Here is a 144,179-nt window from a genome sequence, read left to right on the forward strand (position 1 = left end):
GAAAGAGGAAACACAAAAATCTCTTAAAGAATTACAGGAAAGCACAAACAAGCAAGTGAAGGAGCTAAGCAAAACCATCCAGGATCTAAAATCAGAAGTAGAAACTCAAAGGGAGACAACTTTGGAGATAGAAAGCCTTGGGAAGAAATCAGGGGACATAGATGCAAATATCAACAACAGAATACAAGAGATAGAAGAAAGAATCTCAGATGCTGAAGATACCATAGAAACCATGGACTCAACAGTTAAAGAAAATGCAAAATACAAAAAGCTTGTAACCCTAAATATCCAGGAAATCCAGGACACAATGAGAAGACCAAACCTAAGGTTTATAGGCATAGATGAGAGTGAAGATTTACAACTTAAAGGGCCAGCAAATATCTTCAATAAAATTATGGAAGAAAACTTCCCTAACATAAAGAGAGAGATGCCCATGAATATACAAGAAGCCTACAGAACTCCAAACAGACTGGACCAGACCAGAAATACTTCCCGTCACATAATAATCAAAACACTAAATGTACTAAACAAAGAAAGAATATTAAAGGCAGTAAGAGAAAAAGGCCAAGTAACATATAAAGGAAGACCTATCAGAATCACAGCAGACTTTTCACCTGATACTATGAAGGCTAGAAGATCCTGGGAAGATCTCATGCAGACTCCAAGAGAACACAGATGCCAGCCAAAACTTCTATATCCAGCAAAATTCTCAATCACCATAGATGGAGAAACTAAGATATTCCATGACAAAACCAAGTTTACCCAATATCTATCCACAAACCCAGCTCTACAAAGGTTAATAGGAGGAAAACACCAATACAAGGAGGAAAACTTCACCCTGGAAAAAGCAAGATAGTAACCTTCTCTCATCAAACCCAAAAGAAGTTAACCAATCAAATTTTAAAAATAACATCAAAAATGACAGGAAGTAACAATCACTATTCCTTAATATCTCTTAACATCAACAGACTCAATGCCCCAATAAAAAGACATAGACTAACCGACTGGATACCTAAACAGGACCCTACATTTTGCTGCATAGAGGAAACACACCTCAGGGTCAAAGACAAACACTACCTTAGAGTAAAAGGCTGGAAGACAATTTTACAAGCAAATGGTTTCGGGAAACAAGCTGGAGTAGCCATTTTGATATCAGATAAAATTGACTTTCAACCCAAAGTCGTCAAAAGAGACTCTGAGGGACACTTCTTGCTGGTCAAAGGAAAAATCCAACAAGAAGAACTCTCAATCCTGAACATCTATGCTCCAAATGCAAGGGCACCCTCATTCATAAAAGAAACTTTATTAAAGCTCAAAGCACACATTGCACCTAACACAATAATTGTGGGTGACTTCAAAACTGTACTTTCCTCAATGGACTGATCAGGAAAACAGAAACTAAACAGGGACACAATGAAACTAATTGAAGCTTTGGACCAATTAGATTTAACAGATATATATAGGACATTCTATCCTAAAGCAAAAGAATATACCTTCTTCTCAGCACCTCATGGTACCTTCTCCAAAATCGACCATATAATTGGTCACAAGACAGACCTCAACAAATATAAGAAGATTGAACTAATCCCATGCCTCCTATCAAATCACTATGGAGTAAAAGTGGTCTTCATTAGCAACAAAAAAACCAGAAAACCCACATACACATGGAAACTGAACAATATACTACTCAATGATACCTTGGTCAAGGAAGAAATAAAGAAAGAAATTAAATACTTTTTAGAACATAATGAAAATGAAGACACAACATACCCAAATCTATGGGACACAATGAAAGCAGTGCTAAGAGGAAAACTCATAGCCCTGAGTGCCTCCAAAAAGAAAATGGAGAGAGCATATACCAGCAGCTTAATGACACACCTGAAAGCCCTGGAACAAAAAGAAGCTATTTTACCCAGGAGAAGTAGAAGGCAGGAAATAATCAAACTCAGGGCCGAAATCAATCAAGTAGAAACAAAGAGAACCATACAAAGAATCAACAAAACCAGGACCTGTTTCTTTGAGAAAATCAACAAGACAGATAAACCCTTAGCCAGACTAACCAAAGGACACAGAGACAGTATGCAGATTAACAAACTTAGAAATGAAAAGGGAGATATAACAACAGAAACTGAGGAAATTCAAAAAATTATTAAATCCTACTACAAAAGCCTATACTCAACACAACTGGAGAATCTGGAGGAAATGGACAGTTTCCTAGACAGATATCCGACCCCAAAATTAAATCACAATCAAATATATCAACTGAATAGTCCCATAACACCTGAAGAAATAAAAAGGGTCATAGAAAGTCTCCCAACCAAAAAAAGCATGGGACCAGATGGCTTCAGTGCAGAGTTCTATCAGACCTTCATAGAAGACCTAACACCAATACTCTTCAAACTATTCCACAAAATAGAAACAGAAGGAACTCTACCCAACTCGTTCTATGGAGCCACAATTACGCTGATACCAAAACCACACAAAGATCCAACAAAGAAAGAGAACTTCAGGCCAATTTCTCTTATGAATATTGATGCAAAAATACTTAATAAAATTCTTGCCAACCGAATCCAAGAACACATCAAAAACGATCATCCACCATGATCAAGTAGGCTTCATCCCAGGGATGCAGGGATGGTTCAATATAAGGAAACCCATCAATGCTATCCACTACATAAACAAACTCAAAGAAAAAAACCATATGATCATCTCATTAGATGCAGAAAAAGTATTTGACAAAATCCAGCATCCTTTCATGCTAAAAGTATTGGACAGAACAGGAATTCAAGGCCCATACCTAAACATCTTTAAAGCAATATACAGCAAACCGGTAGCCAACATCAAACTAAATGGAGAGAAACTTGAAGCAATCCCACTAAAATCAGGGAGTAGACAAGGCTGTCCTCTCTCTCCATATCTTTTTAATATAGTACTTGATGTTCTAACTAGAGCAATTAGACAACATAAGGAGGTCAACGGGATACAAATTGGAAAGGAAGAAGTCAAATTATCACTATTTGCAGACGACATGATAGTCTACTTAAGTGACCTGAAAACCTCCACCAGAGAACTCCTGCAGCTGATAAACAACTTCAGAAAAGTGGCTGGTTATAAAATCAACTCAAGCAAATCATTTGGCTTCCTATACGCAAAGGATAAGCAGGCTGAGAAAGAAGTTAGGGAAATGACACCCTTCAAAATAGCCACAAACAGTATAAAGTATCTTGGTGTGACTCTAACCAAACAAGTGAAAGATCTATATGACAAGAACTTCAGGTCTCTGAAGAAGGAAATCGAAGACTTCAGAAAATGGAAAAATCTGCCATGCTCATGGATTGCCAGGGTTAATATAGTTAAAATGGCCATCTTGCCAAAAGTGATCTACAGATTCAATGCAATCCCCATCAAAATCCCAAATCAGTTCTTCACAGAGTTAGAAAAAGCAATTCTCAAATTCATCTGGAATAACAAGAAACCCAGGATAGCTAAAACTATTCTCAACAACAAAAGACATTCTGGGGGAATCAGTATCCCTGACTTCAAGCAATACTACAGAGCAATAGTGTTAAAAACTGCATGGTATTGGCACAGTGACAGACAAGTGTACCAATGGAATAGAATTGAAAATCCAGAAATGAATCTAAACACCTATGGTCGCTTGATCTTCGACAAAGGAACCAAAAGAATCCAGTGGAAAAATGATAGCCTTTTCAACAAATGGTGCTGGATCAATTGGAGGTCAGCATGCAGAAGAATGCGAATTGATCCATTCTTATCTCCATATACTAAACTTCACTCCAAGTGGATCAAGGACCTCCATGTAAAACCAGACACACTGAAACTAATAGAAAAGAAACAGGGGAAGACCCTTGAGGACATGGGCACAGGGGAAAAGTTCCTGAAGAGATCACCAATAGCTTATGCTTTAAGATCAAGAATTGACAAATGGGACCTCATAAAATTACAAAGTCTCTGTAAGGCAAAGGACACTGTTAAAAGGACAAAATGGCAACCATCAAATTGGGAAAGGATATTCACTAACCCCACATCTGATAGAGGGCTAATATGCAATATATGCAAAGAACTCAAGAAGTTAGACCCCAGGGAACCAAATAACCCTATTAAAAATGGGGTACAGATCTTAATAAAGAATTTTCACCTGAAAAAATTCGGATGGCCGAGAGGCACCTTAAGAAATGCTCAACATCATTAGTCATTAGGGAAATGCAGATCAAAACAACCCTGAGATTTCAAGTTACACCAGTCAGAATGGCTAAGGTCAAAAACTCAGGAGACAGCAGGTGTTGGTGAGGATGTGGAGAAAAAGGAACACTCCTCCACTGCTGGTGGGGCTGTAAGATGATACAACCACTGTGGAAATCAGTCTGGAGGTTCCTCAGAAAACTGGACATGAGACTTCCAGAGGACCCTGCTATACCTCTCCTGGGCATATACCCAAAGGATTCCCTGCATGCAATAAAGATACATGCTCCATTATGTTCATACCAGCCTTATTTATAATAGACAGAAGCTGGAAAGAACCCAGATGCCCCTAAAAGGAAGAATGGATACAGAAAACGTGGTATATTTACACAATGGAATACTACTCGCTATTAGAAACAATGAATTCACAAAATTTTTAGGCAAATGATTTGATCTGGAACGTATCATCCTAAGTGAGGTAACGCAATCACAAAAGAATACACTTGGAATGCAATCTCTGATAAGTGGATATTAATTAGCCCAGAAGCCCTGAATATCCAAGGCACAAATCGCATAACAAATGACTCCCATGAAGAAGTATGGAGAGGGTACTGATCCTGGAAAGGATTGATCTAGCATCGGAAGGCAATATAAGGACAGAGAAAAAGGAGAGAGGTGATTGGAAAAGGGATGGAGAGAAGATTGTTTATGGGACATTTGGGGAGGGGGGATCCGGGAAAGGGGAAATCATTTGGAATGTAAACAAAGAATATAGAAAATAAAAATATTTTTAAAAAGTTCTGTTAAAATAAAGTGAAATAATTCAAAACAAAAAAAAAAAGAAGAAGAAGAAGAAGGAAGAATGAACTCTGGTTACTATGGTCCTTCTTAGAAGGGGGGACAAAATACCCACAGGAGGAGATAAGAAAATAAATTGTGGAATAGAGACTGAGGGAAAGACTATCCATAGACTGCCCCACCTAGGCATTTATCCCATATACAGTTACCAAACATAGTCACTATTGTGAATGCCAACAACTACCTGCTAACAGGAGCCTGATACAGCCATCACATTGGAGACTCTGTCAGTGCATGACAAATATGGAAGGGGACACTCTCTGCCAACCATTGAACTGATAACAGGGTCTCCAATAGGAAGGTAGAGAAAGGAACCAAGGAGCTGATGGGGTTTGCAGCACTGTAGAAGGTACAATATGAATCACCCAGTACTCCCAGAGCTCCCAGGGACTAAATCACGAACCAAAGAGTACACATGGAGGGACCCATGGCTCCAGATGCATATGCAACAGAAGATGGCCTTGTTGAATACAAAAAGGAGGAGAGGTCCTTGTTCCTGAGAAGGCTAGATGCCCTAGTATACGAGAATGCCAGGACAGGGTAGGGGGAGCATGTGGATTGGTGAGCAGGGCGAATGGTGATGGATTAGGGGATTTTTTTTGGGGGGGAGGACAAGAAAGGGGACAACATTTGAAATGTAAATAAAGAATATATCTAATAATTTTTTTTTACCATGTACTGCATCCATATATGTCAAAAAAAAAAAAAGACCCAATGTTTATAGAATGGTTTTAGGGATTCTGCTATTTTATTAAATTAGTAGTTGTAGATTCTCTTCCAACCGTGACTTTAGTAGCCCTGAATAGTTAACTGGGTTTCCACCAGCCCATATGTACAATTACTGTAACGGCTTCATTGACTGCTTGTGATTGCCATGGTTCCTAGACACTGGAGCTGGGTGGGGATTATTATTATCTCCGTATTTATTTATTTATTTGTTTGTTTGTTTAAAATTCTTAACCACTATTAACTCACTTAATTTCACTGTGCTATTACAAGACAACTATAGGTTTTTATATTTCATAATTAAAAACATTAAAATAAAAAATATTAAATTCACTTGGGTCTCAAAATATCAAGCATGACAGAATGTTTAGTCCAGAAAGTAAAGTATTAACAGCCATCTCTCTATATTATATTTATTTAGGTATTGGAAAAACACATGCAAAAAATGCATTTTTTTTGCAGAAAATGTATCAGTTTTCTTGTGACTTTTAAAGTCATTCATTTTAAAGAAAATCCACTTTTACTTTAAGTTGCATTAAAAAGGAAAACATATCTGTCTTCCTTACTATACAGCATATTACAGCACATAAAGATGTTATTGCTTCTAACACTATATTAAATGCTGTAAAGTATCAGCTAAGTATATTTTATATAATCCCCACACGTTAATCACTCAGATGGCATTGAAACTAACTACTAGCTTAAATTCTTTGTAATTTATATTCTTCTAAAACTGAAATTCCTGACTGATTGAGGTGACAGAACAATAACAAGTCATACTGTGTCCTAAACTCTGAAGACTTTCTGGAAAGCCATCAAGTTATCAGGAAACCTGAATTTAGAATATATTTAGTTACATTCAGTGTATATGGAAAGAGATCAGATTCTGGAAGAATGAGATCTTCCTGGATGGGGGAGAAAAATAATGGGGTACTGATATCAGATCAGTTTTTTATGATTCTTATTTCAGGACTCATTATATAGCAATGTCACAATTAGAGAATACTGACCTAAAATTTTACATTGTTAGATAACATCTACTAGAAATGATATATTTCTTCTGGCATTTCCCAGTAACATCCAGGGGAAATTTTTATATGTGAAACATCCTTTATAGAAGCATGTGTAAACTCAAATGCCCAAGTGTTATGCAAAATAAATAGATACAGAGGTTAAAGTGATATAATTTAGAGATCATATTTAGACATTAGAGAATTGGCCTACTCTTGCCAGGTGTTCTGTATTTTAATCATGACAGGAATTGAGTCTCTGAGTGAAAAAAATCTCATGTTTTAATTGTTACAAATTAATGTAAAACAAATCATGCTGTCATAATATAGTAATTTTATTTGTAAAATTCATTCTCTAATCCTCTGCTCATAATCTCTAATTTAGAAACATATCCTGTAGTCCTTATATTCTTCTTTAGAATACTACTATCAAATGCTTCTTTAGAAAATAAATGTTAAATATTTAGTACTTACCAGAAGTATATATTTCTTAAGGAAAATTTGAATCACATGTTTCAGAAAACACATTTGGCGAAATATTCCCAGGTACTGGTGTCACCAAGATTGTCATTTCTGTGAGTGTCAATTTTAAAGTCCAGAGCTCAACTCAACCTGTTTTAGAGATGCTGTCTCCACTGTAGCCTCATTATTGTGGTGGAAATGACTGGAATTTTCCATGTAGAGGACCAGGTGGTTTTCTTTGAAGAGTTTCAATTAAGCATAGGACCTAATGATGCTCAAGTGTAATTGGGCATTGCAGTGGTGGCTAGTGACACATGTTTTCATAAGCTTCTATCACAATGCTGGGGGAAACTCTGGCAATTATGGAGACTGAGTATCTCTGCACAGTGGGATCTTCTCACTATATTTGGAATGGCACAAGACCAAGTTCCTTAACTCCTGAGTGCAAGGTGACCTCTGTACAGTAGAACTAATTCAGTTTGCTTCTATTGAAATAAACTTGAAGAAGGAGGCTCAATACCAAGCACTTGAAACACACTTTGTCCCACAAACTTAAAGCTTGTGTAAAGCCAAAGGGCTAATATCAATGGTTAGTTTGATGTTAGAGAAATATTCTTATACTTTGCTGCAGCTCTTAGTTTTACTTAGTCTTCAAACTAAAACACAACACAGGTTCCATGTCACTTATTAGTCAGGAAGAGACTGAAGTGAATATTGCATGATATTTCTGCATGCAATTTGCCAGTAGGTGCTGAGAGAGGTAAAAGACAAAGCAAGCAAACAAACAAACAAAAAAACCCAGAAATATAGTTTTCGAACCCTGGTCACCTCCATTAATTTTCTGGTTTCTGCTCTGGGAGGTGTTCATACAAATGACTATCCTGCTCCTTTGAAGCCCTTTGAAGGACACCTGAAGATATATATTCATTACATAGATGTCACTGGTGTTTTTTTTTTAATTTTTTTATTTTTTTTGATTTTTTTATTCTATATAATTTATTTACATTTCAAATGATTTCCCCTTTTCTAGCCCCCCCACTCCCCGAAAGTCCCGTAAGCCCCCTTCTCTTCCCCTGTCCTCCCTCCCATCCCTTCCCACTTCCCCGTTCTGGTTTTGCCGAATACTGTTTCACTGAGTCTTTCCAGAACCAGGGGCCACTCCTCCTTTCTTCTTGTATCTCATTTGATGTGTGGATTATGTTTTGGGTATTCCAGTTTTCTAGGTTAATAACCACTTATTAGTGAGTGCATACCATGATTCACCTTTTGAGTCTGGGTTACCTCACTTAGTATGATGTTCTCTAGCTCCATCCATTTGCCTAAGAATTTCATGAATTCATTGTTTCTAATGGCTGAATAGTACTCCATTGTGTAGCTATACCACATTTTTTACATCCACTCTTCTGTTGAGGGATACCTGGGTTCTTTCCAGCATCTGGCAATTATAAATAGGGCTGCTATGAACATAGTAGAGCATGTATCCTTATTACATGGTGGGGAATCCTCTGGATATATGCCCAGGAGTGGTATAGCAGGATCTTCTGGAAGTGAGGTGCCCAGTTTTCGGAGGAACCTCCAGACTGATTTCCAGAGTGCTTGTACCAATTTGCAACCCCACCAGCAGTGGAGGAGTGTTCCTCTTTCTCCACACCCTCTCCAACACCTGCTCTCTCCTGAATTTTTAATCTTAGCTATTCTGACTGGTATAAGATGAAATCTTAGGGTTGTTTTGATTTGCATTTCCCTAATGACTAATGAAGTTGAGCATTTTTTAAGATGCTTCTCCGCCATCCGAAGTTGTTCAGGTGAGAATTCTTTGTTTAACTCTGTACCCCATTTTTAATAGGGTTGTTCGGTTTTCTGGAGTCTAACTTCTTGAGTTCTTTATATATATTGGATATTAGCCCTCTATCTGATGTAGGATTGGTGAAGATCTTTTCCCAATTTGTTGGTTGCCGATCTGTCCTCTTGATGGTGTCCTTTGCCTTACAGAAACTCTGTAACCTTATGAGGTCCCATTTGTCAAGTCTTGCTCTTAGAGCATACGCTATTGGTGTTCTGTTCAGAAACTTTCTCCCTGTACCGATGTCCTCAAGGGTCTTCCCCAGTTTCTTTTCTATTAGATTCAGAGTGTCTGGCTTTATGTGGAGGTCCTTGATCCATTTGGATTTGAGCTTAGTACAAGGAGACAAGGATGGATCAATTCGCATTCTTCTGCATGCTGACCTCCAGTTGAACCAGCACCATTTGTTGAAAAGGCTATCTTTTTTCCATTGGATGTTTTCAGCTTCTTTGTCGAGGATCAAGTGGCTATAGATATGTGGGTTCATTTCTGGATCTTCAATCCTGTTCCATTGATCCTCCTGCCTGTCACTGTACCAATACCATGCAGTTTTTAACACTATTGCTCTGTAGTATTGCTTGAGGTCAGGGATACTGATTCCCCCAGATTTTCTTTTGTTGCTGAGAATTGACTTTCAACCCAAAGTCATCAAAAGAAACTCTGAGGGACACTTCTTGCTGGTCAAAGGAAAAATACAACAAGAAGAACTCTCAATCCTGAACATCTATGCTCCAAATGCAAGGGCACCCTCTTTCGTAAAAGAAACTTTATTAAAACTCAAAGCACACATTGCACCTAACACAATAATTGTGGGTGACTTCGTCACTGGTGTTTTTGAAGTTGAAAACAAAATAGGTGGGCATATCAGCATAATCCATTCTCAACATTTCTGAAAGGTCAAGTTGCCTTCATCAGGGTGGACAAAGTGTTCATCTTTATTGTAGTCACTGACCATCAACAGATGGAAAAGTATGAATGCACCCACTTTCAAGGAGCTGTTTAAAATGAATGAAGTGTGACACACATTTTGATTTATTTATTAAAATACATCTTTACCTCTTAGCAAATACTAACCTGAGACTCCAATTGGGAATATGAATTTTCCTTCTAAGATAAGGAAACTAAATTCCCACACTTGTAAGTGTGCTTACAAGTAAATTATTATACTGTAGTACTTTAGTAATATGAACGAATTTTAGCCATGATATTTCTGGACTTTCTGTTTAGCTTACTAAGTTGAAAAATTGGTCTATTGATGCAGACTCAAGAGAACACAATAAATTTGTATGAATCCTTGTGTACCCCTTTCTGTATCAGTTTTTAAATGGAGGATACATAGTTGTCAGGTTTGAAATCCAATTTTGGAAAATATATCATGTGCTTTAAAGACAGCCTGCAAAATTTAAAAGTCAGATATATAAGCTATTAATAGATTTCTGCTAGCATTTTAAATTGCTATATCAAAATCTCATTTATTTTACCAAGTAAAATTTCCTCAGAAGATGTTTTGGAGAGCTAGATATGCACCTTTCTAAGTCCTGTGTTTTCTCTCTGTATTAAATGTGTCACATAAATCATATCCTAACTCACTATAAAATTCAAGACATGCTCTGCAAATGTGATAACCTGAGATTGACTCCTAGGACCCATGCAAATAGATGAACATGGTTGTACCTACATATGGTGGTTTGAATAAGAATGATCTACATATGTCCATGTGTTTGAATAATTTATCCCCAGTTGGTACACATGTGTGAAAAGGATTGTGAGTTGTAGACTTGTTGAAAACCTGTGCAACTGGTGACAAGCATTAAGATTCAAAAATCACATGTCATTCTACTTGGCTCTCTCTGTGTCCCTCCCTCCTTTCCCTCCATTCCTCCTTTCTTTCTTCCCCCTTCTCCCTTCCTTCCTCCCTTCCTTGCTTCCCCATCTCTTTCTGCCTCCTAATTGTGAATAAAGATATAAGCTCTCAGCTAACACTTCAGCATCAGGCTTTTTCTTTGTCTGATCGCATGTTTCCTGACATAATCATGGTTGACTAATAATCTAACAATATAATTTTTATATAATTTATATAGTTTTTATATAGTTTTATATAGTTTATTGGATTATACCCCATTTTTTTTTACTATTTCTTCTATAAATTGCTTCATCCTGGCATATCAGAATAGGAGATGAAAAGTAACTAAAATACCACCTCAGAACAACAATGCAGAGACAGAAAAAGACACCTGATATCTTTGTTTGGCTTCATCACATACTCACAGATGCTCTTGTAGCTACAAACTCGAATGAAACACTCAGATGAGTGCACCACACATTCATACTACATATACATAGGAAAGAATAGTTTATTGATATCTCATCAATCATCAAATAAACAAAAGAAGTATACATGAAACCCAGGATGGATCCTCCAAGGTAATTCTGGACCACAAAGGACTATCAATTCTGTACTTGTTTTGAAATTCGGTGTACTATATTTTTTTCCTGATAGAGTCCTAGAATAACTGTGTTTAATTATTCAAGAAAGGAAACAAATATTCAGGATTTTCATTACATAAAACAGATAAAAAGACCTTGTCTAATTTATGCTTCTGAACCAATACAAGAATACAGCATAAAACCCACAAATAATTATTAAGGATTGAGAATTCACATCACTTATCACTGTACTGAAATTAATTTATTTTACTCTTTCTTTTCAGATTACTTGTGACCCCATAACAAATCTCTGACCTGTAGCTATTTCTCATGCTACAACAAAATACCTAAAATACTTGACATAAAAGATAAAAAGGTATTTTACCCTCATGTTTATTTGCTGACTCCTTGCTAACAGACTTCTGTTACTGTTAAAAAAAAAATACAATGTTTCTTGTAAAAGAGCAGATTTTTTGTTTGACCTCAATTCAAGGGACTTCAATTCATAATAAGTTGGCTTCATTGCTTTTGGTCCTGTGGTAAAGCAATGAATTAAGGCAGGAGATTATTCATACTTGGGGCAGACAAGAAGGGAGATAGAGAGATAGAAAGATGCAATCTTCTTACATGGAATATTCCTGAGGACCTGACAATGTCTTTCTAAACCCTTCCTGTCTTTTACAGATTTCACTACCTTTGAATAGTGCTAGACTAAAAACTGAACTTTTAACACATGGATATCAGGGGCACATTTCATATGCATACTCTAATGTAATCTGACATTGGATTATTGAATCAGGGTTGGTAAGAAACAGAATTTCAAATTATTTGTGTTAAAACTTATGAATATAAATGTGTTCCTCAACAGTCGAAATTAGGGCAAAAATTCAAAACAAAGAAGTTGTGAGGAAAAAATAAAACCTTAGTGTTTTCTCCTTATACTTTAGTCTTCCATGTAAAGGAAAGGAGAAATAAGGGTTTCTTGTTGGCGTTTGTTTTATGTATTTATATTTTGTGTATGAAATTGAAAAAGAGGATGAAATTGAGAAAAAATAAATTTAAGAATAAATACACAAGATGAACAGTATATTCTAATATCTTCTAGAGGATGAAGAAAACAATGTTTATATTTTCATATACAGAATCAATTTTAATAAATGTAATAATATTTTAATATTGTTGGCAGAGGCATAAGCACAATAATTTATAATGGAGACTAGAGGAAGAACAAGGATTGTCCATATCATATCTGAGAAATTACTATAGATCTGAGAACCTCGATGCATCAAATGCAAATAATGTTTGTAAGATTGTACTTATACAATTATTAAGAATGAAAAAACATGAGTTCCTAATGCAAAATCATCGAATATTCTAACACGTCATCTGACTAAGAGTCAGCAGAAACAAATATTAATAAATGTAGATTTCTTTTTTGGGAATAAGAAAATAATCAGGCAAGGTAGAAGGAGGGAGGGAGGGAGGGATGGTGGGAGGGAGGGAGACAGAGGAGGAGAGAAAAAGGAGGAGAGGATCATGTGAGGGAGGAGACAGGGTGGGGGACAAGGACAGAGGGTCACGAAATTGAACAGTGGTATGTGGCAGAGGGTGAGAGGAACTGGGGATAGACACTAGAAAGTCTCAGATGCAAGGAAAGCTAGAGGATCCCAGGACCCGACTGGGATGATATTAGCTGAAATACCTAACAAATGGGAGAGAGAACCTGTAGAGACCATATCTAAAGGTTAGGTATGGCCCCTGTTTGAGGGATGGAGCCAATCACTCATCTCAAAAATGTTAACCCAGATTGTTCCAGTCTAAAGGAAATGCAGGAGCAAAAAGTGGAACAGAGACTGAAGGAAATACCATGCAAAGACTGGCCCACCTAGAGATCCAACCCATCTGCAGACAACAAGCTCAGACACTATTGCTGATGCCAAGAAGCCCTTGCTAATAGAAGCCTGATACAGCTATCTCCTGAGAGCTCTGCCAGAGGCTGACCAATACAGATGCTGATGCTCTCTGCCAACCATCAGACTGAGCACAGGGTCCCCAACTGAGGAGTTAAGGGAGGAACTGAAGGAGCTGAGGGGTTTGCAACCCCATAGGAAGAAAAACAATATCAAACAACCAGACCTTCAGAATTCCCAGGGACTAAACCACCAACAAAAAAGTACACATGGAGAGACCAGCTGCATATGTAGCAAAGGATGGCCTTGTTGGGCATCAAAGGGAGAAGAGGCTCTTGATTCTGAGAAGGCTAGATGGCCCAGTATAAGGTAATATCAGGACAGGGAAGCAGGAGTGGGTGGGTTAGTGAGCAGGAGAAGTGGGGGATGGGTTAGGGAGCTTTTAGGGGGCAGAACCAGGAAAGGTGATAACATTTGAAATGTAAATAGAGAAAATATCTAATGAAAAAAGAAAAAAAGATAACTTTGGCCTAGGGAGATGGTTTGGTGAATAGGATCTGTGTTGGCAGAGGATCCAGATTTGATTACCAGAAATTACATATCTACTTAGAATGCCTTTAACTTCAAATCATATTACATCTTATATCCTCTTCTTGCCTTAATGGGCACTAGGCACAAAAATGGTGCACATACTACATATATAAATACAACATACATACATACATACATATATACATATATATATATACATCCATACATTCATACATACATACATACATGGAAAACACTCATTATGGAAATAGAAATAAATATATTTTTCTTGAGACAGGGATGACTTGCAACTGAACAACATACTGTTAGGCTTCTTCTCAAAAATATAAGCCAGATGGTAGTAAGACCATCTACTCTATTTGCTAAAGAAAGCAAGTGCCATGTATGACTGCAAACCTACCTTATTTTGTATTTCAGAGACAGGAAAGAGGACAACATACATAAACAAAATTCAGAAATGAAAGCTTCAACAGAAGCTCAATAGAGAAAAGATTTCTGAAAGAGGAGGCCCCAGAAGGAGAAAAGGGTGTGTCTAAAAGGAAGTTTGACAAGAAAGAACAATACAGCTTAATAAGTCTGTGGGCAACATATTACTTCAAAACAGAAAAAAAATGTAAATTTGGATACCAGTAGAGAAGTTTTGTACAATACTAAATAATATGCTGGGTACATAGTTATTGTCCTTTGTATTTTTTATGGGTGGGGTAAAACAGATGAATATCTTTAAACCTAACTCACCATAACTGTTAATGTTGAATATGCAAACTGAATCAGGAGAAATGAAACACAACTGAAGAAACAGGGGAGAGAATCAGTGATTACTGATTCAGACTCAGAATAGTAGGACCACAAACACCACCGTAGAGAGGTCTTCTGCTAACACATATCTGCTGTGTGGGCTGCAACAATAACCATTTGACTGTGCACTGGGTGCTTACAGAAATAATATATTCCTGTGTTTCTTGACTAAAGTTGATTGGCTTTCAAGTGTCCTCTGCTTGCTGCTTAAACAGTCAACAAAGAGCAAGGATTATTCTTCCTTTGGAACACCTTACAGAATTGTACCACACATTACTTTTGTAAGAATTTCTACTGTTTCCAGGCTATATTTATAGGAAGCAGAAGAAAGAGTGACATTTTAGCATAAAAGTATACCGAATTTATGGGAACAATTATTATAGACTTAATTGCATCCCTAACTGAGATTTGTGGCAGGCTAGATTTGTAAACCACAAATTACAACTTCCCATTTCTTCCTAGTATTTACTAACGACCGTCAGTGAGAAGGTCTGTTTCAAACAATCTAATCTCAGCTACACATCTCTGACCTCTGAATGTATTAGGCACACTAAGCAAGCCATGGAGACAGAGCAGAATGAGAATCAGGTTCTTCTATGCATCCCGGAAACACACTTAAAACAAAAATAAGCTTCAAACAGGAGTTGCAGTAATTTTTTCCAACTGACATCGATAAATTCTTATTTTTATCTTTCTACACTAAGAAGCATTAAAAGAAACACATATTTCTGGGTATTGGAGTACATTTTCTCAAATTGTTTTTTAAAAACTTCAGTACCTCATGATAGATGTATGACTGCATTGTGCTGAGATTTCTAAAGCTGTGTTGTTGCTTAATCATTTTGGATTTCACACACACACACACACACACACACACACACACACAGAGAGAGAGAGAGAGAGAGAGAGAGAGAGAGAGAGAGAGAGAGAGAGAGAGAAATCAACATCAGGATACTGTGGCTATAGACATAAAGAGCTTACTGAAAGATGGGTTAGCCTTTAGTTTAATGGGAGCCCAAAAAACAACAACAAACAAAAAACAAAAGACAACAAAACAAAAAAATGGGAAATGCTCTTCCATAGGTTGTTATATAAACATTTATTTTAGCAAAGGAAGGAGTTACTAAGCACTTATGAGGCTTTTCCTAAACTGATTTCTTTTTAGTCATTATGCTTTTTCTTACTACCTTGCTAAAGCCAGAGGATAACTCTGAGTGCTGACTGCAACAATAAGAAGCAGGCTAAAAATACAGTTGCTTGAAATACCTAGAAGCATATGATGTCCAAAATTTAGGACAGGCATAGTGTTGAATGAATTAGGTTCATAACAAAAGACTTCTTCAAAAAAATGTGACAATATCACACACAGCTAATGAGGGGATGAGGACCACTAAGGAGTTGGAAGACTGTCCTTTGGCCAGAAGCCAGTTGTCACTGCAGTGAGCCTCTTTAGCTGCCAAAAGTGATGCAGTAATAATTAATAAGGTCAGGCCTATCAGGCAGAACTGCTTGTCATTACGCTGTGTGTGTGTGTGTGTGTGTGTGTGTGTGTGTGTGTTTATTCAAGTGTTTTTACAGCTGTCTTGAAACAAAAAGACAGCTTTCCCAACTATCTATTGTCACAGACATACATGGATGATATGCATTTTAATAGCCAGATATCTCAAGCTAATTTCCTGAACATACATTGAAGTTTTAACTTTAATATATAGATTGACTATTTGAAAGAAGTGGGATTTTTTTAATGGAAATTGTTAATCAGAAGCGGGACTGAGTAGAAGCTTGCATACGTGAAATGCAAGGATTGGTGCAAGGGAGATGGTACTCATTTACAAAGCTTGACAAGCAGCCATGAACAAGCATCGTAGGTGGAATCACTTCCTGGGGCAGGAGGATCTTTGGTGTATAAGCACAATCCAAAGGTATCCTTGAGAGATAGAGGCTTCTGATAGTGCACTTTCCCACAGATCTGGTTCTGTGGCTGAAACTCTTTCTGTGTTTTTATTATGTGTGCTGTAGTCATGATGTGTGTGGACTGCAAAGAGTTCAGAGATCAACTTCAAATAAATTTCTCTATCAGGCTCTTCCTTTATTTTTGAGTCAGACTTTCAGTTTCAGCAAGAATGACTAGGTGCAAGCTCCTGGGGAGCACTGGCCTCCAATCCCTCGAGGCACAACTGGAGTTATAAGCACATGTCAGCATGCCTGGCTTTTACATAGGTACTGGGCAGCATGACTCACATCCACAGGATGTGAGGATAGTGAGCTTTCTCCCAGTATTTAAACAAAACATGTGAAGACAGTAGCAAGAAAAATATCAATATTGGCATTCTTTTACTTTTAGAGATTAAAAAATTCACTTTATTTAGTAAAAGAAACAATTAACCAAGACAGTATTTCCAAACTCTGGTACACTTAGTTTTATAAAAAGTATAGGGCTAGAATTAAAGACACTGATTAACATAAACCCATTAGTAAAAGACATTTTTTTAGCATCTCCTTTGAACTCATATGTAGGGTGTTTAGTGCTCTTTATTATTATGAAATGCCAATTTTATTATTCTTTTCAGATCATTTTATATTTTAATTAAAGCAGCCCATATATTTAGGATTTTATTATTGAATATCGTGTTCATTTACATTGCCAATAATAAAACCTTTCCTGCTATCCCTCTCCCTTAAGACCCCCAACCACTCCCATTCTTCCCCCCCCCCCATGCTTATGCATCTCCACCCAACACAATCCCACCTCCTGCTCCCCAGGTTTCCCTTTGTTGGGATCTCTGTTGAACCTTCATATGACCAAGGACCATTCCTCCCACTGATGCCCAACAAGGCCTTCCTCTGCCACATTTTTGGCTGGAACCATGTGTGCCCCATGGTTAATGGTTCAGTCCCTGGGAGTATTGGGGTGTCTGGGTGGCCAAAATCATTGTTCTTCCCATGGGGTTGTAAACCTCTTCAGCTCCTCTGGATCATCCTCCATCTCCTCCATTGGGGACCGCAAGGCCACTCCAATAGTTTGTTTCTAGCATCTGCCTCTATATTTGTAAGGCTCTCTCAGGATCCCTCCTGAGACAACCATGGCATGCTCCTTTTGGTATGCACTCCTTGTCATCCATAAAAGTGTTGGGGTTTGGTGACTGTAGGATGAATCCTAAGCAGTGTATGTACCATGTATATGTTACCAGATTCTTTAGGTAAAGAGGACTAGATTCAATATTTGCTAAGAATAGCAAATAAAAAGATAGGTAGAACTGCCATCATTCTTTGTCTACACAGATTTATGTAAAATGTAAATAATTTAAACTTGTGTTCTATTTCATTTGCAAACATATACAGAAACACACAGATGCATATACACTCAAAGAGACACACACAGAGACACACACACACATACACACATGAATACACATATGCACCAGAACTTAAAATCCTTTCTTCTAAATTGAAGCTTAAATTGATCTTTCTACACTCATCCAGACAACAAAACAACATAAATTTAGAGCCATTCTTGAATATTTCTGGAAAAAGGAGGTTGTGTTATTGGATAGTAGATGACATTGTGCAAAGTGACTAATGATGTTCAAGAAGACATCAATGGACTCAACTCCCTAATGAAAAGACATAGACTAACAGACTGGATAAGGAAACAGGACCCAACATTTTGCTGCATACAGGAAACACACCTCAATGTCAAAGACAAAAACTACCTTAGAGTAAAAGGCTGGAAGACAATTTTACAAGACAATGGTCTCAGGAAACGAGCTGAAGTAGCCATTCTAATATCAGATAAAATTTTCTTTCAACCTAAAGTCATCAAAAGAGATACAGAAGGATACCTCTTGCTGGCCAAAGGAAAAATCCACTAAGAAGAACTTTCAATTCTGAATATCTATGCGCCAAATGCAAGGGCAACCTCATTTGTAAAAGAAACTTTATTAAAGCTCAAAGCACACATTGCACCTAACACAATAATTGTGGGTGACTTCAACACTCCACTCTTCTCAATGGACCGATCAGGAAAACAGAAACTAAACAGGGACACAATAAAACTAATTGAAGCTTTGGAACAATTGGACTTGACTGATATTTATAGAACATTTCACCCTAAAACAAAAGAGTATTCCTTTTTCTCAGCACCTCATGGTACCTTCTCCAAAATCGACCATATAATTGGTCACAAGACAGACCTCAACAGATATAAAAAGATCGAACTAATCCCATGCCTCCTATCAGATCACTATGGAGTAAGAGTGGTCTTCAATGGCAATAAAAACAACAGAAAGCCCACATGCACATAGAGGCTGAACAATACTCTACTCGATGACACCTTGGCCAAAGAAGAAATAAAGAAAGAAATCAGAGACTTTTTAGAATTTAATGAAAATGAAGGCACAATATACCCAAATTTTGAGACACAATGAAAGCAGTGCTAAAAGGAAAACTCATAGACCTGAGTGCCTCCAAAAAGAAAATGGAGAGTGCACACACTAGCAGCTTAACAACACACCTGAAAGCCCTGGAACAAAAAGAAGCCAATTCACCCAGGAGTAGAAGACAGGAAATAATCAAACTCAGGGCTGAAATCAGTCAAGTGGAAACAAAGAGAACCATACAAAGAATCAACGAATCCAGGAGCTGGTTCTTTGAGAAAATCAACAAGATAGATAAACCCTTAGCCAGACTGACCAAAGGGCACAGAGAAAGTATCCAAATTAACAAAATTAGAAATGAAAAGGGGGATATAACAACAGAAACCGAGGAAATTCAAAAAATCATCAGATCCTACTACAAAAGCCTATACTCAACAGAAATGGAGAATCTGGAGGAAATGGACAATTTCCTAGACAGATACCAAATACCAAAATTAAATCGGGACCAAATAGATCATCTAAACAGTCCATAACCCCTAAAGAAATATAAGGGGTCATAGAAAGCCTTCCAACCAAAAAAAGCACAGGACCAGATGGCTTCAATGCAGAATTCTATCAGACCTTCGAAGAAGACCTAACACCAATGCTCTTCAAACTATTCCACAAACTAGAAATAGAAGGAACACTACCCAACTCCTTCTACTAAGCCACAATTAAGTTGATACCAAAACCACACAAAGATCCAACAAAGAAAGAGAACTTCAGGCCAATTTTCCTTATGAATATCGATGCAAAAACACTCAATAAAATTCTTGCCAACTGAATCCAAGAACACATCAAAATGATCATCCACCATGATCAAGTAGGCTTTATCCCAGGGATATAGGGATGGTTCAATATAAGGAAATCCATAAATGCAATCCACTACATAAACAAACTCAAAGTCAAAAACCATTTGATCATTTCACTAGATGCTGAAAAAGCATTGGACAAAATTCAGCATCCTTTCATGCTAAAAGTCTTGGAAGAACAGGAATTCAAGTCCTACACCTAAACATGGTAAAACCAATATACAGCAAACAGGTAGCCAGCATCAAACTAAAGGAGAGAAACTTGAAGCAAACCCACTAAAATCATGGACTAGACAAGGCTGTCCTCTCTCTCCATATCTTTTCAATATAGTACTTGGAGTCCTAGCTAGAGCAATTAGACAACATAAGGAGGTCAAGGGGATCCAAATTGGAAAGGAAGAAGTCAAATTATCACTATTTGCAGATGACATGATAGTATACTTAAGTGACCCAAAAATCTCCACTAGAGAATTCTTACAACTGATAAACAACTTCAGCAAAGTGGCAGGTTATAAAATCAACTCAAGGAAATCAGTAGCCTCCCTATACTCAAAGGATTAACAGGCTGAGAAAGAAACTAGGGAAATGACACCCTTCACAATAGCCACAAACAGTATAAAGTACCTTGAGGTGACTCTTACCAAACATGTGAAAGATCTGTATGACAAGAACTTCAAGACTCTGAAGAAGAAAATAGAAGAAGACCTCAAAAAATGGGAAAACCTCCCATGCTCATGGATCGGCAGGATTAATATAGTTAAAATGGCCATTTTGCCAAAAGCAATATACAGATTCAACGCAATACCCATCAAAATCCCAACTCAATTCTTCATAGAGTTAGAAAGAGCAATTCTCAAATTCATCTGAAATAAAAAAAAAAAAAAAAACCCAGGATAGCTACAGCTATTCTCAACAACAAAAAACATTCTGGGGGAGTCAGTGTCCCTGACCTCAAGCAAAACTACCGAGCAATAGTGTTAAAAACTGCATGGTATTGGTACAGTGACAGGCAGGCGGATCAATGGAACAGGATTGAAGATCCAGAAACGAACCTGCACACACCTATGGCCATTTAATCCTAGCCAAAGGGGCTGAAAACATCCAATGGAAAAAAAGATAGCGTTTTCAACAAATGGTGCTGGTTCAAATGGAGGTCAGCATGCAGAAGAATGCGAATTGATCCATCCTTGTCTCCTTGTACTAAGCTCAACTCCAAATGGATCAAGGGCCTCCACATAAAGTCAGACACTCTGAAGCTAATAGAAAAGAAACTGGGGAAGACCCTTAAGGACATCGGTACAGGGGGAATGTTCCTGAATAGAACACCAATAGCATATGCTCTAAGAGCAAGAATTGACAAATGGGACCTCATAAAATTACAACATTTCTGTAAAGCAAAGGACACCATCAAAAGGACAAATTGGCAACCAACTAATTGGGAGAAGATCTTTACCAACCCTATATCAGATAGAGGGCTAATATCGAATATATACAAAGAACTCAAGAAGTGAGACCCCAGAAAACCAAATAACGCTATGTAAAAAATGGGGTACAGAGTTAAACAAAGAATTCTCACCTGAAGAACGTCAGATGGCAGAGAAACATCTTAAAAAAATGCTCAACTTCATTAGTCATTAGGGAAATGCAAATCAAAACAACCCTGAGATTTCACCTTACACCAGTCAGAATGGCTAAGATTAAAAACTCAGGAGACAGCAAGTGTTGGCAAGGATGTGGAGAAAGAGGAACACTCCTCCACTGGTGGTGGGGTTGCAAATTGGTACAACCACTCTCGAAATCAGTCTGGTGGTTCCTCAAAAAACTGGGCACATCACTTCCAGAAGATCCGGCTATACCAATCCTGGGCATATACTCAGAGGATTCCCCAGCATGTAATAAGGATATATGCTCCACTCTGTTCATAGCAGCCCTATTTATAATAGCCAGAAGCTGGAAAGAAACCAGGTATCCCTCAACAGAAGTATGGATGCAAAAACTGTGCTATATATACACAATGGAGTACTATTCAGCCATTAGAAACAATGAATTCATGAAATTCTTAGGCAAATGGATGGAGCTGGAGAATATCATACTAAGTGAGGTAACCCAGTCTCAAAAGATCAATCTATGCACTCACTAATAAGTGGATATTAGCCTGGAAAACTGGAATACCAAAAACATAATCCACACATCAAATGAGGTACAAGAATAACGGAGGAGTGGCCTCTGATTCTGGAAAGGCTCAGTGTAGCTGTATAAGGCAAAACCAGAACAGGGAGGTGGGAAAGGGTGGGTGGGAGAACAGGGGGAGGGAAGGAGGCTTATGTGACTTTCAGGGAGTGGGGGGGGGCAGAAAAGGGGAAATTATTTGAAATGTAAATAAAAAATATATCAAATAAAAATATATAACAATAAAAAAAGAAAGAAAGAAAATAAATAAATAAAATGTTGCTATATCAAATAATACAGACTTGAATATGAAATTTGCTCATGGGACAGTTATTTTTTTTAATATATATATTTTTTATTAGATATAATTTATTTACATTTCAAGTGATTTCCCCTTTTCTAGCCCCCCCCACTCCCCGAAAGTCCCATAAGCCCCCTTCTCTTCCCCTGTCCTCCCTCCCACCCCTTCCCACTTCCCTGTTCTGGTTTTGCCGAATACTGTTTCACTGAGTCTTTCCAGAACCAGGGGCCACTCCTCCTTTCTTCTTGTATCTCATTTGATGTGTGGATTATGTTTTGGGTATTCCAGTTTTCTAGGTTAATAACCACTTATTAGTGAGTGCATACCATGATTCACCTTTTGAGTCTGGGTTACTTCACTTAGTATGATGTTCTCTAGCTCCATCCATTTGCCTAAGAATTTCATGAATTCATTGTTTCTAATGGCTGAATAGTACTCCATTGTGTAGATATACCACATTTTTTGCATCCACTCTTCTGTTGAGGGATACCTGGGTTCTTTCCAGCATCTGGCAATTATAAATAGGGCTGCTATGAACATAGTAGAGCATGTATCCTTATTACATGGTGGGGAATCCTCTGGATATATGCCCAGGAGTGGTATAGCAGGATCTTCTGGAAGTGAGGTGCCCAGTTTTCGGAGGAACTGCCAGACTGCTTTCCAGAGTGGTTGTACCAATTTGCAACCCCACCAGCAGTGGAGGGACAGTTATTTTTTTAGGTTTCACTTTTTTTGTTTTTTTTTTCCATAGTGTTTAATATTCTCTAAAAGTATCAAATATTCAATTCGTAAGGTCTAATTTTTATTTCTTCAAAATTCTTGTACTGTATTGGTTTCATATGAAAACTTTTCTTTTTTATTTACATTTTTTAATTTATTGATATATTTATTTACATTTCAAATGATTTCCCCTTTTCTGGACCCCCACTCCCGAAAGTCCCTGTAAATAATGTCATGAAAAATGTCCTTTCCAAAAATATTTGTAGGTCATTTACATTATTTTAATTTACAGAAGTTTAAACTGCTGAAATTGCCACCAATATCCAAATTTTAAAATGCTTTTCTGGTTGTTCTTTTTCATTTGTGACATTGTTTTGCATTGGATACTGTACTTAATGGTAATGACTCTATAGTTATATTCGTAGACAGTTTTATCAATAGTTTATTCATCATTCATTTTTAATATGCTGTGACTTTTATTTAAAAGTCAAATACATCTTCCGATCTTTTGTTTCTGATTAATTTCAGGTTGGATGTTGTGAAGCTGGTCCTGGCTTTTCTTGATACATAACCTTGGGAAAGAAATTGAAGAGAGTGACTATTTCTGTCAAGACCAGATGACAGTCTCTGGTTAGGAAAGCACCTACTCCCCCAACACCTTTTCCTTAAGAAGTGCTATCTTCTTTGAAATCCAGTGAAACTCTGTGGAGCAATGGTTTGAGATGTTTAAAACCCTTTTTTACAGTAAGGTCTGATGCAATGCTTTTAACACACATTTGGTTATTCTTGTTTAAATCAGCCAACTCTATGATGATAATGTAATTTTATCAAACCTGTATTTATTTATGGACTGTCATTGTGTAATAAAAAATTACTATTCTATTCATCATATTACTTTCAATTCTTAGTAACTTTCTATTGTTATTAACCACAATTTCATAGTAAAAGGGCAGTGATCTGTCAAATTATTTAAAGCAGAATTAATATAACTAACTTCAAAATATCTATTGCCTTGCAAATATATACAAAATATCTGTACATTTTGTGATACATGTGAATAAATTCTTAGATACATTTTTACATTTTTATTATAAAAATAACTTTTGATCTCATTAATTTTGGTGGAAAACCAAACCAATTTTTCCCAATATCCTTATAACTTGGATGTGTCTTTTTCCTGTATCTATTTGTTTTATTTTATTTTTACCTATCCCTTAGTATATTCCCATATAGTATTTTACCTCCACTATTCTTGATTATTTCTCTAAGAAACCTACTTATTTCTAGTGATGATAATAGAAAATATGTGATTTGCCTGTTCTCTGGCAACAAATTCTATATTTTGTCCATAACTGCCTTAGTATTTTACTGTTGTGAAGAGACAACATGACCAAGGCAACTCATATATAGACAACATTGAATTGGGGCTGGCTTACAGAGTCAAAGTTTCAGTTTTTTATCATCAAGGCAGAGGCATGGCATGGTTCAGGCAGACATGGTGCAGGAGGAGCTGAGAGTTCTACATCTTTATCTGAAGGCCACCAGGAGAAGACTGGCTCCCACATGGTTTTTCATTTTTAAAAACTGATTCTGCCATATGCAGGAAGTTTAGAAATTCCCACATTTTCTATCACTACTAGATTGTTTAACATATAATGTTCACAATTTTTGTTCTGTTTCATGTTATTTTGCAGTGTCAGCATTTAGAATACCCTATCAAAGCCTACTGATTAAGTAGACCATCCATGCTCTGTGATTATGATTTTACTATTCTAGATTTACCTGCTTTTGGATATTTAAATATTTATGGCAAACTTGATCTCAGTCAGTCTAAGCAGGAATGCTTCAGATATTTTGTCACAGCATACCTGTCAGTTTATGATTCTTCTTCCTTACTGTTTGCTCATTTTCCATGGCTGTATTTGACTTATTCTTGAAAGTTTGGCAAACTCATTTCAACTATGACTGATTTCCTCCAAAGGACTTATTGGCACAACTGTGTTTCTAAATCCTTGTTATTCTAAAAATTCCATGAAGTGTTCAGAAATAAGCTCTTGTAGGAGCAATTTAGTCTAGCACTTTCTTCTTCTTTTCTCCTCCTCCTCCTCCTCCTCCTCCTCCTCCTCCTCCTCCTCCTCCTCCTCCTCCTCCTCCTCCTCCTCCTTCTTCTTCTTCTTCTTCTTCTTCTTCTTCTTCTTCTTCTTCTTCTTCTTCCTTCTCCTTCTCCTTCTCCTTCTCCTTCTCCTTCTCCTTCTCCTTCTCCTTCTCCTTCTCCTTCTCCTTCTCCTTCTCCTTCTCCTTCTCCTTCTCCTTCTCCTTCTCCTTCTCCTTCTCCTTCTCCTTCTCCTTCTCCTTCTCCTTCTCCTTCTCCTTCTCCTTCTCCTTCTCCTTCCCTTCCTTCTCCTCCTTCTCCTCCTCCTTCTTCTCCTTCTTCTTCTCTTCCTCCTCCTTCTTCTCCTCCTCCTTCTCTTCTTCATATTCATCATCATCATCTTCTTCTTCTCCTTCTTCTCTTCTTCCTCTTCATCTTCCTCCTCCTCCTTCTTCTTCTCTTCTTTCTTCTTTTTCTCCTCCTCCTCCTTCTCCTCCTCCTCCTTCTCCTCCTCCTCCTTCTCCTCCTCCTTCTCCTTCCTCCTCTTCTCTTCCTTCTCTTTCTCCTTTTCCTCTTCCTCCTTATTATTGTATTTCTCTCCTCCTCCTTTCTACCATGATCTCCTCCTGCTTCTGCTCCTTCTCCTTTTTTATTTTTCAGTCTGTGTTTTCTGAAACCTTGAATTCAGTCAGAAGAATTTTCCACATGTTAATGAATTCCATGGTGGTTCTCTTTGGTATAAACTCTCTGGTATTTACTGATTTCTAAGTGAAGACTTTGAATATTCACAACATTTAAACCTTTCTTTCTGGGTCAATCTGAAGGGATAACCATCTGAGATAAACATTTTTGTGTGTATTGTATGCAGTGGGCTTCTCTGTTGAGTGAGCTTTCTGATGTATGATAACTATTAATTCCCATTGGACTCATTCTTATACGAACTACATATGTTGTGTATCTCACCTGTAAGTGCTCCTCTATGTATACTGAGGTCAAACTTGCTTCTACAAGCCTGTGCACACTCACGACATACATAGAGCTTCTTCACAAAGTAGGCTTACAGGTGTGCAGTTGGCTATTTCCTACCAAAGGCTACCCATTTTTACTGCACTTATCTTAAATTTAAATAAAGGGATATGCAAAAGCAAGGATCTCATCATAGTATGTACTACAATGATTTGTGAAAAAAAACTTTCAATAATTATATTGAAACATTATGAGATAGTTTAACTCACTTCTGATTCTTTTATATCTGTGGAAACTGATCAGCCTGATATGCACATGATATTTGAAATCATATAAGAAGGGAAAGTTCTCTATAATCCATTACTATATCTGTACTTAGTTCTAGTTCTACCAAGTATCTTCCTTTACTACATTACACCCATTCTCAAAATAGAAAAGGCTAGAAGTATGAAGACTTCAATTTTGCTTCTTTTACATGTTAAGTACTTCACTGTGTCTAGATTTAATATGAAGCCTGTTTGACATGCAAAAATTAGTCTCAATTTTAGTACAACTATATTTGTAGAAATCATATTTGAGTGAAGCTATTTCTATTTTATCATGATTTAATGTACATGTGGAAATTTGTATGCTCATATACATATATGTACCATTATTATTTTTGGCTATATAAAATAGATTGTAAATTTAGAATACAATTGCTAGTAACAATAATCACATATGAATAATTCTATAAGCTCTCCTACAATCAGCTGTTTTCAACTTAACAGTAAAGCAAGGACTTTTCAGAAGTGCCATCAAGTTTTACACAGAACATCTAATAATGGAAATAATGGTTCAGTTTTAGTATCAAAGAGATGTAAGCCAAAGAGATACACAAGATCAGGATTCTTCTGGTCTGACTCTACCTGGAATGAAAGATTACTTCTATGATAATCAAGCCTAATATGTTTCATTCAAACAACCCTTAATATTATGCCTATTGTATAATTTTATAAACTTATTTTGTTTTTAAATTGTGTATGTTAGCATATAGGATGATATATCACCATGTTATCTTCATATACTGCATATTGTCCTCATCATTTCTTAAATCTACTGCCCTTCCTCACAGCTTGCTATCTTATTTGTAGAACTAGATCTTCTTAAAAGATTTCTTAACTTTAAAGTGAAGCTAAATAGCTGGGGCTGGCAAATAAAAGACTGAATGCTATTTCATCTATCCTTTTTCCCAGAGGAAGCACAGCAGTTTGCTCTGAGTCATGGAGAATAAAAGCTACTGGAAGGTAAAGTTCACTTCAGTTACTCTCAGACTTAAAATGAACCACTTTAGTCTTGGAGAAACAGATTTCAGTCTGCTTTTATTTTAAAATTCATTTATTTTACAAAGTAAATCCATTTTATTTTTTCTTATAAAATTTATCATACTTATATGTAAATGAATAATTTTTATTAATTTTTATATGGGGAATATATACAGATTTAATAGACAACAATAAAAATCAATTTCTCTGTGTCTCTGTGTCTCTGTGTCTGTCTCTCTCTGTCTCTCTCTGTCTCTCTCTCTGTCTCTCTCTGTCTCTCTCTGTCTCTCTCTCTCCCTCTCTCTCTCTCTCTCTCTGTCTCCTCTGATAGAACACAGTATAACAGTTGATTTAGGACACTTATGTTTTAGTGAAATGTGTGCTTGTGTTGTAACATATATGTGTTTAAAAATCAATTTTTGGGTTGGGGCGGCGGCGGCGGCGGCGGCAGTACAGCAGTGGCTGGTCCAGCTGAAGGGCCATCAGTAGTGGAACCAAGGTGACACAGGGTCCAGTTAGGCCCTGCGCCCACTACCACTGACCTTCGCTGACCAGCCGGGCTACAAGCAGCTGCGGTTTTGCGGCACCTTTCGCTGCAGGGAAGCCACTTCAGAACTCGGCCTCCCGCCAGTCAGGAGAGGCTCACCTCCATCTTGGTTTCGGACTCCAGAGAGCTCGGACAGACTGAGGTACACAAACATAATCCGAGGCCAACACCGCGGGGGTCTGAGCCCGACGGGCGTTGGCCTGCACCCAGGCACTGGGCTGTTCAGGGGGCCATCGGGGTGCCAACCCAGCCAGGAGGTTTTTTGCCCTGGCCTGCACTCGCGCTGCCATTTTGCATACAGGAAGACAGAGAGCTCTGGTGGGCAGAGCCATAACAGGCATAGCCTGAGGCTAACAAAGCGGTGGTCTAGGCCCCAAAAGGCCCAGGACTGACCCCAAGAACTGGGCGGCTTGGTGGGCCATCTGTATGTCAACCCGCCCAGGAGAGACAGCAGACTCTCCAGGCGCTTTCGGGGAGCGCAAGCACGCACGCCCGCCATCCTGGTCACCTGGCAGACCCAATTAACAGTCATAGCCCGAGGGGACCTTTGCTCGGACCTTGGCCTCCCAGGCTTTTGCCTGGACTCAGGGCCTGGGCGGCCAGGCTCACCTTGTGTGCACCAGCCCGGTTGGGAGATCGGCTGCCCAACAGAGTGATCAGAACACAGGGGAGGTCTCGGCAGCATACAGCGTGGGCGCTCCCTGGGGGTGCACAAGGGCTCCATCTGGTCCATAGACACAATCTGGGGCAAGGCCTCAGGCGGGAGCCCTCAGCTCAACTCTCTCCGCTTCCGGATCCAGATCAGCCTGGGCAGCAGCACCACATCTCCAGGTCCTGCAAGAGGCTAGAGGAGTTTCCAGGCGGCCAGCTGGGAGAAGTCGGTGTGCTCCTGGGAATCCAGCGGGCCCCAGCGGGAGCCTTCGGGTGCCTGCTTCGGGATCTGAACAGCCTGGGCAGCAGCACCCTGTCTACAGGCAGTGCAGGAGGTAAGCTGTGCACCAAAGGCCAACGGGGAAGGGGCAGCTTGCACTGGTGAGTCCAGCACTGACAAGACAAACTAACACCAGTGAGAACTAGATGGCAAAAGGCAAACGCAGGAACGTCCCTAACAGAAATCAAGGCAATATGGCAACATCTGAACCCAATTCTCCTCTACCAACATGTCCTGGATACCCCATCACACCAGTAAAACAAGATTTGGATTTAAAATCACTGGTCATGATGCTGGTACAGGAACACATGAAGGACATACTTAAAGAAATTCAGGAGAAAATGAATCAAAAGTTAGAAGCCCTTGCAAGGGAAACATAAAAATCATTGAAAGAAATCCAGGAGAATACAAAAGCCAACAATGAGGAAATGCAAAAAACACTTAAAGAAATACAGGAGAACTTTGGTCAACCGGCTGAGGTCATGAAAGAGGAAACACAAAAATCTCTTAAAGAATTACAGGAAAGCACAAACAAGCAAGTGAAGGAAGCAAAACCATCCAGGATCTAAAATCAGAAGTAGAAACAACTAAGAAAACTCAAAGGGAGACAACTTTGGAGATAGAAAACCTTGGGAAGAAATCAGGGGACAGAGATGCAAATATCAACAACAGAATACAAGAGATAGAAGAAAGAATCTCAGATGCTGAAGATTCCATAGAAACCATGGACTCAACAGTTAAAGAAAATGCAAAATGCAAAAAGCTTGTAACCCAAAATATCCAGGAAATCCAGGACACAATGAGAAGACCAAACCTAAGGATTATAGGCATAGATGAGAGTGAAGATTTACAACTTAAAGGGCCAGCAAATATCTTCAATAAAATTATGGAAGAAAACTTCCCTAACCTAAAGAGAGAGATGCCCATGAATATACAAGAAGCCTACAGAACTCCAAACAGACTGGACCAGAACAGAAATACTTCCCGTCACATAATAATCAAAACACCAAATGTTCTAAACAAAGAAAGAATATTAAAGGCAGTAAGAGAAAAAGGCCAAGTAACATATAAAGGAAGACCTATCAGAATCACAGCAGACTTTTCACCTGAGACTATGAAGGCTAGAAGGACCTGGGCAGATCTCATGAAGACTCTAAGACAACACAAATGCCAACCAAAACTATTATATCCAGCAAAACTCTCAATCACCATAGATGGAGAAACTAAGATATTTCATGACAAAACCAAGTTTACCCAATATCTATCCACAAACCCAGCCCTACAAAGGATAATAGGAGGACAACACCAATACAAGGAGGGAAACTTCACCGTGGAAAAAGCAAGGTAGTAACCTTTCATCAAACCCAAAAGAATTTAAGCAATCAAATTTAAAAAATAACGTCAAAAATGATAGGAAGTAACAATCACTATTCCTTAATATCTCTTAACATCAATGGACTTAATGCCCCAATAAAAAGACACAGACTAACTGACTGGATACGTAAACAGGACCCTACATTTTGCTGCTTACAGGAAACACACCTCAGGGTCAAAGACAAACACTACCTTAGAGTAAAAGGCTGGAAGACAATTTTACAAGCAAATGGTCTCAGGAAACAAGCTGGAGTAGCCATTTTAATATCAGATAAAATTGACTTTCAACCCAAAGTCATCAAAAGAGACTCTGAGGGACACTTCTTGCTGGTCAAAGGAAAAATACAACAAGAAGAACTCTCAATCCTGAACATCTATGCTCCAAATGCAAGGGCACCCTCTTTCGTAAAAGAAACTTTCTTAAAACTCAAAGCACACATTGCACCTAACACAATAATTGTGGGTGACTTTAATACTGCACTTTCCTCAATGGACCGATCAGGAAAACAGAAACTAAACAGGGACACAATGAAACTAATTGAAACTTTGGAACAATTAGATTTAACAGATATATATAGAACATACTATCCTAAAACAAAAGAATATACCTTTTTCTCAGCACCTCATGGCACCTTCTCCAAAATCGACCATATAATTGGTCACAAGACAGACTTCAACAAATATAAGAAGATCCAACTAATCCCATGCCTCCTATCAGATCACTATGGCGTAAAAGTGGTCTTCAATAGCAACAAAAACAACAGAAAACTCACATACAGGTGGAAACTGAACAATATTCTACTCAATGATACCTTGGTCAAGGGAGAAATAAAGAAAGAATTTAAGACATTTTAGAACACAATGAAAATGAAAACACAACATACCCAAATCTATGGGACACAATGAAAGCAGTGCTAAGAGGAAAACTCATAGCCCTGAGTGCCTCCAAAAAGAAAATGGAGAGAGCATACATTACCAGCTTAATGACACACCTGAAAGCCCTGGAACAAAAAGAAGCTATTTCACCCAGGAGGAGTAGAAGGCAGGAAATCATCAAACTCAGGGCCGAAATCAATCAAATAGAAACAAAGAGAACCATACAAAAAATCAACAAAACCAGGAGCTGGTTCTTTGAGAAAATCAACAAGATAGATAAACCCTTAGCCAGACTGACCAAAGGGCACAGAGAAAGTATCCAAATTAACAAACTTAGAAATGAAAAGGGAGATATAACAACAGAAACTGAGGAAATCCAAAAAATCATCAGATGCTACTACAAGAGACTGTACTCAACACAACTGGAGAATCTGGAGGAAATGGACAATTTCCTTGACAGATACCAAATACCAAAATTAAATCAGGACCAACTAGACCATCTAAATAGTCCCATAATGCCTAAAGAAATAGAAGGAATCATAGAAAATCTTCCAACCAAAAAAAGCACAGTACCAGATGGTTTCAGTGCAGAATTCTATCAGACCTTCAAAGAAGAGTTAACACAAATACTCTTCAAACTATTCCACAAAATAGAAACAGAAGGAACACTACCCAATTCCTTCTACGCAGCCAACATTTCGCTGATACCAAAGCCATACAAAGATCAAGCAAAGAAAGAGAACTTCAGACCAATTTCCCTTATGAACATCGATGCAAAAATACTCAATAAAGTTCTTGCCAACCAAATCCAAGAACACATCAAAACGATCATCCACCACGATCAAGTAGGCTTTATCCCGGGAATGCAGGGTTGGTTCAATATACGGAAATCCATCAATGCAATCCACTACATAAACAAACTCAAAGAACAAAACCACATGGTCATTTCATTGGATGCTGAAAAATCATTTGACAAAATTCAGCATCCTTTCATGCTTAAAGTCTTGGAGAGAACAGGAATTCAAGGCCCATACCTAAACATAGTAAAAGCAATATACAGCAAGCCGGTAGCCAGCATCAAACTAAATGGAGAGTAACTTGAAGCAATCCCACTGAAATCCGGGACCAGACAAGGCTGCCCCCTTTCTCCTTATCTTTTCAATATTGTACTTGAGGTACTAGCTCGGGCAATTCGACAACATAAGGAGGTCAAAGGTATACAAATTGGAAAGTATGAAGTCAAACTATCATTATTTGCAGACGACATGATAGTCTACCTAAGTGACCCAAAAAAACTCCACTAGAGAGCTCCTACAGCTGATGAACAACTTCAGCAAAGTGGCAGGTTATAAAATCAACACAAGCAAATCACTGGCCTTCCTATACTCAAAGGATAAGCAGGCTGAGAAAGAAATTGGCAAGTGACCCCCTTCACAATAGCCACAAACAGTATAAAGTATCTTGGGGTGACTCTTACCAAACATTTGAAAGATCTGTATGACAAGAACTTCAAGACTCTGAAGAAGGATATGGAAGAAGACCTCAAAAATTGGGAAAACCTCCCATACTCATGGATTGGTAGAATCAATATAGTTAAAATGGCCATTTTGCCAAAAGCAATATACAGATTCAATGCAATACACATCAAAATCCCAACTCAATTCTTCACAGAGTTAGAAAGAGCAATTATCAAACTAACCTGGAACAACAAAAAACCCAGGATAGCTAAAACTATTCTCAGCAACAAAAGAAATTCTGGGGGAATCAGTATCCCTGACCTCAAGCAATACTACAGAGCAATAGTGTTAAAAACTCTATGGTATTGGCACAATGACAGGCAGGAGGATCAATGGAACAGGATTGAAGATCCAGAAATGAACCCACATACCTATAGCCACTTGATCCTCGACAAAGAGGCTGAAAACATCCAATGGAAAAAAGATAGCCTTTTCAACAAATGGTGCTGGTAAAACTGGAGGTCAGCATGCAGAAGAATGCGAATTGATCCATCCTTGTCTCCTTGTACTAAGCTCAAATCCAAATGGATCAAGGACCTCCACATAAAGCCAGACACTCTGAAGCTAATAGAAAAGAAACTGGGGAAGACCCTTGAGGACATCGGTACAGGGAGAAAGTTTCTGAACAGAACACCAATAGCGTATGCTCTAAGAGCAAGAATTGACAAATGGGACTTCATAAAATTACAAAGTTTATGTAAGGCAAAGGACACCATCAAGAGGACAAATTGGCAACCAACAAATTGGGAAAAGATCTTCACCAATCCTACATCAGATAGAGGGCTAATATCCAATATATATAAAGAACTCAAGAAGTTAGACTCCAGAAAACCAAACAACCTTATTAAAAAATAGGGTACAGAGTTAAACAAAGAATTCTCACCTGAAGAACTTCGGATGGCAGAGAAGCATCTTAAAAAATGCTCAACTTCATTAGTCATTAGGGAAATGGAAATCAAAACAACCCTGAGATTTCATCTTACACCAGTCAGAATGGCTAAGATTAAAAATTCAGGAGACAGCAGATGTTGGAGAGGGTGTGGAGAAAGAGGAACACTCCTCCACTGCTGGTGGGGTTGCAAATTGGTACAACCACTCTGGAAATCAGTCTGGCGGTTCCTCCGAAAACTGGGCACCTCATTTCCAGGAGATCCTGCTATACCACTCCTGGGCATATACCCAGAGGATTCCCTACCATGTAATAAGGATACATGCTCTACTATGTTCATAGCAGCCCTATTTATAATTGCCAGATGCTGGAAAGAACCCAGGTATCCCTCAACAGAAGAGTGGATGCAAAAAATGTGGTATATCTACACAATGGAGTACTATTCAGCCATTAGAAACAATGAATTCATGAAATTCTTAGGCAAATGGATGGAGCTAGAGAACCTCATACTAAGTGAGGTAACCCAGACTCAAAAGGTGAATCATGGTATGCACTCACTAATAATTGGATATTAATCTAGAAAACTGGAATACCCAAAACATAATCCACACATCAAATGAGGTACAAGAAGAATGGATTGGCCCCTGGTTCTGGAAAGATTCAGTGAAGCACTATTCGGCAAAACCAGAACGGGAAAGTGGGAAGGGGTGGGTGGGAGGACAGGGGAAGAGAAGGGGGCTTACGGGACTTTCGGGGAGCGGGGGGCTAGAAAAGGGGAAATCATTTGAAGTGTAAATAAATTATATCGAATAAAAAAAATTTAAAAAAAATCAATTTTTGGTTTTACTCTCCCATCTATCATTTTCAGTGTAGTCAAATACAAACTGTATGATAAGTCTAAAATTTAAATATTTCTTTAATCTTTACCAAGCGCATAGGCTGTTTGAATTTTATCAGGAATGTTGTCAAAATCAAAGCATAGTGAAATCGGATTCAGCTTAAAATATCACTATGACTTAATGAAACTAACATGTTAGCAGGAGACATAATATTGTGGTCTAGAATTAGGCTTCATTTCCAAAATCTGTCTTTATTTGAAAAGTCACTATAGCTACTTTAAGGGCCTAATGTTTAATCCATAAAATGTGAGATCAGGACATGTTACCTTGGAGGATTGTCAGTATAATTCACTCAGGCAAGAGTGCAAGTTTTCTTTTTATACAAGTATTTCGTGCATGTTATACTCAGCAGTGTTATGTTTTAGAATACTTAATCCAGTGTCAGCCCTGAGACTATGTTATTTATTGAAAAAAAAATCTGTGTCTAATTGTGGTGTGGCTCAGCCCTTAATACAAACCTTTTATCTGAAACAATGAACATAAAGTTAGTTTGTAGAAAGAAGCACCCATGTTAGAAAGTGATGTCTAATTAAGGAGCAGACAAAGTGATGAATCACAGAAATATTTGACCGAATAGGATAAACCCAGCTCTCATGAAAACAGACAGGATAAAGGTTACTTAAGGACACATCACAGAAGAAAAGAGAAAAATGTGAAAGAGAAAGGAGGTGTATGATACCAGGAAAGTTTTACAGAAGGAAAACTGAGAAAAAGCCAAAGAGAATCAGTCTGCTTGGATGGGAGTTTGAGACAGAACAACTGAATCTTACCAGCCAGGTTGAATTCAGAAGGAACTAGAAAGAGAAACCTTATTCACTGGTAAGGCTCAGAGGCTGAATATATTCTAGGCCTAGATAAAATTGTATGGAGGATAGAAATTTCCAGGACGGGACCTACGTTCACAGAATGAGGCAGTAAGCCTCAGAGACAAAAGTTACATCAGTCAAATAAAAATTACTTTTACAATGGTGATCATTTATTTTGAATAAAATTCAGATCCTTTCTCAATATGGTTATTGTAGACCTAATCATTCAAATGAATGTGAATAATTTAAGTTAATCAATATGACACAATAATAAAATTAATTAACATTAAAATATGCTTAAAAAGATGATTGATTGTCCTTATTGGCATCCTCATTTTTGTCCAAGTAAACCTTTGCATGCTCATTGTAGAATAACTGATGTGTTTTAATACAATCACATCTAATTTCTGTGCCTCTTATTCATTTGTTGACTCAACATTCTCATTAAGAGAAACACTGTATTCAAATTAACTTAATTTTAATAAAATATTCTAATCACTCTTGGTTCACTAATTATTTGTAATTCAAGATAATAAAACCGATGGGACTTTTGTACACTTTTTAATTGTGGAAGAAAATTATGAAGAAATAGCATACTTATTAACTACTGTTAAACAATTGAAAATAGGATATTTAAAAATGCTGAAGTTGAACTGATTAAACACAAACTGTAGTTTAAATATTTAGACACTCTAAAATTTTAGATTATATGGATTTTCCTAAACATTTCACCCAAGCTTAAATGTTATTTTGGATATGGCTCAAGAAGAAGTCAATTAGTTTTTTTTTTGTGTGTGTGTGTGTGTGAGCCTTTGAAGTCGTGGAATTAAAAATTGGATAGTTTGAGGATATAATCCAATAATAGATGAAGTTAAATAGATTCAACTTGAGTTATCTTTAAGTCCAAAACAATAATTGCACAGAACAAGACATCACTGAGACTACATTGAATAGAGAATACCGAGACAGTTGAAAGAGGTGTGTCATGATAGTTACCTGGTGCTCAGTTCTGGAAGATAGTATTAATGTGTTAGTTTCATAAACCTGTGGAAATGAATAAAGATCTTCAGGACACAATTTAAATCAGGGTAATTATAATTTTCAAGTAATGACTGAATCTTAAGTTTAAATAATTTGATTTATACTTAAGCTCAGTAAAACAAAATATGCACAAAATCTCCACAAACAAGCAATTTAGGTAATCTAAGAATGTCTAAGAATAACTTTATAAAAGGCCAAGTGAACCTACCCATACTTAGCTACATTTTTTGTATAAAACATCAAATCCTCCATAAGGTAGTGAGACAATGGTTTCCTCCCCAGCACCAGTTGTGGATCCCAAACCTGTGGATTAAGGACAGATCAATGTCTTTCATCAGCTCATAGAAACCAAGTTGTGACAAATTTCTGACTATTGTCAAAAAGCAGCAATGAACATAAACAAAGATGTATCTAGAAAATAAGATACAAATCCTTTGGCTGTCCTTTTTTTTTTTTTACCTAAGAGAGGTACAACTGGGACATATGTTAAATCTTTGTGTAGTGTTTTGGAACGACCCTCGATATTGTTTGTGCCTCCACTGGCAGTGAGAAAATGTCCTCTCATGCCAATGTCAAGCCAGCATCCATTGTGCTTTCTCTTTGATCTTGACTATTCTGACTGGAATAGGACAAAAACTGAAAGTAATTTTAGTTTGCATTTCCTTGATGGTTAAAGATGCTGAACATTTTAAAACTGTTTCTCAGTTATTTGTATTTAATATCTTAAAAATTCCCTATTTAGATCTATTGCCTATTTTTGCGTTTACTTAGTTTTTTAATTATTTTTACATTCTAGATGTTATATGTCTCTTTAAAAAAAAAAAACACCAAGAATCAAATATTGATGGGAGAATTTAGATATCCCCTTGCTGATATAATCAGAAGCTTGGACTTGTTCTTCTCTACCCAGCATTTATAAAATATCACCAGTTTCATCAAAATATAACAACTAGGTTTGGTGACACTGACCTGTAAGCCCAGCACTTAGGAAAGTAAAAGAAAATAGTCTAGCTTTAGGCCTGCCCAAGCTACATAATGAAAGCCTGTCTTCAAATAAACAGAAAACACTGTGAAGAATTAGTTGTTAGCAACATAAAAATCAATAAAGCTCCTCAAATTATTGAACCAAATTATTGAGAAAATATATTTCCAGATGTTCTCTTTTAAAAGAGCTAATGATTCATATATCTGTTTTACCCAAACGCAAGAGACAATATAGAATAAAGGTCTCTTTTCTGGGTATAAAATACAAAGCAGACACTACCTTGCCTTAGATAATGTATTAATAAGCAATTATGTCCACTGCATGCTATGATGTACATGGGATCAACGAACTCCAGTGAGAAAAGGGATAATAGGAATATCTTCTAAATCTTTTTTACAAAATGATCTGTATAGGTGAACCAAATTCTGGAGAAGTAGAAACTTGAAGTATACAATTTTAACTACAGGTATAAATAACATGAAGAATCATTAGACTTCTCTAATAGACTGGCGTTAAACTTCACAGGTTTTGTTGTGACTACAAAATTCAGCTGCACCCCACAGTCTCAATTTGGAGCCTTATAAATTATTACGTAGACTTTGGATGGAATAATATTTACATGTTTGGTTTAAATAGTGGGACAATTTTAATCCCTAAATATACTGTGTTAAAGAGTGTTTTTATGAACATTTGAAATTTTAGAGTAAAGTAATATGGCTAGTATTTATATTTTTGATGTATCTGAAAGGCACATCATCATCTAGCTGTATACTGTGAAGGAAGCATGAGATCTGACAATTTGCTTATGCTTGTTTCCACTTTAAATGCTCATTTACATTGTAGTGAGTTATTCACATTCACTCTGATTTGGGAACAACATATCAGGTTCAGATATAAGGTATTCAGATGAAGAAATTCCAGAATCAATAGGGCATTGCTGTTTATGAAGACTAAAAAACAAATATTACCTAGTATGACACAGATCTGCTATGCCCCTATTAGTTATTCAACATCAAAACTGTGTATATAAAGAAAGAAATGGTTATAGATCTGTATATTATCAAATGTTCATTGCTAAAATATTACTTTTTTAAAAAGTTATAACATTCAAGTTGAGTGTCATGGGCCTTTAATATTAGCACCTGGGGTGGTGGCAGCTGAGTCAGAGGATCATAATTTCCAAGCCATTCTGAAACGTGTGGTGAGCTGCTCTTTCAAGGCAGCAACAACAAAAGTAGGAACCAATACAAACTTTGTCAGGATGACATCACTGTTGTCACCATTTCACATGCAGGTTTATTTAGATTTTTATACATTGTTATCATATATATATAATTTTAAACAAAATATTTAAATAATAGGTTTTCTCAATGTCATGTTATAAATTTTCCATTGATATTTCAACGGCTTGTGACTAGATTGCTGTGTGATTGAACTGTTTGTAGTGAACTAGAAGTGCTGAGTGAATGCTGGATAATACAATTACATCTATTGCTAAAGGACATAAGTTAAGATAATCTGTTTGCAAACAAATCATAATGTCATTATTTACAAGGTGTATTTCTGTATTATATATGGTGAGCTTACTAAGACTGAGAAATGACTTAAGATTTAGCCTAAGAGAGCCAGCAGCACCATGAAATTAGGAGAAGCAATTTACTCAGTCATCATGAATTGTTTTTTGTTTCTTTGTATTGTCTCAGGGGCACCATAAATTAAATCCATAATTTCCTACTGGAAGCTTTGCTCCATTTAGAAATTTTTATAGTCTATAAAAAGACATTTACCATGTCGCTTCCTCTGAGTTACCATTGGGAACTTGACTTATAACCTTTTTAACTATGTACAGTATTGTCACAGGAAATCTGAAGTTAGTAATGTATTTAAGAAAATAATAGATTTAAACTGCCCATGATCTTAGTTCTTCCACTTTTCAAATTTCTTTATAGAAAATGATTATTTGTTTTTGTATTAGTGAAGGCTGTTCAAAATGACTACCATACGACTTCCTACCTCGTGTAGGCAAGTCCCAGGATTTTATCTCTATCACTTCAACTGATGAAAAATAAAACCACAACAGACTTGAATGGTGACAAACTCAGCAAGTAATGAGACTCTCCTTTACGATAGTTTTTCTAAATAACACTTAACCAATTCCTAAATCGTTATTATATATTATTTTTTTCACAAAACAGAGGTTATAATACCATTGTTTCTTATTTCAGATGCTCATATGGTGACTCAGTCACCCATTAAAAATTATTCATTGAATGAAATTGTACTGCAGATCAGGAATATGGATGCTGTGAAGGCAACTGTACCCAATGACCCTTCACATGACCAGTTTAGTAGCAAATAAGAAATATGGATAAATACACAAGTAATTAGATATAGTAGGAGGAGAGTAAGTATTATGGGAGTAGTTATGCATTTAACATAATATGTAACAAGGAAGAGCTTCCTAGAACAAAAGGTTAATTAAGTTGAAGCTTGATGATTGAATAGGAATTAGACAAGGTCCAGGAAAGTAGAGTTGCTTCAGGCCAAAGAATAAGCATGTACGGGGAGCTAAAAGCAGCAAATGAAATGTAGTGAAACTGGGAGCATTTCTATCTGCAACCAAATCGTTTAGCCAGTAAATTGGGCAGAAAACAAAACAAAACAAAACAGGATCACCTGAGTCCAGCCTATGGAGACCCATGAAAAAAAGAGGGAATAGGTTTGAAACTTGTTTTCATGTCGATTTTATAACCACAGGCAGATTTTAAGTCATAATGTATTGTGACCAGAACCTACTAGCTTATCTTTAGCTTTTTAGAATCAGGACTGTTTCTCTTTTGTCTTGGAAATACTGATTTCAATGGGAATGTAGTCCTTATTCCAATAAGTAGCCCAAGCCCATTTTAGTCATAAGTTCTACATTCTCTTTCCTAACTACATTGTTTAATTAAGACTGTATATCATATATTATTCCTCTTAGCTTGGTTTGAGAAATCTCTATTTGGTGTCTTTAATCATGATTTTTTCACAGTTGTAGACTACCCTGTATTTCTGAGTATTTTCTGTCTCCTTTCTGAAAATTTCATGTTACAATATCCTGACCTTGATTTTCTACTTCATTACTGACTGGTCTCCACCACAGACTTTCAAAACACCTTCAGAGGGAAAGCCAGAGATGAGTGGTACTTCTCTGCCTGATTAGGTTCTTTCAAGAACTGAATCCTGTCTGTCTCCAATTGCTGTGACTCTTCTGGATCTTATATGGTTATGTTTCATGTCCCTAGAGTATATAATCACTGTCTGTAGCTGGGGTGAGTTTGATGAAAATTGTATAGATACTATAAAAATGAAATATTTTATGCTATATATGTTATGAAATTAAGCATATTAAAAAATATAAGAAAGAAATAAGAAATCAACAATAAAAGAGAAGAACTGTCTCTTCTAATTGTTCACTTATAGGGTAAAGATTTTGGCTCTTGGTAATTTTATGTGCAATATTTTTTATTTGCAAGTTTGTATTAACAAATTAACAAGGTGCAAATGGGCTAACACCATTGAGAATGAAAAATGGGTTCTGAAAATACAAAGTGGGGAGAGTCCTGAGTGTTGGTAGGGTGAACCTTACATGACGAAAGAGGAAGATAGACACATTTTCTACTTTCTCTTGCCTTCATACATAGGGGTCTCACTAACTGAGTGCTTGTCCTAATCCTGACTTGGGTGTTAGAAACTGATTTGCATAATCTACAAGAGTAGACATTTAACTGGCCATCTGTCCTGCCACTAATACTCATACTGTTATTGACATAATTCCTAGTTTGTGAGCTGCATTGTTTGTTTTTTCCTGACAGACTTTTAAAAAAGATCAATTCTTGCCAAACAATTTTGGTAAGTTCTTACAGAAAATGATAATTTCTTCCATACTTTTGAATGACAGCTTCAGGTTGTATTATAGAATTTGAAAGAGGTTGTTTTTGTTGTTGTTTTGTTTTGTTTTGTTTTGTTTTTGTTTTGTTTGGTTTTTTGACCAAGCAATTGACTCAATTTTTTTCTTTTCTTTTCTTATTTGATTTCAGATGACAAGTGAAATGCAATTTCTTTGTTTTTTCCTTCTCTCAATTTTTGACTTTGCATTTTTTTTAATTTTCTTTTTTTAATTTGATATATTTTTTATTTACATTTCAAATGATTTCCCCTTTTCTAGACCCCCCACTCCCCGAAAGTCACATAAGCCCCCTTCCCTCCCCCTGTTCTCCCACCCACCCCTTACCACTTCCCTGTTCAGGTTTTGCCTTATACAGCTACACTGAGCCTTTCCAGAATCAGGGGTAGGATAAGACTGAGAGGAGTGAAAGGAGGGGAAGCTACAGCTAGGATGTAATGAGAGAATAATAGTAATTTTTAAAACCCTATAGTCTATAGCTATAGCAAGTTTGACTCTCTTTTTGCAAAATCCAAATTTACAATATGTCTTAGTTTAGTTCTTGTTTTCTTCCTCCAGAGTCTGCTTTTTTGTTGCCTGGAGTTATTTTGGTATTAGATATATTCTTCTAATATAACTCTAGAGGTTTCTTATGTGGTTTGACCTGTTAAGAGAGGAAACATTATTATTGTATAGGAAAGGGCATTTTCAGGAGCTTGGGAACTGTAAAGTTCCTGGATTCTAGGTTTACCTTGGCTAATTCAGGCTCTAGATCCAGCCTTTTCTCTCAGATGAAGCATTGCTCAAATAAATACTTATGATGGTAAAACTTGGTAAGAAAACGTTTTGTGGGTTCTTGAAATAAACTGCCTTCCTTTGTGTCTGAGGCAAAGATGATCATTCATAATGGGTCATCACGAGATCTTTGTAGAAGCCTTTGACTTAAAAATACTGAATGAATAGGGGACGTTTATGATGGAAACAACAAGAATTTCCATTTTGAAGCTATCTGAAAGCTAAACAGCATTTTACTAATCAGTATGTAAGTTTTACTACTACCAGTTACTGAGTATTGTTTCTGCTTCGTGATTGGCTATTATTTTTGTTACATACTCTCTAGTTTCAGAGGGTAGGCTTGTCTAGTGACTTTAATTCTCCAAAGAGTTCAGGAAGAATTACCAATTTTTAATTTGCTAGCAATTTTTTTAAATTGTGCACATACTCATTTTTAACTGTCAAACTTTCAGTGTGGGAATTTGTTTTTAATGAAGGAAGACTGATTAACCTTAAGTGGCTATGTGTAGAATATGGCCCCATTTCCTGTCTTAGAAAGTCTTTTATGATAAGCTAACTTGTATTAGGTAGTTCCTATAAAGAAATGCAGCAAAATATACAAATATTTATTACAAAATACATATGGATGCATAATGATAAAATATTAACTTCTATAATCTAGAAATGGTCATTTGAATTCTGGAGACTCCGGTAGATTTACTGAGTAACTAAACACACAGAACAAAGGACAACCAGTGACACACCCAAAAACCTGTGTATCTTCTCTTACACACATTTAGGACAGATCTTTCTGCTTCAGTTACTCCCTCACTATCACATGTTCTTGGAAATATACCCAGAGACATGTTTCACTAGTCTCTTTAGAGTACCCTAATAAGCTGACGAGCAAGATAAGCCATGTCAATACTTAATATAATTTCCTAATAGCCTGACTCGAGATACAGAACTAAAGCAGGCAGAGATTACAGAAGAATGCATGCTTAGTGAATTTCCAGACCGCATTTTAAACATTGTCTACATGCAATGGGCAATGACAGCAATGCAATGTGTTATGCCAGAGTTCATTCTATAATTTCCTTGTGTCTGATTTGCCAGTATTAGTTGATGATAGCTAAATATGTTTTAGGGTCCATAGGCACATGTGGTAAGATGTATACACTGCTAAGACATTGATAAAACATGCCTTCTACTTTCAAAGAAAAGAAATGAAATCTTTGTGGAGGTAACAAAATTGTGTGCATGTGATAAGGTTCTCTTCAGTCTTAACCTATTATGGCACTTGATGTGTAACTAATTCATTTAACAAAAATATATACGCATATGTGAACATGTTATTTTTATATTGGAAAACAAGGACCAGATGCACATATACAAAATGAAATTCTATTAAAATACATTATAAAGTTTTAAGTTTTCCAGATCCTCAACCAGTTAATATGTCAATACCAATATAAATTCTTTTAAATATTTAAATATCCCATTCTATAAGCATAAAAAAGAATATTTCAATGTGTTATTTAAGTTTTCCAGATCCTCAACCAGTTAATATGTCAATACCAATATAAATTCTTTTAAATATTTAAATATCCCATTCTATAAGCATAAAACAGAATATTTCAATGTGTTAAACTTATATATTTATCAAATGCACTGTGGAAAAGATTTTCAAATTGCATACAAAAATGTATAGTATAGCATTATATTTAGTACACCATAGTGAGAGAGAAAGAATGATATTCATAGTTGGATAACATATTTTTAATTTCAACTATAATACATTTCTGAATTTTATCTCAATTATTTTTACAATAAGCTTTTAAAAATCATTTTATTGTTGTTTTATTGGATATTTTCTTTATTTACATTTAAAATGTTATCTCCTTTCCCAGTTTCCCCACCAGAAGCCCACTATCCTATCCCCTCCCCCTATTTCTATGAAGTTGCTCACCCACCCAACTACCTACTCCCACCTCACAGCCTTTGTGTTTCCCTACACTGGAGAATGGAGCCTGGTCCTACTACATATGTGGCTGGATCCATGAATCCCTCTTCATGTACTCTTTGGTTCTTGGTTTAGTCCCTGGGAGCTCTGGGCTGGGGTCTGGTTGGTTGATACTGTTGCTCTTCCTATGGGGTTGCAATACATTAAGCTTTTATGATTAAACTTTTGTCTCAAGTTTAAAACTTTAAAATGAGGATCAGAAGTAGCCACCAAGCACTTTCTTTCTATGTAATAGACAAGTGGTTCTCATCCTGTGGAGAGTGCTACCCCTGGGAGTAGTACTACCCTTTCTCAGGGGTTGTGAATCAGATACCCTGTATACCATATATTCACATTATCATTCCTTTATTTTTTTTTTTGAGACAGGGTTTCTCTGTATAGCCCTGGCTGTCCTGGAACTCATTCTGTAGACCAGGCTGGCCTCGAACTAAGAAATCTGCCTGCCTCTGCCTCCCAGAGTGCTGGGATCACAGGCGTGCACCACCACCACCCGGCTTACATTATTACCCTTAACAGTAGCAAAATTACAGTTATAAAGTAGCAAATAAAAATAAATGTGGGCATATACCCAGAAAACTCCCCACCATGTAATAAGGATACATGTTCTACTATGTTCATAGCAGCCCCATTTATAATTGCCAGATGCTGGAAAGAACCCAGGTATCCCTCAACAGAAGAGTGGATGCAAAAAATGTGGTATATCTACACAATGGAGTACTATTCAGCCATTAGAAACAATGAATTCATGAAATTCTTAGGCAAATGGATGGAGCTAGAGAATATCATACTAAGTGAGGTAACCCAGACTCAAAAGGTGACTCATGGTATGCACTCACTAATAAGTGGATATTAACCTAGAAAACTGGAATACCCAAAACATAATCCACACATCAAATGAGGTACAAGAAGAAAGGAGGAGTGGCCCCTGGTTCTGGAAAGACTCAGTGAAACAGTATTCAGCAAAACCAGAACGGGGAAGTGGGAAGGGGTGGATGGGAGGACAGGGGAAGAGAAGGGGGCTTACGGGACTTTCGGGGAGTGGGGGGGCTAGAAAAGGGGAAATCATTTGAAATGTAAATAAATTATATCGATTAAAAAAAATAAATGTATAGATGGGGGGTTACTATAACTGAGGAACTGTGATAAAATGTTACAGAATTAGGAAGGTTGAGAGCCAATGTAGTAGATGTTCAAAAGATGATACATAGAGTAAAAATTGAATAGTTTTCTATAGAGATTTTTTCTGGTGAGGTGAAATAAAATACAACTACAATCAAAAGACCCAGGAGAAGCTAATTATTTCTATATCATCACATTTGAAATGTAAGCATGCTCATGAAGGCAATATACATTATGTATAAAAGTGGACATTGTAAATTTTCATTGGCCTAAATTTGAATTCTAATTCTGTCTGTAGTATTCGCCCCACTGTGACCGATTAATTAACCTCTGAAAGTCTTTATTTCTCATTCATTGGCTAGAAATTAAACATTAAATTAAACCTCAGCTAAAGATGCCTGCATACTCTGGATTCCTCCACAAGTAACTGGGACCTAACTTAGAATTTAGACAGAGTGACTCTCAGATTTCTCTGGTCCCAAATGCTGACAGGACCTGGTTATATTTGGTACAAATACATTAGGCAGAATTTAATTTAGGTGTCATTGCAATTTTAATAAAGAATTCTAATATATTTTTCTTGTCATGTCCAATTCAAAAGAGCTAGATTGAAATATATTGGAGGTGTTTTCATACACTTAAATTTAATTAAAAGTTGTTAATAATATTAATATAGAACATTGAGAAAAAATTTTTTTTACTATTCATCTATTAAAAACAACAACATCATGAATTTTGTAAGCAAATGAATGGACTTAAGAATATCATCCTGAGTGAGGTAACCCAGTCCCCTAAAGATATGCATGGTATGCACTCACTAATAAGAGGAGATTAGGCATAAAATACAGGTACTATGTTACACTCCAGAGACCTAAAGAAACTAAACAAGAAGGAAGGCCCAAGCAAGGAAGCTTAAGTCTCACTTAGAAGGGGAAATAAAATGGTCACAAAAGGCAGATAGAAGGAGGGAACTCAAAAGGAGGTTGAATGGGAAGGGGAATAGAGGATTCAGGGTCAGATGTGGGGAAGGACATGAGAGATGGTCAGATGATCATAAAAATGAATAGAAATCTGTAACTAACAGTGGTGAGGAGGTGGGGGACATCTCCTGGACAAGACAGAGACCAGAGACCTGGGATAAGAGAGGTGTCCAAGAATAATTGGGGATGACTCACTACATTGGGGATGTGGAACCTGAAGAAGTCACCTCCTGTTGCCAGACAGGAACCCCAGTGAAGCAATCGAGATACTAATTCACCCAAAAAAACTTTCAACCTCAAACCTATGCTGTCTACAAGGAAGGTTCTTTTTTCCAAATATCTCTACCTTTTTTCAGGCTGACCTCAAACTAACCAATACATTTGACCCCTGTCAGCTTTGTACACAGGTATCACTATTAAAGCATTATCTTTTCTTTCTTATACCCAAGATCTCATATTAATATCACTATCATAAAATAAAATATTCCAAATTTTGAAAGTCTCATTCTTAAAATAACACTTTAAAACTTCAGTCTCATTAAATAATCATATAAAAATCTTTAAAATCTTAATGATTTTCTAATACTTTGTATTATCTTTGAGTATCTTTCACCCTCCAAGGTCTCTTAATTGTGGGTTTAAGTGGGGGGTAGACCTAAATTCTTTCTTACTTTAAATGAAAAGTATCAAGTTACAATTATAATCAAGTCGAAGCACATATTTGAAAAAGACACTTCATTAAAATTGTTCATTAAGTGAAGTTGTTGAACTTTAGGGGGAAATCCAATTATGTAAAATCTCAGTATCAATATCAGTAGTGATATCTTGGAATCATGATATTCTGGGTTCCAAACCACCTCTAAAATAACACTTCTCCACGTCTGCCATCCACTACAGCACAGGCGGTTCAGTTCATCTAAACCATGGTATTGCTATCTTTTGCTGTCTCCTGATGTACTAGGGTCTCCATTTTCAATTGGGCTATACCTTTACCAGTAGCCTTTCCTAGGCTTTATCTGGATCTCTGATATTGTCACAAGTTGCCAATTTCAGTTGCTCTCCATGTCCACTTCAGTTTTGGAGTTGCTGTTGCAACGGAGGCTTCACCTCCACCAATGTTCTCCCATGGCCTCTCATAGTTCCAAACCTCTGCTGCTCTTCTCTAAGACCTGTTCATGCCTTCCATAGCTGCACCAACTTGAAACTCTCACACATTGCATAGTTTAGTTAAACCACAGCTCCAATGTGCTGACTCTAAGGAAATACTTTCAGAAAGTCTTACCTCAATGAAACTGGTCTCTTATTAATCACTAATAATTTTCATATACCAGCTACCTATCATAAACTGTCAATTGTACAAAATACGACAATTTTTTATTTTAGTGGTTCTGGTCTAATAATTAGAGCTTCCTTTAGACCCAGATAATCAACCCCACAGATTGTTCTTTCAAAATATTACCCAGGATCATACATAGTAGAGTGTTTACGTCCCTCTGGGATTTAACAAACCAGGACTGTCCCATCATTTATATTGCTCTCAGCATTATTACCCAAGATCCCACAGTTCTTTTGCCACCATAATCTTCTCCAAAATAGGTTGTTGCTATCATAACACAATTCCACGAACCTGGTATCAGTTTCTGTCTTAGAATTTATATCATTGCAATAAAACAGCATAAAAAAGCAACTTGCAAAAATATGGTTCATTTTAGCCCAAAATTCTCATTTTACACTCTTTCACTGGGGTAATTTATGGCAGAGATTCAAGGCATGAATCTGGAGGCAGAAATGAAGCAGAAGCCATGGAGGAATCCTGCTTACTCGCTTGCTCCTCATGGCTTGCTCTTTCTGTTTTCCTATATAACCTAGGACCACCCCCTCAGGAGGGGCAATATCACAGTGATCTTATTCTTACCACAGTGACCATTCTTCTAGAAAATGCTCTACAGACATGCCAATAGTTTGCAGGCACTTTTTCAATTCAGATTCCAGATTCCCTGTTCTTAAATGACTCTAGCTTGTGTCAAAATGACATGAATTTCAGCCACATGATTAATAACTGGGATATTTATTTCTTTAATTATACTCACTAACATTGCACAATAATATTTAAAAATATTAATATGGACTTTCAAATTAAGACACTACAAGAATATTTTGAAAAATTCTCAACATACTAAATTTCCAATGCATTTATTTAATCTATATTTAATGGATATTCATTTTCTTCATTTCCTGCTATGGTTAGAAAAAAATTATACTTTTACTAACTCGTGACTAAAGAAAATAAAAATTTTAAAATGAAGATCATATTTCTTATTGATCTATGACTCAAAACTCTAAATCATTTAAAAAGTTTTATTGTAACTGAGTTCTAAGGAGGAATATTTTAAGTGAATTGTGGATCCAACCTTAGTAGTTCGATTATGTTTTTGTCTCAACTAGAAAATAATTTGAGCTTGAAAACTATATTTAACTTTTATTTCAGAATAATCAATAAATATATCATTTCAACCCAATTTTGATGTTATAGGTAATATTTTGATCTAATTAATTAAATTATATTATGTGGTCATTTTTAGCTTATTCTTTTAACCATAATTATATAAGAAATAAACTTTCTTGTACAGGTAATTTACTGTTACCTCATAGCATTCAGAGCTTCTGGGCTAATATACACTGATCAGTGACTGCATTCCATGTGTGTTCTTTTGTGAATGGGGTACCTCACTTAGGATGATATTTTCCATTTCCAAACATTTGCCTAAGAATTTCATGAATTCATTGTTTTTAATTGCTGAGTAGTATTCCATTGAGTAAATATACAACATTTTCTGTATCCATTCCACCATTGAGGGAAATCTGGGTTCTTTCCAGCTTCTGGCTATTATAAATAAGGCTGCTATGAACATAGTGGACCATGTGTCCTTACTGCATGCCAGGGAATTCTCTGGGTATATGCCCGGGAGTGGTATAGCAGAGTCTTCCAGAAGTGTCATGCCCAGTTTTCTGCGGCACCTCCACACTGATTTCCAGAGTGGTTGTACCAGCTTGCAATCCCACCAGCAGTGGAGGAGTGTTCCTCTTTCTCCACATCCTCACCAGCACCTGCTGTCTCCTGAGTTTTTAATCTTAGCCATTCTGACTGGTGTGAGGTGAAATCTCAAGGTTGTTTTGATTTGCATTTCCCTAATGACTAATGATGTTGAACATTTCTTAAGGTGCTTCTCGGCCATTCAAACTTCTTCAGGTGAAAATCCTTTGTTTACGTCTGTACTCCATTTTTAATAGAGTTACTTAACTTGTCTGGAGTCTAACTTCTTGAGTACTTTGTATATATTGCATATTAGCCCTCTGTCAGATGTAGGGTTGGTGAAGATCTTTTCCCAATTTGTTGGTTGCCATTTTGTCCTTTTGAAAATATCCTTTGCCTTACAGAAGCTTTGTAATTTTCTGAGGTCCCATTTGTCAATTCTTGATCTTAGAGCATAAGCTATTAGTGTACTGTTCAGGAAATTTTCCCCTGTGCCCATGTGCTCAATGCTCTTCCCCACTTTCTTTTCTATTAGTTTCAGTGTGTCTGGTTTTATGTGGAAGTCCTTGATCCAATTTGAGGTGAGCTTAGTACAAGGAGATAAGAATGGATCAATTTACATTCTTCTGCATGCTGACCTCCAATTGAACCAGCACCATTTGTTGAAAAGGCTATCTTTTTTTCCACTGGATGGTTTAAGCTCTTTTGTTAAAGATCAAGTGACCATAATTATGTGGGTTCATTTCTAGGTCTTCAATTCTATTTCATTGATCTTCCTGCCTATCACTGTACCAATACCATGCAGTTTTTAACAGTATTGCACTGTAGTACAGGATACTGATTGCCCCAGACGTCCTTTTACTATTGAGGATAATTTTAGTTATCCTGAGTTTTTTGTTATTCCAGATGAATTTGAGAATTGTTCTTTCTAACTCTATGAAGAACTGGGTTGAGATTTTGATGGGGATTGCATTGAATCTGTGTATTGCTTTTGGCAAGATGGTCATTTTACTATATTAGTCCTGCCAATCCACAAGCATGGAAGATTTTTTCCATTTTCTGAGGTCCTCTTGGATTTCCTTCTTCAGAGACCTGAGGTTCTTCTCATACAGATCTTTCACTTGTTTTGTTAGAGTCACACCAAGTTACTTTATATTGTTTGTGGCTATTGTGAATGGTGTCATTTCCATAATTTCTTTCTCAGCCTGCTCATCCTTTGAGTATAGGAAGGCTACTGATTTGCTTGAGTTGATTTTATAACCAGCCACTTTGCTGAAGTTGTTAATCAGCTGTAGGAGTTCTCTGGTGGAGTTTTTTGTGTCACTTAGGTATACTATCATATCATCTGTGAATAGTGATAGTTTGAATTCTTCCTGTCCAATTTGTATCCCTTTGACCTCCTAATATTGTCTAATTGCTCTAGCTAGAACTTCAAGTACTGTATTAAAAAGATATGGGGAGAGGGGGCAGCCTAGTCTATTCCCTGATTTTAGTGGGATTGCTTCAATTTCTCTCCATTTAGTTTGATGTTGGCTACCGGTTTGCTGTATATTGTTTTTACTATGGGCTTGAATTCCTGTTCTTTCCAAGACTTTTAACATGAAAGGATGATGAACTTTGTCAAATGCTTTTCCAGCATCTAATGAAATGACCATGTGATTTTTTTTCTTTGAGTTTGTTTATGTAGTGGATTGCATTGATGGATTTCTATATATTGAATCATCCCTGCATCCCTTGGATGAATCCTACTTGTTCATGGTGAATGATAGTTTTGATGTGTTCTTGGATTCAGTTGGCAAGAATTTTATTGATTATTTTGCATTGTTCATAATGTTCATAAGGGAAATTGGTTTGAAGTTCTCTTTCTTTCTTGGATCTTTGTGTGGTTTTGTTATCAGTGTAATTGTGGCTTCATAGAACGAGTTGGATAGCGTTCCTTCTGTTTCTATTTTGTGGAATAGTTTGAAGAGTATTGGTGTTAGGTCTTCTTTGAAGGTCTGATAGACTTCTACACAAAAACCATCTAGTCCTCTGCTTTTTTTGGTTGGAAGACTTTCAGTGACCCTTTTTATTTCTTTAGGGGATATGAGACTGTTTAGATGATCTATTTGATCCTGATTTAATTTTGGTATTTGGTATCTGTCTAGGAAATTGTCCATTTCCTCCAGATTCCCCAGTTGTGTTGCATATAGGCTTTTGTAGTAGGATCTGATGTTTTTTTTTTTTTAATTTCCTCAGTTTCTGTTGTTATATCTCCCTTTTCATTTCTAATTTTGTTAATTTGGATACTGTCTCTGTGCCCTCTGGTTCATCTGGCTAAGGTTTTATCTATCTTGTTGACTTTCTCAAAGAATCAGCTCCTGGTTTTGTTGATTCTTTGTATGGTTCTCTTTTTTTCTACTTGATTGATTTCAGCCCTTGGTTTGATGATTTTCCGTCTTCTACTCCTCCTGGGTGAATTAGATTCTTCATGTTACAGGGCGTTAAGGTGTGCCACTAAGCTGCTAGTGTATGCTCTCTCCAGTTTCTTTTTGGAGGCACTCCGGGCTATGAGGTTTCCTCTTAGCACTGCTTTCATTGTGTCGTATGAATTTCGGTAAGTTGTGCCTTCATTTTCATTAAATTCTAAAAGTCTTTGATTTTTTTCTTTATTTCTTCCTTGACCAAAATATCATTGAGTAGAATATTGTTCAGCTTCCATGTGTATGTGGGCTTTCTTTTGTTTTTGTTGTTCTTGAAGACCACTCTTGCTCCATAGTGATCTGACAGGAGGCATGGGATTAGTTTGATCTTCTTATATCTATTGAGGTCTGTCTTGTGACCATTTATATGGTTGCTTTTGGAGAAGGTACCATGAGATGCTGAGAAAAGGGTATATTCTTTTGCTTTAATATGAAATGTTCTATATATATTTGTTAAATTCAATTGGTCCAAAGCTTCAATTAGTTTCACTGTGTTCCTGTTTAGTTTCTGTTTTCCTAATCAGTCCATTGAGGAGAGTTGGGTGTTGAAGTTACCCACAATTATTGTGTTAGGTGCAATGTGTGCTTTAAGCTTTAGTAAAGTTTCTTTCATGAATGAGGGTATCCTTGCATTTGGAGCATAGATGTTCAGAATTGAGAGTTCTTCTTAGTGGATTTTTCCTTTGACCAGTAAGAAGTGTCCTTCTGTGTCTCTTTTGATGACTTTAGGTTTAATGTCAATTTTATCTTATATTATAATGGCTGCTCTGGCTTGTTTCCTGAGACCATTTGCTTGTAAAATTGTTTTCCAGCCTTTTACTATGAGCTATTGTTTGTCTTTGACACTGAGGTGTGTTTCCTGTATGCAGCAAAATGTAGGGTCCTGTTCATGTATCCAGTCTGTTAATCCATGTCTTTTTATTGCGGAATTGATGTTAAGAGATATTAAGGAATAGTGATTATTACTTCCTGTTATTTTTGATGTTATTTTTATGTTTGAGTGATTATCTTCTTTTGTGTTTGATGAAAGAAAGTTACTATCTTGCTTTTTCCAGGGTGTAGTTTCCCTCCTTGTATTGGAAGTTTCCACCTATTAACCTTTGTAGGGCTGGGTTTGTGTAAAGATATTGTGTAAATTTTATTTTATCATGCAATATCTATCTCCATCTATGGTGATTGGGAGTTTTGCTGGGTATAGCAGTCTTGGCTGTCATTTGTTTTCTCTTAGAGTCTGCATGAGATCTGCCCAGGATTTTCTAACTTTCATGGTCTCTTATGAGAAGTCTGGTGTAATTGTGATAGGTCTTCCTTTATATGTTACTTGGCCTTTTTCTCTTACTGCTTTTAATATTCTTTCTTTGTTTAGTACATTTGAGGTTTTGATTATTATGTTATGGAAGGTATTTCTGTTTTTGTCCAATCTGTTTGGAGTTCTGTATACTTCTTGTATATTCTTGGGCATCTCTCTCTCTTTAGGTTAGGGAAATTTTCTTTCTTAATTATGTTGAAGATATTTGCTGGCCCTTTAAGTGGTAAATCTTCACTCTCATCTATACCTATAATCCTTACGTTTTATCTTCTCATTATGTCCTGGAATTCCTGGATGTATTGGGTTGTAAGCTTTTTGCATTTTGTATTTCCTTTGACTGTTAAGTCAATGGTATCCATGGTATCTTTGGCATCTGAGATTCTTTCTTCTATCTCTTGTATTCTGTTGTTGATATCTATGACCCCTGATTTCTTCTCAAGATTTTCTATCTCCAAAGTTGTCTCCCTTTGTGATTTCTTAGTTGTTTCTACTTCTGTTTTTAGATCCTGGATGGTTTTGCTCAATTCCTTCACTTGTTTGTTTGTGTTTTCCTGTAATTCCTTAAGAGATTTTTTTGTTTCCTCTTTCATGACTTCTGCCTGTTGACCCAAGTTGTCCTGTATTTCTTTAAGTGATTTTTGAATTTCCTCTTTATTGGCTTCTATCAGTTGACCCATATTCTCCTGAAAATTTTTAAGTGATTTTTGTGGTTTTTTTTTGTAAGGGTTTCTACTCATTCATGTTCTCCAGTATTTCTTTAAGAGATTTATTTATGTCCTTCTTGTAATCCTCTAAAAGCACCATGAAATGTTATTTTTCAACCAAATCTTGTTTTTCTGGTGTGTTGAGATATTCAGGACTTGCTGTTGTTGGAGAATTGGGTTCAGATGCTGCCATATTGCCTTGATTTCTGTTAGTACTGTTCCTACGTTTGCCTTTTGCCATCTGGTTATCTCTGGCGTTACTTGGTCCTGTTGTCACTGGCTGGTGCTTGAATATCCTATGAGCCTGTAAGACTATTTTCACACCGCTGGATGACTGGGTTTCCCAGGGCATAGATTGCTGATTGGATCCCCTACTCTTGGGTACTGTTGGAGCCCTGGTGTGCTTTGCCCCAAGCAATGTTATACTCAGGTTGTCTCTGTGTACCTGGTGCTGCCTGCCTGGTCTTTCTGGGAGCTAAGGTGGCAGAGGCTGAGAGGACCCCCTCCAAGTTCAGGTCACCTTGCAGGGCAAATGTCCCATGACAGGGATGGCACACAGATGACCTGCAGAGCTGCCCAGGCCCTGGGTGCCAACAGAAGCCTGGGGGGCTGCTTCCTGAGTGATGTTAAACTCGGGATATCTCTGTGTACCTGGTGTTGCCTGTCTGGTCCATCCGAGAGGGAAGATGGCCCAGATGAATTTTTTTAATGGGAGCTATAAAACTTCCCCTCAGGACACTCTTGTGTTTGAGAGATTCTGAAAACTTTGTTACTTCCATGATTTGAATGAGATTGGTCACAAAGACTTATATGTTCAATTACTTGTTTTGCCAGCTGGTAGAACTATTTGGAAAGAAGTAGGAGTTGTTGCATTATTGGAAGAGGTATATCACTATGGGCAGGTCTGAGTTTTTAAAACACATTGACATTTCCAGTGTGCTGTCTACCTCCTGCTTTTTGTTTGAGATGTCATCTCTCAGAGATTTCCTTTTCTATGCCTGCATTGTACTGTCATGGATTAAAATACTCTGGAATTGTAAGTCCAATTAAATAAATTCTTTTATAAGTTGTCTTGAAAATGGTGTTTTATCACAACAATAGAAAAGTAGATATTTCTAAGTTCATCAAGAAATCTAGTTGCTGATGTGGCAGAGCTGATTGTATGTTGTTTTGGACAGTGTGAAAGACTTTGGACTAGGAAGGAATTGTGTGTCATAGGCAGCACTTAATGAGCCATCCTAGCAGGATACAGTATCGGTGAGAGTTATGTTAGCCATGGAGGCATAGCCTAAGTGGTTTCAGGGGGGAACCTGGGCTGAAGACCAGTCTTTAGATATTTGATGACCTATGTAGCTACTTTTATTCCTTGTCCTAAGAATTTCCTGAGACTAAATTTAAAAGTTATAGGCTAATTTCTTTGCTAGCAGGTATTGTAAAATGGTCTAATATTGACCTGATTGTATAGTTATAAGAAATCTGTCTATGGGAGGTCTCCAATAAAACCGAGAAAATAGGGTGTAGGGCATGTGGACTGTGCTCCCAGTCAGGCATGGTGAATCTCAGAGACTTGAGAATGGCAGAAATGGTGCTGCTCCCCAACTCTCTCTGTGCCTGCTTTGAAACATGTAACCACAGTATCTCTCCGAGAGTATCATGGGCACTCAATCAAGTAGCACAACACCTGGAGTTCTTCTCCTTGCTAGTGAGGTATCTAGATAGCCTTGAAAATTTAGCTTCTTCCTTGACTTTACCTTCTTGGATATTCTTTTCCCAAGTGGGTATATAATTCTTGGTTCACCCCCAAATAAATCTATATGAACAAGCAAGGATCTTCTTGATAACTGCTTCACTAATGATCACCAATAGGAAGGCCTTTGCCTTAAAGATCAGCTCCTAAGGAAGTCTTTCTCTTCTCTAGCACCTCAAATGCTTGGCTCTCAGGATACTGTTTGTCCCCTGGTCTGTCTTCTTCTTCCTGCCTGCTTGTAGAAGCCCTGAGAGGAAGCATAGCCCATGAATCCCCGATTCTTGACTCCCCCTCCAGGTAGTACATCCTCAACATAGGCTACCCAGAGAGAAGCCTGGGAACTACATCATTCTTCCCAGAACCAGCTGTTTTCCATTCTAGTCCTGCAAAGGAAGACATGGGCTGTGGACCCCGGTTCTGCACATTTCCCTGCCTCCTCCAAGAAGCATCCCCATTCGAGAGCCAGATCATGGTATGATAATGGGGCAGAAAGAAAGACAAACAAGATGTAAGTTTTAAAAGACACCACAGCTAATGTATGTGCTAAAGGAGAGAGAGAAGGAGCCAAAGGAAATCCTGACCAATAGCATAATAAAAAGATTTCACCTTGGAGAGACTCCGTTGAGAAAAGCTTCCAACTTAGAAATGGTAAAATCCTAGGGAAATTTCTGTTCCAAAAGAAATGAACAAAGACTGCTGCAAATATGAATGAAGAGGGCCAGAATCTAAGTGTGACTTGATTATGTGGTTCACAAAGTCCTGGCTTTATATTCCTTAACAATGCAAGAGTAAAGAAGGCATGGCATCTTCCACAGCTTAAGAAAGCTACTGAGGCCAGGAGTGTCTCAGGAGAATTGAAGTTACTGGGCACTGAGAGGCAATCCTTTGGAGTCATGAAATGAAGCCAGAGTTCTGTTGGAGAACCCAAGACATTGCAAGTGTTAGAATCAAAAGATATCTACCAAGGATATCTGCACACAAGGAATAGAATCATCCTGAGACAGAGGGAGAAATATATTTTGCGGTCAGCCAAGCAGGAAGGGCATCGTTATATAAATCCTTTGACACCAGACACAGAACTACAGAATTTCGTGTTGCACTTCAGGATTTCTGTCTTTCTTGGATCCAACATTTACTCACTATACAATTTCTTTCCTTTTAGAAAGTATTTGACTTCCAAATTGTGTATTAAAGCTGTAAAAGTTTTCTTTTGATTTTTTATAGAGGTTGCAGTTCAGAGATTGTTTTAAGTCTTATAAGAGACTTTGGGCTTTAAAAGTGTTGTGATTATTGAAAACTGAGGGACTTTTGCAGATTGACTAAATTTATTTTTCATACTATCCCCATGAGCCAATATGGGTAAGGACTGGGTTGCCGAGGTTTGTAGGGATCTCATAGGCTCATGTGTTTGAATATCTTGTCCCCAGTTGATAGGGATATTTAGGAAAGAGCAGATGGTTTAGCTAAAGGACATGTGTCACCAGGGGTTGACTTTGAGCCATGAAAATCCTCCTGCCATTTCCACTGTGATCATTCCATTAACTGCTTGCAGCTCAAATGCAAGTTTTTTTCGCTGTTCTTGCTTTGCCCCATTGATCCACTGTTATGAACTCTAGTCCTCTAAAGCAGCAAACACTAAAAGTGATATTTTGTGATTTTTTTATTATTAGATATTTTCTTTATTTACATTTCAAATGTTATCCCCTTTCCACATTTCCCCTCTGAAAACCCCCTATCCCATCCCCATTTCCCCTGATCACTATCCCACCTATCCCTGCTTCCTTATCCTGGCATTCCCCAATACTGGGACATCAAGCCATCACAGGACCAAGGGCCTCTCCTCTCACTGATGTCCCACAAGGCCATCCTCTGCTACATATGTGGCTGGAGACATGGATTCCTCTATGTGAACTCTTTGGTTTGTGGTTTAGTCCCTGGGAGCTCTGGGGATACTGGTTGATTCATATTGTTGTTCCTCCTATGGAGCAGCAAACTCCTTCAACTCCTTGGGTCTTCTGTCTAGCTCCTACATTGGGGACCCTGTGCTCAGTCCATTGTTGGCTGTGAGTATCCACTTCTGTATTTGTCAGGCACTGGCAGAGCATCTCAGGAGACAGTTATATCAGGCTCCTGCCAGCAAGCACTTGTTGGTATCCACAATAGTGTCTGGATTAAGTAACTGTATAATGGGATCTCATTAAATTGCAATGCTTCCGTAAAGCAAAAGACACTCTCAATAGGACAAAACAGCAACCAACAGATTGGGAAAAGATCTTTACTAATCCTCTATCTGATAGAGGGCTAATATCCAATATATGCAAAGAACTCAAGAAGGTAGACTCCAGAGAACTAAATAACCCTATCAAACAAAGGGCTAAACAAAGAATTCTCAACTGAGGAATACTGAGTGGCTGAGAAGAACCTAAAGAAATGTTCAACATCCTTAGTCATCAGGGAAATGCAAATCAAAACAGCCATGAGATTCCACCTCAAGATCAAAAACTCAGGAAACAACTAGAAAGGATGTGGAGAAAGAGGAGAACTCTTCAATTGCTGGTGGGATTGCAAGCTGGTACAACCACTCTGGAAATCAGTTTGGCAGTCCCTCAGAAAACTGGACATAGCACTACTTGAGGACCCAGCTATACCACTCCTAGGCATATACCCACAAAATGTTCCAACATTTAATAAGGACACATGTTCCACTAAGTTCATTCAGCCTTATTTATAAGAGCCAGAAGCTGGAAACTGCCCAGATGTCCCTCAACAGAAGAATGGATACAGAAAATGTGATACATTTACACAGTGGAGTACTACTCAGCTATTAAAAACAAAGAATTCATGAAATTTTTAGGCAAATGGATGAAACTAGAAAAATGTTTTTTATAATTTTCCTTGATCTTGGTGTTTTACCATATCAACAGACATGCAACAATATAGTTACGATTTTCATTTCATGCAACCATCCCACTAATTTCCTCGCTGCTTTCTTTAATAACCTCTGCTCATTCTAAAATGTTCAGCATCCAAGTATTGGTGAAATTTCTGAGATTTTTCTTCCTGTTTATTTCTAGTTTTATTTTACTGTGTTTTCCTAACGTTCAATGAAATATTTCCTGTGTTGCATTTCTAAGGTATGTGCACACACTATATCATATCCAAGTTTACAGAAAGCAGTGTCTGTCTCTAATAAGCACATGAACTCCCAACAGTTGGATAGAGGATTCTTCAGATATATGTTAAATTTTGTTGTTTAATGTTTTAATCTGGTTCTGGAGCTTCTTTACTGATTATCTGTGCAGAGGGCCTTTATAAATATGAGATTGAGACACTGAAGTCCCTCTTCCATTGAAAGAATCTCTGAAGTTTTGTTAGTTTAAAAAAAATAAAACTCCCACTTCAGTACATAAAAATAATTTTCTCTTGCCCATTTTAATATTTAATGTCTCTATCTTTTTATTCAAAATCATCTGTGACAGCTACACCAATTACTATGTCGTATTGTTGAAAGTTTCATTTTCTTGGAATATTGATTTTCATCCTTTGATTTTTTTTCAGCTTTTGGACATTGTTGCTAGATAGATAGATTTGAGAAACAGATATTTGCTCTTTCCTAATGAAGTCTGTTAGCCTGCATTCTTCTTATTGGAAATTCAGACCTATTTGCATTTGATACTATTCACAGAGAAAGACTTTCTATTTCTGGTAGCTTCACAAGTTGAGGTTTTCATTGGTTAAAATGTTAGATCTCTTCACCTTCCCCGGTTTGTATTAGACACTTGCTGGTTTCTTCTGTTGGACACAAAAAATTATTTACTCTTCTGTTCATCTATTCTCCTAAGAATGAATTATTCTCCATTATTATGAATGAGACATGCTTTGTATCTTTTTTTTTACATTATTGTTTTAAGAAGTTCCTTAACTTAAGAAGTTTCTTAAGTAAAATGAAGGTAGTCATAAATTGCATCATATAGATCTTTTAGAAATGTTCTTATTACTTTATCATTATTTGGAGAAAATTTTGATGAGAAATCTTGGTTGACACATATTCAACTTAAAGAATTAAAATATAGAGTCCTGAGGCCTCTGGCAGGAGCCCTCAGATCTCCGCTTCGGGATACAGAACAGCCTGGGCTGCAACTCAACATCTCCAGGTCCTGCAAGACACAAGAGGGGTATCCGGGAGGCCAGGTGGGAGGAGTCAGTGTGCTCTGGTGAATACTGCAGGCCCCCTGCAGGAGCCATCATGTGTCTGCTTCAGGATCTGAATAGCCTGGGCCACAGCACTTGGTCTCCAGGAAGTGCAAGAGACCTGGTGTGGACCCAGAAGCAGACTGGGAGCAAACAGCTTGCTCCAGCAGCAGGGAGCTTAGGTTCCAGTCCTGAGGCCTCTGGCGGAAGCCCTCAGATCTCAGCTTCAGGATTCAGAACAGCCTGGGCTGCAACACCACATCTCCAGGTCCCGCAAGATGCAAGAGGGGCATCCGGGAGGCCGGCTGGGAGGAGTCAGTGAGCTCAGCTGAGTCCAAGAGGCCCCTGCGGGAGCCTTCAGGTGTCTGCTTCTAGATCTGAACAGCCTGGGCCACAGCACCCTGTCTCCAGGCAGTGCAAGAGGTCAGCTGTGCACCAGAGGCCACCTGGGAAGAGGCAGCTTGCACTGGTGAGTCCAGCATTGACAAGACCAACTAACACCAGTGAGAACTAGATGGCAAAAGGCAAACACAGGAACATCACTAACAGAAATCAAGGCAATATGGCAGCATCTCAACCCAATTCTCCTTTATCAGCATGTCCTGGATACCCGATCACACCAGTAAAACAAGATTTGGATTTAAAATCACTGGTCATGATGCTGGTACAGGAACACATGAAGGACATACTTAAAGAAATTCAGGAAAAAAATGGATCAAAATTTAGAAGCCCTTACAAGGGAAACACAAAAATCATTGAAAGAAATCCAGAATACAAAAGCCAATAAGGAGGAAATGGAAAAATCACATAAAGAAATACAGGAGAACTTTGTAATCTGAGGCTGAGGTCATGAAAAAGGAAACACAAAAATCTCTTAAAGAATTACAGGAAAGCACAAACAAGCAAGTGAAGGAGCTAAGCAAAACCATCCAGGATCTAAAATCAGAAGTAGAAACAACTAAGAAAACTCAAAGGGAGACAACTTTGGAGAAAGTCTTGGGAAGAAATCAGGGGACAGAGATGCAAATAACAACAGAATACAAGAGATAGAAGAAAGAATCTCAGATGCTGAAGATTCCATAGAAACCATGGACTCAACAGTTAAAGAAAATGCAAAATGCAAAAAGCTTGTAACCCAAAATATCCAGGAAATCCAGGACACAATGAGAAGACCAAACCTAAGGATTATAGGCATAGATGAGAGTGAAGATTTACAACTTAAAGGGCCAGCAAATATCTTCAATAAAATTATGGAAGAAAACTTCCCTAACTTAAAGAGAGAGATGCCCATGAATATACAAGAAGCCTACAGAACTCCAAACAGACTGTACCAGAACAGAAATACTTCCCGTCACATAATAATCAAAACACCAAATGTTCTAAACAAAGAAAGAATATTAAAGGCAGTAAGAGAAAAAGGCCAAGTAACATATAAAGGAAGACCTATCAGAACCACAGCAGACTTTTCTCCTGAGACTATGAAGGCTAGAAGGTCCTGGGCAGATCTCATGCAGACTATAAGAGAACACAAATGCCAGCCAAAACTACTATATCCAGCAAAACTCTCAATCACCATAGATGGAGAAACTAAGATATTTCATGACAAAACCAAGTTTACCCAATATCTATCCACAAACCCAGCCCTACAAAGGATAATAGGAGGAAAACACCAATACAAGTAGGGAAACTTCACCCTGGAAAAAGCAAGATAGTAACCTTCTCTCATCAAGCCCAAAAGAAGTTAACCAATCAAATTTAAAAAATAACATCAAAAATGACAGGAAGTAACAATCACTATTCCTTAATATCTCTTAACATCAATGGACTCAATGCCCCAATAAAAAGACATAGACTAGCCGACTGGATACCTAAACAGGACCCTACATTTTGCTGCATACAGGAAACATACCTCAGCGTCAAAGACAAACACTACCTTAGAGTAAAAGGCTGGAAGACAATTTTACAAGCAAATGGTCTCAGGAAACAAGCTGGAGGAGCCATTCTAATATCAGATAAAATTGACTTTCAACCCAAAGTCATCAAAAGGGACTCCGAGGAACACTACTTGCTGGTCAAAGGAAAAATACAAGAAGAACTCTCAATCCTGAACATCTATGCTCCAAATGCAAGGGCAACCTCATTCATAAAAAAAACTTTACTAAACCTTAAAGCACACATTGCTGGTTCAATTGGAGGTCAGCATGCAGAAGAATGCGAATTGATCCATTCTTATCTCCATGTACTAAACTTCACTCCAAGTGGATCAAGGACCTCCATGTAAAACCAGACACACTGAAACTAATAGAAAAGAAACTGGGGAAGACCCTAGAGGACATGGGCACGGGGGGAAAAGTTCCTGAAGAGATCACCAATAGCTTATGTTCTAAGATCAAGAATTGACAAATGGGACCTCATAAAATTACAAAGTTTCTGTAAGGCAAAAGACACTGTTAAAAGGAAAAAACAACAACCATCAAATTGGGAAAGGATATTCACCAACCCTACATCTGATAGAGGGCCAATATCCAATATATACAAGGAACTCAAGAAGTTAGACCCCAGGGAACCAAATAACCCTATTAAAAATGGGGCACAGATCTAAACAAAGAATTTTCACCTGAAGAAATTCAGATGGCTGAGAGGCACCTTAAGAAGTGCTCAACATCATTAGTCATTAGGGAAATGCAAATCAAAACAACCCTGAGATTTCACCTCAGGCTTAGTTATAATGGCTAAGGTCAAAAACTCAGGAGACAGCATGTGTTAGTGAGGATATGGAGAAAGAGGAACACTCCTCCTCTGCTGGTGGGGCTGTAAGACGGTACACCCACTTTAGAAATCAGTCTGGCGGTTCCTCAGAAAACTGGGCATGGCACTTCCGGAGGACTCTGCTATAACTCTCCTGGGCATATACCCAAAGGATTCCCCGGCATGCAATAAAGACACATGCTCCATTATATTCATAGCAGCCTTATTTATGATAGCCAGAAACTGGAAAGAACCCAGATGCCCCTCAAATGAAGAATGGATACAGAAAATGTGGTATATTTACATGATGGAATACTACAAAGCAATTAGAAACAATGAATTCACAAAATTTTTAGGCATATGGTTTCATCTGGAAAATATCATCCTAAGTGAGGTAACCCAGTCACAAAAGAATACACATGGAATGCAGTCTCTGATAAGAGGATATTAATTAGCCCAGAAGCCCTGAATACCCAAGGCACAAATCACATAACAAATGACTCCCATGAAGAAGTATGAAGAAGGTCCTGATCCTGGAAACGATTGATCTAGCATTGGAGGGGAATATAAGGACAGAGAAAAAAAGGAGGGAGGTGATTGGAGAATGCATGGAGAGAAGAAGGTTTATGGGACATATGGGAAGGGGGGGATCCGGGATAGGGGAAATCATTTGGAATATAAACAAAGAATATAGAAAATAAAAATATTTTTAAAAAAGAAAAATAAATTCACAGAAAAAAAGAATTAAAATATAACATTCCATAAAATATCTAGATTATTAATGCAAGAGATTATGTTACAGTTAGATCCATATCTTTTTTCTGTTACAACTTTCAATATTATTTTTATTTCTTTATCTGTTATTTTGCATCCTGACCATGCCATGCAGATGTTCCTCAAATTTGAATTTCTAGATGCATCTTACATTTACATATCTATTCTAGTCTCTTTATCTTGAGAACTTATTTAAATATGTTCAATAAATTGTCCTTTGACTGTTCACAGATCATTCTCATACTCCTTAGATTCTTACCATTGGTCTCTTGGATCCATTTAAGATACCTTGAGACATGTAATTATGCTCATTTCATTATTTTCCTCATTCATGCCATAAAATATCATTATCCTGACTTTATCCTCCATATTTAAAATGTATTCTTCTACTTCATGTTGTCTGTTCATGATGAATTGTTATTTTACATTTTATTATTGATTGATTTCTATTGATTAAATCATTTATTTTCAGAATTTATCATTTGTTCATTTTGATGGCTCAGTTTCCTCACTGATTTTCTTCTTCAGACATTTTTGTTCATTTGTTGGAATAAATGTGTCTTCCAGCTTTAACTATTTGCCCTTTTCCACTCTTCTGTTTTCTTTCTTTCGAGTATTTCTGGAGGGTTTGCTTTACCAGAAACTATGTCTTTGGTGATATTTTTGGGGGAAACTCCTACACTTCCTCCAAATGATTAACTAGAAATTCTGGGCTTGACTTGTAGTAGGAGAAACTTATGTCCTGAATACGGTTCAGAGGCAGTAGTACAGGAGTAATTGCTCCAGTTCGTATCATGGTTTTCTTTTCAGCAACTTGTACTTTTCCTCAAGGAACTCCTGGTACCATTTCTACAAGAAATCAAATATAAGAGACGGTAAATACAAATTGGCAGAATAGCTATTGTACCTGGAATCCTGGTGTTAGCAGCAATGCCAATGGGTGACCATGACAGTAGATGAGTACAACATCATACTGCCCTTACCCTTAACTACGTCTTCTCTTAACTACATCTATGCACACACAGGGACAGGGTTTCTATTCTATTACATGATTGATATGGAGGGTCCACTTATGATGCCAATAGATGTGTGTGATAACTGTATGAAACAAATATGCAAAATAGCAAGTAAATAGGTAGAGAATTGATATAATAGAAGTTTATTAATGTAAAGAAATCCAATCAATATTTATAATAAAGAAACCAGAAGTATAAAAACCAGTAAATGACAGCATATATCCAAAGTTTAATTGTCCATCAGTTACAGATTACAATCTTCATAGAACTACTTGGCTTCAGTTTATACCATTAAACTATTCAGAAGTTTTTAAATTAAAATTATTAATTTTAAGCACAAATAAATAGAAATCTGGGATTTATAAGACCATCCTGTTTCATTGACAATTCCTTCTTACATGGATTAATTTTACATGGAAGTTATGCATTACAGCAGGCATTATAACACCAATAGGGTGACAATAATGCTGTATAAATAGTATTATAGCTAGAGGTAATTAACAATCTCATGGTAATTGCCTTTAGAAAGACAGGCTCTGCATAGCTTTGCCATGTAAGTTATGGCTTATATAATAATTGAAATAGGAAGCTTTATATAATTTATGAATCAGCAAATATCAATGAGAAGACCAAATAGGTATTATACATTTTCATATGTCTTCAAAAATTCAAGCACAATTATAACATATTTTAGCTGTTAAGGATGGTGGAAAGAATGCAGTATATAACACGGTCATGTAGCATGTTGTTCCTGGTTCAGTCATCATCTCAAAAGCATAGTTAGGTTATCTGAAAGATAGTTTTATTTGTTCAAAATATGAGTTATTATTTATAACTGATAATTATGTAGCTTGTAATTGTCGTGTGTAACTTTAAATTTTTAATGTAAAATACCATTAATTATTCACATTCAAAGAACTTTTAAGATTTGAAGTATATTTGCTAATTGCAGAAATATGAAATATTATTAGCATCTGACTTCCTGTTTCATGGGGAAATTGTATAGAAAAATACACAATTCTAAAATGTGAAACAAATCACCTCTTGGATATAACAGATTTGTTCTATGGCATCAATAACAATTAACTAAAAATAGCTAACGCAAGCATCATCCTCCCATGTTGCACAAAGACAAGTGAAATCAGCACATCACACACCACCCATCCCTGTAGCTAAAAATCAGAAAAGTAGGGCAAGAATTGAAGAAAGGGTATTTGCATACCATCTAGTGGTAGCTTTCAAAAATGGCAAGCTATTCAAAAAATTTCTTTATAGAAATCTAGAATATTCATAAACCTGCCAATCCACATATGGAAAAATAGGTAGGAGCTTTCACTTTTGACATTCACACACCATCATAATCTATAAATTGTTACTTCACACGTTGACTTAGTAAATGACAAATTCATTATGACTTTACAAGTTACTTACAATCTTTATCAGCTGCTTGCATATATATATATATATATATATATATATATATATATATATATATATATTCCTGAGTTTAACACTGTGTTAATGGAGAATGTCCCTTTGCTTGATACTCTAAGTTGAAACAAAGCTTCTATATCTCTTAACAGCAGACAACAAGGGGCATTTTATTTTGCCTCTACCAAATAGGATAGGATTCTGATTTTACCACATCCATCTCTGGTGAACATATAAAGATAGCAGCTAAATAACTAAGGTTACTAATTTTTGTAAGTAGTATCAGGCTAATTAGTGATTTAATAACATGGTTTATTACCTTACCCATTAACATTTAAATAAGGGGAGCATAGGAGCATAGGCTTTTTAGATGGACCTTGGTCAGAAATGCTCTGTTCTTTGAGAGCGACATAGTCATCATTCCCAAAGCCAGCACAGAAGGTACCAAAAAGTCTCCAGAAGGCATGACTTCCTGATAAACACAGTGTGGCAAGAGGGAGGCATCTGTGGCACTGCAGTTGGCAGGAACAATGCTGTCTGTCCTCTCATGCCAGAGAACACTCAGAGGAGATGGGGAATTCCTAGCATATTCACTTGGAATGTGTCAATCTATGAAAGGCAAACTGAATTTTGTGATAAAAATAGAATGGTGTACATTAGCAGAGTCCTCAGTTGGGAGCCCTCATAATTGAAAGAGAATCTATGGTAAGGATGAATTGGCAAGGTGAAGCTTGAAGGACAAAAGGTGGTTTTATGTACTTTTCTTTTTCTCAGAGATTTTACTATAGTTGAAGGAAGGAATATAATGCATACACATTGTCCTGAGACTTTGTGATCTGGACTGTGGGCAACTGAAATTTAGATTTCATTGATTATAGCTTTCTTCAACGTTAGAAACATGAGTGACTTAACAATCATTATTCAGTGATTTGAATAAAGCCCCACTAATGTGTAGCATTTCTAGTAATGAAATTTTTGTAATGCAGTAATGAAATTCTTTTTGATTTTCATACAGAGCTTGCCAGGGAAACTGGGTTACATATAAATAAAGCCTGGTGGCTTGGTGTATTTGGGGGCTAATATCCTCCAGAATCGAGAAACTAAAACCAGAGCTTTTTCAAAAATATCATCAGAGAAAAAAGGTGAAAGATAAGAATAAATAATAACTCAAGGTACCAAAGCTTATTTTTACTAAGATATGCTCTTATGATGCTCAAAATGTGAGCAACTAGCTCTCAGTCATGTTGATAATCCCCAAAAGAACACATAATAAATTCATCTCCAAATTGTCCCACTGACAAGGAAAGAGGGCTGAAGGATGGAGAAGAGAGAGGAAAAGAAGTAAGAATTTCCCTGGAGCAACGGAATTTTACTCTAAATACTTTAGGGACAAGGAAGATCAGAGAAATAATACAAAAGATCAAGGCTTCATTTTCACTTTTAAAACATGTGAAGTGGGAAAATCCCTACTGACTGAAGGATCCAAAGGAGCAGTCGCCTGAGCAGTCTATGTTCACAAAGAGACTTCATATAATCTCTGACCCCAGTGATATTTACATTTATATGGTAATGACCCTTCATATTAGATATTTCAGAAATAGTTAAAGAAATGAAACTGGTTTGGATTTCCATGTTGTTTTATTTCCCTCTGCCTTTTAATGAAAAAGCATTACTAGTCCGTTTCAGGAATTGAGACTGAGTCCCACCATAACCAAGTTTCATGATACTGACTTTACAAATCCAACCTGAGTATAATTTCCAGTCAACATTAGGAAGAATAAGTTTTACTGTGCAGATTTGAGATTTTGTAAAAATAATAAGAGATAAAGTGTATGAGAGCACTGCTCAGATTCAAGGGCATTTTTCCAATATGAGTAACTATCCTCACATGCCACTTCAGCCTTCTGCTGTCTACTGTTGCATTGATACACAAAACTTTGCTACACATTTCATTGGGGGGAATCCTTCCAATCTTTCTCCTCCTAGAGTTCATTTAACCACATAACTGAAGCTTTCTTGACTACACTGTAAGAAACATCCCTTTCACTCTGGTTTACTCACCCATAAAAGATCAAGGATCAATAAACACACTGTGGCATGTCCTGCCGGGGCTTTACCCTATTCCAGAAGTAAGTGTTCGGGGGCCATTTAGGGGGTTTCCTTGGCACCGAAACTGGACATGTGACAGACTGAAAAACTCTGTTCAACGCCTACAGTGCCGAACATTCCACATTCTAAAAATGGAGCTGGAAGCCATCCCAGATTGTACATCTGCCTCTCTAATTTACACCTCCAGAGATAAGACTGAGCAGGAGAGAGGAGAGAAGCTTTAATGAACTGCTTGGAACCCTTACTTGCTCTGGGGGGGGGGGCAGGAGGAGGGGGATTCACAGCACATACCAAGACCTGGCAGCAAGGGCACTGGGTGGTAAACAAACACACAGACCTTCAATTTCAGTGATGTCCTAAGGACACCTTGAGTTCTAATGGTAACAACAATATACCCCTCCCTGCTTTCTAATTAAATTAGTTTATTGACAAGTTCATACATGTATGAAAACACTTTCTGCCTACTATCTCCCCATTTCTTACTTCCCTCGAGCCTTATCAACCATTCTGCCTCTTGCCCTGTTTTTACCCAGATTCATGACATTTGAATTTGTCCTGACATCCATCCATTTAGTTTAATCAAGGTCATTCATCTTTCTTAATTTTATTAGCTTTTCTAAAATGTCTCTTACATCTCAAGTTGGGTATTCACTAAATCCTTACTTATCCAGTGCTGGTCCAGTTACGTGTGAAGACTACATTATTGCAAATGTTGAGACTTTTTTATTCTTTGACTATGAATATTAACTCAGGAGAAATTGCTCTTTAGTTGGGATCAAATGTTTACCTAGAAATAAAATTACTAAAACCTTAAAATCTGCATCAAAATGCTGGCAAGAACATGTGAATTCTAAGTTGGCTGTAATGAAAAAGTCAAACATTTGTAGAAAATAAGCTGACACTGTTCTACCTCAATTAATGACTTTACCTAGTGAACTATTTTTGTAGTATATGCTTTGAAAGTAGTATTGGAGACTGACATCCTTAGTGAGGTAAAACTCGGAATGAACTTTCTTGTGGTCTTTCCTTATTCATAGCATAGTGTAAGCTATGATCGTCCAAGTCAGACATTCCTCGTTATTCTTCCAATTGTTCTGAGCTTGGCATATGTTAATCCAAAAGCATTCATGGAGCTGTGCATTCTCATACGGAAAAATTTTAACTCTTACTTTGCTGCTTTATAAATGAAACAGCATATCTTTCAACATTCAGTGTGTGCTGAGAATCCCAATATTGTCAGCCTTTGTCACAAACAGATCAGATATTTTCAGTACAGCTTATAGTAGTTAAAGAACTAAAAGAATTATATAGATTCTTGTTTTCTTGAAGTTAGAACGGTTTTTCAAATAGGATGATTATTGAAAAATCAATATATGTTGTTAATTAGTGAATTAAAAATCATACCCATATCATCTTTTATATTACAGAATTTTATTATATGTACTTAGATTCACTGATACCTGCTATGTATTTTATTTTATGCATCTTAAGTCCTGAAAATGGAAAGATAACATTGCCTGGAAGACCAGCCTCATACATCACCTACTTAGTAAAGCCTGCACAGTTTCCCCAAGGAAATCCCAGTACAGCAATGCCCGTGTTCTAATTCACCAGGTACAAGTGGCCCTTAACATGTCTAGTCATGTGTTCCTGTCATCTTGCTGACTGTAACAGAGAGCAGAGATGGTCCCTGTAGGATGTAGCTTTATCAAAAGCAGTTCATCTTCTTCACTGCTTGGGGCTAAGAACTCACATAGTCACTTGGCCTTCAATGCATTAGTTCTTAGCAATATGAGGCTCCAGCTCTCTCCAACGAAAACATAAATAATCATAGACACTATTTCAGTGATCTTAGGTGTATGTGAGTTAAATTGGTAGAGTAATATCTGGGAGAAAGTGAACATTCAAAAACTGTTCGCAGTCACTATAACCTTATGGAAATGATGGTAGTAGAAAGGCAGTGGTCTATATTGGGCAGGTTTTTTTTTCCTGGTGCATAACAGGTGTATATCACTTGTCCAATAAATAAAAAGAGAATTCGCTGTTTGACCTTAGACAATTCCACAGCTACTCAGCTTCCAAACTCCTTTAATGACATCACTGCTTTCCATCTGTCTTCTGACATGAGGGATGAAAAGGATGAAAATAACAGTGGAAAGAGCTCATGGAATAAGCATTACATAGAATGGAGCCGAATGACACGACTACTGAGAAAAAGTCTGTGTGTGTGTGTGTGTGTGTGTGTGTGTGTGTGCAGGCACACATCTGTGCACATACGCGTGCATACATTCTTAGAAGACATGGAAATAAAAGGTCAACCTTATGTGTCACTCTTCACTATTACTTTAATTGAGTCAGGCTTTCTGTGATGTTTTCACATGGTGTCCACTAGGCTAGCTGGCCCACCCATGCCCAGAGGTTACCCTGTCTGTTCCTCTTACTCTGCCGTAGATGTTCAAGGGTTTTGGATACACACATCCTCTAGAGTCCAGTTTTTAAGTAGGTACTAGGAAGTAAAACTCAGGTTCTTTTGGTTTCACAGTTTTCTACTAGGGTGCTTAACTGCTGCTTTTTGTAAGTAAATAATCCTTTAAAGTATTTAGTAGACTTTTCTTTCATTCTACACCTTGGATGCTATGATAATCTATATGATGACCTATCACAAATCTATTGAAAAATAACTAATACTTTCTGGATTTGAAACCCTTCCTTATGGAAAATTCAGGTTTTCTTTCCATAGTTCATTTGTCTTCTCATACATAGCACTTTTATCATTTTTTATTGTGCTTTTAATTTAGTTAACCTTTATAATCTACAAATAAATGAGTAAAATTACTATTCCTTATATGGTATTAAGTAATGTTACAAGTTGCTCTTTTCTATAAAGACATGGAGAATGAAAGCACCTGGGTCCAAAAAAAACCATACAAAACAACCCCCAGAATTTTATGAATGATTTATGTCAACTGAACTACAGTTTTTCCATATTGTAATTTTGTGATTCAGCATTTCTGTGAAATACTTGCTTTCACATCTTTGGCCAGAAATCTCCTGGCAGAAGAGAAAAGAATGCTCAGGGTTTCATTTGTAACCTTAGAACCTCAGATGTGCCTGGAAGACACCAGATGGCTTGCCCTATTAGTTCAGTTTTGTGCTTTCATAAAGGCACATGCAGTTTGTGTTTGTACTTATAGTCTCAAGAGTCACTAAAAATACCCTTCACATTTTTCACTATGTGTAAGTTACCAATGGTTTAAACATTTCTACCTGGAGAAAAAAATGACATATTTCTGTTTTCTTATGAAGCTACAACCAAAAACAATTCAGAACTGAAAGAAGCCAAGAGATACACAAATATTTTTCCATTGTGGCTTATTCTAGATAATTTCCTGATACTTATCAGGAAATGTAATAACAGCTGACATATAGTGCCCAAATTCTGCAAATATATTATTTTTTGAAGCCTCAAACCCGAAATAACCTGTTGTCTATTCCATGCATCATGAGGGGACTGCTGAGTGACCATACTGACTCAATGAAGTTGCTAGATGAAGACAAAAGGTGAACTTCAAATTCAATCAGTGAAGAAGATTACAGAATATTACCTCAAATATAGCCACAAACAATACTTCTCACTGGAAAGCTATTGTAGATTGTACCAAAAATACCAGTTTTATAATGAAGTGTTTCACTTTGATGTCAATTAATAATGTTACTGGTAACCTGTATCATCTTTAAAAAAATCACCTAAGAATCCAATTTTTCTTTAAGTGTAGAATTATATTCCAAGAAAAGTGGTTACGTATCACTACAAAGAAAAGGGGAAAAAAAGACTCATCAAGGCCTAGGAGAGATGATTCAGTTGGTAAAGTGATTGTTGTGCAAGTCTGAGGATCTGAATTATATTCCAAGTACCCAGGGTTGGGGGTGGGGAACTGGACACAGGAGCTGTGGAAATCGTCTATTTTAGCACAAAGGATCAGAAATGCAGATGTCTGGGACTCGCTAACCAGCAGGCCTTGCCAATTCAGTGAGTATTAGGTTCAATTTTAGATCCTGTATCAAACAAACAGATGAAAGCTAATAAAGAAGATACATCAAGTATTCCCACACATGACTATACATGCATACATTCACATACACTATATATATATATATATATATATATATATATATATATATATATATATAATCCCCAAAAGGATATCTCCATATTTGTACATTTCCAATTAGCATTGTTACTTGATAAACTTATCCTGGTCTGTGGACAAACAATTCTTGTGATCATTTGAAAAGAAGGTCAATATAAAGTACTCTGGCATGGTTATTAACCATGATACAGTCATCTTTATTAATAGATAGCCTTTGGCTAAGGTTCTCAAACTGTGCTCTCAGAATTATAGTGTTAGCCTCACTTGGGTACTTAATGCTAATAGAGTATTATGGTCTACCCTAAGGCTTTAGAATCTGGATCTCTAAGGTTGGATGATATGGTCTTGAGGTATTTCTTATACATGCTGATTTTTGAGAAAATAAGCTAAATAAACAGATGGAAAGTTTACAGTGTTCAATTTTGTGGTGAAATTAAAAGCATCTACTGAAGCTATGAGTATAAGGTCTTAGTAGAAAGAAAATCATAGCCTTAAAAAGTTATTCTTTGAAATGCTGCAGCAGAAATGAACCTGATTTAAGGATATAATATTATTGCTTAGATAGTTTAATACTCTAATCCCAAAAAAATTCAGTGGAATTTTATTTCAGAGTCTTAGAAAAATGCATCTCAATTATAATGTACATGTTTCAATGTAAAGATAAAATTGTGTTTAATTCTATAAACAATTATATGGGTAAAATGAGTAAATAATTGTGCATTTACATTTAATATAGTGTCTTTTATGCAAATATCTGTAAATAAATTAAAAGTACATCATAGTGTGTAAGAGATTAAAACTGATGCTTCAATTTTGCACCAGCAAAACAGGTGGCTCCACAACTCTTCAGCACACAGCCCTCCAGGAAAGAGTGATCTCCCAACAGCGCTTTTACTTCTGAGCTCAGAGGTAAGATCTCCACCTTCTCTCTGGAGGGGAACAGCTAAGAGAGCACTTGAGCATATGATCAGTGGAGATGCTGGGACAGGAGTCTTTTGGACATCATTTGTACCAGGGAGCCAAGGAGTTTCCTGTGCACAGATCCTGCCAGAAGAGAGTTGGTCTCCTATGAATATGGACACAGGCTTGCAGGCCAACAGGAGGGACAAACTCCACCCACATACAACAAGACCAACTAACATCAGAGATAACCAGATGGTGAAAGGCAAGTAGAAGAACCCTTCCAAAAGAAACCAAGGCTACCTGGCAACATCAGAACCCAGTTCTCCAACCACAGCAAATCCCAGATACCCCTACACATCAGAAAAGCAAGAGTTTGTTTTAAAATCGTATCTTATGATGCTGATAGAGGACTTAAGGAAGGACATAAATAACTCCCTTAAAGTACAGGAGAACATGGTTCAACAGGTATAAGCCCTTGAATAGGAAATGCAAAAATCCCTTAAAGAATTACAGGAAAACACAAACAAGTAAAGGAACTGAGCAAAACTGTCCTTTAAAAATGGAAGTAGAAACAATGAAGAAATAATGAAGGGAGACAACTCTGGAGATAGAAAAGCTTGGAAATAAATCAGGAGTCATAGATGTAAGCATCAACAACAGAATACAAGAAATAGAAGAAAGAATTTTAAGGGCTAAAGATACCATAGAAAGCTTGACTCAACAGTCAAAGAAAATGCAAAATGTAAAAATCTTGTAATCCAAAACATTCATGAAATCCAGGACACAATGAGAAGACCAAACCTAAGGATTATTGGTATAGAAGAGAGTAAGATTTGCAACTTAAAGGGCCAGTAAATATCCAACAAAATTATAGAAGAAAACTTCCTTCACTTAAAGAGATGTCCATGAACATACAAGAAGCCTACAGAATTCCAAACATAGTGGACCAGAACAAAAAGTCCTCCCAGCACATGATATCAGAATGCCAAATGCACTAAATAAAGCAAGAAAAGCAGTAAAGGGAAAAGTTCAAGTAATTTATAATGGCAGGCCTATCAGAATTATACCAGACTTCTCACTGGAGACGATAAAATCTAGAAGATCCTGGGCAGATCTCATACAAACCCTAAGAGAACATAAATGCCAGCACAGACTACTATACCCAGCAAAACTCTCAGTCACCAAAGATGGAGAAACCAAGATATCTCGATAAAACTGAAGTTACACAATATCTTTCCATGAATCCAGTCCTACAAAGGATAATAGATGGAAAATGTCAACACAAGGAGAGAAACTACACCCTAGAAGAAGCAAGAAAGTAATCTTCTTCCAACAAACCCAAAAGAAAGTAACCACACAAACATAAAAATAACACCAAAAATAACAGGGAGCAACATTCACTATTCCTTAATATCTCTTCACATCAATGGACTGAATTCCCCAATAAAAATACATAGACTAAAAGAAGTATTTTTCATGTAGATCTTGAATTTTATCAGAATATGTTTGTAATTCCTCTTCCAATTAATTTAGTTATGTTTTTATGTCTACCATTTTATCTTATTATTTTCCATGATAATCTTCAATTTTAACATGTTTTTCTATATATTTCTTCAATTTTCTCAGAAATATTTTCCGTATAAATTTTCAATTTGATTAAAAATGTTTATAATTACATTTTTAATCAACTTGGAAATATTTTTGTCTACCATTTTATCTGGATAATGTGGCAAGAAATAGTCAATTTTAATGTTTTTCTATATTTTTCCTGAATTTTATTATAAATATTTTCCATGCAGATCTTCAATTTTATCAGAAAATATTTTCAATTCCACTTTCAATCAACTTAGAAATATTTTTATGCCTACCATTTTATCTGTATTATTTTCCATGAAATAAACAACTTTAACGTGGTTGTCTACATATTTCTTCAATTTTATCAGAAATATTTTCCAGGGGTTGGAAAGATGGCTCAGTGGTTAAGAGCACTGACTGATCTTCCAGAGGTCCTGAGTTCAATTCCCAGCAACCACATGGTAGCTCACAACCATGGAATCTAATACTCTCTTCTGGTGTGTTTGGAAACAGCTACAGTGTACTTATCTACATAAAATAAGTAAATAAGTCTTTAAGAAAAAAGAAATATTTTCCATGTAAATCCTCAGTTTTATCAGAAAATGTTTATAATTCCACTTTTAATAAACTTAGAAATATTTTTATGCCTACTGTCTTAGTCAGGGTTTCTATTCCTGCATAAACATCATGACCAAGAAACAAGTTGGGGAAGAAAGGGTTTATTGAGCTTACACTTCCACACTGTTGTTCATCACTAAAGGAAATCAGGATTGGAACTCAAGCAGGTCAGGAAGCAGGAACTGATGCAAAGGCCATGGAGCGATGTTCCTTACTGCCTTGCTTCCCTTGGCTTGTTCAGCCTGCTCTCATATAGAACCCAAGAATACCCAGGTATGGTACCACCCACAAGGGGCTCTCCTACCTTGATCACTGATTGAGAAAGTGCCCCACAGCTGGATCTCATGGAGGGACTTCCCCAGCTGAAGCTTCTTTCTCTGTGATAACTCCAGCCTGTGTCAAGTTGATACATAAAACCAGGCAGTACACCTACCATTTTATCTGTATAGTTTTCCATGATAATCTTCAATTTTAACATATTTTTCATCAATTTTCTACAATTTTTTTCAGAAATATTTTGCACATAAACCTTCAGTTCTGTCATAAAATCTTTCTACTTCCTTTTTCAATTAATTTAGCAATGCTCTTTATGTCTACCATTTTAGTCTTTAATTTTCCATGAAAACTGTCAATGTCTTTCTTTATATTTTTTCAATTTTGTCAGAAATACTTTCCATGTAAATCTTCATTTTTATCATAAAATGTTTTCACTTCATTTTTCAATTAAAAAAAAGAAAAATTGATGCTTCAAAATAAAAAATAAAATGCAGTAAACTTATATTAAGCATATTTGAATGAGAGATTGTAGTATTATAGTAGTAATTTATTTTTATAAATAGACTTTCAGGTTATAAAGCTCATTGTATGGTTTCAAGAGCATTATACAGTTTTTGCAGGATTCTAGACTTATTTTATTTATTTTTGGATTTTTAATGAGTACAAAGAAGATTCATTATGAATTTAAAAGGTAATATGAGTAATAAAAAGAGGGATTAAGCACTGTAAAATACCCAAATACCCACTTACCTTGATGGAACATAAGTAGCACAGCCCTCGCTTCCCTTTCCTGGTGATCTTGACAAACAGAACTCAGAAGTGAATAAAGACTGGTTCTTTTGGCTTGTAGCTTATTAATTGTGGAAATCCATCAAAATTTCTCTGATCCTCAGAAGGAAAAATTCAAGTGGTTTAGAACACCAATTCGATAGGCAAATAAAATACCCAAGGCTTTGTTGAGACACAGTGAGCCTATAGACCTTAAGTATTGTTTGTTTCTAGTGGCCACAGAAAAGCAAAAATGTCCCACAGGCTAGACACCAAAGCCTAACTCACCTCTCTGGTTGAGTTGGTAGAATGTCCATTCATTTGGTTTAAATGTACACTACGTATTTTCTTACAACCAATGTGTTAACGTATAATTGTAACCAAGTTTACTGCTTTTATATGCTGAGTAATAAAACAAAAAAGTGAAAGCTAAATAACACTCCATCCCATCACTGCTGAATATAACACACTCGGAAACTATAGCTTTGAGGATATTTTGATAACATACGCTGAACTATGATTATGCTCTTGACTATATATAATGAGTGTTTTTACTTAGGAGACATTAAGACATGTGGCATTACAATGACATCCAGTGGTTGCCTCATTAAATTATATGTATTTAGATACTATTACCCCTTTGAATGGAGTACAATTTAGTAATCTAAAATTTGTTCTCCATGCATTTCCAGGCTCTTATGTAAGGAATCTATAGTTTCAAAGGTCAGCCTAGAGGAGAGATAGTGTTCAAGCAGGAGATACGAAGGGAGAAAACTATCCCTGGCTTTTTCTGTCTTGGTAGTGAACTCACCCTAAGGGATGAATATGACAATATGGTTTAATTTCCTTATTTTTAGTTCTCCTTTAGGCTACTCTTTTTTGAGGACTCCTAAGGGGAATTTCTGCTTTTATTTCATTTTTTTTCTGCTCAGTTAACAATTTACCTGTGACTAAATTTCAAATCCTACCCAAAGTATTTTACTTAAAGTCGTTTGTTACTGCTACTAAAATATATTTTGAAAGCCTCAGGACATCCTTGGCCAATGTGCCCTCAAATAATGAATCTCATTTCTTTTCTATTTAGAGAAATTTAAAGAGGTTACCTTAGCAACTGTGGCAATGTACATATTCAGTTGAGGTTTTGATAGTGTGACTTTTTATAGCAATGAATGTTATCAAAGCAAGAAATGTGGCTCCAAACACTTTTTTTTTAATGTGGAGAAGTTTTAATCTAGGTCATACACATGTTTCTTAGAGAATCCACATAACTTCATGGCCTTTACATAATCATGATTCAGTCTGCATATGGTGATTCTAAATCTTAATATTTAATGAAGAAGATATAATACAGGAAACAGATACAATGACACACCAGATAAATTTGTAGTTTGGGTAAATGTCAAATAATTTAGGGATGAGTTTGTGAAATGACGAGTAAGTTTCATACTGATGAATCATAGGAGCTCCTTAGAAAAGCATAGAAAAATTGCCTAAACTCATAACATTTCACTCTACTTGCATTTTGAGATGACTTGGTAGAAACTAAAACATAAAATAAAGAAAGAAAGTGAGAAATATGTGAAACTACATGATAGCATATTCAACATACAATGGTAACTACAATAATGCTTTAGGTTGAAAAAATATGTTTAAGGGTTTTGTTTGGGAATTTAGAAAAAGATGACACGTTTTAAAGACACAATAATAGATGGTCATATTTCAGTAGCTATGTTGACTGAAATCTTGAGATCTTATATAAACACTATCACGGAGAAATGCAGTGTTCTCAACAAGTAAACATCCCAGGTAAAGAAAGCACAATGATGAACCAAAGCATATATGGAAGTGATGACAGCCATGTCTGAAGCACCTACCACCAGAGCCCTGCCACATTCCTACTTTGGTCTAAATGCTTCAGTGCTTCCACTGCTGAAACATTGAAATCATGTGAAATAGAATCGGAACTGAAACAGCCCCAAGGTCCAGTCTTGGCTGCCAGTCAGCTGAACTTTTGCTTTTTGAGAGAATGTGTGAAAGCTTTGATCAAATAAGGCATTATATAAAATGATTATATACAGTGTGACTCTGTGACCCATATCACTCCTCTACTTCCATCCCATTCTATTGGAAAGTGTTGTGGTAAAATTTGGGGACATATTCTCATGTGGGCTGAATTCACTGAACTGCAAAGGACAAAACTCTTGAGTTGTGTTGATTTAATCTGTTGGTTGAGAATTTCATATATGAGTAAACTTTATTTTCATTATATTCACCACTTCCTCATCTTCCACTTCTTCCTATGTCCAGAACCCTCTCTGAAAATCATGCCATATATATATAATATATATACATATATATATATATATATATACATATATATATATATATATATGTTATTTCTTAATGGTTGCCATGGAATGTTTTCAGTGATGCATGCTCTCTGTTAGCGCTCACCACTCCTCATTCATACTCATTTCATTTATTGGAATTAATTATTTTATGTCTACCTATAATATCATAGATTTGTTTTTGTTTTTACGTATTAATTTTGCAAAGGGATACAAATTGGAAAGGAAAAAGTTGAAATATCACTATTTGCAGATGACATGATAGTCTATTTAAGTGACCCGAAAACCTACACGAGAGAACTCCTATAGCTGATAAATAACTTCAGCAAAGTGGCTGGTTATAAAATCAACTCAAGCAAATCAGTTGACTTCCTATACTCAAAGGATAAGCAGGCTGAGACAGAAGTTAGGGAAATGACACACTTCACAATAGCTACAAACAATATAAAGTATCTTGGTGTGATTCTCAAATTCATCTGGAATAACAAAAAAACCCAGGATAGCTAAAACTATTCTCAACAGTAAAAGAACTTCTGGGGGAATCAGTATCCCAGACTTCAAGCAATACTACAGAGCAACAGTATTAAAAACTCCATGGTATTGGCACAGTGACAGGCAACTGGACCAATGGAATAGAATTGAAGACCCAGAAATGAATCCACACACCTATGGTCACTTGATCTTCAACAAGGGAGCAGAAAACATCCAGTGGAAAAAAAGATAGCCTTTTCAACAAATGGTGCTGGTTCAACTGGAGGTCAGCACGCAGAAGAATGTGAATTGATCCATTCTTATCTCCTTGTACTAAACTCAACTCCAAGTGGATCAAGGACCTCCACATAAAACCAGACACACTGAAATTAACAGAAAAGAAACTGGGGAAAACCCTTGAGGACATAGGCACAGGGGAAAAGTTCCTGAACAGAACTCCAATAGTTTATGTTCTAAGGTCAAGAATTGACAAATGGGACCTCATAAAATTACAAAGTTTCTGTAAGGCAAAGGACACTGTCAAAAGGACAAAACGGCAACCAACAAATTGGGAAAAGATCTTCACCAACCCTACATCCGATAGAGGGCTAATATCCAATATATACAAAGAACTAAAGAAGTTAGTCCTCAGGGAACCAAATAACCCTATAAAAAATGGGGTACAGATCTAAACAAAGAATTTTCACCTGAAGAAATTCAGATGGCCAAGAAGTACCTTAAGAAATCTCAACATCATTAGTCATTAGGGGAATACAAATCAAAACAACCCTGAGATTTCACTTCACACCATTCAGAATTTGGCTAAGGTTAAAAACTCTGGAGACAGCAAGTGTTGGCGAGGATGTGGAGAAAGAGCAACACTCCTCCACTGCTGGTGGGGTTGTAAGATGGTACAACCACTTTGGAAATCAGTCTGGCGGTTCCTCAGAAAACTGGACATGACACTTCTGGAGGACTCTGCTATACCTCTCCTGGGCATATGCTCAAAGGATTCCCTGGCATGCAATAAGGACACATGCTCCACTATGTTCATAGTAGCCTTTTTTATAATAGCCAGAAGCTGAAAAGAACCCAGATGTCCCTCAATGGAGGAATAGATACAGAAAATGTGGTATATTTACACAATGGAATACTACTTAGCAATTAGAAACAATGAATTCATGAAATTTTTAGGCAAATGGTTGGATCTGGAAAATATCATTCTAAGTGAGGTAACCCAATCACAAAAGAATACACATGGAATGCAATCTCTGATAAGTGAGGTAACCCAATCACAAAAGAATACACATGGAATGCAATCTCTGATAAGTGGATATTAATTAGTCCAGAAGCTCTGAATACCCAAGGGACAATTAGCATAACAAATGACTCCCATGAAGAAGTAAGGAGAGGGTCCTGATCCTGGAAAGGATTGATCTAGCATTGGAGGGGAGTATAAGGACAGAGAAAAAGGAGAGCGGTGATTGAAGAATGGATAGAGAGAAGAAGGTTCATGGGACATATGGGGAGGGGGGAACTGGGAAAGGGGAAATCATTTGATATGTAAACAAAGAATATAGAAAATAAAAATATATAATAAAAAAGGAAAAATTATTAATTTTGCTTTCCAAAGTTATCATGCTTCTTGTTTTATTTTTTTTCCTCAGATTGTTTCTCATAATGTCTCAGTCTTTAATTCTCAAATATATCATGGATCACACTTATTACATGACTTTTAGCAACTTAAGCCACATTCTGTCTGGAGAAGCACACTCTTCCTTTCATTGAATATCACTGTGCCTAAGATGTGAATTGTTTTCCTATCTTCTTCTTCTTCTTCTTCTTCTTCTTCTTCTTCTTCTTCTTCTTCTTCTTCTTCTTCTTCTTCTTCTTCTTCTTCTTCTCTCTCTCTCTCTCTCTCTCTCTCTCTCTCTCTCTCTCTCTCTCTGTGTGTGTGTGTTCTTGTCCCTTTTTCCCACTTCTTCCTTCCTTGTCTCCAATTCATTAGAACCAAAGGCCATTATCAGCCATTAGCCCATCTTTTAAAATGCACAGGCCTGAGAAAAGGGGGGCTGAGAGGTCTTGAAACAGAGCATCTTCATTAGCTATGGGATTTCAATTTGACAGTTTCCCAGAATACTGCCTTTTCAGTGGAGTTAACACATAATTGTTTTAGTTATTAGATGAAAATATCAATCCCAGGAATGCAGGGTTGGTTCAATATACGGAAATCCATCAATACAATCCACTACATAAACAAACTCAAAGAACAAAACCACATGGTCATTTCATTGGATGCTGAAAAAGCATTTGACAAAATTCAGCATCCCTTCATGCTTAAAGTCTTGGAGAGAACAGGAATTCAAGGCCCATACCTAAACATAGTAAAAGCAATATACAGCAAACCGGTAGCCAGCATCAAACTAAATGGAGAGAAACTTGAAGCAATCCCACTGAAATCAGGGACCAGACAAGGCTGCCCCCTTTCTCCTTATCTTTTCAATATTGTACTTGAGGTACTAGCTCGGGCAATTCGACAACATAAGGAGGTCAAAGGGATACAAATTGGAAAGGAAGAAGTCAAACTATCATTATTTGCAGACGACATGATCGTCTACCTAAGTGACCCAAAGAACTCCACTAGAGAGCTCCTACAGCTGATAAACAACTTCAGCAAAGTGGCAGGTTATAAAGTCAACTCAAGCAAATCAGTGGCCTTCCTATACTCAAAGGATAAGCAGGCTGAGAAAGAAATTAGGGAAATGACCCCCTTCACAATAGCCACAAACAGTATAAAGTATCTTGGGGTGACTCTTACCAAACATGTGAAAGATCTGTATGACAAGAACTTCAAGACTCTGAAGAAGGAAATGGAAGAAGACCTCAAAAAATGGGAAAACCTCCCATGCTCATGGATCGGCAGAATCAATATAGTTAAAATGGCCATTTTGCCTAAAGCACTATACAGATTCAATGCAATACCCATCAAAATCCCAACTCAATTCTTCACAGAGCTAGAAAGAGCAATTATCAAATTCATCTGGAACAACAAAAAACCCAGGATAGCTAAAACTATTCTCAGCAACAAAAGGAAATCTGGGGGAATCAGTATCCCTGACCTCAAGCAATACTACAGAGCAATAGTGTTAAAAACTGCATGGTATTGGTACAGTGACAGACAGGAGGATCAATGGAACAGGATTGAAGATCCAGAAATGAACCCACACACCTATGGCCACTTGATCCTCGACAAAGAGGCTGAAAACATCCAATGGAAAAAAGATAGCCTTTTCAACAAATGGTGCTGGTTCAACTGGAGGTCAGCATGCAGAAGAATGCGAATTGATCCATCCCTGTCTCCTTGTACTAAGCTCAAATCCAAATGGATCAAGGACCTCCACATAAAGCCAGACACTCTGAAGCTAATAGAAAAAAAACTGGGGAAGACCCTTGAGGACATCGGTACAGGGAGAAAGTTTCTGAACAGAACACCAATAGCGTATGCTCTAAGAGCAAGAATTGACAAATGGGACCTCATAAAATTACAAAGTTTCTGTAAGGCAAAGGACACCATCAAGAGGACAAATCGGCAACCAACAAATTGGGAAAAGATCTTCACCAATCCTACATCAGATAGAGGGCTAATATCCAATATATATAAAGAACTCAAGAAGTTAGACTCCAGAAAACCAAACAACCCTATTAAAAAATGGGGTACAGAGTTAAACAAAGAATTCTCACCTGAAGAACTTCGGATGGCGGAGAAGCATCTTAAAAAATGCTCAACTTCATTAGTCATTAGGGAAATGCAAATCAAAACAACCCTAAGATTTCATCTTACACCAGTCAGAATGGCTAAGATTAAAAATTCAGGAGACAGCAGGTGTTGGAGAGGGTGTGGAGAAAGAGGAACACTCCTCCACTGCTGGTGGGGTTGCAAATTGGTACAACCACTCTGGAAATCAGTCTGGCGGTTCCTCCGAAAACTGGGCACCTTACTTCCAGAAGATCCTGCTATACCACTCCTGGGCATATACCCAGAAGACTCCCCACCATGTAATAAGGATACATGTTCTACTATGTTCATAGCAGCCCTATTTGTAATTGCCAGATGCTGGAAAGAACCCAGGTATCCCTCAACAGAAGAGTGGATGCAAAAAATGTGGTATATCTACACAATGGAGTACTATTCAGCCATTAGAAACAATGAATTCATGAAATTCTTAGGCAAATGGATGGAGCTAGAGAATATCATACTAAGTGAGGTAACCCAGACTCAAAAGGTGAATCATGGTATGCACTCACTAATAAGTGGATATTAACCTAGAAAACTGGAATACCCAAAACATAATCCACACATCAAATGAGGTACAAGAAGAAAGGAGGAGTGGCCCCTGGTTCTGGAAAGACTCAGTGAAACAGTATTCAGCAAAACCAGAACGGGGAAGTGGGAAGGGGTGGGTGGGAGGACAGGGGAAGAGAAGGGGGCTTGCGGGACTTTCGGGGAGTGGGGGGGCTAGAAAAGGGGAAATCATTTGAAATGTAAATAAATTATATCGAATAATAATAAAAAAAATGCTAAAAAAAAAAAAAAAAAAAAAGAAAATATCAAAATAGATCTTCTTCAACTTTCCTGTTTAGCACCTTGCTTGCATCTCTTACTTGTGTCACATGTATTTCACAGGCATACGTACTTTTTCTTTCCAGTATGATTAAAGGAATTTCAGGTTTTATTACTATATATTGACTGCACAGTCATGTGTTCCATCGTGTAATTTTTATATGTATGTCTATATTTAATGTACTTAAATCATAATCATCCCAACTGCAAGTCTCTTACACTGTATATATCTTTCATATCACTAATACTTTCCCTTTTACAGCTATGTTTCTTTTATAATCTCTAAATTCCACATAAAAGAGATAATATGATATCTCTGTTTCTGACAATGGCTTATTTCATTAAATGGAATCATCTTTGGCTGTATGCATTTTCCTGCTAAAGACAATTTTCTTTGCCTATGTTGAGCATATTACCCCATAAACTCCTGTTCTCCATTTTCCCACTCTTGACTAAGTTCCAATTAGTTCTCTTTTCTCCCTTAAACTTGAACTCTCAAGTAATAAAATTTTATGGTATCATATATACACATACATTTGTCTTAGACAGCCTCAATATACTTATTTACACTTACATTAATTTTCTTATTTCTTTACTGCCAAAATCTTTGTGTATGCACTCCTTATTTTCCCTTGGGTATGTAGATTTCTTTATTTTATTTTATTTTATTTTATTTTATTTTATTTTATGTGTATGAGTGTTTTGCTTGCATGTATGAATGTGTACTACCTTCATGCCTGGTACCCAGTGTATCTTGAGTAGCCACCTGATTCACTTGAACTGGAGATACCACCAGTTGTGATCTGTCATATGAGTGCTAAGAACAAAACCTAGCAGATGCTTTCAACTACTGAGCCATCTTTCTATGCCCAACATATTTCCTTTATTTATTTGTTCTTCAGCTTATGGACACCCAGATTGGTTCCATGACCTTGAAGTTGTCAGTAATGCCATATTGAACAATGGTGTGCATGGGTTGCTGTGTACTTGAGGTAAATGCTGAGGTGTCAGGAGCCTACATAAAACAAGCTAATAACTAGCCAGTGATGGTCCTGAGATGGACTGCCTCAGATTAAAATTATCCATGACCAATTTGCTCCTAAAGGCAAGGCCCAGGAGAAAATCATTTTAGGAAAGATTCCTGATATTAATATGCTTTTCCTGTTATTATTAAACATATATAACTATCACGAGGTATTAGCCTCATGATCTATTGGACAGATCTCTACAGATATATAAAGATATACTGTCTTGTAGTGATGCTATATAAGCAAATAGATACCTTCTTAACTCAACATTGATCTTATAATAATTCCTAAAATTACATCACTATTTATTAAGCTCTTTTATAGTGGAACTGCTATTAGGTCCTTTCTGATAGACAAAACTGCAATGAGAACTCTGCTAGTCTCTGTCACCAGTTAATTGCTTCTGCTACTCAGAGCACAATCCAAAAGGTTGTAAAGCAATTAACCAAAGGACATAAAAAGGAAATTCTGATTTATTATCGGTGCTAGGATAGAAGATAAAATGTTGCCTGGGTTAATCTATACAAAACTTTGCTAATAACTTATTAATGTTTTTTAATACTCAATGAACCTGTGGAGCTGAAACAAGTAATGAATGTTTAGCCAGATAATGACTCCTAATGATATTCTCATAAACATTCTCTGTTGTAAACTTCTATTTCAATTTATTCTTTGAACTTATGTGTAAACTTGTAGTGAACTTTTTACCATGTGATCATGTATTATGAAAGATCTATAAGTGCTGAGGACAAAGAGAGGAGACAGAATTGGGCTGAGGAGAACTTTTTAGATAGAACAGTTTTTAGTCAGATATGAACGTAATTTTTTATTCGATATATTTTTTATTTACATTTCAAATGATTTCCCCTTTTCAGGCCTCCCCACTCCCCGAAAGTCACATAAGTCCCCTTACCTCCCCCTTACACAAGAAGACTTTTTAGACAGAACTGAGCTCAAGAAGAACTTAGAAATAAAGGATTGGGAAAAGAGCCATTGACTGAAGATACATAGAACAGGTTACCTGGAAGGGAAGCTTGGGATGTATGGGAAGGCGGCAAAAAGAGATGGAGACCAAGGCAACATTACTGTTCAAGGTCTCAATTTTTTTTATTGAAAAGGGAAGTAAAAACACTATGATAAAATTAAAGATTTACATGGAAAATGTTTCAGATAAAGACACTAAAATTGACAATTTTCATGGAGTATTAAAGAATAAAGTGGTAGATATGTAAAACATTGCTAAATTAATTGAAATATGGAATAGAAACATTTTATGATAGAATTGAAAATTTGCGTGGAATGTAATTGTAGAAAAATGTAGAAAAACATGCTAGAATTGAAGATTATTGTCCCTTTCCCCCTCCAGCATTTGAGTGGGGCTTCCCAGCCTCTGCTCTAATCATCAGTTCTCAGCCTGTGAAATTCCTGGCCTTTGTTTTTTATAGAACAATACAGCCCTTGGCCCACATTTGGAAGCATTTCTGATCTGCTAAACTTGAAGTGCTCTGATCTCAGCAAGCAACCTGCTGAGAATATAGCCAGCAGTTTCTCAGACCTCAGCTTGAAGTATGGGAGGAGGGGTCTTCCCAAGCTATATATTGACTAACATTCATTAATGTTTCAGTCTTGATTGGCAAAACATCATCTTGACTCAATTCTCTTTTTGCTGCCTTCCCATATATCCCCAGGGCTCTTTTTCTGGTATCCAGTTCAGCTGTTGCTGCTGGTGGCAACATATTATCATGGAAAATTTCATATAGATACAATAATGGTAGGCATAAAAGTATTCCTAAATTGATTGAAAGTGGAATTATAAATATTTTCTGATAAACTTAAAGAATTACATGGAAAATATTTCTGATAAAATTGAAGAAATATATAGAAAAACGTTAAAATTAAAGATTATCGTGGAAATTATGTAGATAAAATGATAAGCATAAAGATAATTCTAAATTGATTGAAGGTGGAATTATAGACAAACACGTTAAAATTGACTATTTCATGGAAAATTTTACATATAAAATGAGAGATATAAAAACTCTCTAAATTAATTGAAGGTGGAATTAGAAACATTTGTGATAAAATCAAAGATTTACATTGGAAACATTTCTGATAAAATAGAGGAAGAATATAGAAAGACAATTGAAAGGATAGAAAATAATACAGCCTAACTCTAATGACCCCAAGAAATCAGGAGTTTAAAATGCTATCTTGCTTTGTTAGAAACTAGGTAAAAGGTCACATTCTAGAGCCTGCCCTTTGTTTAGACCTAGCAGAAAGGCCTTGAATAGGTAGGTGATCCTGGCCCCATAGGGTAACTGGAAATAGGCTAAGCTTATCTTCTGTAAACTTATACCATTACCCCTAAGCAGGAGTTCACGCAGCTGTAGACATCATAGGAAACTAATTAGTCCACTGAGCGCGTGCTCCGATAATTTAAACTGATTGGCCTAAAAACTATGGAGTGGTACAAATCAATTGGCTCGCATTTCGCAGGCTCTCCATGCAAAGAAACGATTGGTTTGTGATTCGCGGGCTCTGTCGTAAACTTATAAAAGCTGTCGCAATTCGACACTTGGGGTCCATAGTGTCTAACCCTGCGTGGTGCACGGCTATGGAACCCAGAATTCTGGAATCAAGAAATCCTCATGCTATTGCATCGAGACCGTTTCCTGCGAGTGATTTGGGTGTCGCCTTCCAGGGTGTGGGGTGCTGGGGCACTCTCGGTTTTTGGGGTCTTACAACAATAAAATTGAAGATGATCATGAAAAATAATGCAGATAAAATGGTAGACAGAAAAACATTACTAAATTAATTAAAAGGGGAATTACAAACATTTTCTGATAAAATTAAAGATTTACATGAGAAATATTTTGTTAGTCTATGTCTTTTTATTGGGGAGTTGAGTCCATTGTTGTTAAGAGATATTAAGGAATAGTGATTGTGCTTCCTGTTATCTTTGATGTTATTTTTAATGCTTGTGTCAGTATCTTCTTTTGGGTTTGTTGGAAGATTACTTTCTTGCTTTTTCTAGGGTGTAGTTTTCCTCCTTGTGTTAGCATTTTCTTTCAATTATGCTTTTTAGGGCTGGATTTCTGGACAGATATTGTGTAAGTTTGGTTTTATCAGAGAATATCTTGGTTTCTCCATCTATGATGATTGAGAGTTTTGGTGGGTATAGTAGCCTGAGCTGGCATTTGTGTTCTCTTAGAGTCTGTATGAGGTCTGCCCAGGACCTTCTTGCTTTCATAGTCTCTGGTGAGAAGTCTGCCTTTATAAGTTACTTGCCTTTTTTCCCTTACTGCTTTTAATATTTTTTCTTTGTTTAGTGCATTTGGTGTTTTGATTATTATGTGCTGGGAGGACTTTCTTTTCTGGTACAGTCTCTTTGGAGTTCTGAAGGCTTCTTGTATGTTCATGGTCATCTCTTTCTCTAGGTTAGGGAAGTTTTCTTCTATAATTTTGTTGAAGATATTTACTGTGAATTTAAGATGTGAATCCTCGCTCTAGTTTATACCTATAATCCTTAGGTTTGGTCTTCTCATTGTGTCCTGGAGTTCCTGGATATTTTAGGTTACCGGCTTTATGCATTTTGCATTTTCTTTGACTATTGAGTCAATGTTTTCTATGGTATCTTCAACACCTGAGGTTCTTTCTTCTATCTCTTGTATTCTGCTGTTGATGCTTACATCTATAACTCCTGAATTCTTTCCAAGGTTTTCTATCTCCAGAGATGTCTCACTTTATGATTTCTTTATTGTTTCTACTTCTACTTTTAGATCCTGGATGGTTTTGTTCAGTTTATTCACTTGATTGTTTGCGTTTTCCTGTAATTCTTTAAGGGAATTTTTGTGTTTCTTCTTTAAGGGTTTCTGCCTATTGACCCACAATCTCCTATATTTTTTTAAGGGATTTTTGTGTTTCCTCCTTAAGGGCTTTTACCTGTTGACCTATAAGATCAGTGGAGCAGTTGGGACGGAAGTCTTCCTGCCATTGGCACCAGGGAACTGGGTGACTCCAGGGCCTTCTATGCATAGCCCACCAGGAGAGAGAGAGAGATCTCCTAGCAGTGCTTTCACTTTTGAGCTCAGAGGAGTAAGGTCACAAGCTTACAGGCCCACAGAGGAACAAACTCCAGCCAGAGGCAACAATACCAACTAGCACCAGAGATAACCAGATGGTGAAAGGCAAGCACAAGAACCCTACCAACAGAAACCAAGGCCGCATGGCAACATCAGAACCCAGTTCTCCCACCACCACAAGTCCCAGATACCCTACCACACCAGAAAAGCAAGAATTGGATTTAAAATTGTATCTCATGATGCTGATAGAGGCCTTCAAGGTCTCAAAGTTTAATGGAGAACTCCAAATATATAAGCAGGGGAAAACCCTTCTCCCAAAGGCTGGAAGGTTCTTCACAGAACTGGTTTAGTTGCTCTGCACATGGCTAGTGTTTCTTTGGAAACTGCAGGTCCTTGAAAAGCAATAGGCTTCACCTTGGTCTGAGTGCTCCACCTAAGGTGGAGGGGATTATAGCTAACACAGGAGTTCCCGCCCAAAATCTGGGATAGGAACTTCACATTGGTCGATGTCAAGTTCCTGCCAGGTGGCATGGCACCCTGATAAGGCTCTCTACAGAGTTATACATTATTGTGATATTAGAGTAGGAGGAGAGAGGATTATTAAAAGAAGGATGCAGAGTGGAACAATTTAGGAACTATAAGGTAACATAAAAAATTAAGAGAACAATATTCAAAATGTAGAGGGGAAGACCAAGACACAAAGCTGCAGAGAGAACAGAAGGATCAGGCAGGTTTCTACTTACCATGGGACAAAACAGGTCTCTTTCTTTCTTTCTTTCTTTCTTTCTTTCTTTCTTTCTTTCTTTCTTTCTTTCTTTCTTTCTTTCTTTCTTTCTTTCTTCCTACCTTCCTTCCTTTCTTTCTTCCCTTTTCCCCAATCTTTTTTTCTTTTAGTTTCTTCGAGACAGGGTTTCTCTGTGTAGCCTTGGCTGTCCTAGAACTCACTTTGTAGACTAGGCTGGCCTGGACTCAGAAATCTGCCTGCCTCTGCCCCCAAGTGCTGGGATTAAAGGCGTGCACCACCACTGCAGGGGCTCCCACTCTTTTATTTGCTATTTTATTTATTTACATTTCAAATGTTGGCCCCTTCCAAGTTTCACCACCACAAACCCTTTATCCTTTCCCCCTCCCCTCTGCCTCTATGATGGTGCTCTCTTCATCCACCCACCCACTCCCACATCACTGCCATAGCATCCCCCTATGCTGGAGCATCAAGTCATAGGATCAAGAGCCTCCCCTTCCACTGATGCCAGATAAGGCAATCCTTTGCTACATATGCAGCTGGAGCTATGGGTCCCTCCTTGTGTCCTCTTTGGTTGGTGGTATAGTCTCTGGGAGATCCATCCCCTAACTCTTCCATTGGGGTCCCTGTACTCAGTCTGATAGTTGGCTGTTCTGTACACTTTAGCATCTGTATTGATCAGACTCTGGCAGAGCCTCTCAGGGGACAGCTATGCCAGGATCCTGTCAACAAACACGTCTTTATGTCTGGGTTTGGTCTATGGATGGGATGGATCCCTAGGTGGGCCAGTCTCTGGATGGCCTTTCTTTCAGTCTTTGCTCCACTCTTTGACCCTGCATTTCCATTAGACAGGAACAATTCTAGGTTAGTATTTTTGAGATGGGCGAGTGGCCCCATCCCCCAACCAGGAGCTGTGCTTATCTATTGGATATGGTCTCTACAGGTTCTTACTCCCCTTTGTTGCATATTTTTGGCTAATGTCATCCCAGTTGGGTCCTGGAAATTTCTTGCTTCCCTGAGGTCTGGGAATTTCTAGAGGCTACTTCCAGTTCTCCATCCCCCACTGCAACACACCTCTGTACAATTTCCTGAACTTTTGTACTTCTCCCCAGTCTCCTCCCACACCTGATCCTGTCCACAATATTTTCTTCCCTCTCCTTTCTCTCTCACAGTTCCTTCCCACCTCTAATTCCTGTAATTATTTTGTTCCCCCTTCTAAGTAGTACTGAAGCATCCATATTTTCGTCTTCCTTCTTCTGGATGTTCATATGGTCTGTGTGTTGGACTGAGTATTCTGAGCTTTTGGGCTAATATCCACTTATAGTGAGTATATACTATGTGTGTTCTTTTGTGACTGGGTTACATCACTCAGGAATATATTTTCTATTCCATCCATTTGCCTGTGAATTTTGACAGCACTGTGCTGCCATGGTACCAAGTATCAGGTGTAGGCCTCGGGGATTGACAGAAGACACAGACTAAGGTCATTCAGTAAGGAGAATGGCAAAGCTTTATTGAGGGACCAGCAATATATACTAGAGGCTAGGAAGAACAAGAGGAAAAAACAATTATAGTCTTAGGTCAGGCACCTGGGAAGTTCTGACCACAACTGGAGGGTAAACAGGAACCAAATGAAGCCGCAGGATGTTCTGCTCACAGGAAACCTGTGCAAACAGCTCAGCTGGGGGCATTGATCTAAGCTCACCAATGCCCAACAGAATTTCATGAAGTCATTGTTTTTAATAGCTGAGTAGTTCTCCATTGGGTAAATGTACCACATTTTAAACTGGCTGAGAAAAAATTAAGGAAACAACACCCTTCACAATAGTCACAAATAATATAAAATATCTTGGTGTGATTCTAACCAACATGTAAAAGATCTACATGACAAGAACTTCAAGTCTCTGAAAAAAGAAGTAAAAGAAGACATCAGAAGATGGAAATATATTCCATGTTCATGGATATTCCGGATTAACATAGTAAAAATGGCCATCTTATTGAAAGCAATCTACAGATTCAATGCAACCCCCAACAAAATTCCAACTATTCCTTTACAAAGATAGAAATAACCATTCTGAACTTCATCTGAAATAACTCTAATAACAACAAAAAACCAGGGTAGTGAAAACCATTCTCAACAATAAGAGAACTGAGGGAATCTCCATCCCTGACCTCAAGCTGTAATACATAGCAGTAGTGATAAAAACCAAATGGTACTCGTACAGAGACAGACAAGTAGATCAATGGAATAGAATTGAAGACCCAGAAATAAACCCACACACTAACACGGTCACCTTGTCTTTGACAAAAACGGTCTTTTCTTAATAACAAGGGAGACTTAGACTTATTAAAAGGAACAAAGCTTTCTTCTTAAAACTTGGGTTTAATTTTTTTTAGCAATAAAAAAGGAAGGATAGAAACTGTTTCTTTTTCTGTGTAATAAAGATTGGAGTTCATTTTTCATCCAGAATGAGTTCTTTCTGCACTGGCCTTTGGTCATTTGCTCCAAATGCATATGTAAGTATAGATGCATGTGTGTGTGTGTGTGTGTGTGTGTGTGTGTGTGTGTGTGTGTGTGTGTAATTATGATAATGCATGCAAGCTGGGCCCAACTTGTTTGAATGGAAATATATAAATTCACATGCCCGAATCTGTATATAAATTTATGTGAGTTTATGCATATTTGCTTGTGTAAAAGTTTTTTTCTTCTTCTGAGAGCATTATTCTCTTCTCCTGGTTCAATTGAAGTTTATTGTTTCAAAATTCCTCCTATCTTGACAAGCAAGAGGCATCTGGATAAAAGGGAAAAGGCTCTAGCAATTAATCCTTTATTTAATTTCCAGCTAGTTTGGGATGAGGTGCTAAATACCAGAGACTGCAGATTCTGGCCTCAGAGGAACACATAAGGCAAGTTAGCTACTGTAGCAAAGTAACTTAGACTTAGAAAAGTAATATGATTAGAATCATAATTAGAAAAGTTTATGATTATACAGCAGCCATAAATATCTCATAAGACAAAAGTCTTACCCTCTTTTCTCTTCCCCCTCTGCTGCCTCAAGTAAAACAGACAAGAAGGAAGACCCTACCAGGGCTGGACCCTGATACTTAGGAATGGAGCAACTGGGTCATATATAACCTATATTTTGTCTTTAATAGTGAATATACTGGTTTGCAGATTCTACAGACAATATGTAATGGTTCGTTTTCGTCCCTGTCATCACCAGCATTTAATTTTTTTTAATGAATGCTATTCTGACTGTGGTATAATGAAATCTCCCAGTAGTTTTGATTCAGATTTTTCTGATAGCTAATGCTTTGGGGGTTGTCATATTACTATTGGCTACTTTTATTTCTTCTTTTGGCAACTTCATTTTATTAGCCTAGATTTGGTTAAGTTGTTTGATCTCTTGTTTAGGTTTTAAATTTCTACTATATTTTATGTATTAACTTGTTGTTAGCTATATAGCTAGCCAAGAATTTCAGATTTCTTATGATGCTTCGGTTTATAAATTAACTCAATAATTATTTGTTCTACAGAAGCTTTTTGTGTCAGGAGGTTCCAATTGTCAACAGTTGCCATTATTTCTGGATCATGTGGTGGCCTATGTACAGAGATTTCCCTGTGCCTATATTTTAGTGTTTTACTGACTTTTGTCTCTAATATTGTAAGTCTTTGTTGGTTGTCCTGAAGGTCTTTGATCCATTTTATTTGATGTTTATGCAAGGTGAAAGATGAGTATCTACTTTCATTTCATGTGGATTGCAGGCTTTCCAGCACCTTTTGTTGAAGAGGTTGTCTTTTCTCCTATGTTAATTTTATCTAGGTCTTTCATTATATTCCATAGATCTATGTGTTTACTTTATTCTTATACCTTAAGAGTTTGTTGCCACTATGGAGTATGTGGAGTATGGTTAAGGGTATACCCCCCAGCATTTTTCTTTAGTTGGATTATTTGGCAATACATAGTAATATTGTTCTTCCTAAGTTTTTTTTTTCTATTTCTATAAAAAATGACATTGGGATTTTGATTGGGATTGCAAGTATATATCTAGATTGCTTTGGGTAGAATAACCTTTTCATGTTATTAGTTATTCTTATAATGACCATTGTCTTTCTACCTTCTAAGATCTTCAATGTTTCATTGTATGTATTTTGTCACAGTCTTGGTTAGGTTTATACAAATGTGTTTCTGAGACACTAATGAATGGACTTATTTCCATGATTTCCTCCTTATATTGTTATGGATGTGTATAAATGTAGTGATTTGAGTATGCTAATACAGAACCTCTCCAATTTTCTGAAACTGAAAGCTCTGGGAGTCTTCTGGTGAAGTCTTTGAGTTGTTTCATGTATAGAATCACTTAATATACAAATAAGGATCCTTTGATTTTTTTTTCCTTTTCTGCTGCAATCTCCTTACTACATTTTGTTTAAAATAAGAATGGAGAAAATTGAATCAGAATGGAGAAAATGAGCTCTCCTGTTTTGTTCCTAATTTAGCAGAAATTCTTTGAGTTTATTACCATTATAGTATTATGTTGGCCATGGCTATGTCATATAATGTTAAGATATGATTCCTCTCCTTTTGGTTTCTTCTAAGTTTTTAGCTTCAAAGGATATTTGATTTTGTCAAAGCCTTTTTATGGCTGATGAAATGGTAATCTGATTTATGCCTTTGATTCCACTTATAGAATATATTACATGTATTGCTATTGGTAGAGTAAACCAACCCTTAATATGTGAACTGAAACCAACTCAACTGGGATGAATGATTTTTATGTTATGTTTATGAATTTTGTGTGTGTGTATTCATATCTCTGCATTTGTCAAGGAAATTAGTCTATAATTTATTTTCAGTTGCTATGCCTCTATCTTGGTTTGGTATCATTGTAAAACCAGTTTTGTAAAAAGGAATTTTAGTAGAATTCCTTCCATTTCTTAGATATAAAATATTTTGAGTGACAATGGTATCATTTCTTAAAGATTGGTACAATTCATCAGTGAGTCTATTTGGGAATATCATTTTTGTGTGAGTTTCTGCTGTGGCTTCAACTTAAGTTATCATAGAAATTTAAATTATTTATATCCTCTTAAATAAATTTTTAAGTCATATGAATCTAAAAATTAATTTTAGAATTCCTCATTACTGATGTGTAAATTTCAGTGCTCAAAAATTTTCTGAAGTTCCTTGATATGTGTTTTAATTACTACATCTTCATCCCTGGTTTTGTTAACTTGATTAATTACACAATTAAGAAGTCTTTCTTATGGTTGGTTTTTTTTTATCAGTTTGTCTATCTTGTTTTTCCTTTTGAAGAACAATTTTTTTTCATTTCTTTCTTGAAAAATCTATTTCATAAACATATGCCTTAGTTTATTAATGCTTTGAGGTTTGTTTTCTCCTTTTTTTTTTTAGATGCATCATTAAGTTTTCTATAGAGAAGTTCAAACAGACAATTGTAGCTATAATTATTTTTTTAGGACTGTCATTAAATTTTTCCCATGAATTTTTTTACTTAACTTTGATCTCTGATAATCTATTCATCATTTCATAGCATTCTTTTAAAACATGTGGATTTCTGTATATTCCATGATTTCTCTTACTCTTGTTTTACTCCAGTCTGGTCACATAGAATAGAAAAAAAAGACAATTTCAATTGTCATGTATATCCACTACAGTAGATAGATATGGCCTCCAGTTAAAGCAGGGGCCCACACATCCATCTTCAAAAATTTTTAAAGGAGAATTGTTTCTGTCTAAAGGAAATGCAGGGATAAAACTGAGGCAAAGAGTAATAGACCATCCAGTGGCAGGCCTAACTTGGGATCCATCCCATGTGCACACAAGCCTGACAATATTACTGAAGCCATATTGTGCATGCAGACAGGTTGCTAGCATGTTTGTCCTCTGAGAGCCTCTATCAGCAGCTGACTGAGACAAATACAGATATTTTCAGCCAACCAATGGCTTGAGGACAGGAACCAATATGGAAGAGTTAAGAGGAACAACTGAGGCTGGGCAGTGGTAGCGCACGCCTTTAATCCCAGCACTCAGGAGGCACAGGCAAGTGGATTTCTGAGTTCAAGACCAGCCTGGTCTACAGAGTGAGTTCCAGGACAGCCAAGGTTATAAAGAGAAACCTTGTCTAAAAAAAAAAAAGAAAAAAAAAGAAAAAGAAAAAAGAAAAAGAAAAAAAAAGAGGAAGAACTGAAGGAGCTAAAGGGGATTGCAACTACATAGGAAGAACAACAGTGTTAACTAACCCAGACCCCGAAGGGTTCCCAGAGACTAAACCAAAAACCAAAGAATAATTATGGGCAGGTTACTGGCCCAGGGTACATGTGTAGATGACTGCTTGTATGGTCTTAGTGGGAGAGGTTGTACTTAATCTGTTGAAACTTGATGCCTCAGGGAAGAGAGAATCTTGTGTGTGTGTGTGTGTGTGTGTGTGTGTGTGTGTGTGTGTGTGTGTGTGGGTGGGTGGGGTAAGGTAGGGGTGGATAGGCTGGTGTGGGAGCACCCTCTCAGAGGTGGGGGTAGGGGGCTTGGGGTGAAGAACTTGGGAAGGATGGACCAAGAATGGGGCAACTTTTGGAATGTAAATAAATTAAGTAATTTAATTTAAAAATACTGCACTAAATTTTTCCCAGCTGATCAATCCTAGCTGATAAACCCAGAAATCTGGCAAGACTGTTAGTGTTCTTTACATTCAGGGTTCTGGTCATTTCTCCATGCTGATTCTTCAGGCAAGAATCTAGGACTTCAGAATCATGTGTTTGCATTTTATTCTCAATTATTTTCCAAAAAGATAGACTTTGTTGAGTTGCATTATATTTTCTGGATAAACTACTTATACTTAGAATAATTAAGTATTAAAATGCCAGCTCTTATCCTGTATATTCATGATTTTAAGTGTAAAACAATAAGCCATTAGATGAATTCTTGTACAGCTATTATGTGATATGACTTATATTTTTATTTTGATTTTTTACAGAGTTGCCTAGTGAGCACAAGAGAGAAAAGTTTGCCAATCATGAACACAAATGCACAAAATAATGTATAGGCATTCTTTCCATTAATTTTTAACTATTCCTTAAAAACCTGCTCCATGGCTATCACCTATCATAAAAGAAAGCTGCATTAATCAATGTGCCTGTCCTGCAGGTGTTTTAGGATCTAACGTCCATTCTTTCATAGTCTAATATTCACATCTTGACCTCTAAACAGTACAAAATATGTATTTCTTGCTAATTTGGTTGATTTTAATTTTCTTATTGCTGTTTATTTTTATTTCTATATGTCTTAGCTTGACTCTACAATTGTGTTCTTCCTGTCATTATCAAGTAGCTTTGCAGAATGAATAACAGTGCTATTTACATGTTATAAAAACTTTGGCAATTATAAATTTTATCCATTACTCTATTTTATGTATACCATTATTTATAATATTTATACTGTTATTTATACTATTTATACTGTTATTATTTAAATTGTGATAAGAAATAAATAAAGATCTTTAGATTCTTTTCAATATTTTTGATTATTTAGAACTACTGACATTCTAGTCTGAGGCTACTAACTGCAAGTCATATAAATGCCACCAGATGGTAGTAGTTCACTGCAGTAAAGTGAATACTGAACAGGTCCTCAAATGTCAGTCTCAAGAAGGGAAAAACAGCCAAAAACTAGCATTTGAGCACATCTCAATTATGAATTCGTTGTTTTAAAGAAATTGTTAAGAAACTTATGACATTATTAAAGGAGGAATCAAGACATGAAACTCTCTTTGGCTTTAAGCTTATTGTGAATTAGCAGAATATATTGACAAGTCTATGAATGATAGCATTGAATGATAAGAACTATGAGAATACATACAGAGGATTCTACCCTCTCACAAACACTTAAATCTGATTCCAAGGTTTCTGAAAGGTACAACCACAGGCAATTAAGCTGGGCTTTGGTGAAGTTTTCTCTCTAGTCTGTCAATACTACCCTATCAGGGAAGTCCCAAAATAGTAACAAGAATGGAGGAGTAATTTGATGAGAGACATAGAAATTATAAAGAAGCTCCCAAAAGCAATACTCCATTTAAATCACAGCAACAGGAGAAAAATCTGTCTTAGGGGCTCACTAGGATCACAACACAGCACAATCTGTAAGTTTCAGGTATGTCAAGTTAAGCTTCTGAAACAAAAGGTAAATGGTGGTAAAATAAAATGGAAAACTAAAAGGAAAAAAAGGGGAGAATAAATGCTAAATGTGAGACATTTCCATACTGGGAATACCAGAATCAATGGGAAAGAACAGCAGAAGAAATATTTAAAGAAACTATTTCTTTCTCAGTCCTCACTAAGCAACTCAAATTCTTTTTTTTAAAGATTCATTTATTTATTATATGTAAGTAACACTGTCGCTGTCTCCAGACACCCCAGAAGAGGGCATCAGATCTCATTACAGATGGTTGTGAGCCACCATGTAGTTGCTGGGATTTGAACTCAGGACCTTCGGGAGAACAGCAATCAGTGCTCTTAACCACTGAACCATCCCTCCAGCCCCAGCAACTTATAAAATTCTAACCTGCTTTATGTTTACAGCTTTTTCTTTAATACATTTTGTAAGTACTTTCAAAGACATTACCAAATTATTTCAAAGACAGAGATATCGTTACATTATATTTGTCCAAAAACAGCCCATATGGTTTGATTCTTGTGACAAACTTTTAACAATGTGTCAGTTAATGTGTGTGAACATTTTCCACAGGGGACTATTTTAAATAGTCTGATTGATTGCTGAATTCTCATTTCCGTAACTTCTTTATAAGTAAAAAAAGTTTTTTCTTGAACTTCTCACTTTCGTTTGATAGAGTCTGGTCATTGTACTTTCTGTGTTTCTTAAATATAAATAAAATAGCATAGGACAAAGTAGCACTTATTTCAAAAATGCAGAGGACTTGTTAAGTTGAGCAAGAACAACAACAACAAAAAAGTCTTTTGAACAGGTTGAACTTCTTAGACAACAAGCAAGGTGGATCACACCATTGTACTCCAAGCAAGGTGCATTCTTGTCCTTTTTTTTTTTTTTTTTTTTTTTTTTTTTTTTTTTTTGTGAGGCTAGTGCTTATTCCCTTACAAGAAATCAAGTTAGTTAAAGTAATGAGTTCAGGAAGTAAGCAGTTGAAGCTTTACAGTTAATTGATTAAATCACACGCTACAAAAGAGAAGATTATGCATTCCGTTTATTGACTTGCATTCGGCCTTGGATCTAATCTGGGCCAATCAGATTAGCCGCCAATCACAACTCTCTCCATGCCATGTTCACACAGAGCATTCTTCACAGTCTGTTAAGAAGTTTTGCCAAGTGCCAGCAACTAATTCTCATACTGTGTTTGGTGAAAGATATGTTTGGGCTTTGGTTATCTATCTTTTCATGTATTCGTTTGATTAGTCTGTCTGTCTGTCTGTCTGTCTGTCTGTCTGTCTGTCTGTCTCTCTCTCTCTCTCACACTCACACACACACACACACACATACACACGCACACACATCTGTATAACTGTGTGGACTTCTCTACCAAAAATACAATGCAGCTCTAACTGTGCAAATATCAGCATTATAAAGTTTGTACATCAGAGGCACAGCTGTATGGTATGAGGAAAGAAAAGGCAACAATTGCTGAGGCATCTTCCTTACATTGCAACCATTCCTTTTCTGTTTTGTTTCCTTGATGGGATATACTAAAATACTCTACTACCTATGTCCTCATTTCAATGTGAACAGAGTCATACAGGAGAATTATAATAAAAGTTGTTTATGAATAGATACTAAAAATAGGAAGAATAAGCAAAAACCTTCACGAGTACAGTTACAGCAGTGATACTCAGTGTAAACACAAAGATATGCTGACCCCTCAGCTAGAAGGCCCAGATTTTTTACACTAGCATATATTCGCAGGTTGACATTCTGTCTGCTCCATCTTCCACCCTGTGTAAGTCATGCTAACTCCAGAATGATTTGCATACTGTAAAATGTTTTCTGTCTAAACATTAGAAGCACTTGACTGTGCCCAGGTGTTGCTCTTGCCTGTAATCCTGTGCCAGGATATTTTCCTGGGCCGCATCTCCTGGAATTGGTCCATCAGTCAAGATAGTTTGACCTGCCAGTCACCTTCTAAATTCCTGTTGCTTGGCCACAAGGTAACCAGATTGTATTTTTCTGCACTTTCATGGGTTTCTTTCATGAGTATACAAACTAAAAAATTTTTCTGCTCTTATTTTCTTAATGTCTTGAAAAATTGTTGCAGTTCCATACTACATTGTAAATTCCAAGCCCAAACTCTCATTATTAGTTGTATCACATTTGTTAGAGATGGTTCATGGTACACTATCATTTGGCCTCACAGTAGTGTAACCCTGAGATTTTCTTCAGTTAACTTTTGCTTTTATAGACAGCCAAGTCCCAAATATAATGCTTATTATGAGATCATACAGTTGCTTGTATAACTACCAAAATTATAAACACCATGAGGGGCAGTCATTAAATCCTGATATATAGTATTTATTAGTGTATATTATTTATTAGTGTATAGTAGTGTATTTATTAGTGTATATTAGGCTTGTTTAGTGTGAGAGAAAAAGACCAGACACGTGAATATTTATATCAGATTGATAAGACAGTTACCAATCCCAGTTACCAATGCTTGCTTCAAATAAAGATATTCTAAATGTTGTCCACATGAAAATAGTGTTGTTGTTTTCTCTGATCACTACTGAATCTGTAAACCTCTTAGTTACCCTTTCCTTTCACAAAGTCATCTAACTTTTACCTGGATTTTCTATAAGCTCCTTGTATGTTCCAGTTGCTTTTAGTATTTGAATATGTTGAGTATCACTAACCTACTGCTTCTGTATAGTGAGAATCTGTTCCCCATATTTCCCTCCACTTGCATTTTTATGCATGGTCATTTTGAATGTAGCCAAAATCTGTACAGTATTTCCCACTAAATTTCTCTACATTTTTTTTTTAGGATATTTGGAACATTCTTATCTACTAAAGTATTAGAAGATTATTCCAAATGCAGCTTTAATAGATTCATAGTCAACCTTTCAAATGTAAATCTCCAGTTCACATGTGATTTTAATTATGTAAATTGCACTTCTAAATTAATTTCCTCTTTACTAAGACAAATTTTCAATAATAGCTACAATAAAATTTAGTCTTGAGTTATCTTCTTATATGCCAGGTTACACTGTTTATCTGAGTTTCCACATGATTTAATTGCCTTTTCTGTTTGTCTGTTGGGTCTTCCCTGAATGCAATGCTTTGTTTCTTGAAGCCTTTTCTCCAGAAGGCACCAGTTCTTTTTATTATACTATGGTTTTAGAAACCAAGACTTAGGATCTCAATTTACTTGTTACTGGAATAACATGATTTAGGTCTTTTCAGTTGATAAAACAAAGTATTTGTTTATATGCTAACCTGTAATGAACATATATCTTTAGTTATGAAGATTTACATATATATGAGTGGAATCTATAGGTAAAAGAGATTACATGCTTTATTGTATTCTAGCAATATTGTTTTCCATGAGGGCACACATTCATAATTCTGATACTACTAAATGTGAATAATTGAACAACTAAAAGATGGATTAGTGAACTGATGAACTGAATTCCTCATTATTTATAATACAACGAGGCTATTTATTGAGTTGCATAGCAAGAGATAACTTGTGAAACCCTCAGCCAACTGAGGCAAATAATAACACCAGACAAAAGAGAAATCTGTTGGCTAAAACAGAAGTGATTTTTTGTAGCAGTTCAAAACATGCTGTTTGCTATCAAGCCATAATGAATGTCAGCTAAAAATGAAGATTTAGTAATACCAGTAAAGAGCCAATTAAAGTGGACTTGTGAGTATGTACATTTTGTGCCTTATATATGCACATATACACAAAATCACAGAATGTGTGATGAAACATAGACTTGTGATATCTTAATCCACCTTAACACTTAATAATTTAACATTTTATAACTTTGTCATTTATAAACCCTTCATTTAATTACAAAGATTGAGCTAGACAGTGGGTATGAAGTTTCACCTTATTTTGGCACATGCTGCATACCCAATAAAACTTGTTTTTACAGGATTTTTAGGCTTGGCCTGCTGTCAAAATATTTTTAAAATGTTTCCCTTTGTTGATGTTAAGAAGTTATCTTCGGGAGTTGGAGACATGACTCAAGTTTTGCTGTTACAGAGGATCTTGGTTGGATACCCAAGACTGATGTGGGATTGCTCACAACTGCAGGGAAGTCTGTTTCCACAGGATTTACTGTCCTCTTCTGGCCTCTGCAGGCTTCTGCACATATGTGTATACACTGATCACATATATGTATCCAGCTTACATATATACAAGTTTAAAAAAATAAATCTTAAACATGAATAAGGAGAACAGGTGGAAGTACTTGTTTCCTTAGCAACTCGTTTTACCTAGAATAGATGTACTACATTGTAAATAAAAATAATGTGGATTTTCCTAAATAACATCTTGTTAGACCAAGTGTAACAATGGCACTTATAATCTTAGGGTAATCCATCTAGTGAGACTCAGATTAAATCTGAAAATTTTAAATAAAAAGAGAATAAAGTAAAATGTTTAGTTTGCCCTTTCTGCTTGTTGTTGTTCTAAACACAAGGCTTAATCAGCAGTCAGGCTGGGGGAAAAAAAAACAACCAAAAATAAAAACCTCTCATGAAGTAGAATAACCATTCTGTCTGCTACATGGATTTCCCTTTGGCTGTGGTAGACACAATGACCAAAAACAACTTAAAGAAGGATCAGGCTTATTTTATCTTACAATTTTTACCCTATTGTTGAGGGACACTGAGGCTAAAGGAGGGAACTGAAAGCAAAAACCATAGAGGTCACCCATCTATGAGCTTGCCGCCCTGGCTTGCGCAACTAGTTTTCTTAGTGTCTCAGACCAACCTAAGGTGGGCACTGTCCACCATAGGTTGTGTCTTCCTACATCAGTTAGCTATTGAGAAAACACCCAACAGCTATATTCATGGGACAATCTGACAGTAGTTATTCCTCATTTATCATTGTCTTTCCCAGGTATATCAAGTGAGCAACCACGAGTTAGATATCCCATGCTTCACCTTTCTCATTTTACCTACAAATGAACCAATGTGAAGCTATAGCTTTTCTCTCTTTGTCCTCCAGAATACATGGGACTATTATAAACCATAGTTCAACTTTTAGAAGTCCAGTGAATTTTTCAAAACTTTAAAAGTCTAAGTTATCTTTAAAATTCCAAAGTCTGTTAATTACAAGTTTCTGTAAAACTAAAATCAAACGGAATGCTTCTTATGGCAAATGGGAAGATTCACGGCACTGCTAAAATTTAGATTAAAAAAATTCTAGCAATAAAAAGCTCAGAGTCTGAATTCTAAGATTTATTCACCATCTTCTAGCATTCAGAAGGTTTAGACAGCCCCACTTTTCTGGTTCTGCCATTTGGAACACACTTGGGTCATCTGAACTTGACACCTGCTCCTGGCCCCGGTGGTCATATAACACTCCTAAGATCTCCAATACCCTGAGCTCTCCAAACAACTGAGGTAGCACCTTTACCAGTGGTCTCACAAGGCATGGTTACAATTGCTCTATATGACTCCTTCATGCCTTCAAAATCAGTACTATGTTGGAGAATCTTAAACAACCCTGAGCTCAGTTGCCAGACTGATAGGAAATCTGCTCCCCTTAAACCAAAGATTCTTTGTGCTTACCCTGAGAGATACTTTTCAGAATATCTTGCTTCAATATTGCTAACCTCTTATTAATCACAGCTGCATTTTGCACCCAAAATAGCCAGAATATATTGACCCCATCAAGAAAAATTTCACTTTATGAATTATTTTTCCACATTATTTTATGTATGTAGAGTTTTTGCTTGCATCTATGACTCTATACCATGGATGTGGTACCCAAATAGTACCAAAGAGGGCATCAGCTGCCTTGTGACTAAAGTTACAAATGGTTGTGAGCTACCATGTTGGTGCTAAGAGTCAAACCTGGGTCCTATGGAAGAGGAAACAGAGCCCTTAAGTACTGAGTCATCTTCAGTCCCATTTTCAGAGATTCTTAATTCAAATATATCCCACAAAGAACAATGGTCTTTGCTTCTGTCAGAAACTTCATAAGCCAGGCCTCCATGGTCAGTGCTTCTTTTCCAGTATTATATTTCAAATTCTCACATCATTGTTTTCTGAGCATTCTTTGCCCTTTTTAGACCAAAGCTCCAAATCATTCATCTTCCTCAAACAAAATCATACCAGGCGTAAAAAGTCATGTGGTCAGTTCTGTCACACAAATAATGTTTGTTATAGGTATTAACGCCTCTATTGTAGTGAGGCATCTCTATTGTGACAAACAATAGCCAAAACCAATTTATCCATCACACCTTTCAATTAACAACAGAACAATAGCTCCAGGATGGTGAAAGCAGTCCCTGGAAGCACCTACTACTCACTTGAAGCACATATACATGCCTTTCTCATTGATTCACCATTAAATAAACAAAACAAACCTGGAGCATATTTGTGTGTGTGTGTGTGTGTGTGTGTGTGTGTGTGTTTGTGTGTGTGTGTGTGTAACTTCACCAATTTTCTCAATTCTTCCCAAAGGTAGAGTTGCATTTATCTTACTTAGAGATAACTTGGCTTGTGAATCTAGAGTAGTGTTTAAGAACACAGCATCAAGGACATGACAATTTAGAGGTCATCTGTTCTACGCACTTGCAATTATAGAGGAAGAAACCACTGCAGAGAGAGGCTAAGTGTTTTGTGCAAGATTGCATATCAAGTTAACCATGAATTTCAGAATCATTAAAAACAGAAAAGTCACCACTACTTTAAAGTTATGGATGGGAAAAAATTAGAGCTGTATTTGGCCTTTAGAATCACTGTGTCATCTCTTCTCCCTTTATGTATAAAATAACTAATGTCCACAAGGCTGCAGGTGACCTGGAGTCTATAATCACACATCTGGCAAGCAGTCTACAGTTCTCCCTATTTGGTATGGCCACTATGCGATAGATTTGCCTGAAAATGAAAATAATTTAGTAGATACAGCTTCAATGTCATAGCACACAGCTTAACTACAATTATAATCAAAATTTTAATTGCGGTTACTGCAGAAAATTAAATAGGACCTTACATAATCATATTTTAACTAAACTAGTTCAGTACTATTTGATTGATGAGAAGATTCCCATTTTTGGTCAGACTTTTTATTTCTCCATTTCACCTCATTCTCCTCTCATTCTTCTATTTTTCCCATTATGTTGTTACCATGGAAATTACTCTCTTCCAAACCAATTTCTTCAGTCATTTGAATCTATTCATATTTGAAACTTATTCTGATATCTTCATTTCTTCAAGGAGACCATATCACCAACAGGAGTGTTAATGTTGAGTCTATATCTGTTTTGATTCAATGTGGGTTGTAGACACTGAAATCTGACTTACCACACCCATAGCATTCTGGATTGGACTGAATATCACTTGTATTATTGCTCACAAAGCCCTATAGATGTCACTATACTCCACACAGTTAACAGTGGTAAATATCTTAGTACCTGGCTTTCTCTTGGCAAAACTATTAAGATATTGCATTAAGACTATCATATTATAATTCTCCATGCTATGGTTCCACATAAAATAAGGTCTGGGCTGACAGACCTTATGTAGAAAATGTGTAATGACATTAAAAAGAAAAATCTGAAATAACTTACATCGGAAGTCTTGATGTCTGATGTATGTGGGTCCTTTTATCTGGACATTGAACCAGAAGAGTAAATTAGAAAGGGAGGGAGGCTGATGCAATAAATTAAAAACTATCTTTAAATTGGAGTTGTTCAGTATTTGACGTCCAAGTGGCATTCATGTCTTTTATAGGAAACCTGATTAGATTATTTCACATTAGACTTTGAAATTAACGTAGTGGTCACACAGTTTTGTGGCAAATGGTGATTGCCCTGTGGTTTTCATCCACATAATGGCTTCAAGCAAACAGCCTTTATATGCACATGTTGAAAGGTACATTTTAAGATTTTATTTCAGCACTTTATTTCAGGATAGAGAAACTGAGGCTTATGTTTAATAAATTAATCTATTCAAAGTCACAATGGACATTATAAGAACTAGGGTTTCTATATAAGAAGCCATTAATGGTTTTACATTTCTCTCAGAAACAAAATAAATAAGTTGATTAGCCTAATAAAAACCAGAGCAGCTGGGGGAACTTATTAAAACAAGCCTTGCATGACAGTTAAGCAGATAAACAGAATCAGATTATGAACAATTTATTGAATTACTTATGCAAGAATTGTATATGGTCCATCTTATGGTAGATTGTCTTTACTTTTCTACACTAAAAAAAGCAATTATGGGGTGGAAATTAAAGTCTTTCTTTATATTATGAAAAATGGAACTGTAAGAATATGGAAAATAGTAAAATGGCATTTGTAACAATATTATATAATACTTACTATAACCTAAAAAAAAGCCTAATACTTCCTGACTACTTATTGTAATCACTGTGCCAGACTATATAATTACATCTGTTACTCTTCAAATGATTCTGCAACTAAGTATTGTCATTTGTAATTTACATACAAAGCAAGAATAAAGTGACAGAAAGGAAAATGGTATGTTGTAACCTACTACCTAAGGGCTAGAACTACATGAACCTTAATTTCCAGACATTTCAGTGACTCACAAAGAGCACTCAGCTGTGGAAAAATACCAGAAAGCAAGAATAAGTACATGTATATGTACATGTATATGTATATGTACATGTATATGTGTATAGGAAATAGTAAAGATAGCTTATTTTAATTTTTGAAATATTTTTAAATTTTAATTAAATATCACTTCCCCTTTCCCTTTCTTCTCTGAAACCCCTTCCAAGATCTACATTACTCACCTGCAATCTGTCCCTTTTTCTTTATTATTGTCACATGTCCATAAATATGCAAAAACACATAGGCATAACCTGTTGAGTCCACTTGGTCTTGCTTTTGTATTTATGATTTCAGAGCTGGCCATTTTTTTATTGACTCACCAATTACAGAGTTTCATTCGTAGAAAATAATAATTGTTCCTTTCTCAGTAATCACCTGTTGAGTGTGGTTCTCACCTCATGTGGCTGCAGAGCCACATAAGATTTCTCCATTCCATGTTACTATGTCTTTTGGTATTGTCATTGTTTAGGTCTTGTTTAAATAGCCAGTTTGTTAAGGTGTCATGAGTGGAAATTCACTGCCATTTCAAGTAAATACAATGTCACAGGAGACGTCCTGGTGCTCTTGCTCTTACAGTCTTTCTTTTAAAATGTACCATGAGCCTGATGTGTTGGACTTATTATGTTGACATACTTATTTGGCAGGGTGTCTCATCATCAAGTAATCTCTCCAATAAGAACACTAATACTGTAATGGTTTCCATTTGCTGCAAATATAAGCTTCTTTGATGAGAAGTGAGAGCTATACTCACCTATGTGTACATGGTTAAGTTTTAGAATGTAGTTAGGAATTCTGCTGATCTAGGAAAGCATTGGCAGATTCTCCTCATAGATCCAAGATCTCGGTAGCTCTGTATTCCCCCCCTGTTGAGAATTCCTAATGCCAAATGGACAGCAGATGGTTACTGCCAAGGTATAATCATCACCACTAGTGATGGTTGTGTAATGATAACATCATTGCACAATGGCTACTTTGCCATGCTGCCTTTTCTTGTAGTTCACAGTCCTAAGAACTGGACAAGAATGTTGAATGAGTCTGTCCATTGACAGAGTCATAAATACCTTGAAAGCTACACTGTTGAAAATAGACTTTTAGGTTAGATCCAGTTCTAATCTTCCAAGACCATTTTCTTTAGCCTACGCAGTGGTTCTGAACCTTCCTAATGCTGTGACCCTTTAATCAGGTTCACCATATTGTGGTTACCCATAATCACAAATTATTTTGCAGCTACTTCGTAAATGTAATTTTGCTACAATTATGAACTGTGATATAAATCTCTAATATTCAGGATATGCAATCTATGGTACCACCCCCAAAAGGTTTCAAACCACAGTTTTAGAATCATCGACCTAAGTGGGCAGTGTCTTCAGTAATAGAGATTTAGCTTTCACCTTCTAGGAGGCATCCAAGGGCAATAGCAAATCCTATGTTGTTTGGGAACTCACTTGGAATAACCTGACCAACAAGTTAAACATAGCCAATTATTTTAACTTGTAACTTCTTTGTTGAGCCTATAAATGATGTACTATTAAAACACAAATGAAGGTCTGTGGTGATCTCTCAGATTATAGAGCAATTTATTTTTATCAAAGCTTGAGGACCATATTTGATCGTAAGAATCCATCCAACAGCAAAAACACTAGATGTGATACTGAACAATACAATCCCAGTTTGCCTAGCCTACCTGGGTATCTCTAGCCTATGAGAGTGATGTTAGATAACTCCCAAAGAATTATACATGTAGTTGATGTTTGGTTCCAGCCCACTTGGAAATGTACCCATATATGCATGTATGCATGCACATTTGAATGTGTATGTGCTTGTGCATGTGTTCACACACAGAGACACACACAGAGAAAGAGAGGGAGAGAAACAAAGAGACAAAAACACAGTCAGGGAAAGACACAGAGGCCAAGGGGGAAAGACACATATATTACTTTAGAGATATAGAATGAGAGAGACAGAAAAATAAAAGCAGAGATAGAGAAGACTCTCTAGAGATACAGAAAAGGAGAGAAAGTGTTGGAGGGAGAGACAGAGATATAAAGACATAAATTTCTCCCAGGAGTAAATTTGTAATAGACTTTCATTCTTCGTGTTGCCAATAAAGTTAAAAGGAGGTAAAGAAAGGAGGGCTTGCTACCTAAAAGACCAATTTTTATGTTCATATGAGAACACTGGTGATGTTGGTGATTCTGAACCTAAATTTAAAACCAACAAAGATAAAATGAATAAAAGTTCATCTAAACTTTGCAGTACTTGCTCTTTGTTTGGTGGTTCAGTCTCTGGGAGGTTCCAAAGGTTCAGGTTAGCTGACTCTGTTGGCCTTGGCTTGTCTATGGATCCTGTTCTCTTAACTGGATTATCTTGTCAGACCTCGGTGGGAAAGGATGTATTTAGGCCTGCAGACTTGATTTGCCAGCTTGGGATGATATCCAGAGATGATATCTCCCTCCTCAGAGGAGAAGGGGAAGGGCCACGGAGAGGGATAGACTGTGAGGAAAGAGCTTCTGGAAAAGGAGGGCTATGATTCTGATATAAAGTGAATAAACAAATTAATTAAAAATAGTGACACCATGTCATTTGAACTTGCTATTTCTAGTAAGTCAGATGAGGTATACCAAGAATCATCAAGTAATGATTAATGCCATGCATAACTACTTCTTAGAAATTTTTCTGTTTCTATATCACTATGTTTTACTTTAAGTAAACTAGTCAAAATATCTTTGGGCTTTGAGTTTGCTCATGTGTGAAGTGATTATACATGACAAGGTATCTATTGTCTCTTCCAGGTGTTATGTGAAAACTACTGAACTCTTATTTTCATTGTTCAGTTTTAAAAATGATGAGTATTTGTTTGGTTGGTTGTTTGTTTTTAGTTAATTTGTTTAAGCAATCACCTCTTGTTAGTTAAAAGTCTCTAAAGGGATTAGTTATTACTCTTTCTGAATTACTGTTTAGAATATTGTGAAGTCAGTCATGGTAGTATATCAGAAACCACCACTGCACTGTCACAGAGAGCTAAGTAAAAGATTCAGAACCACAGCGACCATGTAGGAGCAAGGTATTGCCGTACAAATATGTAGTGTCAGAGTACTCTAAAGAAAATGGCTTATGTTCCTGGTTCAGTCTATCAACTCTCTATTCTTTGCTCTATGTTGGCAGAATTAATTTGTTTCTTCTGAAGGAGTTAAATATAGGTTTAAAATTGTCTTATGGAATTGTATTTATCATTGTTTTATGTAAAAACAACCAATGCTACCAGTAATTTTATTGATTTTTAAATTGTTGGCTGCATATAATGTTATTACCTTTTAAAGTCTTTTTTGATATTCAATTACCAAGTGAATATTCTGTTCTAATATTTTTTTGATTTTCTTTTGTTTTATTCCTTTTTTAAAATTGAAAACAGAGTCTTCTCTCACACAATGAATCCCAACCACAGTTTCCGTTCCATCCACTCCTCCTTGGTACTTCCCATCTTCACTTCCCAGAACCACTCCTCCTCTCTTTCCTCTTCAGAAAATAGCAGGCCTCAAAAAGATGACAAGGACAAAGTAAAACTCAATAAGACAAGACAAAGGCCCTCATATCAAGGCTACACAAGACAACCCAACAGGAGGAAAAGAGTCCCAAGAGCAGGTAAAAGAGTCAGATACATGTACTCTGATAGGAGTCCCCGCAAAATAGCAAGCTAACAATCATGTATACAGAGAGAACCTGGTGCAAGACTCATGCAGGCCGATGCTTGCATGGTCTCTGTGAACCCATATGTATCCTGCTTAGTTGATTCAATGGATTATATTCTCCTACTATCCTCCATCTCCTCTCACCCACAATGTTTCCTCTGTCTTCCAAGAGGTTCACCAGTATTCTAGGAAAAGAACATGGTGGACACTTGTAGTTTATACACTATCAGAATAGCATCTGAGTGTTTGTCTCTGTATCTGCTCCTGAAGGGAAGATATGATGGATTAAAAAGACTATCATTTGGCATGATTTTTATTATATTTATTGTTATTATATTTCTATTTTTATCTACTTCAGGTATGAAACTCCACCATTATGAAAAAATAGCAAATTAAATACAATCTTCAAGAATATTTTCTCACAAGTGCAGGCCTTCTAGAGCATTGTCTTTTCTGTAAGCTGCTTTGGGGTGATGGTGTGGTCTTCCATTCCCTTTATTTCGTTTCATACTTTTCATCAGAGTTATCATGACATTCTAGTCAAAGGGTCAGCCTTCAACTAGAGGACATTTTCACAGAGGACATATATAGTAGCTAATTCTGTTTAGTTTTTGGACAGAAAAGAACAGTGGCAGAGTTTCCCCACCAAATAAACTTTCTTCCCTTCTCTGGATGAAATTCCAGGATTAGAAATCCATTTCTCAAAGTAAATCAATAACCTCTCCAGGCAATCTCTTTCAAAATGAAGATACTCAAGGGACTGTTCATCATTAAGCTCTTAAACCCTAGCGTGAAGGAATTTCATCAGTTTTCCCCTTGACTATGAAAGGACAGCTTGACCCTGGAAGGCAGGCTAGGCTTGTGTCGTGACTGTGAAGACACTTGGGATGGAAAAACAAATGAGGACTGGCTTCAAAATGAAGAGAGTGACGTTTCTGGGCTGGCTTCTATAGGAAGCATTCAAGTTTGTGGCTCCTCCCGTAATTGAAGAACCTGTGAGATGTGGGTGAATAGCACAGAAGAGGAGAGTGTTGCAATGCTCCAACTGTCACAACAACGACTGTCCCCGGGGAAATAAATCTGGTAGCAGATTAAGGTGCTGGAGAAAGTACTGATGATTTGCCCTGGCAGCTAAGAGAAGTCTTGGTTTCTGGAACCCCACCTTACAAAAGAAAACTTGGAGGATGACCATGAAAGGAAATCATGACCTCATATGTGTGAACATTCACTTTAAGAAACATCTTCAAAGCAGTTGCTACTCAAAGATAGAAGCTATTCATCATAGCCGCTGCCCACATACTGGATGGAACTCTTTAATAGAAGGTAACTGCCAGTTTCTATCTCTAAGTCATTTTTCCTTCTCTCTTTTTTTTTTTTGAAGGAATTGACAAACTTGTATTGGATATTCTTTATATATATATATATATGTATGTATATATATATATACATACATATGTATGTATGTATATATATATGTATATATATGTATTTATTTTCTATATTCTTTGTTTACATTTCAAATGATTCCCGCTTTCCCAGACCCCCCTCCGCATATGTCCCATAAACCTTCTCTCCATCCATTCTCGAATCACCTCCCTCCTTTTTCTCTGTCCTTATATTCCCCTCCAGTGCTAGATCAATCCTTTCCAGGATCAGGACCCTCTCCATACTTCTTCATGGGAGTCATTTGTTATGCGATTTGTGCCTTGGGTATTCAGGGCTTCAGGACTAATTAATATCCACTTATCAGAGATTGCATTCCATGTGCATTCTTTTGTGATTGGGTTACCTCACTTAGGATGATATTTTCCAGATCAAACCATTTGCCTAAAAATTTTGTGAATTCATTGTTTCTAATTGCTGAGTAGTATTCCATTGTGTAAATATACCACATTTTCTGTATCCATTCCTCCTTTGAGGGGCATCTGGGTTCTTTCCAGCTTCTGGCTATTATAAATAAAGCTGCTATGAACATAATGGAGCATGTGTCTTTATTGCATGCCGGGGATTCCATTGGGTATATGCCCAGGAGAGGTATAGCAGGGTCCTCCGGAAGTGTCATGTCCAGTTTTCTGAGGAACCAGACTGATTTCCAAAGTGGTTGTACCATCTTACAGCCCCACCAGCAGTGGAGGAGTGTTCCTCTTTCTCCACAATCTCGCCAACACCTGCTGTCTCCTGAGTTTTTGACCTTAGCCATTCTGACTGGTGTAAGGGGAAATCTCGGGGTTGTTTTGATCTGCATTTCCCTAATGACTAATGATGTTGAGCATTTCTTAAGGTGCCTCTCGGCCATCCGAATTTCTTCAGGCGAAAATTCTTTGTTTAGATCTGTACCCCATTTTTTAATAGGGTTATTTGGTTCCCTGGGGTCTAACTTCTTGAGTTTTTTGTATATATTGGATATTAGTCCTCTATCAGATGTAGGGTTGGTGAATATCCTTTCCCAATTTGATGGTTGCCATTTTGTCCTTTTAACAGTGTCCTTTGCCTTACAGAAACTTTGTAATTTTATGAGGTCCCATTTGTCAATTCTTGATCTTAGAGCATAAGCTATTGGTGATCTGTTCAGGAACTTTTCCCCCATGCCCATGTCCTCAAGGGTCTTCCCCAGTTTCATTTCTATTAGTTTCAGTGTGTCTGGTTTTATGTGGAGGTCCTTGATCCACTTGGAGTGAAGTTTAGTACATGGAGATAAGAATGGATCAATTCGCATTCTTCTGGATGCTGACCTCCAATTGAACCAGCACCATTTGTTGAAAAGGCTATCTTTTTTCCACTGGATGTTTTTGTCTCCTTTGTCAAAGATCAAGTGACCATAGGTGTGTGGATTCATTTCTGGATCTTCAATTCTATTCCATTGGTCCACTTGTCTGTCACTGTGCCAATACCATGCAGTTTTTAACACTTTTGCTCTGTAGTATTGCTTGACGTCAGGGATACTGATTCCCCCAGAATTTCTTTTGTTGTTGAGAATAGCTTTAGCTATCCTGGGTTTTTTGTTATTACAGTTGAATTTGAGAATTGCTTTTTCTAACTCTGCGAAGAACTGAATTAAGATTTTGATGGGGATTGCATTGAATCTGTAGATCGCTTTTGGCAAGATGGCCATTTTAACTATATTAATCCTGCCAATCCACGAGCATGGCAGATTTTTCCATTTTCTGAGGTCTTCTTCCATTTCCTTCTTCAGAGACCTGAAGTTCTTGTCATATAGATCTTTCAATTGTTTGGTTACAGTCACACCAAGATACTTTATATTGTTTGTGGCTATTGTGAAGGGTGTCATTTCCCTAACTTCTTTCTCAGCCTGCTTATCCTTTGAGTATAGGAAAGCAACTGATTTGCTTGAGTTGATTTTATAACAAGCCACTTTGCTGAAGTTGTTTATCAGCTGTAGGAGTTCTCTGGTGGAGGTTTTCGGGTCACTTAAGTAGACTATCATGTCATCTGCAAATAGTGATAATTTGACTTCTTCCTTTCCAATTTGTATCCCCTTGACCTCCTTATGTTGTCTAATTGCTCTTGCTAGAACTTCAAGTACTATATTGAAAAGATCCTACTACAAAAGACTATACTCAACACAACTGGAGAATCTGGAGAAAATGGACAGTTTCCTAGACAGATATCCGACACCAAAACTAAATCAAGATCAAATAGATCAATTAACAGTCCCATAACACCCGAAGAAATAAAAAGGGTCATAGAAAGTCCCCCAACCAAAAAAAGCACGGGACCAGATGACTTCAGTGCAGAATTCTATCAGACCTTCATAGAAGACCTAACACCAATACTCTTCAAACTATTCCACAAAATAGAAACAGAAGGAACTCTACCCAACTCGTTCTATGAAGCCACAATTACGCTGATACCAAAACCACACAAAGATCCAACAAAGAAAGAGAACTTCAGACCAATTTCTCTTATGAATATTGATGCAAAAGTACTTAATAAAATTCTTGCCAACCAAATCCAAGAACACATCAAAATGATCATCCACCATGATCAAGTAGGCTTGATCCCAGGGATGCAGGGATGGTTCAATATAAGGAAATCCATCAATGCTATCCACTGCATAAACAAACTCAAAGAAAAAAACCATATGATCATCTCATTAGATGCAGAAAAAGCATTTGACAAATTCAACATCCTTTCATGCTAAAAGCCTTGGAAAGAACAGGAATTCAAGGCCCATACCTAAACATAGTTAAAGCAATATACAGCAAACTGGTAGCCAACATCAAACTAATCGGAGAGAAACTTGAAGCAATTCCACTAAAATCAGGGACTAGACAAGGCTGTCCTCTCTCTCCATATCTTTCCTTCTCTTGATACATGCACACATAACACTATTATAAAATAACAAGTTAGGAACTATACCTGGATTGTTTCTAATGGGAAAACAGCTTTATCCTTTCTGACCTAAGAAGGCAGAAGTGTACTCAGACACAAGCTACTGGACAATGAGCCTTCCCCTCTGGTCTGTACCAACCACACAAACAAACCATTCTCAATTTTCTAGCACATGCAGCCACCAGAAATCAACCTAGGACTTAAAAGACTGTATATCTAGCCCTCTCTCCTCTATGTTCTCGGCTTGTGTTCCTGGGGACTTTCAGTGGATTTTATGAGCTGTAGACAAGTGTTTGTTTTCTAATCTGATTAGCGCACATAACTGAGTATATTGCCACTACCAATCCGTCTTTAATTTCTGTGCTGTGAGAACTGTCTCAAAATGCATACCTTAAATTATTTTTCACACTTATTTTCAGTTAAATGTTTATAATATGACTTCCAAACAACTATTTCCCAAAAACTTTCAGGTACAAAATCTAGAGAGATGGTTAAGTGGTTAAGAGCAGTGGCTGTTCCAGAGGTACTGAGTTCACACCCCACTAACCACATGGTGGTTCTTGACCATCTATAATGAAATCCGGGGTCTACTGGCTTGCAGGCAAACATTCAGACAGAACACTATATACATAATAAAAACAAAAAACAAATAAAAATTTAATTTTTTATTTTAAATCTGAGGAGTCTTTGCCAACAACTTATGTAAGATGGCTGTGGAGAGCTACTTCCAGATCAGTAATCTCTTTTTAATGGTATGGAAGAGGCTTCTTGGAAGGAAAATTATCTCATTGCTTAAGACTCTAAAACTTTCTTCTTTTGTATGAATGTATACTTTCAAGTATGGGTATAACATTTCTCTCTCTACTTTGAATGAAAAATATTCAGAATTTCAGGTCTGTGGCCAAATGTAGCACTCTGCTAAAGTTGGCATTAAACCTAACTTTGACTTAGGTAAAAATAACAAGACTAAAAAGATTTTTATTTGATTTTGTTCTGGGTAAAACCATCTTCTAATAATATGCCAAATCTTTTCTACCCTAGTTCAAGTTCAGTTTTGGATGTTCTCAATTTATGCAACTGTGATATTTTTAAAAATGCTGTTGAAGTATAAAGAATATAATAGTTTTAACCCAATTAAAAATAGTCTGAGATAGCTAAAGTAGTAACATTTATTGAACATAATGTTTATAGAAGAATTGGAGATATTTTGAGGTCATCTAATTTTCTTTTGGGAATGATTTTAAGGTTTGAGGTGTAAAATGTAAAGTTATTCAACTTACTAATCTTCACTCACATTTTCAAAAGTAAGGAAAATAATATTTTCACCCATTTTTCTGGAAGTTCTCATAAAATCTATCAAAACAACCCTGAGATTTCACCTTACACCAGTCAGAATGGCTAAGATTAAAAATTCAGGAGACAGCAGGTGTTGGAGAGGATGTGGAGAAAGAAAAACACTCCTCCACTACTGGTGGGGTTGCAAATTGGTACAACCACTCTGGAAATCAGTCTGGCGGTTCCTCCGAAAACTGGGCACCTCACTTCCAGAAGATCCTGCTATACCACTCCTGGGCATATACCCAGAGGATTCCCCACCATGTAATAAGGATACATGCTCTACTATGTTCATAGCAGCCCTATTTATAATTGCCAGATGCTGGAAAGAACCCAGGTATCCCTCAACAGAAGAGTGGATGCAAAAAATGTGGTATATCTACACAATGGAGTACTATTCAGCCATTAGAAAGAATGAATTCATGAAATTCTTAGGCAAGTGGATGGAGCTAGAAAACATCATACTAAGTGAGGTAACCCAGACTCAAAAGGTGACTCATGGTATGCACTCACTAATAAGTGGATATTAACCTAGAAAACTGGAATACCCCAAACATAATCCATACACCAAATGAGGTACAAGAAGAAAGGAGGAGTGGCCCCTTGTTCTGGAAAGACTCAGTGAAGAAGTATAGGGCAAAACCAGAACGGGGAAGTGGGAAGGGGTGGGTGGGAGGACAGGGGGAGAGAAGGGGGCTTATGGGACTTTCGGGGAGTGGGGGACTAGAAAAGGGGAAATCATTTGAAATGTAAATAAAAAATATATCGAATAAAAAAAATCTATCATTCAGAAAGAAATGGACAGCGCATTCACATATGGCTAGCTTTGCCAGAGATATACGTGGTATGCTTATCATCTCCCCAAATATGCCAAGGCAAGAGATGAATAACTATTTTCTGTATTTTATACATGGAAATAAAGCTGAAGGTCAAGGCAATGACCGGAGTGGTTTAAGGACACATAGCCTGTAGCAGAATATTTAGACACAAAAGCATCATGTCTCTGAAGTTCCCGGCATTGTTTGATTATGGTAAGAATACCCCTACATACACAGAAAGAGACCCCACATTGGGCTGCTTTTCCTAGCTAAGCTGCAGACTCACCCTTGTGTTTGATGCGTTCTTTTCCCTAGACTGGGAGACAAAGCATATATTTTATTACACACAGTATAGAAACGAGAATCCCTGGGAATCGTGTGTTGGAGAGTCATCATACAGGCCCTGCTGTGACCTTTCGGTGAACTTGAGCCAGTGCAGCAGGTTGGGGAGCCCCAGAGTTGTCAGGTGACTACATTGCCATCTGCAGTTCTGGACTATTCATCCGGCCAGTGCTGACCTTTCAGAACTCGATCCAGTGAAATCCAAACCTGAGAACGGCTGGCAGGCAAAATCTGCTCCTTGAAGCCAGTTTCACTGCTGAGTTGCCTAATTGTCCACTACAACTTGTAAAGGGCCCATTAGGTTCAGGTCATGAACTTTCCATTTAGCATTAATGGTTAATCAAATCCTATCGGATTAGAAATGCTTTTGTCTCAATTGTGTTTCCTTTGTAATTGTCAATGCCTGACACACTAGTAACATAAACCTAATGGCACCCCCTCAGAAGAATGACTTCAGGAGACAAACACCTATTGTAGAGGTGAATGATTAAGAGAATATGGTCTTTCTAAAATCATTATCCCAGAGTCATATGCTGAAGATATATGATGATGTTGTTCTCATATATTAACGCAGTGATCTTTATTATCCCACAGCAATATCTTAAGAGGCAAAACTGTTCATTCTTGCAAAAAGAAAGATCTTCCATCTCCTGTGTTATAAAAAATTAAGATGTCCCTTGCCCAAGGATCAATGACAGCTTTTATTAATCCACCAAAAATTTACCGTCAGTTGCTTCACTGTAAAGTATGCCATTACAGCAAAGAAGAATAAAACCAGCTTCACAATATGCTTGCAATTATGATGGGGTAAATAAAATACATTTAAAAAGTTATAAGACAATGTGGGTAAAGGTGGTTTACATGTATGACAACACCTAGCAGGTACTGGATATGCATAGACTGATGCTCTTAGGAGTGGAAAGCTAAGGAAAGCTCAGGACATGATGAATTAAAGCTGATAATGAAAGTCCAGGAGGAAATGGCTAGAAGCGAAAGGGTAGGCCTACATGTATTAGAAGGGACTTTACAAATAACTGGAGCCAAACAAATTTGTGAGAGAATGACACTCAAGAAAAGATCATTAAGGAAAGACTTCATTTAAAGTATAAGAGAAATCAAAAACAATCACATAAAACGAGAACTCTAGCAACACAAAATGAGGTAGGGCAAATGGTGCAATGTGAAATATCACAGCACTAGAATAATTAGTAGTAAGAGTATTTCTCAAATGTCATATTAATTGAAACATCTATTTGTCTTTATTGGAATTCAAGTAGCCAGCATTCAGAGTCGTATTTAGAACCAATTTCCTCTGTATCTTGACTGGTCATATTCAGCACCTGAGTTCATGTAAATCTGGAATGAAGAAAGGATGTAAAAGGCATCTCCCCTTTTATGATATGTGCATGAGAGAACTGAAGGCTCTGGAAAGCAGCACTTTGTGATCTAAGATTGATCACTGTTCTAAGTGACCTATGTCAATTATAAAAGAAAAACACTAGAAGCAAAAGCCCACATCGAAATAGCCAGACACTATTTAATTACAGGAGATTCCATATGTTATATATTGTGTCAGCACATAATGTCTTCTGTGAAAACATGCACCATGTAGCTCTCAGATAATTCTCCCAAGAGGCGATTCGTTCCTTCCATCATGAGGTATCATGCTATTAATATGCGGATGAATGAAGTTGTCCTATTAATATGACTGGCTGGAAAAGAAAATCCAGAGGGAAGATCCGTCTGTTCTATTTTCAGCTCTATCACTGAGAGCTTTTAAGAAACACGTGTTCTTCAGACCAATATCAATCTCTCATGGGAATATAGGATTTTAAAACTAGATAATTTTACAGTTGTTTGAGATATTTTGGAGGAGAGCAGAAGTTTCCAAGAACAAACAAACATCATAGAGGTTTTCCAAAGTAGATGCCAGGCCTGATCAGTTATGTTCCAAGATTGGAGAGAAGGGCTTTGAAATATTTGACATTTTGACAGGATTTAAAAAAAATAAATGACTAAGTGAGATATTTTAAAAAATAAATTTGATACAAGGTAGACTTATATGGGAAGAGGAGCCTCACTTGAAGAAATGTTTCCATCTGATTGCCTGTAGAGAAGCTAGTTAGGTATTTTCTTAATGAGTGGTTAATGTGGGAGAGCCCCACCCATGGTGGCCAGAGCTACCCATGGCATGTGGTCCTAGGTACTTTGAGAAAGTGAGATGAGCTAGCCATGAGAGACAAACCAGTAAGCAATTCTCCTCCAAGATCTCTGTTTCAAGTTCTTGCCTCCAGTTCCCTGCTTCAAATTCCTGTTCTTATTTCCCTTTCCAAAGGCCTGCTCCCCGTGAGTGTAAGATGAAATAAATCGTTTCCTACCTGTTTCCTGCTATTGTGCTTTATCACAGCAATAAAAACTGTAAGTAAGACATGAACCTGAATTAAAATCAGTGAACAAAATCTGGTTTGCAAAAGTATCAGCATTTTAAGTAGATATTTAAACAACCACATTCATAATTTTTTTAAAAAAATATATAACAAGCATGTTTTAAATGTATACATACATATATATAATTCAAACTTTGGTAAATATTTGTGTAATGTCTTAACTTTGATGCAAAATAAATTATCAATGTGTATATTTGCAAGTTACTCAGGAACTTGAAAATAACTCAGAGCATATAGTATTGAATGTAGACAATTCCCCTATGAAGGCAACCAATTAGACACTCATATGGGCCTGGTGAGGCTCTGGACATTGGAATTTTACTACAGATTCTCTGCTAGAGTTCCTTTCAAGCTATCACAGCCTAGAAAGAACTGGAGGGTTTTGGTGTTGTTTAATTATTTTTCATTTTTCTTCATGAATTCAAGTGTTGAAAATTTAAACATGGTAAAACTGCATGGGACATGACAGGATTCAGTTAACAATTTGACTGTGTAGTGATCCACAACTTAATACCAATACAATACATGGTATTAAGATAGAAAATATGGTTACTAGAAAAAATACTGTGCATATTGATGGGGAACCAAAGAATGCCATCTTTTAAATATTAGTTGCATTAGGATTCTTTAAAAATTGTTTTTAAAAATTAAGTTTTTAAAAAATTGTCTTTAAAAAATTAAAAATTTAAAAACTGCTATAACTTATTTTAAAAGAGATTACCACAGTAAATAATACAAACCAAAACTGTAAAATTGTGTGTATATACATATATACATATATAATTACATATGTTATAATATTTTATTTATATGTGAAAGGTGTGTAAATATCCATGTTTAATATTCTTTAGTAATTATGATCTCTGCTGCATTTTATATTGCTCACTAACTTTTATCATTTTTCCTCCCTTTTTTTTTCGTTGGTGTTTTATAGACAGAATCTCCAATTTATGTAGCTCTGGCTATTCTGGAACTATGTAAGCCAGGCTAGACTGAAACTCACAGAGTTACACTCGTCATTGTACACTTAATACACACATCAATTAGTCTGACCAGCTTCACTGTTCTACTTATGCATAATGAACAATCAAGTTAAGAATTTTATTTTTGTTGACTAATGCTAATTAACTATTTTTTTAGCCCATAACTTTTGTGGGAATGAAGAAGAATAATATTGGTAGAGTAGGCAGAATTCCAAGCAAGGCTATCTTGAAGACCATTTCCTGGAACCTGTCTGATATCTCTTCCTTTGTGTCTCATAATCTCATTCCCCACCAAATTTGCTCTGGAGACAATAAGAATTCATGTAAAATTATAAGAATACAGAGAAAATTCAGTTGGAAAAGTAAGGCAATTTGAATCAATCTTTATAATGTTGCTGATGCAATGTTATTGCTATTTCCACTAGAATGAAAATGTTTCTATATTTGGGATGAGTTAAATTTCCATACAGCTACATGGCAGAATAATATTCCATTTCATAGAGAGCACTTTAAGACCAAAAGCTGAAAACTAATATATGTAATGTGCAGTGTGTTGTGTAGTAGAGTTATGAATACTGTGATCTTAGTGAAAGTGAGACAGTAGTAAGACTTGTGTAAATACATATTATAAATAATACACATATATAATGTGTTATATATTTTACATAGAATAATGTTAATAACCACTTAACAAAAATGCAATAAACCCTCGACCATTGTCTGTGAGATGAAAAAAAATAAATGCTCACCTGAGTCAGAAGATTTTACTTTATTTCTTCAGCAAATATAGCAGAACCATTATCCTTAACTTTTTGGAAACTTATTAGCAACTATGGATTTGTTTAAAAAAATCATATTGTGTTTTAATTTTTTTTAAAAAAAATTGTATTCCTTCAACTATCTCAGTATGGAGTTAATCTCGTGTTTATTTTTATTCTTTTTCCAATAGCTCATACAAGGGCATGACCACAGCTAATGCTCAACAAATCATCAGCCTTAATAAATTGTAGTAATGTGTCACATAAGTGATGCCTATTACAGGACATAAAATTTAGGTATCTTTTATCTTCATTCAAATTAATCGAGTCATATCATTTTACAATGATATGAGTCCTGGTGATGTGTCATCTACTCAGAAATTTAGTGGCTTTTGGATGTGCTCCAGGTTGTGATAAATCTCAAAATTCCTTTGGATGACCAATTCAAATAGATAAAGATAATTAATATGACATTGATGTGTCTAATATTTCCTACTGCTCTTTCACATCCTCTGTCACTGTATGTATTTTCCTTCTGTATTTCTTAATAATACCTTAAGATGTTTCTGTAGGCTTAGACTTATTTAGTCCTACTTTAATAAGGGTTCTCAAATACTAAAACCCTCCTTCTAGCCAACAAACCAAAAGTAGGGGTGCAAAGGATAGTAAATGGGACAAGGGGACATGGACCAGTTTAGAAGTAGTTCTTTGGGCTGATTCCAATCTCTGTTCATCAGGATACCAGTAGTCTAGTTCAAAAGTGTCACCAAACACAAATCAGCAATGGTGACATGATCCAGCAGAAACAGTCAGGTCTTTGCCTAATCCCAAGAGTCACTGGGTACAAGTAGGTTAGGAAATGCCAAGAGTTCTTCTCTGCTGTTAAATGCTAGTTATGCAAATACCGTACCACTGTCTGTTGAGTCCCATTTATACTCTCTCCAAACATCATGTGTCTTCTCACCAGTCTTGCCTCAACAAAACAACACATGAGTTTGCATCACATGACACAACCAAATATTTCCACTTCATGTTTCCATGTTATCTGGAATCATTTTTTACCAATCACCACCAAAACATAACTAGCAACATACTTTTAAAAGTACCCAAGTCGTTGACTACCTATCATAGTATAGTCAGCAATACTCCCTGTAGAATAAAATACAATGCTTCTCTTATGAAAACTTTTTTTTTTGGTGGAAGTATTTTATTGGAGATTTACAGTTCCAGAGGGCTAAAGTCCAAGATCATCATGTTGGGGTGCATGAGAGAAGATATGGAGCTTTACAGCAAGTAGGAGGCAGAGACAGAGACAGACAGACAGACAGACACACACACACACACACACACAGAGAGAACTAAGATGGCAATGAGCATTTGAAACTGCAGAGCTACTGAGAAAGTGAAGAGAGAAGAGATACAAACAAGAACAAGATCTCGTAGAAAGAGCATCAATTTGAAGCCCTCATGTGTTTTTAATTTAGTTTGCAGTGATTTAGCTCCTACTCCTAAAAATTGATGATTTTATATAAGAATCCTATTTTCATCTTCCTTTCTCCCCTTTTAAACGGTGGTAAAACCCCAGGAAGTATTTCCCTCCTGACAATGAGCGATAGAGCTAATGAAAGCTGCCTTCCTTGCATGGGGCATGCTCTCTAGAGTCCCCCTGAATTCCTAGTTGGCCAATTTTTTTTTAACTTACTTTCCTTGGTCCCGTTGACAGTTGAGTTTTCAAGTCCTGGTTTAAAAGACTTTCTCTTTCATTAACTAGAAGGCACCAGTATCTCTTTCTGCCTGAGTCTATGTGCTTTCTGGGGTGGGACAGTGAGTAGTTCTCAAGTCAGGGGAGTCAACGTTAACACCAGGGAACCTTGTTAAAAATGTGAATTCCTGTTATCTCCCTTCAATAGGTTTGGGGAAGAGCACCTAATATAGATATGTAACAAATGTCCAGATGATTCTAATGGATCTGTTCCGGACCAAGTTTTGGAAAATCAGTGAATGGTTTCATAACAGCAGGTATTTAGTAGATTTGTGAGTGTGAGGAACTGTGCCTAAGCTGTGGATAATTTATTCACAAATGCGTCTGTAATATCTTTGGCTCTTTGCCTATGATCCTGGGAAATTTCTGTATCCCATTGAGTGTGCTGGTAATAGATGTTATGTGAGTATTGGATATGAATTTAAAGAAGCCTTATTATCATCATTTTAAAATATCAATCCTCTACGCATTAAATGCCAAATATCAGAGGAGAGCTATGCCATTGTAATTAATTATCACCAACTATTAAGCTTCTATCATTAAATTCTTTAAGTATGTACCTATCTAGCCTGACTTTTTATAAGATGAGAAAACTGAGGTTGAAGTACTTAAATGTCCCAATTCAGGGTCACACAGTTCCATCCTGGTAGGGATGGTATGAAGCTATAATCTTCGGGACTTTTGATTTTCTTTACATTAATAAAACACTGAATACAAAGAGTGGATTGGGGCATATATTTTCTGAGAAATATTTTAAATAGGTAAACGATGGGGTTAAAAGTAAAGGATTACAAATGAAAAATATACATTTTGCTATCCTTCAATTTCATTTAATCCTAAGAGTATTTTGTGTAACTTCAAAACATAAAATTTGGTAACATTTTGACATTCTTTTTTACAAAGAGTAAACTGAATTTAAGATTGTAAATGTAAGGAAATAATCTTTATACCCCTCTAATATACTTATTTTCTCAGCAAGGGATGAGGCAAATATCCCAAAAATATAACAATGAATTTACAAAAGTAACTTCTCCATTCAGATAGAAAATTAGTCCAGGTTAAATTACACTGAGTTGATAGTGCGGTAGTCTTTGCCAGCCACCAGATGCCGCTGTTCCATATGTCATATAACTAAGGTAATTGGAGATTTATATTTTGATCAATATTAAGAGCACCTAAAGAAGTGTTCAACATCCTTAGTCATCAGGGAAATGCAAATCAAAACAACCCCGAGATTTCACCTCACACCAGTCAGAATAGCTAAGATCAAAAACTCAGGAGAAAACAGTTGCTGGTGAGAATGTGGAGAAAGAGGAACACTCCTCCACTGCTGGTGGCATTGCAAGCTGGTACTACCACTCTGGAAGTCAGTCTGAAAAACTGGGAATGATACTTCTGGAGGACCCCACTATACCACTCCTGGCATATACCCAGAGGATTCCCCAGCATGTAAAAGGGATACATGCTCAACTATGTTCATAGCAGCCCTATTTATAATAGCCAGAACCTGGAAAGAACCCAGATGTCCCTCAGTAGAGGAATGGATACAGAAAATGTGGTATATTTACACAATGGAGAACTATTCAGCCATTAGAAACAACAAATTCATGAAATTCTTAGACAAATGGATGGAGCTAGAGAACATCATACTAACCCAGACTCAAAAGAACACTCATGGTATGAATACTCACTGATAAGTGGATATTAGCCAAGAAGCTTGGAATACCCAAGACAAAAGTCACATATCAAATGATGCCCAAGAAGAAGGAAGGAGAGGCCCCCAGTCCTGGAAAGGCTCTGTGCAGCAGTGTAGGGGAATACCATGACAGGGAAGTAAGAAGGGGTGGACTGGAGAATAGGGGGAGGGAAAAGGGATTATGGGACTTTCAGGGAGGAGGCATTCAGGAAAGGGGAAATCACTTGAAATGTAAATAAAGAATATTTTGAATAAAATAAATAAATAAATAAATAAATAAATAAAAGCGTTTTAAGTCCATGACAAATCTGTATATATTTCAAATAGTTGTGTATTTATAAGAAAATGTCTTTGTTTTCTATTATTATTATTGATATACAGAAAAAATAAAGTCAAGGAAAATGAACAAATATGAACATCTTTCTGGATAATACTGAGTAGGGTGGAATCATTTGTCAATGATGGTTTGTGAAGCTCCAACTGACCCCTATATCATAAAAACTAAAACTGTGACTATAATTGGAGCACTAGCATAACTTAATATAAAATAATTAATAGTATTGCATTTATTCAATTAAATTTTGAGATCAGTAACTGTGATTTTCAGCTATTTAAGTGAAGACTGGGAGGAATATGGAGGAATTGTTCACAAAAATTCTTGCTTAGAGTGTTAAAATTCTATCGTATTTTAAGGTAAATTTGAAACATTGTCAAAAAATGAAATGCGAAAGAAGAATATGGCACTCTAGTTGGATAATTTAGAATTTGTATCTATCTTCTTTTTAAACAGAGAGTAAAAGGAAGAAATATATCATAAAGAACCAGAGCGTTTCTGCCTGTATACAGTGTATTGATGCTTTCAGGTAACGAGAAAGCATGTATTAAGGAATGCTAGTAGGACTTGGGACTGGGGAGAAAGTTGATGAGCTGTGATGAGAAGCACAAGCAGACTAACCTGCTCTTTTATTTTTTAATTATAATAACAATTTCCACAATTTCCAGAAAAGCAAACAATGACATAAATACTCTGTTGTACTTACTGCCCACGTAACTACAGACACATGAGTTTGGAGGCACCAGGTGCTAGAGCAAAAGACAATGTGTAGTATGTTGGTAGCGTAATGAAGGACTTGGAGTGTGGGAGGACCAAGGGAAGAATGATATGCAGAAGGTGAGCAGTATTTCCAAAGGGCGCTTTAATTCTGTGGATGGAATTAAGGTCATCATTTTGTTTACATATCTAGGTTGGGTATGGTTACAGTGGTCCATGCCTGTAACCTCAGTACACTGAAAAATGGAGCAGAAGAAAATCATAAGTTCCTGACCGGCCTGGAAAAGTGTGAGTCCAAAACCAAAAACCACAAACAAAAGAGAGAAGGAAAATGAATGGGTGATGAAAAGAAAAGAAAATGTTATTTACAGAGACCTGTCTTGAGACCTATAAATGATTATGTGCTCGTGTTATTAAAATATCTGCAGTTTTATTAATTTCTAAATTTCTCCTTTTGATAATTTGAGAGCATCGTAATTCTCATAACAATGAGCCCATATGCTGTATGTCAGTTAGAATTATGGTTCAAATCTAATATAGAATGTTGACTGACATGAAGTCTTAATATGGAGATGTTTTCTTCCTAAAAATCTGTCCCCACATGCTGCTCGTTTGCCATGCTTGAAACAGCTGCTTCCCAGCTCATTGAAGGTTTGGTACTTAATTAAGGCATTACATTGCTGAAATGACATTCCTCTATGCAACAATACTGACTGCTTACCAAGGGTCAGGCTTCTATAGGTTTTTGGAGATACAAAGACGAGTGAAATTAGATCTCTGTGTTCAAGAATATTAGAATGTGGCAAGACCGATAGAAATATAAACAAATAATTTAAATACACCTTGACATTTCTGAGCCTTTGAGAACAAATTAAAATTTTACTAAGTCTAGGAGAATAAACACAAACACCATAAGAGAGAGAGAGAGAGAGAGAGAGAGAGAGAGAGAGAGAGAGAGAGAGAGAGAGAGATCAAGGTTATGGCTGGCATGGTGAGCTGACCTCTGTGAAATAAGAGAGCCTTGGGAAACCATTAAAGTAGCCCCTACTATATTGATGTATGGAGGATGAAACATATGGCTATCTCAGTCTCTCCACACTTAGAAAAAAATCCCACTTTCATTTATTGTTCATTTCATTATTAAAAAATATTCCATTTATAGCAACTAATTTATTCATCTGCTAAAATGTATAAATGAAACCAGTAAAGATACCCAAAAGCCACCATTCCTGGTACCAGTAAAGCCTGCAATAGCCAATGGCAAGGTAAATTAAACTGAAAATACAGGCAAATGGCAGATACAACTTTTATTCCATGCTCCACTCCAGGGAAGTTCAGATCAGGTGATGAGCAATGTATTGAGCTACACTGCTTATCCAAACTTGGGAAGAGCACTGACATGCCCATCATGAGCCATTTGGAGAAAAAGTGAGATGTGACAATAATACAAAAAAGTTTTGAGAAGAGAGTTTTGAAAAAGTATGTACAGCCTTGTAAGTCTTACTAAGGATGAGAAAATAATGGCTAATGTTTATTCTGTGTTTACAGTGTTCCCAGAATATAACTAACCTGGTCAGAAATCAATGCCTTAATCCTTTGAAAGGATTAGCTCCTTGGAAACCATTTGGTTGATATGGAGAATATTTACTGACTATGGAATTTTTAAACTAGTCGGCACTGAGTGAGCTCCCCCCTTTTGTCTTCAAACTCTTTGGGGTATATGAATAACCATGACTCAATACTTTTGAGAAGTATAGTTGTTACCAATAGGTTTGTAATTTATTCTTTCTTGTAATTCTCCAGAATTCCTTTGTCTTGTCTCAGCAACCAGAATTCTTTCATAGGAGGAGGATTACTTCTCACAGATACTGTTGTGAGGATGCAATGAGCGTGCATCAGAATAAAAACTGGTCCTTGATGCAGCACAAGATATATTTGTGTTATAAAATACTCATTATCAGGAAGAGAGAGGGTCTGACATTACCATAATCTATACTAGATCAACTGTAGACATCAGCTTTACATCCATATTGCAGATAAGGAAAATGACACTCAAATGTTTAAGTAACTTTACTATAGTTACTTTAATTAAAGCACAAAACTAATAAGTAGATATGTTAGGATTAGTACTTTCACAATGTGCAATATTGAGTGTAGTATAAAAATTCATGCACCATAATCTTATTTTTTTAAAGGAAAATATTATTTATTTTGGTTTATTTCTGAATAGCACATTTAGTCTTAAATATTCATTGATCTACATGGAATATATCAGCACAATACAACAAAGTCCCAAGTACTTCTCTTTCACTGTTAGCTTATATAATTAGTTTGGTTATATAATATCATTGTTGTTTAGCATATCTGTTAAAAATAAGGTTTCAGGCCAGTTATGCATAACTTCAAGTCTAGAACTAGGGAAGACAAATATATATGGACCCTTGAGAGTTTGATGCCTGCATAGCCTACATAGGAAATTCCAGAACATCTACAAATGCGCAGATAATTTCTTTCTTGAAAAGACAAAAAGAAAAAAAGCAAGGGAGCTAAAACAAAAGAAACAAACAAATATAAAATTAAACAAACAATAGCAGAGCTCAAATAATTTTACAATTAAGTGGTATTTTGTCAAATTGTAAAATATTATTTTATAATCTTATTTATTTAAAAGACTCCTTTGTATTTCAATCTCAGATGAGGTGATTATATACTTTCCCACCAAATCTAAAAGCACATTTTATCTCTTTTTCTTTATTCAAAGGTGAAACTAAGACCTCTAATAGATAAACTGAGTTACTTCCTCCTTATAAACAATTTGCAGCAATTAAAAACAAGAAACAAGTTGTATATACAAAAACAAATTCTATCATATGAATGATAGTCATCAAAGGAAAAACATGATAAAATATCATTTATGGTAAAATGTAAACATACATATTGATATTCTATTCATAAATGTAAAGAATTCTAAAAATTATGCATTTTAGTGGTGGTCTCTAAATAATGTGGTAAGTAGAACTGAACAGGAGGAGGAAGTGAATTATCTAAATATATATGGCATTAGGAGAGAATAAATAGCAGAGTACAGATGCTATGGTTGGAAAAAGACAAATAATGAAGAGGGGGGTTTAGGGGAGGGAAGAGAGCAAGGGCTAGAAAAACTAACACTAAGGATGTTTGTTAAAGCTACACAAAAGCTTAATGATATATAATATTTATACATAAATACATACAAACATGTGTGTGTGTTGTATACTGGGTGATGTTTCATATGAAAGAGTTAATTTTTCCTCCACATGGTGTAATTCTACTCCCAAAATCCATATGTTGACAAATAGAAAGAATACCACATGTGGTATATTTCCCTTCACATTTTGATAAGGTTGCTCAGAGCCCCCTGCCACCTCAAACCGCAAGCATGTTATAAACTATTACCAGTGCTTTTACATGCCCAACTCATCAGTCTTGGAGAAATCTCATTAGTAGCTTCCTCCAGAGTGGCCAGATTTTAATATATAGGACATCACTATATCAACTCTGGGGGAGGGTATAGCTATCAATAGTCTTATATACTATTCTACTATAACCTTGTGTGCTACAATAATAGAGGGGGTGAAAGATTTGTTTGTTTGTGCAATGAGTTTTATGTGAAAAGTTTCTGATTGGACTTAATGCATACTCCACAGAAGAAACTTATGGCTGATTCATTAAATCTGAACAAAAACCTAATTTGGGATCTCAAGCCCCCAGGGATGGACCTACATTTGTTTTATCAGTTAGATAGATATACTATCAAACTACCCTCTAAATTTGTTTCTCTGTGTCTGTAGATCACTGCAGCTCTCAGATCTCAGTGGAGAAGTCTCTTGTGCATCAATGGTGGTTAACACAGAAACACGATTGGTCCAAGGGCAGCGATTAAGTGTCAGTGCCATACTCAGCCTTAGCTGGGATACCTATATCACCTCCCATGCTGCCATCAAGGCTTGGAGAGCATCATGGAAGGAAGGCAGAAAGATTATAAGAGCCAGGAATTAAGGAAGATAATAGTGAAATAGAGGAGCTGTTATTGACTACACAAGATCTGCATAATATCAAGCCAGTCTAGATTCTAACTTGGAGAGATAGAGGTTTATGGGTTCCCACCACAAGTAGAAGTTTGTCAGTGCATGTGTCCTGGAGGACAGAGATTAATTCTTTTTTAATACTTCCTTAAGTGTCAGAAAATGGTCGTACAGTATGCCATTAGTATATTGGCAATACTAACTGGATTGGGAATGCTATTAAAAATAAAATAAGAAGGAGCTGGAGAGATGCCATAATGGTTATGAGCACTGGCTCCTCTTCCAGAGGACCCTTGTTCAATTCCCAGTACCTGCATGGAAGCACACAGCTGTATGTAATTCTATTTCCCTGGGATCTGATGACCTCTTCTGGTCTCTGTGGCTACTGCATCCATGTAGTACACACAGGCAATACACCTATAAGCATAACAATACAAGTAAGGGAAACAAAACACAAAATGAAGAGGCTGTGGAGGTGGAAGGATGTACAAATGTAAAAGATGGACTTAGTAGGATTTGGGAAGAGGAGTTGCTGTGTGCAAATAATAAAAATAAATTGTGTGAGATTCTCAAAGATTGAATAAAATATTATATTTAAAAACAGATAAACAAGTATAAAGCTGACCACCTTACCAAAGGAGATACTTAGATTTACAAGGCTGTTCATGCCCCATGAACTTAGAAGATAAATAGCTTAACTCGTTTTAAGCCTCTTGTAGGAAAATGAAAGGAAATGTGCCCACACACCAGCTCTATTTGCTTTTACAGAAATGTGATGTTGGAAGAATCTCAAAGGAGACTATTTTATGCAAAATTATTTATTTAATGTAATAAGCATGGATATTTAGAAGGATACCCAGAAATTCTCAACAATGCAAATTGCCTACCAGGCAGCTCAAACTGGTTAGATTATAGCTTTCTCCTGACAGACCTAAACCTTTAAAAAGTGCACACTTCCCTGTAGAAGCCCTTAGCTATGCCCTGCACAGACACAGTCATTTTTTCTGCCTTGATTTGTCCTTTGGATACATAACTTGCCTTTCATTGAATGCTAATTATTTGTAAGGTACATAGTAGTCCTCTAAGAGTCTGGCAAAACCTATACACCAGGGAACTAAAAATACAGTCACCTGCATCTCAGTGCCATTGACTTTTTTTTCCTTCCAAGGTGAGAGAAAAATGTTACAGGAGCTGCATCTCAAGCTATTTGTCCAGCCAGACCTGAGATTTTGGAGGCTGGTATCTGAATTTATTTATTCACAGGGAGGGTGACTGAATACAGATGCCAGTGCTGGCAGAGTTATAAAGCAGGGGAATGTAAGTGCTTAGAGTTAACCTATGGGAGACCTGAAGTATAAAAAGACCCAGAGCCCAACATGCAGAAGAGAGAAGGAAGGGAAGAAAGAAAGGTGACTGAGAGAGACCAGGTCTAATGAACTGTTCTCTGAAACCAATGGGATTGAAGAAGTGATATCTTAGAGACCAACACCACCCCCAAAGAAAGCAAGGATGAAGTGGGCCAGTCATAATGCCATGAATATGGGGAAAGACAAACATGAGTAAAATGGAAATCTGCAGCAGACTCAATCACACAGACCCATGCAATATCACTATCACCAAGCGGACGCTATGACAGGTAGCCCAGAATATGTGCATACTCATGTACACATACACACTTTAGGTTTGTTCTTGTTTTTGTTTTTGTTCTTGTTGTTGTTGTTGTTGTTGTTGTTATTTTGGGTTTTTTTTTTTTGCCTTACTTTGAAAAATCAAAGCATAAGTTTTTATCATTCTTCACACTCCAGACTATCTTTATGGAAGAAGAGATCTTACATATTTATTTTCTTTGTAGGCTAAAATGTTTTATACAATTAAAAGCTGCTCATAATGAACCAGAGGTTCACTGGTACCCTTGTTTACTGGAAAATGTTGAGAAACCAAGCTGCAAAAAACACAGCTTGGGTGTTTTCTCTGGATAGGAGAAACTGAAAGAAAACAAGAAGAATGAGGCCTGCGATTTCCTGTAAATCCAAAGTCAATGAACTTGTGAACTTCCCAGGGGGGGACTAAGTCAACCCATGTCCTATGACAATTTTGACTATTGAGCCAGACAAACAAATTTCTAGCAATATAAACTAGAAGAAATTATCATCTTGTCTTGTTTAATTTGTGAAAAAAACTATTTGTTTACTTTCTGAATATGGTAATATGGTTCAATAAGTTATCTTTCAGTTACATTTGTATAGAAAAACAAATAGATGACCTGACTTCAGAATTCCTTTGCAAAGCATGACTCATTATGAGACTATAGTGCCCTTCTATGTTCTTGTCTTCTGTTTTTCCTCTTTATCTTTCCTTTCCAAATTACTTCCCTAAATATTTATACATACTGAGCCCTGGGCAGTCCAGCCATGACACGTACCTTTGTGAAAACTAGAACAGAGAAGTTTTCTCTCATGAACCGCCTAATGTCAATGAAGCACACACTTGAAATGCTCCCAGGGTGCTGCAATGCTAATGCTGCTTCGACTTCCACTTGGAGAGGGGGGAAAACAGCAGAGCCAGTAATATACTAGGTAAGTGTAGTTTATTTTATTACAGTAAATACATTTTAGTGATTTACTAACAGTCAGAACACTGAATTCAGCCATCTGTCCTCCAACCTCTCTCCTTAAATCCCTGTTTGGTTTTCCTTTGTTTACTCATTTTTACGATGTTCTTTACAACTAGTGTAATAATGTTCAGTGTTTTATTATTAGGCTCTTGGATTCGGCTCACTTCCTAATTGATATCCCCACTATGGCTATAACAGCATATTGCACAGAGCAGAGAGGCAGTATTAGTTGAGTGGAAAAAAGTAAATGAAATGCATTTGGTACTATTTTGAGGACAACGAATCTCTACCAGCAAAGAAATACTGAAGCAATGATCTATCATGTTAACTAGATTTTAAAGGTTCTGCCAGGAAGGTATTTTTTTTTTATAAAATATAGTTGTAATTTTGAGGGTGGAGGGAAATATAGAAAAACTATAGACCATAATCAGAAAAAGTAGGTTTAACTTCAGGCTTAATTTCTATAAACTCTTGGGCAACTGATCAAATTTCTCTGTGCTCTAGGTTCTTTTAATGAAATAATGGTAAATTATTCTACCTTACCATGTTTTAATGAGAATTACCAGTAATATATGTAATGTGCTTGGACTTTGAACATGGAAGCTACCAAATTAATGATAGCTATTAACACCATTATTTTTATTAGCAAATGCTCTGCCCTGATTAAGTTACCTGCCTTTTCATTTACTAACTTAATTATTTCACATGCTATTTAGACATTAAAATTGTAGCAGGTATTAAAATGATTCATTTCTCTAAGATATATGATTTCTCTTAACTTACAAAGTAAATACTACCTGGTATTCTTTACTGCCTCACTGTCTCTTTGTACCTTCATTGTGTGAATGTCATCCTTATGCATATTAATTATTCTGAATTATAGAAAATGAAATAATTTATTTATAAAAGCCATAAATGAATATGTGGTGCTTGATTTAGAAGTACAAGTCATTTCTAATTTTACATAGAGCTGTAGATAGAAACGTTGCTTATTTTCTAAAGCTTGGAATGTAGAACAGTATCCAGACCTAGAAATTGATTTTTAAAAGTCATCAGAACCCTGAGATGTGGGCAGAAAAAGGCATCACCAGCATTGTAGGTTACAATGTTCTGACACCTACAAACATCTGACTTAGCAGACTTGTTGTAAAGTGGTGCTTAAAAGAGTTGGTGTGGCACATAAGTAGATAATGCAAATATGTTACCGACCCCTTCCAATAGTTGCAATTATGCAAATTTCAAAACCTTCATCTTTTATAATTAGGCATAGTGGGCCATGTAGTTAGGGGGTCTACTGGCTAGCTCTAGTTCTGTAATATATCAAACAGCTTCCCCCTAAAACTCAAACATTTCAAATAGACAAACATATGCCTTCTGCAAAACACTGACAGAATGTTTATGAAGGAAGGGAAAGGCATGGCATTCTTAGTAATTGTTAGTGACAGAACACACCCCTAGTTTGTAATTTAATAAAATACTTTGTATGAAAAGTTAATATTGTTTGGTAATGCCCAAGCCCATTGCTGAATTGAGCACAGAAGTATGAATTTTTAATTAATATCCTGAAACCTCAGGAACTGAAAGTATTTTCCTTAAGCATTAGAAGTGAAAACGTCTTCTTATAACATTTACTCAGAAACTGAATTTGTCCTTATTTGGTATATAATTTCTTCACATATAATTACTATGGAACACTTGGACCTCATTATCCACAGTGCTGAGAATACAGCATGCATAATTACATAAGCACACCACGTAAACATATAAAGCACAATGTACAACAACGATAAATGTAGCTTGTATATACATTTAACACTTACATCAAAGCTTATGTATGACCATAATTGTGTATGTATAAATCATATCTGAATCTATAATACAAAACCAACTAAGCCTTTCTTTTTACATTAAAGACTGAAGAGGCATCTTGGTATATTTGAGTTTTGAATTAAAGAGTTGTACCTGCCTAGCATGACAAGGCACTCCTGTATCCCTAGCTAACTGAGAGACTGAAGCAAGAATATCATTTATACCTACCTCATGTTCTGAGGCTAAGTTAGCAACATAGCAAGAATCTATGTCAAAAGAATAAAGTAATTCTGTCTTGCCTGAGTTAAATTGTGCTCCCTTTCAGAGAAATGTGACTAACTACTTGAAAGACAACTTTTTTTATTTACTTTTAGATTTATTAAAGAATCCATCTCATCTCAACACCCATTTCCTTGACAACTGGCTAAAACCCAAGTTAGTAAAATACACCAAAGTCCAACCAAGTGAGCATAAAAATTGACTATTAGAGAACCATTTAAAAACATTTATTTGGTTATTGTTTCAGTATTTCAGCTTCTTTTTCAAAGTTAGTTTAAAGTGTTCTATATTTACTTCATACATAGTCTGGCGTCTCCAAAAAATTAATAATTAAAAACAAACCACAAAACCAGATCTTCAACACAAGGGGGCACTGTTTACCAATCTCTTAGGAATCGCGTTGGGTTGAAACATTTTTCTATTTCAGTTCTCGAAGACTAATTTTTAATTCATCCCTCTTAATTTTCTATCTGATTTTTCATTGCAAATCTGGTAATTAATAGGGAAATGGAATTTTTAATTAAAATGAAAATGCAAATTTGGAGCTTAAAATGGATTTTGTGTATGAGTTTGTAATTAGTAATCAAAAATTAAATGTATCTGCATCTATATTCTATACCAATGTATATATATATTACCCTACCCTTCTCTAATATGGGCCATATTCACAATATCCTTTCTTCTTATCATCTCATGAGTGTACTCCCTGTTCTTATCTGCATAGAACTTAATTCTTGCTTGTTAAGTTCATCAAACACAAAATTATACATATCATTTCAATGAGAGATCATTTTTCTAGCAAGCAAGATGGCTCATCTTATGAAGGCACTTCTGTCAAACCTTACTTACTACCTTTGTTCAATATCAGGAACTTACAACGTAAAAAGAGAGATCTGGCTCCTGCAAATTATCCTCTGATCACCACACCAATGCTGTAAAAAACAGAAATTATTACTTAAAATACACACAGTGCTATGTTATTAGAGGTGTAAATCATATTTCTACCGAATAAGTTAACTAATTTTCATTCAATAAAACATTTGGAGTAGACATCTTATTTCATTAGCTTAATTCTGTAATCCAATTGTATATAACCAAGACACTGTTATACATATAGTATAATGCACATACACACATGAATGTGTGTGAAAACACATTCAAAGCCTATATTTTGTAACAGGTTTATAAATTCTACCTATCTGTAAAATACGTTTTTGTGTTTTATGTGAGTTTGAAAGTGAAGTGTGCTTGAAACCACAGTATAAAGCTCATTGTTACATATAATCCATACTGAGTTGATTAACTATTGAGAGTATTCAATGGGACCATCAAAGCACATAAGATTTAGCTTCTAGTTTGTGTTTGCTTTTCAAACAATCAAGGTAGTAGCTAAGATATCAGCTGAACAGATTTTTATGATACATTTATAAATTATAAATATATGTAAAGCACTTAAAATATTTAATGACAGACTGCTGTTTATAAAATATCTACAACAAATAGGCTTGTTTTTCTTATCTTTAGAGTGACATGACTTTTTAAAATTTCTGCATAATTTCAAGTACATGCTGTGCCAAATACACTTATTTTCAGACACGAATTCAGAAACTAAATGTATTAGCCAAAATGTTCTAAGAGCTTAAAAATAGTAATAACGGCATACACATTATGTTTAAAAAGCCACAATATAATTATATATTGACACAAATAGGACATATATTTTATATTTAATGTTTAAAATACAGTGTACATCTCAGTAATACACCTCAACACTTACTAAGTTGCTTAACCATCAAGAGTATTCAAAACAATACAGAAGTCCATCAAAACCCGCAGGATTAGGTTTGCAATTCATTTCTACTCTTCAAACAACCGGAGCAGTAGCTAAGATAACAGCTGAATCAAATTTGAAGTATTTGAGAAAATGTTATGCATAATCATTATGGAACATTATTTTCCATGAGACATGATAAAACATCTATCTACTCACTTCAGATAGGAAATGGACAGACCAAAAACAGGACACCAGCCAAGTCCACTTGATGAAGCAATGAATCTTATTGGGGTTGCTTACAGGAGTATGGCTGAGGAGTTATTTATAGGAGCAGAAATGACGAAAATACAGCATCATCACAAAAGCTCAACCTAAGCATGGTTGCTGGCTTACAAACAGTGGAAGCCTGGACCACTCAGCAAACCATGCGAACAGTTCAATATGGGAGCGAATCTCTTCCAGGCATCTCAGTTAAGTTGACCGTCTTCTGAATAGCTCTGGTTCTTGACTCTTCCAGATGGCTCAACTTGTCTGAGCGTTCTCATGGCATCCTGGCTAGGCTAAGGGTCATTCAGAAGTTCTTAAATTGCCTATGTATACAGGGGGAGGGAGAGGCCTGATACACCTAAAGGCTTTCTGAAGCTTTTGAGTTGTTTACTTCTTAGCGTGATATGTTTCACTGAAGGATGGACTGTCTTGCCTCCCTTTAGGACAGCCTGGGTATAAAGAACTTCTTCCAAGATGGAGATGTTTTTTTCTCAGAGGGAATATCAGCCCAACAATAATAACTGCATTGTAAATACATAGTTCACACAAAATACATGAAATTTATACAGAATTTTTGAACTATTTAATTATACATACATATTAAAAGAACTTCAAGAAATGGCAGTTTAATGTAGGAGGAATTTTCATGCTTCACATAGTATGAAACAATTTTATTTAAATGTCTTCAATGTATCTACATCACCTATTTCTTTATTGTTAATTGGAATCATTTTTTTTTTGTCATCTAAACAGAACTTCTGGGAAGCTTTATGTTTAGGTTCAGATAGTTTAATTCCCGCTTGGAATTAGGAGAAGCAATCTATGACATCATCATTTGACATGCTTTGTCTAGAGACAATGAGTTTTTGTATCACATTGAAAGACATTTTTGATTGTTGTTGCTCTGGTATTTTTTATTAGTAAAAAATGTATGATATGTAATATATAAAGTTTAATTTGACACTTGACTTTTAACATGATCTGTAATAGACTTGTATGTAATGCTGTCCACAGCAAAGGCTTTTTTTTACCCAGCAATGACAGGTTATGACTCTTTCTGACTCCTGAAAACCAAGGCAGAACTGATTACAGAAATCACAGGTAACCTCTCTGATCATGCAAAGCAAATATTGATGGTGAAGGCCTCTGGATCATTGGCTTTCTCCAAATAAACCATGCAACAGTTTAGTTATGCAGTATATTTCTCTGCAGAACATTTGGGCACAATTCCAATTTGGACAAATATGATATTAGATCATTTGAATGAATGTATTCTAATTATCCTAAAATAATATTTCATAGATTTCAAAAGAACATAATTTGTATTATCTATATTTTGAAAATACCAAAATAGGGTACTGAATGAAGGCAAGACAGCTGTTTCTTACACTAATCATGAGGCAATATATTTTGGAGTTTAAATACATCTACCCTAGAGCCAGCCTCCTTCTGTTTGAACCCTTTCCCAAGATCCCTGCCCTATATTCTGCTTCTGCCATATTATTGCATTGGGCCATGGCATTGTGACTTATTCTGTAGCAGAGGCATCATGTCTCTCTACTGAGTTACACTGTTGTCTTGTAAGTTTATTCTATAGAATACTAGCTAATGACTAATATCTGCTGCACATGGAATGCTGCCAAAGTACACTTTAAAATAAACAAACAGCATGGTAATCAGTAATATAGGCATTTCTTCTATTTTTCACATTTGTTTTTCCTCATTTTCACTTATACTGGAAAACATGTCTGAGAGTGGAAATTCCTAAAGGGATGACCTATATATTCCCATGAATACTGGTTTTAGCACTGTGAATATTTTAAATGCTGCTCTTTAATATCTCAGCTTTGAGAACTTTTATCTTCCTTAAGCACATGTTCATTTTCTTTATTTTCTAGCATGACTTGATGTTGATTAGAATTTGCTGTTTGAAATGGTTGTCTTTTTCCTATTACACATTAGTTTAAGTGACCTAATTTTATTGTAAGAGCAAATTGTATAAAATGTTTTCTATTATTTTTAAGCTTGGTAAGTGTTCATCTTAATGTTTTAAAATTAAATTAAAGAATGATTTTGATGCTGTTCAATTAATATTGGTTTGGAATATTTTTAAATTTGACTTGAAATTAAATTTATCTTGGAGCCTTTAAAAAATACAAAACATTAACTTCAACTTCCTTGGAAGAACACCTTTTCAATATTTTCTAGAAATAAGATATGTTGTTCTAAGCGAGAGTTTTTAATACTCTAACATATCCTAAAATTAATATTTTCCATATATTTACAATAATCAGTATATGTTAGATATAGAGAATAATTATAGCTATTATATAAAATTTGTTTATTTGATTGTTTTTTAAGATTATTAACACACAGATACTGAGTAATGGTGTTTTTATTTACCCTGAAACAATGGACTTTGCTTATTGTCTGTTATACGATCACTGTTGTCCTGTTTAACAAATATCTAATCAGCACAATACGTACTTCAGATTCTCAGATAAGTGGGCCTATCTTTTGTTACTTACATTTTGAACTGGCATCCTCTATAGGCAGCGCTTCCAAAGCACTTCACAATAAAACCTTACCTTCACTATTTCCTAATTGATCCTTTCTTTGTGGAATAGTTTGGATTCTAGTTAGGTTTTTCTTTTTTTTTTTAAGATGAAAACAATGGCTCTTTTGGCTTATTATGTTTCAATACACATGCCATTCAAACAACTAAGTAAACCTGTGACATTTTCCTCTTGACTGTGCTTTGATTCAAGTTGCATCTGATAGGACTTATAGGAAAGTTGTTGAACTCTCCACCATGGGTTTTATTTGTAAATGGCCTATGCAGATAACATGAATTCTCAATAAGAAACTTCTCTGAATTACTGATATGTGCCTCTCTTGCATTTCACTTTTCAAGCATTCCAAAGTTTATTTGGTCTGTCATTTCTCAGGAACTAAGAACTTCCTTCCCTTTGTTACTGGCTAAGTAGAGAGATTTTTTAAACAAGAGAAGTGTGCTGGGGAAAAAAAAGACTCATCCTTATCTTGGGTCTATATATGTTCCCCGGGTAAGGCTCCAAACTGATGAAGCTGCAAGAAGAGAGTGGTAGAAGTACATCCTGAATGCTGTGTAATGAACTTCATTGGCTGCTGTATTTTGGTCTACCTTCCTAAGTCCTCTCCTTTGATGGACTGACCAATTTACCCATAGGAATGGGTAGATATTTGCTAACAGCTGTTCTTGTATCTAACTCAGTCATAATTAAACCCTTAATGGCAATCATGAAAATCTCCTTATCACTGGTTAGGTAATTGCAGACACAGAGAATGAAAGCTTAACTATAATTGTAGGCCTTGTTGCCAGCTGAATATTGAAATGTGCTAGCATTGTGATTACTTAATGTCCCAATGTGGCTTGTGGCCAACGCTTAAAGCATACTCTAGAAAACTATAAGCAAACACATAAACAAAGCTTAATTTTTAAATAGTATCTTAATTATACTTACACAGAAGATATATAAGCTTTGGTAATGCAAACTTAAGCTGTGGCACAAAGTAGTTTCCTTCAAAAACAAAGTTTGAACAGAAAATAGTATTACAATTTTCAACCTTTTGGGAATAAAGACATCTGGTTACTTATCCTTAATCCTGACTTTTGGAACTGACTTTCTTTTTTCTTTTCTTTCTTTTCTTTGTTTTGTTTTTTGTTTTTTCTTTCTTTTTTTTTCTTTCTTCTTTTTTTGTACAGAATAGAGTTTATTTAGGGCATGGGAAGGAGAGTTGAGAAATAGTAGAGACCAAGAAAGGGAGAGAGAGAGAGAGAGAGAGAGAGAGAGAGAGAGAGAGAGAGAGAGAGAGAGAGAGAGAGAGAGCAGAGAGCAGAGAGAGAGAGAGAGAAGAGGAGTAGAGAGACTGGCCATGAACATGTGAAGAGAGGTGGGAGAAGGAATGGGGAGTGGGTGAGGGATGAGAGGACAGAGTAGGAGCAAGAAGGCAAGATCAAGAGGGAGGGAACTGGCTTTCTTTGAGGTTGAATTTTTAACTCGATAGCAGATGTTTCTTCAGTTATCTTTCTTAGGACATCATACAATTAACTTGGCTGAATCATTTCTTCTTATCCAAAGATCACCCAACTAATGGGAACTAGACATGCTTATCTCTAAAATGTAAGTCAGACACTGCCTCAATTTCCGTTCTGCTTCAAGCAATGTGTTATGATAGCCTCTTCTTATGTAGAAGTCAGACGTGTAAGGGAAAGAACACCATGGAAGTATACTCACAATACAGCACCTTCTCACCCATGTGCCCAAGTAATTCAAATAGCTGAGGTCAAAATCAGGAGTAAGAAACATAGGCACTGTTTCTAACTGAAATTGTAAAATCTGACTGAACTATGTAGATTTAAATAGGTTGAAGGATTTGAATCACTGACTATACACCACACATCTTAGATGAGTGTTTTAGAAATGATGTCCATCTGCCTAACTATGCTTTAAATAAACTAATTCCTATCCAAGAGCAAACCAGAGATTTTATGTATTTATTTTCTTTACATTTGATTCGTAATTTTTCTTTGACTATGTTTATCTGCTGTATTTTTAGAAAGCATAATATTGATACTATGTAATCTTTCAAATGCCTGTACCATAACACTCAGCTTAATAGCATTTTAAAATATCAGTTTTTCTGATTTGTCATTTACATGTAAGTGATTCATGCATTATTTGGAATGCTAGAACTCGATTATTTCCCAGTAATATCTATAGCCATTCAGTCATGTTTCTCCGTGACCTAATATAGGAGAAAATCCCAGGAAAAGTGCCACCTCTTTGCCAACAGCTCAATGAAAGAATAAAAATGCAGTTATAGAACCAAGTGTCCCTATATCCCAGTCCAGTGATCCTTGAAGAATTATAGAATAGCAAGAATTACAGGAAAATTGGAGGGCTGTATTGTTATAGTCGTATTTCTTTTCAAAACAAATATCGTAGTGGATGTAACAATATTAGCAAACACTAATTTTTGTCCTTCTCTCTCAATTTCTTTTTTTTTCTTTTTTTTAATCTTTTTTCCTTTTTTATTATTTTTTTTAATTTATTGATATATTTATTTACATTTCAAATGATTTCCCCTTTTCTGGACCCCCACTCCCCCAAAGTCCCAGAATGTGAACTGATCCATCCTTGTCTCCTTGTACTAAGCTCAAATCCAAATGGATCAAGGACCTCCACATAAAGCCAGATACTCTGAAGCTAATAGAAAAGAAACTGGGGAAGACCCTTGAGGACATCGGTACAGGGAGAAAGTTTCTGAACAGAACACCAATGGCATATGCTCTAAGATCAAGAATTGACAAATGGGACCTCATAAAATTACAAAGTTTCTGTAAGGCAAAGGACACCATCAAAAGGACAAATCGGCAACCAACAAATTGGGAAAAGATCTTCACCAATCCTATATCAGATAGAGGGCTAATATCCAATATATATATAAAGAACTCAAGAAGTTAGACTCCAGAAAACCAAACAACCCTATTAAAAATGGGGTACAGAGCTAAACAAAGAATTCTCACCTGAAGAATTTCGGATGGGGGAGAAACATCTTAAAAAATGTTCAACTTCATTAGTCATTAAGGAAATGCAAATCAAAACAACCCTGAGATTTCACCTTACACCAGTCAGAATGGCTAAGATGAAAAACTCAGGAGACAGCAGGTGTTGGCAAGGATGTGGAGAAAGAGGAACACCCCACTGCTGGTTGCGTTGCAAATTGGTACAACCACTCTGGAAATCAGTCTGGCGGTTCCTCCGAAAACTGGACACCTCACTTCCAGAAGATCCTGCTATACCACTCCTGGGCATATACCCAAAAGATTCTCCAGCATGTAATAAGGATACATGCTCTACTATGTTCATAGCAGCCCTATTTATAATTGCCAGAAGTTGGAAAGAACCCAGGTATCCCTCAACAGAAGAGTGGATGCAAAAAATGTGGTATATCTCTCTCAATTTCTATGCTTGTAGCAGAACTAGGTGTTCTTCTGCTTCCTGGGAGAATAGTAATAAAAAGCACAGTGACCCCTCTTGCCCTTACAGCATTAGTAAGATAAATTTCTGGACAGTTTTGAGTACAGATGATGATTATTGTTTCCACATCAAGATCATTAAATATATGTTTGGGATTGCAGACACGCCACAGTGGTAAAGAACAAGTGCTGCTCTTCCAGAGGACCCAGTTCAGCTCCCAGCATCCATGTGATGTCTCTCACCTATCTATAAATAAAGTTTCATGAGTTCTGATGCCTTGCTCTGTACTACATGGACACTATTAAATAAGTGGTGCACAGACACACCTGCAGAGACAACACACACAGACATAAAATAAAATGTACCTCATGTACTCTCTCTTTAGCTACGAGACACTCAAAGCAGGAAAGGGCGAAGGCTTAGGAGATTCTTGAATCACATGAGGGAAAAAACACTTTGTAAAGTACAGCTCTGTTGCCAACAATATTGCATTTTGATCTTTGAAAAATACATTTTCTTCAGCCTACAATATTGATAATTTTCAACTTTATCATAGTTTTCAACATAGTTACTAAGAGAGGAAAATCAAGCACATATGATAATGCAAAATATCCAAAATATTTATTAATAAGTTTAATGAACAGATCTATTTGATGAAGAGTAGCGCATAATGGGGCTGGAAGGCTTGAGAGTCTCCTCCACCCAAGCATGCCTTTAAGCGCTCCTTTTCAGAGTCTGTATCAGTTAAGAGTAAACACCAAAACCTAGGTGAAAGGAAAGTAAGAAGCGATATGACAGCAAAGGCGTTGGGCCTTCTTTCTTATTTATTTCCTCATTCAAGAGAAAACTAAGGTGAGGCATTGCATACACAAGTCACTTGGACTCCATGTCCTTCCACTGTAGAGCAAAGCAGATCCTCTCAAACTTCAACCCCCACCACTCCTTATCAAGTGACCACAGGGAGGAATATCCTGCTTTATGTTACCCACAATCTAAGAAACAAGGTGGAGGCAACTGTTACAGGACACTACATATCCCGCCCAAGTGATCATCAGTATTTTAAAACAAGTATTTTTTACTAGCTCTATATTTGAGTTAATTTTAAATATAGATTTATTCTTATAAATCTATAAATATAGATTCATTCTAAAATATAGATTTATTGAAATTAAGATATATTCAAGTATTGAGTCTATTTCTAACCGATGGTCTATGCTAAATTTATTTTGCAACAGTTATTTTTGTAGCATATTATTACTTACTTATTTTTCAAACTTTGTTTTCCATGTTTGCTTCTTTATGACCTTTTCCTACCAGTCCAGTGTCTATGAATTGGAGTTAAAATGCATGTAAGATATCACAGGAACATTGGAGTTACATTATAAAACACCTAATTAGTGGAATCTGGGATTCCACTTTTAGATGTATAGGGGCCCTGTAAGATTCCCCTGGTAATTAGATAATCTATTTAGATGGTATCATATATTTAAATGCATAATAATTTTCATTCACATCTATGGAATATATCTTCCATAGAGAAGAGAAGGTAAAATGGGAGGTAGAGCGGTTGTTAAACTGATATGCTATTGTGGAGTAGCCTCTGGGCATACAAAAATTATTTTTAATAACAGATGTTCATTGAATTCACAATTTGGAATGGAACTTGGTGACCATTCTAATGCCTTATCTACTACAACCTCTTCATTATTCAAATAAGGAAACTGAGCCTTAGAGCAGTGAATTAATTTCCCCAACTGCACAAAAGTAGCAAATTGAAAGCTAGTTCCCCTAGTCAGTTCTCCCGTAATACACTGTTTTTCTACCACAATGTACTCCAGTGCACTAAAGGAAATTATATTTCAAAGAACAGAAATTTTAAGTTTTGTGAATCCTGGTGTTTACTGAAATACAATGTAATTTTTTTTCTCAGAAAATGTATTTAAAGGTAT

The sequence above is a fragment of the Apodemus sylvaticus genome, chromosome 5 (assembly GCF_947179515.1).
Source record: "Apodemus sylvaticus chromosome 5, mApoSyl1.1, whole genome shotgun sequence".
Lineage (NCBI taxonomy): Eukaryota > Metazoa > Chordata > Mammalia > Rodentia > Muridae > Apodemus > Apodemus sylvaticus.